The sequence below is a fragment of the Cupressus sempervirens genome, chromosome 9, assembly GCF_028749045.1.
Source record: "Cupressus sempervirens isolate cs-2001-9-10 chromosome 9, ASM2874904v1, whole genome shotgun sequence".
Classification (NCBI taxonomy): domain Eukaryota; kingdom Viridiplantae; phylum Streptophyta; class Pinopsida; order Cupressales; family Cupressaceae; genus Cupressus; species Cupressus sempervirens.
This window is the reverse complement of record NC_143126.1, coordinates 660699515-660843693: the sequence shown is the minus strand read 5'-3', so window position 1 is coordinate 660843693 and position 144179 is coordinate 660699515. Positions and strand designations below refer to the sequence as shown.

Genomic DNA, 144179 nt, shown 5'->3' with positions numbered 1-144179 from the left:
ATGCAAATTACTTGCTGAAGATATTTCAAGTTCAACAACTCTTTAATCACAGGATCCACAATAGTTGGAAGTTTTGACCTGTCTGTCAACTGTGGCTTGGCCTGCAGCAACAAAAAATTCTTAGTATATGCATCTCAACATTTAAAAAATACATCAAGCAATTTAGGTCAGTTACAGTCTGTAAATTAACTGGCATTTTTTTCTTCTTTAACATATTCGACAATCAAGTACAATTAATAGGAATACAAGAGCAAAACTTGGAATTCTACTAATGTCATCAATGTTAATCTTGGGTACTAGTACAAAGCCAGTAAGAAATCTGTAGTTGTACCAACCAAGATATTTACAAGGCTTGATCACAAAAGGTTCATTTAGCACAAAAAAACTTCAAAAATATTGTATATATACACTCTTTGACGTTGTCAAAGGGAACAATTATTTTAATAATGTTTTACGTAAGAATTGCTAGAGGAAATGATAAGCATGAAATATATTCAAGTTTTGACACTAAGGAATTGAAACATCCGCACTCAAGAATTGCCTCAAGTATTTAAATTCACTCGAATTATGCCTTATAGCTTCTTTGAAAAACAATGATTTAGATAGTCAATGGTATCTTAAGTACTATATACTAGTGCTTGCACCAAGCATAGATGCAAGAGTATAGTCGATAGTGGCATGCAGTTGATCATTTTAGAAATGTGGCAGCTAGTAGCATTGTTTTATAGAAAAGCCCTATACTATTATTTGGTAGGAAGATAATTAGAACAAAAGTAAACATGGTGTGCACAACTAGCGTCATTTGATTGTTTTCTATTTTGAGGTGTAGAATATTTGGTGGATCTTAATTTTTGTGGAAACTATTTTGAGCAAGGATATGCTAAAAATGAGTTCTTCTTCTACAACCATAAAAACATTATCATATTCACCATCCAAACTATTGAGTTTGAACCAAATATCAATATGTAGTTTATGAACAGTTGGCCTAAATGGTTGTTATAATTGAGAATAACACCGAGCTTGATTTGATGAGTTTTTTTTATTGACTCATAAATTTTCTAATAATTCAATAGATTAACCCATTGATAAAAAAATATGGAAACTCATTAGCTATTATTGTGGAGTTAGATCTCAACATTGGCTCTAGTATTTCTTTAGTTGGCAATCGTGCATTGGTTACATCTGGATTATCACCAGCTATTGTAGATGATGGAAGTGATACTATGTATGAAGCTTCTAATATAGGAACTCCATGAGAAGCTAGAGATCATTTAATGGAGATTTGGTGATGAAAAATGGGATCTCTAAAGATGAATAGGGCTCGTTGAAGTTAAGAGGGAGAAAAATAATATAATGAGATCCCAATTTTCTATATTGATAGCAATGGTAATGAGGCCAATTCCTCCAAAGGAAGAGAAATATCTAATGTTGGTACTGTTACTTTTTTTAAAGATGGTCTTGTCTCATTTCAGGCCTATATGGTGAGCATGAAATTACAGGCATAAAAGCATAGAGACTTAGAATCAACCAGTCTTGCTAGAGAAGGAATGAGTAACCCAACTACAATGGGACTTAGAGGAGCTTCGTGAATTAAGACTTTTAAAGAAGTAAAGAAAGGGTCAACATATGAATAAAACCATTTGGCTAAACTTTGTAAGAATATTCAAGGAAATTTTAAATATGATTTGTGTAAATTCAAAACTATCTTTTTGTTTGCAGTCATGTTACATCCTGTTTTCATGCATTTATTGTTATGTTAATGGATTGATAAATAAGTTCAATCTATTTGGAAGTGAAGTATATTTAATCCTCTTTCATTTGAAGAAAATTAGAGGTTTTGGATGAGAAATATATTGACAAATCCTTTGGTTTTTGTAAAAATTGTCTTGAAACTCTTATTTACAGACCTAGTGATAAGGTGTAACGCCCCGCCAAGAGATCCAAAAGAATTAACCTAAAGTTTTACTAAGTTTGCTAAACATTTTTTTTTTAAAGTAAGAATGTATAACATACACATCAAACACATAGTAGCGAAAGCAATAACATGTAATCATCGATAACCATACTTTGCAAGTTACATTTCTTAAGGATCCCAAGACGTTGAGTTACTTTTAAATTTAATTAATTATAAGTCTAACAACTATCACATACATATGAAAGAATAATCAGAAAGTCCCATGTCCATAATATAAATTTGTTCTGAATGCCTCTCGGTAAATTAATTCGGAATGCTCAATCATCCACTGTACAAGTCACAGGGTATGAAAGGCTTAAAAGAATATACATATGTAAAGATAAAGATACATCATCCTCAAATCCATGATACAAAGTACAGTAAAATAAATGAAATCATCCACCATACATGATACATCAATACATCCATAATGATAAAACATCCAAGTACAGAATGAAGGTAAATGCCAATCAAGAAAACTCCAGCCACGATGACCACGAAACGGATCTCAATGGTAAGATTAAAAGCACTACCACCCGACCGCGTGGAACCTAAATGGTCCACTCCCACCACGCTGAGGAGATAGTCTCAAGTCCCAAACAAGGTATCAAAACACAAAACACAAGTACTCTCTAAGTCTGGAAATCTTAAAAGTATACTAACTCAAGGGTTCCAACATAAATAGACATCTAGACCCAGAGGCACCACAAAGACACGTAGGAAACCTAATATGCAAACGGGAAAGTGTCATCGCAAAAGTCACATAGAAGTTACCCGAGCAATCCCTTAGGAATCCCGGGTCCCTACTGATCCCTGCGGCCACTAGTATCCTCTCGTACTGACGAGGAATACTATGGAATGCAAGGTCGTAACCAAGCGTTCTCTCTACCCCATCCTAGTCTGTACTAGCACTCAAGGCATGGGAGAGAACATACAATTATCTTATTAGGTTCATTTTCCCTTATTTAGTGTAAATGTTTTCACTTATTAAAACAACTTACAATGGGTTACTCCAGGCAGACTCTTAGGGCCCCGATCCCCATTGCAAGCCACTTCTCGACTCTACACATAGATAACCTACCCTAGGCTCATGAAATCATAAATCAAAGAATCATAATAAATCCACCTCAGTCCTATACAAGCAATTGAAAAGACATCATAAAAGATAAGCCACAAAACCACATCAGTTCTTCATGAGCAACAGATAAGCACCAAATAATAATCATATGACCACGACAGTTCTCTATCAGCAACTGAAGGCATCAATGATAAATCACAAAATCTCATGGTTCTCCAATAAGCAACCAGAAAGTATCCCAATAGTAAATTACAATACTGATCGAAGACTCAAAAATGGTCAAGTCAACACATGACATCATCAAGAACATAAAAAACACTTCAGTCCTTTCAAGCGACCGAAAAGCAATCCAAGTATAACTGATCGAGACTCAAAAATGGTTATCAAATATAACTGATCAAGACTCGAAAATGGTTAAGTCAAGTATCTCAAATACGTACATCTCAGCTTCACACAAGGAAACTGGAAAGTAATAACAAACAGTAAACACAATCATGTCATAGAGCACTTCATCACATTACCATGGTCGGGTTAAGAAAGATCGAGACCAAATCATCATGACATCACATTCACAACCCCGAGCGTCTGGTAACAACCTAAACTGGTCAATACTAGAACAACCCCAAAATACAGAGAACACATAGAAAACATCAAAGTCTTAGAGATTGGATTTGAAAGTATATAATTGAGTTAAGGTAAGGTTTATGTTTCAGTTTAATGTCAAATTCAAGTAACTAGGTTTTCACAACTACCCTTTACGATTAACCCATTTCTATAATAACTTTCATTAGATCAATAATCCAAATCTATAATTTAGTCAATTAATATTCATTATTAATTAACTTAATTAAACTAATTTTAATTAAATTAATCAATAATTGCTTGTTCTACTACTTATCTTAATCTATTCATTAATTGTTAATTTATTAATATTTAACCAAAATTATTAATAAATTAATATTCACAAACTATGTTAAATGTATTATTATTTAATAATTAAATATTACTAAAGATTAAAATATTTATTAATTAAAAATTTTAAATAATAATAATTTTTTTTTTTTATAAATAATAAAATTATTAAAAAAAAAAATGAAATAACAAAACTTTAATACCTACGTTTAAAGCCCGTCGGCTCTGCCGTAGGCCTGCGGTCGCAGGGCCTGCGGCGGTAGGTACTCTGTACCTGTCGTCGCAGTACCTGCGACGCAGGTACTGTCGGCTCTGCCGACAGTGGGGGTGGGCATGGGATAATTCCCTCCCCCCCACTAAATATATATTATTATAAAAATATTTTTTTTTCTTTTAAAAACCATTTCTATTAAATCCGACTTGTATACTTAAATTTGTTAATTAAAAAATTTACATATATGTATATATATATATATATTTTTTATCTCAACAAAATATAATCATTATAATACAATTTATTGATAATCAATATATATATATATATATATATATATATATATATATATATATATATATATAAAATAATTCTTTTTAATATATATAAATATATTGAAAACTTGTTTACTTCCTTATATTAATATAGAAAATATAGCCAACCATCCGAACTTCTAACTTAGAATTTCAGTCTTAAATTCAACCCTTCCCATTTAAATTTCATGTATACAGAAGTTCATAAACAAGCATCTGATAAATTCCAATATCGTAATGTTTAAACATTTATCACAGAGAATTCAGATTTACAAACCCCAGACACGAAGAAGACAGGAAATGATAGTTGCGTAATAAATCGATAATCGAAAACACAAGACCCTACCTGATCCTGATGCTATTATGCAATCTCCAGGAACTGTAGGAGAATTCACTCCTCTCAATAACCTTCTTCCGAAAATCTTTCTTTGGTATTAGCCTTCTGAAATTCGCTTCCAAAAGTTGTCTCTCCAAAAATTCCCGTCCAACTTCGTATATCCCAAAAATGAACCCCCCCAAAGTTGTGATAAGCAATTTCTCCTCAAATCGGGGCAATAATTGTGCGTTTACTCGAGAAGACTCTTTGCACAACTCAATTAACTCCAAATTAACCTTTATTATCTTTTCTTTTATTTTGCATTCAACTTTCATGCACATTAAGTTGAATTATTAAATAACTTTATTTAATATTCCACTTGACTTCTATTTTAAATTAATTTATTACTTTAATCTTATGTGAACTTTTAAGAAATTAAAATAACATTATTAATTTCTATAATTTAATCTTTTAATTTATTTCTCATATTTAAACTCATGCTTAGATCATGCGATCTAGAATTCTTAATAATTTAATATCTTTCAACTTTTAATTTATTTTAGAACTTAATTGATAACATATTTAATTAATTTAAATAACAATAATATTTAGCATTTATTTAAAAATGAACTCCAAATATATTATTATTAAATTAAATAAATATTATCCTGTTCTAAATTTATCTTTGAACTTTAATCTCCAAATTTAATTCTTTTATTTAATTATTTTCTCAATTAATTAAATATTAAAGATATTATAATAATTCTCCATTAAATTAAATCTTTAATTAATCTTTTTAATTAGACTTTAATTAATAGAAAACACATCAAGGACTCATATAACAACATACGAAAACCCAACATAGAAAAACACATACTAAATCAAAACAAAAAGGGTTATAAACCCGAAATTACATCATTTGATGCATTCAGAGGGTACTTAACTCAGATACTTGTCCTAATTATCAATTAGGACAATTGGCTAAAGGGTTTAGGAATTGGACTCAAGAGTTTATCTCCTCTCTCTTACCATTGAGACAATGCGATAGGGTACGCTCATCCTGGCAATTCAGGGAAGTCGATACCCGGTACCTGCAACCTGCATAAAATCCACGCATGTACAAACACAATATTCTAAGCTAAACAGACAATGGCAGGAAGTGGTGCATCGTGTAGATCCCGACTAGCAGGTGACTACGACTCCCTTCCTTAACCACATTAGAAACACCATACATAAATAAAACAAACACACACACCATACACATGCAGTATGGGGTAAGTATCCATAAGAAGCACATGGAATAATAAACCATCTAACTAATCATCATCGATAATTGAAAGCATTGAATAATCATCATACATGCATGAAATATAGAGTACCAAGTAATCTCATCATATAATAAACTGAGTGTAAAACAACATCTGATAATCTCTAAAATAATAATACTAATCATCAAACATAAATTGGCCTAAAAGAGTTTGGCAAGGATGACAGAAATGCGACTTAGGGGCAGGCACTACGTAAGGGTTTGATCAAATAACACATTTTGACCATGGAAAAATGCTGAGTTTTACCTTTTGGGAAATAAGATTCATGCATCTTTCGAATAAATTTGTTTTGATATTGTTTGGTTTTGTATCTTGGAAGTTATTTGACATTCTAGAGGGCAGAACTCATAAATTCTATGACAATAATAATCAGTCTCAATGCAGAGGCCATAAATTTCTATCTAACTGTTGGATGATTCTGATTTTTGGATATGTTTTAGGAAGGCTGAATATCCACAATCCCACCACTGTGATTGGTGTAATAATGTATAGTTTAAAAGTTATGAATAACATAATCAAAATTATCAAAACTACATATGATAGTTTCATGGCAGTGAGTAGGTGAAATGTTATCATATTATTTAGGTTTGGAGAATCTTGCAATGTAGCTTATAGAAAATAGATCTCTAGTGCTTAATAGAATGAGTATTAATTTCTATGTTCAAAAATATAAGAATGACTAATATTTGGCAGCAATATAATACATGAGTGTGTGGAACATCTTATAAAAATGGTATGTTTGTACATGGAACACTAGAAAATATGATTCACAAGGTGTCCCTACATGATTACCCTCCATAACATTGAACTACTACTTTACAAGGTATGGAATTCCGAATCCATTCCCTATATTGAATTCCATTTCTATAAATTGACACAATCAGCATAAAAATGTCCAGCTAACAATCTATGCATTGTAATGTCTTAAAATATTTTGAATCTTTGAAAAGGCCTGGGTCAACATACCTATTTTAGCAAATAACCCTTCAATGTCTTTAACAGATCTCTCCAAATCAGAGAGAGGTATGTAGGCCTACTCGGTCAGAGTGTTTCTGCTCACCATACAACATCCCAAATGTAAGTCTCATCTAAGAATATCATGTAAACTACATCTACTAAATAACACTACTAATAGAAAAAATGTCAAATAGGTTAGTATGGAGAAAAATAATACTGAAACATATTTCAAAAGTCTCCTTGTCTGAATATTAAATAAACAAATATTATTATTGAGAAATTGCCACCATGCAGATAATTTTAAATTGAAGTTTGTGTTTACCATGTCCAGAGAAGAATGATCTAGAAATTCAAATGCTGAGATGATCTCCCCTAACTGTTGTTTTGCTGCAGAGAGTAGTCTCTATAAAAAGCGAACGAAATTTTTTAATTTTAATACAGCTGTCAACTTGAAAATAGTTCTATGCTCCACAAAATCTGAGGTATCAATTCCTATAACATATCATTTGTGCTCAAGTTTAAAGTGAAAGAGACCATACAAACTATTGTAAGTTGTGCCCAACTGGGAAACATTTAAAATAAATTAAAATACAAATTTCAATCAAATTCATGTTAGAATCAGTCATATAAATCAATAAAATTGTTACCTTGCTAGCTCCATAATACTACAGAAATTAGTAATCATATCAGATCAACCATGGATTACATTCTTTGAAGTGTCTAAAGTAACTAGCAAAAATCATCATTTCAAAAGTAAACATGAAAAGAAAAGTGAGAGAGATTCTCATCCACTAACAGGAATGCTTGAACATTTTTCTCTATATGTTGAGCAGAACTAACCTGAAATACATTCTAGTGTATTTGTAAAGATCACAAGTTATCCCTCTTCAATAGACCCCTCTTGTACACTCTCCAGTTACAGTAGCCACATGGACTCATGTAGCAATTGTATAGGCACAAAATCCAAATAATTGCCTCTCTAAAGCAACAAAGTTTGAGTTGGGAATTCAAGAGCTTTTATGCAAGTATTTTCTCAAATTTTAAGGTATCTTGGTCTTACATATCCACTTTGACAATTGTATGATAACTAATCTCCAAATTATACTCTTCAAAACATCAGTTGCAATGTAGGTAGCAAACTGTATTTAATACATTTGTCTTATAATTGAAATCTCATAATATTAATAAAATATTATGACTGTCAAGTCAAATGGGATGACCTTGAATGCTAAATCATAGAGACTTTCATAATTAAAACATGTGGTCAAATCACAAGGATACATGTTGCATGCCTAAAATGCACAACTGTTGAACATCGAATTCATGTATAGTATTGGAAAGTGTTTGAATGTCAAATTAGATTAACCATGATATTTGATTTGAGAAACACCAAATGGACATTCCCTTGCCAAGAGTTGCTTAGATGTGTCATCATACCTTTCCTGTGGTTCCATAATGTGGTCAAGTTGCCAAAAATTCCTAAAGGTATTTAAGTCAAAGTGTTTGTTGAAGTGTCCTATGTGTTTTTTGACAAGTAGGATTGGTTATAAAGCGTAATGTCCTCATTTTAGCTCGGCATGGTTTATGTTTGGATTGACCTATTATTAGCCCTCGTAGGTTAAGGCTGATGGCTAGAGAGCCCCATCTGGCAAAACAAGAGGATCTTTCCCTTCTATAGTACAAAAGTGTTTAGGATTGCTCCTCATTTGTTTCAGTCAGCTACACTTACAATTTATAGTAAGTTATGTATCCAACATTTCTACATTTGGCAAGGCACCTGGACCGATCTCAACGCAGTGACGACCCTTGGCACTACTGATTTTATCAAATATTCAGGGAATTACTAGTTATAGTAGGTTAGGAGTTAATAGAGAGAACCATTAATATTTTTAGTAAGGTAGTTGGTTGTGCGATGGAAGCAATGGTTGACCAACTGGTTTAGATGAGACAGAAAGATGATGAGTAATCAATGAGATATTAAAATTATAGTAATAGTAATAAAGCTATTTATAATGGTTATATTGTAAATTTATTACTTATCTTCATAAAGTATTATTGAGGAGCCATTATATTTAATGGAAAAGTATGCCTTTAATAATGACATAATTTAATTCAAACACAAAAAATAGTTATATAAGTCATTAAAGTGACATATTGGTGAAGCCTCATGAGTCAAACTTTATTGAGGAATTATAAAAGCCCTAGAAATGAAATTGATTGATTTTTTGTTTATGAGTTTTGACTTTTATATTGGATGTTCCAGGGAAGAGTGCAATGTGACCCAGGGTTTTATATTGGATGTTCCAGGGAAGAGTGCAATGTTGAGTTACAAAACATTATATGACTACTTTGAGTCTTTATTGCATTCAAAGCATGAAATTTAGTACTGGTCCTAAGTTTTCATAGCAATCAAACCATGGATTTTGTATTGATTGATTTTAAGAATTTATATTATTCAAACCATGGATTCTAATGTTAATTCTAGGTTTTTATGGCATTCAAAACATGAACTATAGAAGAATTTATATGGTCTGAAGGGATGCTGCCCCACACTTCTCGTCACCACCCTTGTAGTCAAATGTTCTTCTTGGACTCCTGGGATATTATTATTGGGTAAAGCTTAAACGGTTTTCAATTTGTTTGTTTGCTTTTGCTATTTGGGGTTCTTTGGAAAGGGAGGAGATCCTGGCAGCGGCAAGCCCAAACTTTAGATTGTTGTTCCTTCTACAGCTTTTGGTGGAGCATTAATAAGTTTTGTACTATGCCCAGCAGAGTTGATAAAGGTAACAAGAACTAGACTTTGTATCTATTGTATGTATATAAATTGAACTCTAGACTCCATACCATTGACTATTTGTTGTTTTGCAATGTAGATTGCAAGTTCAGGAGAATGCATATGTGTATTTCAAAGTGAACTTGAATTTTTGTTGTCTCCAATGATAACATAGCAGTGTGGTATTTAATGGAAGGCATTTACAATTGATTGAATTGCCAGTGATTTGACATAAGTGGCTAAACATATTGTATTTATAAACAAATATTGTGTGTGCATGGAGTATTGTTCTAAGTAATATATGACAAGAGAGACTCAGGATTCGAGGTTGCCCTAGAATTGTGTTGAGGATTCGGTAATGGTATTGAAATTATTATTGAAAGTTTCTTATAATGGACACTTGAACAGAGCTGAAATTACTGAAACTTTCAAAGAATGAACATCAATTCATTTAGTTTTGAGGAATTCCATGATTGGTATTTATATCCCTCGTTATAATGGTTCCACATAGTAATTCTTTAGCACTTCTTTTATTATCTTGTTGATCAATCAAATTATAATATTATTAATTAGATAAATATTAAATAACAATACATAAAACCATCAGAAAGCCCATCGCAGAGCCTCATGGCTTTGGTGAACCATCCGAAGGGAGAAAGAACAATATGGGCATGTTGAATAGGGGTGACAGGACACATCTGTTTACTCTTTCTGCTCATGTCTGTTAACAAGAAAATGTCAAATACTACACAATATGCATGAAGATTCATGCTTCAGTTGATCTCAAATACAATTTGAGATCAATTTCTAATTTAGGAGCAAAACAGTGAGATTGCAAGATCTTCAACTGAATATTGACTTAAGATTCATGAAGGTAAAAACCAAACTGCTAAAAAACATTCAACCAATCTTTGGTAAGTTGTTCTTTTCTCTTGGAAGCTTACCATCCCAAATAAATCACACAGTGTTAGTAACTCTCCTTGTGAAGATCAAGCCAAATTTTTAGGTCATCAATCCAAACCAAACCAAAGTTTGGAGTAATCTCCCTGTAAATCTGATTGAACATTTGAGATGTTACATCAATTTATCTTCAATGACTTTTTAAACTGATCAAAACTGAGTAAAAAATAAAGCTGTTTGTAAAAGGGTTGTTCAAAATTAAAACATCAAACCAATATTGCATTGAAACGTTTGTTGAAAAAGAAACTACAGAAGTATTAGCTAATTTTGATCTTCATGAATAGGTTTAGTTCTCATATTATTGTGTAAATCTAATACAATGCCTGCTTCTTTATGCATTGTGTGGGTGTTCATAATGTTAGTAGAAAATATAGCAACATGGAAAGATGCTTAATGAATAGATTCCTCTATTACCAATGTGTGTTGTCCCCGGCTTGAATTTGTTAAGGAAGTTAGGATCAGATTTAATACCTTCTTAAATTATATGAATACCCTTAATGCGATGGATCCACTAACTTGTATCTTCTTGATGATGTGATTAATCAAATTTTCTTGCAGGTTTTGCATATATAGTTTGACTGCTAGAATTGTAAGTATCTTCTTGAAATCACTTTCAATATTGTTTTCTGCATTTTCCAATCGGCAGCAATCTTGATAGTATATATAAGATGCTATGTGGGTGAAGCCATGTAGGGACATGGCCCTCAACGGGGCATTTCAGAAAGATATGATTATATTCTACTAAAATTTTGCAGTAAAATAAGTCTTTAATGTCATGGAGTTTAAAGCACATTTGCAACATGAAGATTATGTTAAAGATGATTATGACAGAGAAATATCTCCATGTGTGAAACAAGTCTTATGTTAAAGGCAATATGTGGTGCATCAAATATGGATGAATGGAATCTGCTTGCCACATTCATGTGGAAGAGGAGTAAAGATTCTACACAACAATGAAGACATCAAATATAAAAATACAACATAGATATAAGATGGTATGTAATCTGAGAAATGACATGGATTGAAAAGTAGGGTCCACTATTAGAGATGAAATATGTGGTGATAAAATAAGACAAATTGTTAAGCTAGAGATAAAATAATCATGTTGTACTATGATAGCATTTCTGATATAGCACAAGTTTATTAATAAGAAAATGATGCACCAAAATAGCAAGTCCTTCATGTCATAACATCACTAATAGTTGTGTCATTAAAATTCTAGATCATACCTGAAGCGAAGTCGCAAGAAAAATTAACAAAATGCACTAATTTATTGATGCACTATAATCTAGCTTTGTCAATGTCAGTATTATCTCTTTCAAAGTTTTCAAAAATTTTGAATATCTTTAAGAAAAAGGACCCATGCCAGATCGTGAAACTCTAAGAGTCCTTGTATAATCCCTGTCTCTTACAAGTTTAAGAAACTCAACCTATATATCATAACTAGTAGTCTAAAAATATCATGATTGTGAACATAGAAATAATTGACCATCCTTCTATATCAAATATACTAAAAATTATAATCAATGAGAACATCTCAATACTTTCTTAAGTTGAAATAGAAACACAAGATTTTCCTCAAAGAAGTTTGAATTCCACTGCTTGATATTTTTAACAACAATAACAAATATGCCTTTATTTACCAGTTCTTGCATCTCCAATACAAATTCAATTTTATCAGCATAATTGTAATTCAAAATACCCTAAATAAAAGATCAAAAAGAATTGAGGGTAAGTATCTAAGAAAACATGATCTCCTTAAGGGAAAATTGATCTTTTTTTGCTCACATGTACATGATCAAGAGTCTTACTATTGATTCTAGAAAGAAGTTGATTATGATCTCTATGTGTTTGGTAGCATCCACCATTAAATTCCCTTGTGATTCACTTTCATAATGTCTCCCTTTCCACCTAGGATGATTTTCTAGATGTACTCCTAATTTATCAGTATGACAAGTCTTGTTGGAGCTGGAAGCTTCACTACCATGAACATGTTCGATTGGAGGTCTCAATTCAACATCTTAATCATGCTTATGTGAGAAATTTAATGGGAGTTCATACATCACCACGTCATTTGAAATGGTTTTAATAACTACCTACTCTTATCCACTCCTAATGTTAATAGTAAAAAATTCCTTTGAGTATGTATTATCTGGATTGGTATCATTTGTAATTAGCTTCAATGATCTACTTGTGAGAGAGATGTCTAAACCTATCAACAAAAGTCACAGATTATGACAATTTGAAGTAATATCTTGCTGAGGATAAATTATTTATTTCAATAATTATTGGTGTCTCAAAACTAACAAAAGACACCTTTTGAAAATGCATCTTGCATTTTCCTAAATCCATAAGTGACCTTATATGAGGGAGAAATTATACTAGAATGTACAAGGCCTCTATATACACAATATTCTTGAACCAGGTCATCAAGCATTCACATGTTCAGCTTCATTTGGCTAAGTTCATTCTATGAGAAGAAATACACATAAGAAAATAAATTCATTCAGAAAACCTGTGACAACTTATCATGACAGACAAAATGGAGATGATACCTTCTATTTGGCAAATAAGTAAATATCTCCAAGTAAATACCAAATTCAAACTCATGCTTAGGTTGCATGTGTCAACATTCCCCATCGACCTTAGTCGCAAGGCTAACTAACTTATCAAGAGTGTGTATCCCACAAATGAAATTGGTATAAATGTTACAACTGCCAAATTTGGAAGGCATGGAAATTCAGTCATCACTATCCTATGTAGTACACTTAATTTCATATGTTGGAATCATTTTGTGACTTGTACACATGATAGTCCAATAGTTTTTAATGTCATCTTCATCAAAAAATTTCTATGATAGTCTAATAGTTGCAGGTGGCATCTTCGTCACAATTTTTCCATGATAGTTTTGTTGGTCTGAATTTTTGCATAATCGAATTCCTTTGTCCAAGGTATAGAAGAATTTAGATTGGGATCCACCTATGGTGAATAGGGTTTCTAGCCAAGACATATTTTGTAGGTCTTTGAAGCAATTTTTTGTCGAAACCATAGGTCTTGTTTTCTTTTAAATTTTTCGGGCACGAAACTAAAAATATGTGAAGATTCCCATCCTTTTCAAACTTTTCGTGCCCTGAGTCACATCTTTTCTTTTGTGTTTCTGACCGCCTGATCCCTAAAAGATCTACAGCAATTGCTATCTCGCTATGAAAAGATACAAGTATTTTACCCTTAGTGACATAGTGACCACTGCTAAGTTGAAAAGCGGTACCGTCAAGTGGAAATACGGTGATCGGAGATTGTATTGTTTCAGAGATATTTCATCACGTTTATAACAGACATGTCAGAACTTAAAAAGGAATTACAACATTGAGGTACAAAAGGCGTCAACAAAAATCTTAGCTTTTTCGATTAGTCGTTTTGTCGCTATCAGAGAAATTGGGCACTTCACCGTTAGCAACACGACGCCTTCACCAAAAATAATGGTTGGCAGTCACTTTTAATTTTTCTATGATCGTAAGTTTTTTCAAGCTGCGTGGTGCATGTGCTATTTTATTATGTGTCTGATGCATTAACGAGGGTAGTTATGACTTCACTCGCCTTTATCTTTTCGACCCTGAATTTTGATGAGTCACCAGAAATCGCTATGTCGCTATTGAAGAATTGGTGTCTCTCGTCGTTAGCAACATAGCACCCAGATGGAAAGTAGTACTGCGACAAATTTTCAGAGTAAGGGGGTCCCAGAAAGTACTCCATCAGATATCAATTATAAAGCTTTGGAACATGCTAGCATCTAATGGGCTACACGTATACATCAAGAAAAGTAAGGACACTGGGATTCGCTATGTCACTATCGAAAACTTGTTCTTCTCTCCGTTAGCGACATAATGCCTAGCTAAAAAATAAACAAATATGGGCCCCAAGCAGCATGGTAATATAGCCAGGTCTTCAAAAATTTGAATCCAAATGCCAGCGGGGCAGGATTTCATCACGTCATCAATGATTGGACCCACGCCCTATTCACAAAATATATGAAAGACTCTGATCGTCAGATCTATCTCAGATCCATGATTGTCACTATCTCGCTATGGCGAGTTGCATGAAGGTTACGAATAGCAACATGGCAACAAGGGGCCCACCATATTTCTTTTGAGCAATGCATCGAATTTCATCTACATGATCAAATCAGGATCAATGGCGGGCGCTATCTTGCTATGGCAAGGTGCTCACTCTTTATGTATAGCGAGATAGCGCCTAAGTGACACGTGTCCTCAGAGTTCTGTTGGTCCAATTCAGAGGCGCCAACAATGAAGGAAAGGTACACATATCAAATTTTCATTGGGTTGACTGCCAGCTTGTCAAGAGGAACATGAGTCATATTTGCTTGCATCCTTGGATCGTAGGATTTTTCGTAAATCCACGCTGTAAATTTGAATATAGAAGGTAATGCCACCCTGTGCATTTATGAGAGATGAAAGCTTCACGTGTGAAGAAAAATAGAGTATAACACAGAAAATTTTCTTCATTCCACCGTACTCGAACAAAGATTCAGAGCATTTCTAAGGAGAAACAGTTGTTGAGAAGACCATGCTAGATTCGGTAAGATTGTGAAGCAGTTTGTTCGTAGAAAGATTGCAGTAACACTGAGAAGAACTAGAGCGAAATTCAAAGTAAGTACTTGCATTATAATCCTTGCGTTTTTTCAATTCCTTCGAGAGTTAATTAAAATGGCTCCAAAATAGAAAGTGTTTTCTAGTCAAGAGAACTATTTGGATAGGAATGTCCACGATGATTTGCTTGAACTGCTCCCTTCTTCCACTGTTGAAACTATAGAAGTTAAGAGGCTAACTTCATTAAACCCTAGGTTGAAAATAGCAAATGGGCTATATGACAAAGGAAACTAGGTTAGGGATGCAACAACTTCATAGACTGGTCTTGTTTTATTCAAAAAATGGTTTTCAAAGAGGAACCTTTTTGCCCCACATGCCAACATCTAGAATTTTGGTCTAGGGAAATTGGTGGTTCCCAGTGTTTTCATGGATTATGATCTTTTGGAAGTTGTAGCTAAGAATTACGACCAAGCCCTTAGGGTAGTGAGGAGAACTGATGGTGAAATCTTAATTACAATCAGCGCAGAGGAGATTAGGGAAGTTTTCAGTTTAGGGCCTGTCACTAATTATCATGTGCCCATTGATTTGAAAGGGTTAGAAAATGAGTATATGTCTAAGAGAGATGCAGTTAGGCAAGGAGCATTGAGTGCACACATAGGTAGAATTGGAACACTACCAGAAATAACAGCGTCCTCCAAGGAGCCTTTCAAAAGGGCATACTTCAATTCTAGAGCTATAGAAATATATAGGTCCTTGTGTAAAGTTTTTGGGATAGATGAAGAAGAGTTCATGCCTATGGATTTTGTGTATGTGATTACTTAGATTTCCTCTTTTGGTGTGGATATAATTTTTGATTTTGCTTCTTACTTAGCTGAGGAGATTCACATTGGACTGATTGAAATTGCTAAGGGTAAGGTGGAACAAACTTTTGGCCATTATTCTCTATTAATGCACATGTTCTTATTCAAGGGAGTAACATATTTTAGTAAAGAAATGGAATTAGATGGAGAAGAGGGTGGAGAAGCATTACCAGTTCAATTGTGGAGTGCAGATATGACTTGGGATGCAGAGAATGCCAGTTTTGTCAAGTTTGATAGGTATTTCGCTTCAAAGTTGAGATGCCTCCTATTAAGGGACAATCCCAGAATCCCCAAAGCATTAATGAATCTCATTAGGCCTATGGACAACCCAAGTGGTTTGAAAGTTTCACATAATTGGGGAGATGTCATTTCATATTCTGTTTCTACTGTATTTAGAATATATGATTTTATAGGAAGCCCTCACGTACTACCCTACCAAGTGCCTTTGAAGGTAGGAGTTGCTGAGATATTGTGGCAGCTGGGAGGAGTGGAGGAAACCTTTCTATTGAAAAGACAAAAGGGGTCAATTTTTCCTACTTGCACAGTGGCTCATCATTTTGTAATCACAAAAGGAGGTTGGCTTTCTCTACACAAGATTTTGAATCCTTATAAGATGGCCACTTCCCATCCTCATTTTTGTGATTCTGAAGGACTTTATCATTTGGCTCTGAGGCACAGAATTAAGCTTGGTAAAATTGAGCATGAATTTTATTTTTCAGAAGACTTAATAAGGAATGAGTACTCCTTGCAGGAGCAAGAGACTAGGAAAGAAAAGTAGAAAGTCTTTTCTAAAATTTTGGATTTCATTCATTGTTTTGATCCAGATTATAGTCCTTTGGATGATGCAGTTACAAATGTAGATAAGATGAGAAAACTTATGAATAATTTTCTTGAAATAATAGAGGCAATGAATGAAAAGAAGCAATTCTTTATTAGGTTCTACCCGGATAAGGCCAGGGAAGTAATGGCAAGATTGGGTTTTACTCCCAATATAAGGGCAGGTCAATTAATTGTCCAAAAAAGGTTGGGATATACTATTGTTCAAAATAAAAAGAATACAGTAGACAAAGGCAAACAAATAATTGAGTCCACTAGTAGGGTTTTGGAAGAGAGGCCTACTGAGCCCTCCCCTAAGAGGAAGAAAATAATAAGAGAGGAGGATTCTCATGTTGAGGAGTATTCACCTTCACAGACCCCTTTGAGAACCGGGGAGGAGCAGCTCACTATTGAGCAAATTGAACAAATTGGATCACAAGGGGGAGCTTTTGTCACTCAAGCAGAGATCGATGAAGGGAACCCCCAGGAACCTCCTGTGCCAAGCCTCAAGCTGACTGTAGCTGATTTTAAGGGAAGGGAATTGGACCTTGTTTTGGAACAAGCCAGCCAGCAATTTTTGTCAGATGACAGTTTTCTAAGGTCTAGGGCTTTTCATCAATTTGCTTGGAGGGCAAACATCCACAATTTTGAGGAAAGATGTAAGAACATGAAAACAGAGCATCTAGAAATGGGTGAAGCCTCCATCCAAAACCAAATAAAGGAGCAAATGATGCAAGAATTCTAGAACATTACCGCTGAGGAGGGAAGGCAAATGGTAAAAACTTCTAACATACTATTGTTTCCTAATTGGGATATTGCAGATGCATTGATTTTCAACTCTGTTTCTATTAGACTGGAGCTACAAGACCCAAATAAAAAGGAATTTGCAGGGACTATTTTTAGTGATGATCAAGCTGCTCTTGTTATGTGGTCATTAAGAAGAGGATCCAGGATTGTATCAGCATAGCCTGATGGTTCAAGACTGATAGGGAATATTATTGTGAGGAGAGTTGCTGATACCTCACACATACAGGCAGCCCACATGAATGTGGATTATTCTCAGTTTGCCTTGGCTATTGCTAAAAGGGAGGAAAAGGAAATGTTTGAATTACAAAGTAAATATGAGGCGGTTGTGGATGCCTACAATAAAGAGGTAAAAAGGAGAGTTGAGCTTGAAAACAAGCTACTGGGAAAATCCACCAAGCCTAAAATAACATACCCTCGCCCCCATGTTGAACCTTTCAAATCTACCCCCCTCATTGAAATACCAGACACACCCCAAGGGCCATAGTATTACATTGCTGAGGATTTTGAAAAAGAAAAGAGTAAACTATGGGCCTTACATGTAGAGCTGGAATCTAAATATGACGATAAACTAAGAACAACTCTTACATATCTAGGAGACAAGGTTGAATGGTCACTAATCCATTATCAATTGGCCAGGGTGATTAACATCTGGGAGAAGTTAAAAGCAGATGATGAGGCTCTAAAGCCTATTGTGAACAAATTGGTGAGAAGGGAAAAAGCAATAACCTTCTTGTGTCTATCTGTTATAAATAATTCTCATGATCAGATTGAAAAAACCTTTGACATTGTTTCTGATCTTGTTGATTTTGATAGCAAAAGGATATATTTGTAGAAGATAATAATAGGCTACTTAGACAAATATAAGAGCCAAAAATTCAATTTATTTCCTCATGCCCTAGATAAGAAAAATAGTTTGAAAAGCAAAGAGGAATGGGTGAAGGAACTTGATGATTTATTCCGTTTAAGAATGAATCAAGTCATAAATCAAATAGGGCATGCACGGTGGGCCACCACAACAGAATAAATGGTGAAAGCCAAAATATTCTTTGATTCTTAAAAAAGGAATTTGTTGATATTGATAATGAGGCTGATTATATAATAAAGAAACAGAAGGATATTTTGCAATTCAATTGGCTAGATGACACATTATTTGACAAGTGGATGGCAAAAATGGCTTCTACTGAACAGTTTGATGTAGATGAAACTGACAGTGATGAGGTGCAGGGTGAGGAAGTCCAAATCATTGATACCATCATTACTCAAACCCAATCAGAAGAAGAAGACAAGAAAAACCTATCACTTTTAGTTGCAGAACCGAGACCACAAGATGCCAATACAATTAAAGAAAAGGAAAAGGCAGAAGTTGTCCTTACCATGCAGAGTGAAGGTGGTGGAAGCATACAGGTGGAGGTTAATGTGCCCTCATCAGAACAAGCTTCATCGTTGGCTAATTTAGCAGTTACATATGAAGATAAATCAGATCAATAGCCAACTCAGCAACATCAGAACATGTAATAGAAGCTGACCCACTGAAAGCAATGATTTGATTTTGATATCTTCTATTACCCATAGTTTTGGCATTTTGTGATAGGTGTATGTAGATATTCCTTGTAAAAGACACCTGTCAGTTTCTCTTAGCCTGAAGCTTGTTACATTTCACACTATATAAGTGACATTCCAGGGCAAGAGAAAAGGTTTGAATTCTATTTGCTAAGTGATACACTTAGTCTGTTTTTGGTCCACCATTTTTGAGCAAAAATTTGTGATGTATTTTCTCTGTCAGATCTTGAAAATACATGAATATAGAATGATATGTGTTTCTTTCTGAAGGTCATTCTGAGTCTATTGTAAATTGTATACAATTTTTAAGGAAAATGAATACAAATTATGAACTGTCCACATATCAGTTCTTTCTGAACTTTTTCTCCTTTTGATTACTTGGTTATCTTGATGTTGTATAAGTAAAGGCTTGTGCAATTGAATGCAGTTCAATTAGGTTGTATATCTGTTTATCATGGTTGTTAATTCAATGGATTAAGTAAAAGCTTTGATGAATTTGATAAGGTTGCTGCAGTAGTGGAAAGGATTTTGAATGACGATTTCTTATAAGAATTGCTAATAAAATTTGTTGTAAGGCAACAAATTAGATCTAGATATTTGTAGTAGAGTTTGAACCCCAATGGATTAAGCACTGATCAAATTTAATCCAATTGAAATAGAAATGTGTCACACATGATTGTCAAAATGTAGAATTATAATCAACTTTACTTTTATTTCTTGTAGATCTTCAAAGTTGGCCTCTACTTGTTTGCATGGAATGTTTTAGCTTTAGTTAGTCATTATTGCTGAGAACATCTGCAAACCTATAGAAGATTTTTGGCCATATCTGTTATATGGGATGTGTTTATTGAAGTATCAAGAATTGTACATGTATTGGAGAATTTGAGATGAGAATCAAAATGAAACTAAGATAATTCTCATACAGTTTTTCCAGTCTTGTATCATCCCTGGGTATACCCACCCTGGTTTTGCAGAGCCAAAAGAGTAGAAAACCACCCTTGATTTTGTAGAAGTTGGGCCCAAATGGTGTGCACATACAATTGATAATAAGAATTGGCTAGTCTTTAGACTGTGTGAGTATTGTCATCTTGGTATTAAGCATTTTGTTGCTTAGTAGTTTTTAAAACACCAACAAGTTTGTTATTCATCCAAATGGAAACCCTTGTAGGGAAGACCTAATTTCAATGCAACAATTAAATGTAATGTTGAAATATAGGAGAGTGATTCTTTTGGTTGAACTAGAAGATAAATCATCTTCTAACAAAATGATAGAGACTTTCGGTGAAGGATCCAAAGTACATCAATTCAATTATAGTCTAGTAAATTTAGGTGCCATCTTCATCATAAGTTTTTGAAGATAGTCCACTATTTGTAGGTGTCATCTTCATCAAAAAAAATTCATGATAGTCTATTAGTTTGAGGAGTCATCTCCATCACAAGTTTTCCATGGCATACTTGTAGTTAGAGGTGCATTGAAGACCTTTTATCACTACATGAGCTAGTAGTAGATGGTGATTATTCATTATCATCATCATCATCTAACATAGAATCACATGAATATCATGTTTTATAGCCCACATGGCCTAGGTATTGAGGGTACAACTCCAAGCACTAAACACACCAGATTTCAAATTATTATCTTTATGTGTTGATGTTTAAGTTGAATGTTCTAGAGTTGAAGAGAGAAACACACTCATTTTTTTCTTTCTTTTTGTTCTTTTTTTGAATATGAAATTGTTGTCTAAATGATACAATATAATTATGTATTATTAAAACAAAAATACAAGAAAAATATGATACCAACACAACTATATTTATAAAACAAAAAAATTTTCATTATTATTTCTTCTAAGCTTTTACAACTATAGCTTCTGCATATACATTTCCTTTCTTTTCTTTCATTACTATAACAAAAGGTATAATAGTTGTTACAAAAGACCAACATTCCAAATGATAAATTTGCATCTACACACTTTCAATAAAATGAGACAACAAGTACATTACATTCTTTTTGCAACTAGACTCTTTTTAACACTTATCATCAAAACATCACTGAGAAAAAACACTTGAGCAGAGACTCTCCCATTTATATTACACAGAAATGGTTGAACTTTGGCATAAAAAATAATAATGATAGTAATAGTATTCACTTCCATCTTCAATATTATCATAAAAACCTACAACAAAAATACACATGTACCTATGGTGCTCGAAGAGAAATCCCTCTCCTTGACCACCGGAGATGCAGGTGTGATTGGAGGTCGTGAATGGAAGAGCTTTTGAAGTCAAGCACATCAGGAAGAATGAAAGAAAGACAATATCGAGAGTTTCGAACTACTATTCCACCCCCCCTATATTGATGCAAATGCAGGGCCCCCTTTCATATTATTCCCAGGGCTAGCAAGCGTCATTAATCAAGTAGGTGGAGAAAACCTGAAACGAAACTGGGCTCAGAGAAAACCATGTGAAAATGTAGAGATAACCATGCGAAAATACTCCAAAAACGTCAAAATAAAACCAGGCACGAAAGACGTAATAGAGCAAATGTTTTTTTAACTTTGCGGATGTATAAGCCCTATGTTGTTCGAAATTTCGACCAACACGGGTCTTATATGTAAAAATATGAAATTTTTGCCTTTACATTTCGACCACCCTAAATTTATTTAGTTGATGGTTGAAATTTTTGGCCAAAAAATGATGTTAAATGTAGTAGTGTGGATACCTGATACCTGTAGTGTGCATAAAATTCAAGCATGTACATACACATATAATCTACACTAAATAGGCAATGGTGAGGAGCGATGCATCGTGTAGATCCTGACTAGCAAGTGGCTATGACTCCCTCCCTCAACCAAATCAGAAACATCATATATAAAGAAAAACATACATGTACTCCATACACATGCAAGTATGAGGTATCCATAGAAATTGCATATAAATCATCCATCTAACTATCATCATGAAATAACTGTAAATTATTGTATACAAGCATCATCATTGAAAGAATAATCATGTACAATGATATAACTGAGTACTAAGTAACTGATTACATAGATCAACTAAGTATGAAATAACATCCAAACAATTTGAAAATCAAATACCATTAGTCATCAAACATAACCATAAAGCTAGCCTAAAAGAATTCAGCAATATAATATGAAAAGTAAACTAAAGATAGACACTACAATGCACTACATTAATTAAAGAAATTAATAATGGTTAATGAAATTAATATTTTTAGGGGGCACAACTAAATAAAGATTATATAAAAAAAATGCCATTGTTAGCACTACATAAAAGATTCTATAGAAAATCATCATTGACAACTATATAAAAGGTTTCGTGAGTTGGACTTTGATTTTGATGATGCACACCCCAAATGCATAAGAGTGCAAAATTACAGTGTGTATATCTGCACTAGAAAGTCAAACCATAATGATGAGCTCATTTTGAATCTAGTCTTAGCTCAACAGCCACACGTATTCCATTGAAACATATGATATGTTATTAAATTCTAACTAATTAGACAACCTGAGATCTATGCCTACATCGAAAAGTGTTACATGCAAGAAACTACAATGTGATTTATGTTTGAAAATATTATTACAAGGTGTGATTGTCTACTAAGTTTAATATACAACCAAGAGATATATCCATAGTTCATTTTGCTACATGCTTTTTACGGTACGTCATACCAATCTGAGTCCAATGTGAGTCAAAGTGGACCATTGAGAAACTTCTCAAGAATTATAAGGAATATCCTCATGAAATTCTGTAATGTTAGGCATAAAGATTGAGCAAAAACAACCTTTGTAGCAGTCTAGAATACCTCGCCAGTAATAAGTGATTCACTAGATCGAATCTTTCAATTGGCATTAAAGCAATCATCCTATTGATTTAAATGATGATACTTATATCCAAGGGTGCCTAGGCTAGTTGGAATGACTTGAGGAAAAGTGATACCTTATGCTCTAGAGGTATCACATTTGAAATAGAGGGAAGAAGATATGGATATCAAAACATTTCTTTGAAGAAAGAACATGGTCCTACTACTTGATAACTACTTCCGTAAGCATCAAAGCAAGCCAAAAAGTCTAATGGTCGGCCCATACAACATCCAAGTAAAACTTAAAGATGAATACACTTGATGGCAATATTTGAAACCTATGTGGGACGGTGCAAGGTATGGCCGTACACAATTTGCTTTCTCTCCTTCAATGAAGTAGCCTCTTAATGCTGATCCTATTGAATTGTTGTTGATCAAGCTTATCTCCACAGTGAAACATCAATTCAAAAGGCACCGCCCCTATCTATATCTCTCTTCACCCAAATTGTACTAAGATATCAGTCAATTGGGAACAACATACCCCACTCTTTGTTTACTTTTGAAAATAAATAAATGTCTCATTTCACCAATGTTTTGCACTTTCCTATCTTTCTCGGTTATCAAGTTCTTCATTGAGCAGCACAAGATCTGGTGAACATTTCGCTATATATTATTGCACTGTGTCATAAGGTATGGCATGCCCACAAAACCTGACAAATTTAAGTGCACAAAGAAGTTAATAATTCAGTGCCAGCAATCCCATGTTCTATGAAGCTCATTACATAGTCAGGTAGGGGCGCTCATCGTACTTTGTATCTCATAACATGACATCACATACTTAATGCACCAAGTTGTAATCATTCCACTTGCCCATAAGTGATTTCAAGTGTTGCCACTTGAAGGGTCACGCCACGATAGAGTTAATGCATATAGTTGATGTGAGTAAATAATTTCAGTTTGAAGCAGTTTATACTACTGTTTAGTTTGCATGGTATGTAGCGATTTTGGTAAAATTGATTGCATTATTCAATTTAATGATGTTAAGATAGTGAAGATAGCCGCTAGAACCAAAACGTGGAGTTCAACATGCATGAACCTTTTCCCTAGAAGAATAACCAACCTTGAGGTTGGAGCTAGGAGAAGGTTGTGCAATTTGCTAATGATAGTGATGGGAATGGAATGATAAAAGATGTCATATCTGCACCACTAGATTGACGTGTATTCACCTACCCTACTTTAGAACACCCAATTTTTTTATACGATTATTTCATAATCATTTTCATTGCAATACTTCATATTTGAAAGGAAATTATATTTAAGTCATAACCTTTTCATTCAAGAACTCATCGGCTCCCTCGAATGCAAGTTATAGGGTTATAACATAGTTGAGAAAAGGCAAACACAAATGTGGATTTCTGTGTACCACTGAAGAAAATGGTTGTTAAGGAGGAAGTATATCCCTTTAATCCATAGATATGAGGGATGAAATGTGTCAATTGTCCCTAGTGATGACTAACATGTTCACCCCACATGTTGTATCGTTAGTATAATGCTTCTACATGAATCCACTACCAAATGAAGTCGCTTTGCCTTCCACGTCGGGTGGTTGCCACATGGTTTCAATGTAGTATATGAATGTCATGCCTCTCTTGAAAATGATTTAGTTTAGAATACACCAATCTTGGTACACTCAGTTAGAATTCCATCATAATACCATGTTAATTCTCTACATCCTATATTACCACTATACCCTAGCAATGATGCTTATCCACAAGGGAGTAGAAATTTTATTAAGGTTGTTCAGTCTTATTGTCTGCAAAGTCTTATTATCTACAAACTACTAGCAAGCAAGTTAAATATGATCTATAATTAGGCGCATTACCTAATTAGAGAATGAACCAGTTTCTTTCACACTATTATTACTTTATTCATTAAATGGTCTGATATTTTCCTTCAAGAGTATCACGATTGTTGCCAACCACTTTACCAACCATGTCGAAAAGAGTGTCAACCAACACAACTACTAGATGTGCTCAGTAAGAATTTTGTATAGGCAAAGTATATTCAATGCATAAGGATCCTTGTGAACCTTACAACTCTACCAACTGTTGCAATGAAATTAAGTGCACCTAGTTGTTCAATGTTAGGCCTCTAAGAGGAAATTGATACAAGGAGGATCACAATAGGAAAATCCATAATACATGACACCAATATTTTTTGGTGGAAACTCTGATAGGAGAAAAACCACGGTGGAGTTGAAACCCACAATAAATATACCATGTTAAAAGTATGACTTATTACAAAGGGGAATGCACTTGCATTCAGACACACTCCTTGGATATCACTACTCATAGTAAGGGTCATTGCCTTACAATTGGACTGTGCAACAATCTACAACTTTATGAACTAGCTAGTAGCATCTCCAACATGCCCAATCAACTCCGATGAAGTCCATTAGATTTCAATTACACCTCTTCATGTGACTACCAATACATAGCTCGCATCCTTACACATACCACACACACTTCACAACTACAAGCACATTACAATTTTTTTTACAATCATCAATCGTGTAAAAACAAACAAGGTCAGTCTTACTAAACACTTAATTAAAAATCATTTACTTATTACAACTCGTATTAAAAATTATACATTGTATGTCGGTTGATATAGAGCAATAATCCCTAACAATATTCTCGAACACATATTTCCACTTGGCTTTCCTGTAACTAGCTTCTACAACACTTTGAATAGAGAAATATGTTGACATAAATGACAACACATCTCTCAAAATATGTGATAGCACATATTTTTTAGCATTCCAACAACCTCCCCCTTTGGTATTGATAGCAACATATGATGTGAAATGACATATCAATGTCAAAGATCAAGTTAGTACTACAGTCTTTCTTACCATTCACAATCTTCACTGCCAGAGGAGCAATATCTCCCTCTTAGTCCCATAATCATTACGTATTGGTATCTCCATCACATAATCCCCCTTGCATACATATCATCATACTCTTCTTTTCTTTAACATATCAATCTACTATTTACATGTGCATCTCTCTTCCTTTGATATCAATGGCAAAAGTACATATTTATAAGACAATTGTCAAAGAATGCAACTCAAAATATCATCTCATCCCTGTACATATCAAGGCTATGCTTTACACCAACATATTTTTCTTTGATCACCAAACTTTCCATACTCAAGGTTCTTTACTTACTACTCCCTCTAAGGAGTAGCCTAATCTCATCAATCCAAGAAGAAGGATTTTTCTATTAGGTGTCTTGGACTAATAAATTCCAATCCATCTCATGCTAGAGTAGGAGGGGTAATAACCCCTAGCATTTTTCTCAAATACGTAAATATTTATTTATATAAAGGATTAGTAAAAATATTTACAATTTGTTCCTTCAAAAGTAAATATTCCATCTTGACCTCCTTCTTAGTGACATTGTCCTCAAGAAATGATACTTGATAGATATATGTTTTGTTTTTTAGTGCAACACTAGATTTTTTGAAATATTGATAGCACTTGAGTTATCACAATAAATAATAATAGGCTCATCAACATTTACTTTGAATAATTAATAAATAATAATTTATTTATCCATATCACCTATGAATAATTTGTAGCAATGACAACATAGTTTGCCTCAATAGTAGACTGAGATACACAATCTTACTTCTTACTTAACCATGCAGGCAATATTTTACCTAAGAATAATGCACGGTCACTTGTACTTTTTCTCTCATCCACATTTCTTGTCCAATCAATATTTGTGTAGGCACATTATCTAAAATTGTCATCATTACCATAGTATAAACCATAATCAATTGTTCCTTTCAAATATCTCAACATCCTCTTCACACTAAATTCATGAGACTCCTCCAATTTTTCCTTAAATCCTATTACCATACATATTTCACTCATGATGTCAGATCTTGTTTGTGTTAAGTACAATAAACCATCAATCATACATTTGTATCTAGTCTGATTTACCTTCAATGTCTCATCAACTTTTGTTATCTTGTAACCAGAGTTTCAACTAGTTTAGAATCTTCCATATTGAACTTGTTCAGCAATTCCTTCACATATTTTGACTTTGATATAAAATTTCCTTGACTTAATTAAGTAACTTGAAGACCAAGAAATAATTTTATCCCACCTATCTTGAATGTTTGAAATTCACTTTGCATCTGATTAGAAAATACTTAACTCATTAGTGCCACCAAAAAATGATATCATCAAAAAATACCTCAACAATCAAGGTGTTATTTTGATCAATCTTGAAGTACAAATTACAATTAGCAATACATTTACTAAAATTGGTCTTCAAGCGGTACTTATCTGGTATTGCATACCATGCTATAGGAGCTTGTTCAAAACCATACAAAGTATTCTTCAACCTGCATACCAAGTTGTTCTATATACACTTCCCCTTCTTACTAACCATTCAAGAATATAGATTTTGATATCCATTCAATACACTTTGAGGTCCCTGTAGGTACATAATCAATGAATAATCTAATTGTCTCAATTCTAGCAACGAGAGCAAACGTTTCTTCAAAATTAATGCCTTCTATTTAAGAGTAACTCTTGCAAACAAGTCTACTTTTATTTCTTGCCACTTCACCATCCTCATTTAGTTTGTTTCTAAACCCACTTGGTACCAATCACATGTTTATCCTTCATTTTCATCTTCCATAGTTTTTACCCAATTTTCATCTTTGCACGCCTCATATACAATCCTAGGATCAACTTTGGAAATCACAAAAAAAATATCTCCACCCTTTGCTAACCTTCCTCTAGTTTGAATGCATTGATTCTTATCACCTATAATCTCTCTTTTAGAATTATTAATCTTTATATGCCTTGCAGTTTTTGGATTCTCATGAACACCTTATTCTTGAGTGTCTTCTTCAATATGAACTTATTCATCTTTATCATCATGGACTGAAGGAACAATCTAAAGTTGATTTTGTGATCAAGTGTTTCTGCTCCCTAGTTTAGTGTCTCCATCTTCAAAATCATAAGATTTGAATTATCATTGATTGCATTCGTCAACCCTTACATTTTCATGTTCAACTATATTTCTTAGTCTTTTATTGTAGCATTCATATGCCTTGATCTTAGTAGAAAAAATAATAAAGATACCTCCATTACTTCTATAATCAAACTTGCCTAAATCTTCATCTCTTTGGATATAGTGTTCATATCCAAAAACTCTGAGATACTTCATTGTAGATTTGTTACCATACCAAAGTTCATAGGGAGTTATCAGCTCCACCCTTTATCTACACTTGGTTCATGGTATACATGGTTATCAAAACTAACTCTCCAATAGATCAAATTAAACATTTCCTTCAATCATCATAGTCCTAGTTGTGCCTAGAATTGATTTGTTCCTCCTTTTTTCTATGTCAATCTAATATAGAGTCCTTGGAATAGAGGTCTACCTCTTTATCCCTTGTTCTTCACAAAAAGTAGTTGTAAATTCATTGCCGCTATATGATCTCAAACACCTAATTTTCTAACATTTTTATATCTTGGCCATAACTTTAAAGATCATGAAGTTCTCATAAGTTTCAAATTTCTCCTTTAGAAAATTAACCCATATCATTCTTGAATATTTGTCCACAAATAGGAAAAAAAATCTATCACCATGATAACTTGTAGTTCTAGATGGACCACACAAATCAATATGCACAAGAAATAGCACTCCTTTTCTAAAATCAATTTTAAAAGTAAAAATAATTTGTTGACCCGTCAAACATTCCTTGCACAAAGTATTAGCAGGCTTCAATAACTTAAGTAGATATCTTGTTGCCATTCTAGACTCAACTTCACAATGTTGTCAAAGTTTACATGACACATCTTGTTGTGCCACAACCAACTATCATCAATCTAAGCAATCAAACACCTTCTTTCAGTTTTCTTTAAATAAGAAAATGTTACCTTTTAATTTTTTGTCTAATGCAATCTCATCACTAAAGCTTCACAATATTTTGCATTTTTTGTCCTTTTATTATAGAGCATCTCCCTTGTCAACTCATTGTCCAACACTCAAAAGATTATGTTTCAAACCTTTAACATACAAAACATCATCAATATTATTCTTACCATCACAAGTAATGGATCCTCTAGACCATGGATCAAATAAGGTGCATCACTAAATATGACCACACCACCATCATACATCTCTAATTACACAAAGTGGTTTTTTTATCTCTTGTCATGTGATGAGAATATCCACTATCAATAACCAATCACTTCATTCTTCAATTTTTGTTACAAGAGCTCTTTCAACATTCATGGTAGGACTTGGATCTTCTTCCTTGATAGCTATAAAACCCCATTCCCCATCACTATTTCTTTCCTTTTCTTTAAACCTTTTAATCTCCTTGGCATATATGCACTCATATGCAGATGACCTCTCTCCATTATCATATCTCTGTTGTTCTTCTAAGTTGTAGCTTTGAATGTGGTTTCTAGCTTGGGAAGGGCATCTTTAAATTTATTCATCTAAAGTGCAGATAACTTTCCAAGTAATATATCCCTTGTGACTAGAGTCACTCTTCTAATTTCTTTAATGGTTTGCACCTCATGCTTGTAGGATAGAGGTGAGGATCTCAAGATCTTTCCTACAATCTCATCTCACTTATAGAGCCACCAACATTCCTCATGTTGCAAAAAAACCTTTGTTATCTTTGGTATATAGGAAGTGGCTTTTTGATCTATAGGGCTTCAAACTTTCCTCTCAATATCTTCCACTTTTCCATCTTGACTTGACCATTTCCTTTATGAAGCATTTCTAACCTTTCCCAAACCTTATGTGTTGCCTTCATTTCCATGACATAGGAATATCTTGAATTTGAGAGTGCACTTAACAAGGCTTCTTCGGCTTTGATGTTGACAACAAACTTCTTATTAGTAGTCGCATTTGCAATATATGCAAGGGGTAAATAGTTATTATTTGCTATACCCCACTACTCTTGGCCAAGACATCTAAAATGAGTGTCCATCTGACCTTTCCAAAAGGAATAATTTGTACCATCAAACATCAAATTGTCCTTGAAAGTGGTCATCTGGATTACCTCAAGTTGTTAGGCTTTAAAAGAGGAATCTTGCTCTAATACAAATTGTTACAAGTAGTAGCACCACACAACTAAGAGAGCAAAGGGGGATGGGGTAAATTAGTCGTGGCCTAATCACAATAATTTTGACGAACTTTCAGAATTAAACCATTAAACCATAGATCAAAATCTTAAGCATATAAGCGCAAATACATAACACAACACCAAGATTTTTGCAATAGAAACCCTTTTAGAGGGAAAAACATGATGAGGTTGAAACCTACAACAAACTATACCCTATTAAACGTATAACTTATTACAAAGGGGAATGCACTTGCATTCAAGCTCGTTGTCTAGAGCTCACTGCTCAAAGAAAGGCTTGTTGCCTTACAATTAAAACTAACAAACAATCCACTAATGGACAACAATCCACAACATTATGAACTGGCTAGTAACATCTCCAACATGCCTAATCAATTCCAATGAAGTACATTAGATTCCACTCATACCTCTTCACATGATTACTATTGTATAGTTTGTATCCTTACACACCGCCCACACTAAGCAACTACAATTGATTACATTCATTTATACTATTTATCAACCTTATAGAAACAAATAAGCTTGCCCTTGATAAACACCAAATTACAAAACATTTACTTATTGTAACTCATATTACAAAGCGATCCATTATATGTTGGCCAGTACATAGCCATGATCCTTGACAACATCCTCGAACACAGGATCAAATGGTACACGCTACATTGCCAGGTCGACCACGAACATCATTCCTCCTGCATTCTCCAACTATGTCACTCCAGCAGTCTGCTTTGTGATCCTCAGTATCACATATAAATATAGTAAAAGACTCAAAACCGATTCCTGAACATGTCTCCACCTTGGCTTCTACTAACTTTATCTTACCGATCCTCATCCAAACATTGTCATTTTGTCTACTCCTGAACTCTTCCCCATAGAAAACCAATGAGTCCACTGTGAGTCGCACATATCTTCAACTGATCCTGCGTTACCTTCATTCAGTTCTGCAAAAGTTTTGTATACTTTGATAATCGTCACTACCCAGCATTCATATTTGGGGTGGAGTCTGTTGTCTTTGGGCTCCCATGTTAAAAGGCGTCGATAAACCAATCGTCACCGTGTTGTAACTGCCGAAACTTCAATTTTTGTAACGGGAATGTCTCTATTATTTTATTGAGAAAAAGGCCTTTGTTATGTTATTCGGTTGGAGAGAAGTCGACGTTGAGAGAAAGTATTGGGTGCTAATCATTTTGTTTCATAGATACTGCATTTTTGAAGTGCGACTAAATCTTCGCCAGTGACTATGGAACAATTTATATACATTCGTATCAGTGCTAAATAGTCTACATCTATTATATTTACGTCTAAATCTTCTAGATTAAGTGTATATTATGATATAGTATTTGTATGTATATAATTTGTTAAAAAGAAGATTTGAGTGAGTTATTCTCATTATTGTTTGCATCTCTGAAATACTTGAACTTTTATATTTTATATTTTGTATCTAAATAGTTGAAATGGTTGAACTTCATATACTATTGATTGATTGATTTTTTGCGTATTTGTTTTAGCTTTATATAATATAAAAGGGATCTATATTTTGTGGTTTTGGATTCTTCACCCTCGAGTAGGAAGGTTTTCCTAGGATAATTTATTGTATCATTTATTATTGTACTCTTATATTCTTGTTCGAAAACATTAACATGGTATCACAATCAGTTCTAGTAAAGATCATAAGTCAAAATAAGAAAATTGAGAATTTAAGAATCAATAGTTGATATTTCTTTAAATGTTAGTGTTCAATTTTCTCCCACTCTCTTGCCTTCACAATGATTTTGTAATGGCAAAGTATTGGTGGATTGTGAGAAATTTTAGACAATAAAGAGAGAAGTATTTTATGATTATATCTTTCAATATGGATCATGATTTTTTATGTAATTAATTTTAATTCATATTATAAACACTAAGAATAGTGTATGTTGATAAGTAGGAGATATTTTCCACAGCAAGTCAAATTGTGATATTGCTATCAAGATTTAATTGTGCAGTTTTTGAGTCGAACTCATTGACCCATGTTTCATGAGTAATGATTCACACATGAATCTATCTCTCGTGAGATTAAAACGAACAATTAGCACTCATTGGATCTAAGTGATGCTGACAGAAGTGAAGCACTGGCACTTCTTGGGAGATCACCCATTGCAGTGCTACTTGAGCTCAAGCATGCTTAACTACAAAGTTTCCTCCATGGTTAAAACCACTCTTCTTGCAACCCCATTTGCAAAACCTTCACCAAGTGTTGTGCCTTATGAACCATTCATTAGAGAGCCCCTTTAGCTCATCAATTAATAAGTAGATATTTTTCACAAGTCAAATTGTGATATTGTTATCAGGATTTAACTGTGTAGTTTTTGAGTCAAACGCATGATTCACACATGAATCCATCTCTCATGAGAAAAAATGGAATGCTTAGCACTCGTTAGATCTAGGTGATGCTCATAGAGGTGATTGTGACTTTTCAGAAGGTAACCCATCCCAATACTACTCTAGCTCAAGCATGCTTAACTACAAAGTTCTCTCCATGGTTAAAGCCACTCTGCTTGCAACCCCATTTGCAAAACCTTCACCAAGTGTTGTTCCTTATGAACCATTCATTAGAAAGCCCCTTAAGCTCATCAATTGATAAGTAGGAGATATTTTCCACAATAAGTCAAATTGTGATATTGCTATCAGGATTCAACTGTGTAGTTTTTGAGTCAAACTCATTGACCCATGTTTCATGAGTATTGATTCACACACAAATCCATCTCTTATGAGAATAAATGGAACACTTAGAACTCATTGTATCTAGGTGATGCTCATAGAGGTGAAGCATCGGAACTTCCTAGGGGCTTTCTAATGAATGGTTCATAAGGCACAACACTCGGTCAAGGTTTTGCAAATAGATTTGCAAGTAGAGTGGCTTTAACCATGGAGGAAAAGCACGGTCGAGTTGGAGTACTGGGATAGGTGACCTTTCGGGAAGTCACGATGTTTCATTTCTGTTACTAGATCCAATGAGTTCTAAGTGCTCCATTTATTCTCATTAGAGATGGATTCGTGTGTGAATCTAAACTCATGAGACATGGGTCAATGAGTTTGACTCAAAAACTACATAGTTAAATCCTTATAGCAATATCACAATTTGACTTGCTGTGAAAAATATCTTGTACTTATCAATTGATGAGCTTAAGGGGCTTTCTAATGAATGGTTCATAATGCACAACACTTGGTGAATGTTTTGCAAATGGGGTTGCAAGTAGAATGGGTTTAACCATTAAGGGAACTTTGTAGTTAAGCGTACTCGAGCTGGAGTAGTACTGGGATAGGTGACCTCCCGGGAAGTCTTGGTGCTTCACCTCTGTGAGCATCACCTAGATCCAATGAGTGCTCAGTGTTCCATTTATTCTCATGAGAAATGGATTCGTGTGTGATCACCATCATGAAACATGGGTCAATGAGTTTGACTCAAAAACTACAAGTGTATATATTTTAGCATTGATTTGTATAATTCTTTTCATGAATAGTTTGAATCTATGAATTATTGCTAATCCCTCTGAAAATGCTTCCACAACAAATCGAGAAGCAACATAGCGATAAGAAAGTACATGCGAAGTCATGCAAGTTGTATAAATGAACATGGGGACGTAGCTTGCAGCCATGAGACTAAATTGGTGGTACATAACATTGTTAAAGAAGAACCTATACAGATTGTCATTACAATTAGTTTATTTGAAGAGGAAGAAATAACATTCATCTAGGGAGACTAAGAGTGTCTCAAATCATTTTATTGAGGATCAACAAGCTTGTGTAGCAATGACTGCTAAAGCCCCTTTTTTGCTCAAACTTGGAATAAGTGCTTTTATTGTGATAATCAAATCGATGAGAGTGTTTTTTATTAAGGAAAACAAGTTTTGAGGGGTTCCTGAAACCATTTACAAATCATCAAATTTTCAATGCAGTCCAAACCAAACAAAACTACAGCCCAAAGGTGAAATAGGTCAACAAACAAGACATTGTGACCAGGGTGGCCACATAGATAAGACAGTACTCATCAGCCACCCACATAAAATAGGTTTTTAACAGGCACTTGAAACCCCATCGTAAAAAGAGGAAAAGACATTAGGCCCCTTACCGTGTCAGACTACGAAGTACAATAGGCCAAAATAGCTGGGAGGACCTAAAATAGGAAAGCCACAACAAGGACTCAAGCTTTCCCTTTCGGTCTTGTCTTTTGAGAATGTAAAGCCATATCAAATGAAGGAGTGGAGGGCTTGACCTTTAACTGTGGTCCATCCATCCTCCACCAAACCAACATCCTTCTGCCACGTAAACTCGGTAGCACTACAACCAACCCCCAAACCCAGAGAACAGCTCGCAGTAGAAGAAGGGACAGCCATATCCTGAGATAGGGCATCAAACTCTAGAAATAGAGTCACAGGAGGGGCAGCAGTTGGAGCGCCAACGTCAGAGTCCAAAAGGGGATGATCAGAAGAGGGCACCAACAGAGGGGCAACAGTAGAACCATTTGTGACAACTGTTGAGTCCGCCACCAAAGAATCTAGAGGAGAATCGCCATCCCCATTAGAGGGGGATTTCTGAACTGTGTAGTGACCATCTGAAACCCCCTTCCACCAAGAGGGAGACTGCTTCGATCTAGATTTTCTAGAGCAACAACGGGTTGCAAGGTGGCCGATCTTGTGGCATTTCTTGCATCAGAAGGGGATACCCTCATAATCAAGAAGTTGGGTCCAAGATCCAATCGAAGAGACCAAATTAATCTTACCAAGTACTCCCTTGAAGATGTCAATCTCAACCAGAATGCACGCATACGTCGTCTAGAACACATTGGAGATGCAAAATCAACCATCAAGAATTCCCCTAGGGCATCCCCAACCGCCTCCGAGACTGAGTCCAACCATAGGTGAAGGGGGAGATTTAGCAACTTGACCCAGAGCGGAAACTTATTAAAAGATTCTGTCAACGAGTCAAAATCCTTATACCAAGGTTTAGCCATCAAGGGAAACTTCCCCCAAGAGAAAGCATGGCCCAAAATGGCATTTCTATCCTCAATAGTTTCAAATTTCACAATGAAAAATCCCCTTGCCATAGGGAGTATCTGAGTTGTATTTGAAACAAAAGGTCCCCAAACACGGCAAATCCATGCGTGCAGGTCCGACAGAGAGGGCCAGAAACCCTTAAAGCGAAAGATCGCAGCATTTGAGGAGAAATTATCCAAATAAGTGGAGATCTCATCAACAATATCAGATTCTAAATCAATCATCGAGTTACATCCAGCCACTAGTACAACATCTTGGAGCCTCGAACACACTGGTAGACCACTAATGCTGGCCTCATAAGTGGCAAAATCCGTGTAAGAAATGGTGGATCTACCAATAGCACCATGAGGCATAGCACAAGTTGTCCCAGCAAGAAAGAAGGTAGCACCATAGGCAGGAGAGGACATAGACCCAACGGGGGCATCACCACTGAAGACGAGATTCGGAGCAGACGTCGAGCCAGCCACGACAACCCCCATGGATGAGGCCTGCACCGAGGACTAAATAGGCCCACGAGCAACCATTCGCTGGGGCAAAGAAGCAAACGCAGTCGCAGGCACGCGCAAGGGTGCGGACGCGGACGAGGGCAAGTCTAACAACTTCATTCAATACTCAAGGCTAAATCAATGAAAATGTTGCCCCTACTGAGAGTCTTTGTTGAGAGTCTCGGCTTCAATAATTCTTATACATATTGTTATATGCATTCTATGTGGGGGAGAAGTTTAAGATGTAATCCCTTGAGGGAGAAGTTCAAGGTGCAATCCCTTAAGGGAGAGTTCTTCTTCGTGAGAGATAAGTTTGAGGTGTAATCCCATATAAATGAATTATCCCTATGAGGGAGAAGTTCGGCGTGCAATACCTTGTTCATGAGTTCTCCATGAAGGAGAAGTTTGAGGTGAAAGTCCTTGTTCCACCCTCTAAGAGAAGTCATGGTGCATCTACCCTCAAGGAGTAGCCATGGTGGAAATCATGTGTGACTCTACAACTTAGCTTTTCTGTTCCTCTCACCCATTCAGAGTAGCCATAGTAAATGTCATGCTAAGATGATAATATTACGTTGAGAAAATGTATTACTGATAATACTTGTCGTGTTAAAAGGATGGCAAGACAAATGAATGCTCTCGCTTGCTAGAAGAGAATGGTGTTGGTGTTTTGTAGCTCCCCGAGAGATCTCACCTGTGTAATCAGCTAAGCAAAGACACCAACTGGTATTTGTTTTATGTTCTTTGCTTATACTTTTATGAGTATGTATTCAATGGAAGATGAAGTGATGTCCTTCCTTACCGTTACTGCCAAGTATTATGTATATCACATGCAATGTTTGTTCGAGATTACAGAGACTTCTTTTCTGTAGGCAGAATAATCTTTCCTTCGTTCGGTTCTACAAAATAATTCGTATATTTTTGTAATTGTCACACCCAACATTCATATTTTGTGCAGAGACAATTGGGTTTCTCTTTTTAGGCTCACCTGCTAGAAGGCATTCGCTGGAGAATCGGCACTCCTTTGTAATTGCCGACAATTCGATTTTTGCTATTCTTTCATCGAAAAAAGGACCTTTACTATGATGTTCGTTTGAAGAGAAGTTGGATTGAGAGAATTTGGGTGTTGGATGATTGTGCTGCATAGATATTGCCATGTCTGAAGTAGAGTAAATCTTCTTTATTAAGTGCATATTATGATATAGTACTTGTATGTGATTGTTGAAAAAACAGAATTTAGTGAGTTATTCTATTTATTGTTTGCATCTGTGAGATAATTGAAGAACATTTTTATTCTGGATCTACTTAGCTAAAGCGATTGAACTTCGTATATTGTTGATTGATTGATTGTTCCATATCTACAATCAGAAGTTGAGTTCTGTGTATTCGTTTTAGCTTTCTATAAAAGGGTCTATATAATTAGTGGCGCTGGGTTTTTCACCCTGTTTTCCCAGGATAACTTATTATGTCATTTGTTATTGTATTTCTATTTATTGCATTCCTGTTTCTGGTTCGAATAAACATCAGCAGGAAAAATTACATTCTTCATAACTGACAATTTTTAATATATGATTGTCTGTCTAGCCTAGCCATATATGCACGTCAAAATTGAAATGCAAGATAAAAATAAAAACTGACTGCGCATGTAATATTCTAGTTGTGATGGAAATGGCAACTGTGGATGAAATCAGGATTTCAACCTGTGTATTGCTCTAGGAATCTTTTTGAACCTTGTACTCTTTAAGTAGTTCTATTTTTGTCCAAAAAGTTCCTATTTCAATACAACAGGTCAGACAGGTCCTCTTTCAGTCAACTATCACTACTAGAATGTAAAATGAAATATGTCATTTTCTTAATTGGGGTCTTTTCCCAAGAAAGTCTGCCCCGATTAAACCCTGTGAAAACCAGATGCACATAAAGAAGCATCAAACCTCTTACGATTATTCTAGCATTGGCAGTAAAAAGACGATCTGGAACTAGCTAAAAAGATTATCCAAGTGTGCTATAAGCAATCACCCCTCACGGCCTTGTCTCAATTGAGTGCACGAAATAAATACAACTCAAAATAAAAGATCCCAAAGGTTATAAAAATATCGTGTAGACCACTTCAATAGGCTTCTATCTTGGTGCAATTGAATCGTATGTAGTAATATCTTCAGCTCAGAGAATGACAATGCAGGCAAATTTCTTGTCCCTGTGATTAAATTGTTACAAAAGCCCAAGACCATTACAACAACGGAGACATGAATGTGTTCAATAATTATCAATTGAACCTTTGGTTCAATAAATTTTGTCCAAAACATTTGGACTATATGTTGTACAGTAGCAAAATATAATCAAGAAAATATTAAAATCATATTTACAGTCTGTATGAACAAAGAATCTTGAATTCTATTCAACACTATAGGGTGGAGTGTTGCCCATCGTCAATTTGCTTTTCTGCCAAAATGCCAAGTACTTTTGACCCAACTGATGAAATAATTTTATCACCTCTTGTGTCATTAACCTTGCTCATTTGGGCCTCTTGTAAGGGAATTCCACATGAACCCCATGACTCCGCTGATAAGCTTACCCCATAGTACTCCAAATGATCTGTGATGCTGTTCCCAGATACAGATCTGCATTAAACATCCATGAATGAATCACCAACCAATATAAAAGACAAACTACCAGATGCGATACACCATAGCATGAAGAATTTGTAATAATATTGCACACTCGTTTAATTAGTTATTTAAGTGGAGAAAAGCCGATAGGGAAATGATAGCAACAATTTAAAAATATAATGCACTGGTCAACATTTCTAAAAGTAGGTTGACAGGATGGAAATATAAACAATAAGGCCTACACTAGACAAGAAGACTGGAGATACGATGTCTTTCAGAATGCTCAACATACAACTACAAATACATACTAAACATTCCAAATAATCTTAGTTCCAGATTTTCATTAATCATCCATGAAATTAGCATCAACCAACATATAAAGAACTAGATCAAGAGATATTGTTGTAATAGAGCACTACCCTTGGGTAAACATCCATTCAAGTGGAGGGACGTTAATACAGATATTATGGTAACAACTTAGAAATGGGAGGGACAAGGATAATGTTCTACTCGCTATTTTGATCCCCTCTAGAAGTAGGCTGAGGGAGATGGAAAGTTAACAGAGAAATCAAAAAGAGGTTATATGAAGTTTCTAGAAAAGCTTTTATAGATAACTCCAAATCCACTTTAAGATTCAGATTCTTCATCAGTTACTATAAATAAGGACCAAACAATTACAGAATTGAGTCAAATCATAGTGTCAAATCGATCTCTACATGCTTCTTATCCCACTCAAGAATTCAATCACTGCAAGATGCTTCCAAAAGGATCAATTCAAAATTAAGTACGATAATATTTTTCTCAAAATCAGTCCCCTGCTTATCCAGCTTCTGGGAACTACACTCAAATGAGTAAAGAATCGCCCAAATGAACAGATAAGTGCATCGTGGAGATGGAAGATACAATTTTCCAGGCCAACAAAGTTATCATTTATAAAAATCGCTCAGTAAGACTAACTGTCCCATCTATATTTCTGGTAAAAAAGCTGTCCGCCAGTTTTTCATGTTTAAAAATTTCTGTTGAGAAATACACAGAGGCAAAAATATGCATCCATACATGAAATGCAATAACCTAAGATAAGGTATCTTGGGAAAGCTGTGATGTTAGACAGATAGATTAATGCAATTCTATTTGGGAATGATGCTCCAAAGAAAGTTAGCTTATCCACGATAAGCATGGAAACGGGCTGAAATCAATATCATATAATAGAGCAAGGCATCACTCTCAAAGCAATTTGTGTCTTTGAAAAACAGGTTTTACTCAGATGTCTAATCCTCCAAACCATCCATGATTTTAAGCTAGAGTTTTGTTACACTCATTGAACTGTAAATATTGACTGGCTGCTATTGAGTTAAGAAAAAATATCAAAGAAAACATTGACTATTCATTGAATAGCTTAAAAAGGGTTTGGTATCTGTCAAACAAAACTCTTACCTGCTACAAGATGGATCTTCACCAGAAGCATCACAAATCTTTTCAGCTTCATATGCTAAGCTACCGAATCCAATACTGTAGAGCCACACCTACAATCACAAGAAAATAAAGGGAAATTATGAATATGTAATGTCTTTAACGAGTTTGTCATGACCCTTGAGCCTCTATAATAGCAAAATAAGAATTTTCAATAGTTAAACGCTTCACCATTGATAAATATCAGCTTTAAAGATATTCAAAAACTTCGGAATCAAATTTAAAATATTAGTTCAAAGATGCCATTTTACTTTTTACAAATATACAAAACAATTTACATTGACAAATGTAATGAAAATTCCCTCTTACAGTGCACGGACATTTCTGTCATGTCCCCATTTTTTATTAAAGGAAATAATCAGATTGAGATTTTAAGTGGTACTTAGGTAATGGGCATCAAAGGTGGCATTTTATTTCAAAGCCTTTATGTCCACTTCTCAGATAAGTCTTGGCAGAGCAAAGGACTAAAAGAATATTCAATTATTTTACCACAATTAATCTATAAAAGGAAGCTAACACATTGAAAATCGTGAACTCGCCTTGAACCTCGAGATCCAGGCTTGCTGATCTTGGGCAAGTCCCAGGGGCCCGGACTCAGAGACTCAACCAAGTCTGGGGCCTATCTTGCCAACTCACAAGTCTGCATATGACTTGTCAAGTCTCGATGACAGGACACGCCCACTGATGCAAAGGAAATTTGCCAAAACTTAAAATTAAAAAGTTTTATACTTTTTTGTTCCATTTCTTCTTTGCAACCCTAAAGGGGCCCTCATTTCATTCTATTTGCAAGTAAAGAGAAGAGTCAGTTGAGAAGAACAACAAGAATCCATAGAAATGCAACCAGTGAGGAGGAAAACCAACAAATCTTCATCAAATCACATTGGGAAAGCATAATACTTGCATTTGGTGCATCAAGAGTCTACACCAGCAATTGCAAAGAGCTCTCATCTCAATTCAAATTTCTTGTAAGAGGTAAGAATGAAATGTGAAGGATTTGTTTGGTTTTCTGTGTACTGTCTAACAACAATCTTCATTTTAACTTTCCAGTTTTTAATCATTTTAATCAGCAAACTATAATTTTTTTAAAAGAATGAATAATCAGCAAACCCCATATTTTTAGGAGAAATTCGTAAATATTTATTAAATGAAGGGTTTGCTGATTGTTCTTTCAACTTTGAAGTTTAAATTTTAAAGGGAAAAAAAATTAAGATTGAAGAATTTGAAAGCTTCAAAAACCTACATATTTTTTTCGGGCGGTGGGGGAGGGTGGAGGGAGGGGACAAATCCTTTCTTTTTTTTGTATTACTCTATAAAACACAATGCACAAATGTTTTTTTTTCATAATCTTGCCTTATTGCAGCAGCCTTGAGGTTTAAAAAACCATATGTTTTCCTAGTGTCTTCCTAAATCTAAACCTAAGGCTAAGTAACTGGGACAAAAGGATAAGGCTTGGATATATACCAAAAAAGATTTTCCTGAAAGAAAAATGGACAAGTCAAACATAAATATTGTAAAGAAATTAATCACAGTGTCATCAATAGATTTAAATACCATATGTTGGAATATGTGGCCATGATATTGAGCCGTGTAAATTAGTACCTCTTTAGGTTGTTCATGCAATGCTATGTTGCAATAGAAACATTTGAAGAATTAAAGGAAATGAAGAAGCAGCAAAGGGAGGAGTTGGCAACTATTAGTTCCTGCTCAACCGCATCTGGAGGTTGTGTTGGTGAGGGTTCTTCCATGCCTCCATTCTGTCCTAGTGCTTTTGCTAGTACAAGTGCTTCTACTTCTGTTACTCCTAATGACAATGTTAGCTTTGGTCCTGGAGTTTGGAAATCTAATTTGGATTCATATTTTCTGTCGCGGAGTACTCATGGTTCACAACCCTTACTTGAGAGTGTGCCTTGGAACAAGGAGCAACATGATACTGCAAAAAAAGCAATTAGAAAGTTTTGGTAATTTTGCAACATTTCATTTGTTGCAGCCAACAAAGTCTTTTCTATTTGATCGTTTTAAATTTAAAGTTTCTCATATTATTGTCTTATTTAACCAATTAATCTATTTGCGATAAGTCTCCTTACTGGCAAGGCAGATTAGTTGTCGTAACCATTTGTAGGGTGGGGTTGAGAGCACCTACCAATGATGAATTAAACGGACCACTTTTGTTAGAAATGATAAATTAAAGGACTAGTATGTGTTTGAAGTCAAAATAGTTGTACCATCATGACTGATGATTGGATTGATGGGATGAATAGCGCACTCCTAAATTTTTGTGTTTCCTACAAAATTGATTGATTATTTTAGTTCCTAAATGCATTGAATAATTTGAATTTGATTTAGTGATTAATTTTTTACTTTTGTAATTTCTGATTTATTGATTGATCGTTGATTTTACTTTATTTTTAGGATTCACCATGTTTCCTAATTCCATTGATGCTTCCTCACATGTCAAAAATGTCACATACTTAGGTGGGGCTATTGAGGAAATCATAGCTGAGGTGGATGAAGACAATGTAGTTCAGGTGGTGACGAGCAATGCAACAAATTATGTTTTTTCTGGTAAACTTTTGATGGAGACATCCAAGCATTTTTTGGTCTCCAGGTGCAACACAATGCCTTGACCTTGTATTGGAAGACATTGGCAAACTTGAATGGATCAAGATATGTGTTGATAAGGCCAAAAACATTTGCGAGTCCACCTACAATCATGCATTGATCCTCACCATAACGAGGCAATATATGGGGCAAGAGTTGGCTCATCCTAGAATCACAACATTTGCCTCAAATTTTATCACATTAAAATCTTTGATGCACTCAAAGACAGCTTTGAGGCACATGTTTGTTGATGAGTGGACTTCCTCAACCTGTGCTATGACTACTGCGACAATCAATGCAGGAGTTTGCATATTTTATAAACCACATTTTTGGACCCCTTGTATAGAGATCCTACAAGTGAGTTTTTAACAAATTCTACATTTCACTTTAATTTATATTCAGATTTATGTTTTGTTTGCATTTTTGCTTATGTTAATTTTGCACAATATTTGCAAGTCATTGTGCCCCAGGTAGTTCTAGGAGTTGCTAATGGGGAGAAGCACACTATGGGATACATATATGAGGGCATGGATAGGGCCAACGAGGCCATCAGATCTGTATATGGTGAAGAGAATAAGTGTCATCCCATTTGGATGATAGTTGATAGGAGATGGCACCTCTATCTTCACAAGGCCATACATGCAACCGCTTATTACCTCAATTCGACATACCATCTCCACTCTTATTTCAAGGCAGATGAGAAGGTTCTTCCAGGCTCTATCCAATGTTAAAGCGGGATGTTTATTGGTGATATTGATATCATAACTACACTCCACAAGATAAAGACATTCAATAATGCACAAGGGGATTTTTTGGTAGTCAAATGTGCAAAGTTGATTGCAAAGAATTGAGGCCAATTAATAATATATGTTAAGTGCATAATTTGATTTTATAATTTAATCCTGAAGATGGAAATGACACTGATTTTTTCTTCTTTTTCTTATCTCAGATAGATGGTGGCCAATGTTTGGTGCTAAAACACCAAATCTTCACAAAATTGGTATCCACATATTAAGTCATCCATGTAGCACTTTGGGTTGTGAGTGCAAATGGAGCATGTTTGAGCACATTCATCCAGAAAGGCGCAATAGTCTATTCATGGAGAGGTTAAAGAATGTAGCATTTGTTCGTTACAACTTTCATCTTATAATGAAAAAGGTTTTGGACAGTGACTCCACCCAATCATACTAAAGGACATCCATCCAGAATCCAAAGGGATCGCTAGGTCTACAGATCCTATCTTTACTCATGAGGACCTTGAGTGGATTGACCAAGCAGATTGAAAGGTTAAAGATATTAACAAATTTATTCTTAATTCTTGGCTTTATCATGGTTGGTTGTACCTTTATCCAGCCATACCATTTGATATATCATATTGATGAATATTAATATTTGAAAAGAGGTGAGAAGCTGTCATATCTCAAATTTGCTGACTCCAGCCCATGAATAATACAAGTATGCTTTTATACCCTGGTTGCATCTCTCATGTGCATTCTAATATGATTAAAATGTTGAGAATGCTGTCACACCAATAATTAAAATGTTTATTAATGTTATATGGTTTGTACTTTATTTTGGTTTGTCTTACTCTTTTAAAGAGGCAGCAATTTTATTTGGTGGTGATGTTAATAAATTCGGAAGTGATTGATGCTATCAGACCATGTTTAAGGAGGTTGCAGCTTTTGAAGCATGCTGATCTGTTTTGCTCAGCCACCCTTACATCTACTACAGCAACCATAATAATTCAGTGAAGGCTTCAAATAGAGTATGACTTTAATGTAAAGTTTCCCACAATAAATCATAATATTTAGTTTTTCAGATCATATATTTTTCATTGTAATTTTATGTGTGGTTAACGACCAAACATATCAGGACTGTTGATAGATTCAACATTATAATTCTAAATGGCTATGCTGCCAATACATTGGTTGTCTATTTCATTAACAATATAACATTCATTTTAGATCTGTATGATTTGCTGCCAGGAAGTTGGTGCCCCAAATCACCGTGCCCACAATGTCATCTTGGTGATCAAAAAGTTATGAGGATTTATACATTTCAACAAATATTTGTAAAAATTCAAAAAAGAAAAGCTAGGGATATTACATTTTATCTTGCTATAAGTATAATTATGAACATTTCAAAACCCAATCACTAGCAAATGGTTTAGGTGATTAGTAATTTGATACAAATCATACAGCATAATATATAAAGCTATTAGTAATTAATGACCATTTTATTAAATAACATTTAAAGAAATTAGTCTACAGACTCATTCCACGGATTTCTTCCAAGGTCACATGACAGCTTAAGTACAAATTTGTAGTGACTAATAGCAATATGCAATTTGTTTAAAAGGTAAATTTTATATCTACTCATCAATAGAACCTCCACAGTTTTGTTTTTGCATTTTTACCCTGGTAAAATTTTCTTTGCTGATAACCTATAAGCCACATTATTTTAAATAGCTAAGTGAAAAAACCTAAATAGCACTCATACAATACTTCTTCAAAAGTGCTAGTGAAAGATGGAAAGCGAATAAGCATTGGCAAGACTGAGTGTCTGAAAGATTGAAATAAAGAGCAGATAAAACTTCTTGTGATTGATACAGTTGCAGACCTTATTATTTAAGATTTACTCTTAATTAAGCATCTTATAGGTTTCTACTACTTACATGGTTTCTATTGGCATTGTTCAGGATAAGCAATTCTGCTGCATTTACTCATTGAAGAAAAATTTGCCCGTATTAATCAGGAAACACTCTTAGTTTGGAACATGACCCTTTAAGTTTCAAATGGCACATTTAATAATCTTCTGTACAATCTTGCATATTACAGTGGTTCTATTGCTGAATCTTCATAGAGAATATTCTTAGTTATTTTTATTTGCTATTAATACAGCAAATACTAGGGAAAAAAATCATCACTGAACTGTTTATGCCTTTTAATACTTCTCAGAAAAAGAGATTTAGCATGTCAAAAGGGGGGGAAAAAAGTACGATAAGCTTTAAAACGGGCAATAAACAATTGCTAATTATATGTTGTGTAGGCAAATACCTCTCTTGGAAAATGATGATACGTCCACTGTGGAAAATATGTGTAAAATGGTGGCAAATGTGGAACCATATCATGTTCATGAGTCACCCGTATAGTTTTTGGCACCAAAGAGCTGTAATAAGTTGCAAACACCGAATTGCCAATACGGGGTTGCCCAAAGGTCATAACCTGAATATCAACTATTCCAAAGTTGACCTGTTCAATTATGGACAAAACAAATCAAAATTTTATAAAATAAAAGTGCAATGATTGACTGCAAGCAACAATATATTTTACATGAAATTGAAAGATTTTTTCATTTTAATTGGACTCAAAGACCATTTTAACTTTTTTTAAGGCAACAGTCGTAATAATAAATAAATTAAGGTTCCCTGTTGAAACATAGGAAATGCAAAAAGATCTGCCTACAAAGATGGGAAGTTCATTTTCCAATTTAAAAGACATAATTGATACAGGAGCCTAAATAAATTTTTGTTTCCCAGATATTGAAGCTCAAATATTACTATCTACAATAATAGTATTTTTCTTGTAACGATGGCATACAGTCAGATCAAGGGCGCAGAATGCAGCCATTGCTCCACCCATTGAATGTCCCGTAACCATAACTGTCAATCCATCTCTCTTCTCCAGCGCCATCTGAACTGCATCTACAATTTGTGGGCGCAAACTTGTATTGTGATAAGCTGAGTAAAATCCATAATGTACCTGCATTTAAACCAAAATCAGTATTAAATTACTGCTCTATTGATAGAATTTCATAAAATGAAATCCAGCAAAACTCACCATTGCACCAGGCATATCAGGATAGTTGAGATCAAGCTTCTTACAGAATAAATCCTCCACCCAATTCTGTAAGCTGTACCAGCATACAACACAGACTTGCGAAGTTAGTTTTATCATTATTGGAAGTCAGCAAAAGTACTGTCATAAGTACAGAAGTTCCTAAAATATGTTTTATGATTATGAATAGATCCTGTAGGCACTAGTTATATATTCCTCCTAATCATCAACCTTTTCTTTATCATCATATATCATATCACCTCACATACGAATCTAGTTTTTGCATGTTCTAGTATATATATCCTCTAATGCTCAGCTCTTTCTTTGCAATATTCATGATATCCATGATGCATATCATGTTACCTATTTCTAAACCCTTGTGCATGCCTGTCACCAGAACATATATATTTTGATATGCTATATACTCCAAAACCTGCTATGTAAACCTCAATCGACCCCCCACCAACAAACATACACATAGACATGGTTTTCTGTGCCAAAAGGCCAGCATACAAACATAAATCACAATTTCTTGTACCATATTTAACATTCATTGGCTGATAAACATAAACCCTACAATTTATTTATATAAATAACATTCAACTATAAGCGCAATATATACATAAAAGTTTGCAGACATATATCATCCAGCTATATACTCAAGTCTCCTGCCTAACTCCCGCCCATGTGGCCTGGTCAAAGAGGAGTTTTCTTTGTTGCCAAGCGCTAGCTTGTGTTCATATGAATGACCCAGGGTTCTGCCCAGCCTACTTCAAACCCTCAGTCACACCTGCCATTGGCAAACTTATAGAGGATATGTCCTCATCCTCTTCACCCAATGAGCAATTAGGTATATATTAGGACCCATCACCTACATATGGCCAAAATCAGCCCTCAATGTCTAATAAAGGTCCAACCCAAAACAATCAAACAAATATGTCAATACCACACCCTCCCCCATATGACTCAAGTCAATGCTCAAGTCAACATTGTGCTCATTAAAGCATTAATTGCATCATGACTACTAGTTGTAGTCAAGTAAGCATTTGAAGAACACCCTCATCGTCTTGACTTCCTTGAGCATCTTGGAATGATTCCTGCGAAGATTTCTATCTTGAGACTTCAAATCATCACCTCTTTTTACGGACATATTGGAACATGCTATGAGAGAGTCATGAATTCCTAGTCATATCAATCCAAATGACATGCCATCTATTGAACTGTCCCATGGTAAAACACTTAATATAGAGGCTATTGTCAACAAATGGAAAGTCGGACTCTAGTTTAAGTTGTGTAGATACAAACCCATCAAATAATCGAGTTGTGCAAACGACAACATTGAAGCCAAAAGAAGATAACTACCAGAGCATACAATGAAACAATAAAAGAATCCCAAGGTATCATTTTAATTTCAATCCAAGTGGGTCCAATTCACCGAAACACCATGTTGCATGTTCTTGACCTTGAACTTCCATAAAATATCCTTATTAGTCATCCATGGATTCAGGATAAGCAAGCAATCCCATCCACCTATCATTAGTGCATCAATTTCCACGGTGTAGAAATCGCAGCTTTGTACATCTAAGTCACTTCAAATATTGCAGATTATTGTAAGGTTCTTAAAATAAATCACATCATCATCTTGGTGCAAATGTTGCCATTCCTCCACCATCATTACCATCTTCATCCTATGTTGGTCAACTTCTTGAATATCATAGACAAAGGGTGCAAGGTCTACGAGATCATGGTGCTTACTATGTTGGTCAACTTCCTCTACCACCAAGGTTCTATGGAAAACACTAAAGCAATTAACAAAGGATAGATCTTAAAAGTCATTTAATGTGGCACAATGAATTTCATAAAGAATGACTTACTTGAGGTTGAAATCATAGGTAGTAACAATAATGATTAGATATATAGAGATGAAAAATTGATACCATGCTTTGTCGAAGAGACCTATCCATGACACTCAAAATGAGTAAGAATAAAAGTTATGAAGGACAAGGATTGGGATTAAATGAACAAGATCCTCTTGAACCAATCACTATCAACATCAATCATCATAGATTTGGTTTACGAAATATGTCTCTAGTGGAAGAATCCTACAATACGAATAGCACCTCTCATATTGCAGTGTGTCTTTCTCATTATTAAAATTGTTAGGGCACAAAACTTCAAAGACTCCTTCACTCACTTCGCCGCCTCCTTTAATGAGCTAAAAATCTATACTACTACATCCATCACCACACCTTCTATTGTTCTTCCACTTGTCTCTTCAAAACTCATTTCTCAAGACCAACAAGATCCTAAGTCTCTGGATATATACAAAAATGATGAAGTTATATCTGAATTCACAAGACCTCTTTAAGAATTTCCAATCAATGACCGCAACAAAGCTAACATAGAATTAGATGCACCAACTTATTTTAGGGTATAATTTGAGTCCCTTAATTCAAAATTTTCAAAGGATTCAAAAGAATTAAAACAAATTAAATCCCATAGTTAAAACCTCTTTGAGATGCTATTGGGTAAATAAGAAAAAAAAAAAAAAAAAGAATCACAAAATGATGAGTTTACTAATATAGCCTCTTCGAGCATCAATAGATGACGAACTTGTCCTCTTTAATTTTTCAAAATAAAAAAAGATCAAACAATAGTCCAAGAAAATCCTTCACAACTATGGGTGTAGATGTTGATCCCAAAATCCTTTATATTGCAATCAATATTTCAATGGAAGAACAAATACCCAAAATCAATAATAATAATAATAAATTGTCATGGCCTTACTTGGATCTATTATGCATTAGTTGACGAAGCATCATTGCCATGAGATCTATGTCAAGAGTCTTTTGCTACCCACGTTTGATATCCCATGGTCAAAGACCATTCATGAAAATACATCTATTGTTACACCTTACCACCCAAACTTTCTCATATACACCATAAAACTTTCCATCATTTATTCAATCTCATCAACCCTAGAGATATATAATATTTAAGGAGCTTTGAAGATACCTTACCGAGATACTTCAACTCAAAAGAGGCTTCTTTTGCATTAAAAGAATTGTACAACAATACCTATGGTGCAAGCACTAGTGAAATTATCTTAGCCACCAAAATATTTTGAGTATGTTTGTCTTAGTCATTATGTCCAAATCAAAAGTGCCTTGACACCCTTAATCATGTCAATCATATCATGAATAGCAAAGCTAATAAGTTTCATATTGTTAATCAAAAGCATGCACCTCTAAAACTTCCATGACTAAATATCACAATTGCAAAACACCAAAAAAATGAACAATGCAAAAGAAACATACAAATATAATTAGAAAAGGTAAAAACCATCTTTTAGTGGCACCTTGGACAAGAACCATAGTGAAACCTACTTGCGAACACCATGTGTAATAAACTAAAAATCACCATCTACTAGGTCCTTGTTCATTTCCCCAACCTATATACATCTCATTAGTTCATGTTTTCCACTACTCATTCCCTTTCACACATATTTGTACATGAGCAAATAATTGCATCTTATTTTGGAATAAACCTCGATTTATGCCTTTGGGCTCATATAGTAGCTACAATAACTTCCATAGTTGACAAATTGTAAGTTGTATACATTTCCCACAATTGCATCAATAAATGCAAATTCAAAATGACATGTACTATCAAATCTTCCTAGAAGCATGTGTTTTAATCAAAGATCCCAAAATTGTTGTGATTCAGGTGATTCTAGCGATTTCGTGATTCGAGTTAGGTTGGGCGATTTTTGTTGACTCGGTGAATCGGATTGCCAATTTTTGGGCATAAATCACCAAATCAGGCTATTTCTTCAAAAATCACATAAAATCACCAAATATCGCTCGAACAATCAGTCACATGACAGCCATATTGCTCAAATTAAAAACATAAAAATATACTTCTTCTTTTCATGATTTTTTTTGCTATTCCTCTTTTTAATAACCCTAAAAGGCCTTCCAATTGTTACAAGAGAGGAAAAGTGAGAGAAAACAAAAGAGAAACCACAAGTTTGCAACCAACAAAAAAGAAGAGCATCAAGGAGATCAAAAATCAATTTGGGGAGGCCATAAGATTGCATTGGGGGCATTAAGGAGTCAATAGCAACGCTCCTCAACTCATTGGCAAAAGGTAAGTGTTGATTTATTTATTTTTGTTAGTATTTGTAAATCTTGAATGTTTTTTCACTAAATTGCAAAGTGCAATCTTGCGAACCTACAATGTTTTTATAACAAATTTGCAAACATGTATTTACAATTTTCTCAAAAAGAATGTAGGGTTTACTTTTTTTTATTAGTACAAGTTTTTAATTGAATTTTCTTATTGCAGCAGCCTTAACTTTCATTTTTCACAATGCCTAGAAAGGATGAGGCTTCAAAATATACAGAAGAATTTCCTAGAAGAACAAAACATCAAACAAAATGTATGTTTAGTAAAGGCATAAATTCTGGTGGCATCTATAGATTCAAATACCATATTGCTAGCATACCTGGACATAATATTACCGTGTGCACTCAACAAACTACTGAAGCAAAACGTTTTTGTTATATGGCATTACAAACATATGAACAAGAGAAGTTAAATAAGAAAAGGCAACTTGAACAGTTAAGTGCTATTGGCTCCCACACTCCCGCATCCACATCTGTAGGTTGCATTAGAGAAGGTTCTTCCAGGCCTCCCTTTCATCCCAATGCTAGTGCTACCCGTTCTTATACTGAGATTGACCCTAATTACATTTCGTCCTAGCATGTAAAAGTCCAGATTGGATAGTTACTTAGTGTCACGCACTACTCCTGGCGCACAACCCTCGCTTGAGAGCATGGGTTTGAACAAGGAGATTCATGATGCTGCCAGAAAACAAATTTGCAAATTTTGGTACTTTTGCAACATTCCATTTATTGTAGCCAGGTAATTAATTCTTTATTATTTGTTTTCTATAAGTTTAAAGTTAAATTTAATTATTTCTATTTGTGTAATCATAGTTTCATATTACATAATGATTTGTCATATTAACTTCTAATCATAATCTATTTGTGACAGGCCTCCTTATTGGCAAGGCATGATAGATGTCGTAAATATTTGTGGTCCGACATTTAAAGCCCCTACTAAGGCTCAATTGAGTAGGTACTTCTTAGATGAAATGGTAGAGGATATGAAACTTAAGCTAGAGGACCATCGAAGGGAATGGACCATATAAAGTGTTGTACCATCATGACTAATGGTTGGACAGATAGGAGGAATAGAACACTCCTCGATTCTCTTATTTCCTATGGAGGTGATTGATCATTTTACTTTCCTACATGCATTGTGAATTGTAATTGAATAATTTAAATTTTGATTTGTTGATTGCTAATTTCTTGATGATCCATGATAATTAATTGTTTTGCTCTATTTAAATTTTGTAGGATCCACCATGTTCCTCAAGTCTCTTGATGTTTCCTCTAATGTCAAAAACGCCACGTACTTCTCATGTCAAAAACACCACATACTTATGTGAGGTTATTGAGGAAGTCATAGCAGAGGTGGGGGAAGAAAATGTGATGCAGGTGGTGACATAATGCAGCAAGTTATGTTGTTGCAGGTAAACTTCTAAGCTTTAAGTTTTAACTTGTCAAGTTTTGAAAATAAATTTATTTGTACTTTTCTAATTCTATGTTTCTTAACATGTGTATATTTCTAATTAATTTAAAATTCTTGCAAGTAAACTTTTGATGGAGAGGCACCCCACAATATTTTGGTCTCCTTGCGATACATTGCCTTGACCTCATTTTGGAGGGCTGTAATGTCCCTATCTAAAACATTAATTAAATATTTCTTCACTAAACCATTTCATATATGACAATGAAGAGTCTAACTCTTTGTGAGAAAGGTGTGCAGTTATGTCAAGGAGTTACAGCATTTATAGATATCAACTTTGCTTGCTTTGGTTGGTCAATGTTATTGAAGGAGTTTTTTATATGATCAGTAGATACTTGGACTTGATTTTTTTATTATTATTGCTTCTATAAGTTTGTTATCAAGTAAGATTATTATGATCTGTGAATGATCACTGGGAAAGGTGTGAATTGGCCAATTATGTATGGTGTGTGTGTGTATTGAAGATCATTTACAAACCTTTTACTCATTTGAGCAACAACATTAGACTTACAAGCTTATTTGAGGTCCTTACAAGAAACCACACTAGAAACAACAATTGGAAGACCAAGAGTCACAACTTATAATCCCACAAAGATGTCCCTCCTAAGATTTGAACCTGGGTCTCCACAATGAGAACTCATTGCTTCAACCAAGTTAATTCCCTTGGACATATGTGTGTGGGTGTGTGTGTGTATTTTTGGTTGGGTTTTCCTCTCTCAAGTTGGAGGGTTTTCCCAAGGTATTTTACGTGTCATTATGTTCATTATTTCTATTTGTCTTAAATTCTATAAAAATCCTCCACTTTTGTAATGCCATTTCCTTCTAGGGTAAAGTTAACTTTTATAACTAGGAATTCTTAGCTTTAGCTAAAGGGCTAGTCTTCCACCATGTACTACCATACCAAGTAAATTATATTGCTTGTAAGATTGTATATGATTGGCTTATGCCACCTCCCAAGGTATCTTATTTTTATTCAGGATGGCCAATGATTATAAAATTATAATAATAAGGAAGATAGCCAATTGCTTTAATTCATTTTCTCACAGTATGGTTTGGATTTTAGATTTTATCCCAGACACCAGATAAACAACAATAATGAATAACCAAAAAAGATGCAAGAGACACCTAAATATCCTGGGAAAATACCTCTAGAATGAAGGTTAAAAGTTAAAACCCAGCCACACAAAAAAATATCATTTTATTGATCATAAAATTCAAGTGTATAATGCCTATTGCTTGATGCGATAGCTATAACTTAAAGAGAGACTCTTCACATTCCAACCAAAAGTCTCTTAAATTTCCTAAAACATGACTCTATTTTACAATTACAACTCTGTATTTTCATGCCTTAATGCACGTTGAACATACATGTCTTTATTTAATATTACAATTTATCATAAATGTCCTTTTCAACTGAAGGTGACCATTACAGAATTAACCCTAGAGATAAAGATTTCTATCGTAGCTATAAACTCCAACACTCCCTCTTAGAGAGAGAGGGAGAGAGAGAAATCTTTAGCTGAATAGTCACACAAAGCTGCAACCAAAATGTCAACAACAAAATCTAATCATATAGATCCCATAAAATTTCATGGAATCATTCAACATGAAATCTTGCAAGAAACACAACCAGATTCTCTCATGACATTAAGAGAACAATATACTCATCATTAATAATCATGGAATCACTCAACATGATAGTCCCGTAAAAATTACTCACAATCATGGAATCACTCAATATGATAGACTTGTAAGAATCACAGTTAAACCTTTAATCACGGACTCTCTCAACGTGAACTGTCATGGAATCTCTCAACACGACATCCAACTCCCATCACAGAATCTCTCAATGTGATGTCATCATGGATTGTCAACATGATGTTCACTTCCCAAAGTGAAAGAGTTACCATAGTTGATTCTTACAATCTTATTTATTCACACAAGAATAGAAATAGGCATAACAAAAACAAGACTTAATTGTATTTAAGTCTCAAATTTTACAAATACCACAAGCATCACAAGCATTTATGAGAATGAAGGGGATTCCATAAGCACTCTCTCTTAATTATAAAGCCTCTCTCTGAAGCTAACATCTCCCTCTTACTTAAAGCAACATATTGCCTTTCTTGTTGCATCTTGCAACGATGAGAGATAAAAGATCAATTGCTATTTATAACCAACATTCATAAATATTGAAAGGTAACCACTATTTTCAACTATAACAGAATATCAAAAATCATAGGATACTTAACAATTTCATGCAATGCTTATCTCTGCAACCTATACCCAAACCAGAGTTTAAGCAGAGTCTACAAATATCATCAAGATCAAGCTCACTCATTAAGAGGGTAACATGGTAATCAAGATCCAAAAATGTAGGTTTCCATGTGGTCATAGATGGCCACCAAGGATGGGATGCCCAAAACCTGATGCTGACACAAACAAAAACAGGAATCACACATATATGAATATGAAAGGTTTGAGCTTGACTAACTGTTCAAGTATCTGCCCCAAATCTTCAGATTATACTTGGCATAAAAAGCTATTCTATAGCCACATGCGTAGTATGAAATAAATGAACTCAGCAACCCCAAAATAGTGCCTCATGTCAATGACTAACATATACCAGAATAATGTCTCTCAATAGGAAATGAATAAGACATAGTGCAGGCCAAGGTCATACTTAAAAATTTGAGGGTGTCATCATCTGAGTGCGGTGCATCCCTGCTATAGGTCCTACTATATCTGCTTCATTTTCATGGACAGCTGCAAGGCAGTGATTGAACTTTTTTTGAAAAAAATTCATTTCCTTCATCCTGAACATAGAACAAAATACAGAAAATGCCGCCCAAAGAATAATGTGTTCTTTTACTGATGATTCAAAACTATTCTCAACAAAGGCCACACCTGTCTCTTAATTCTCCGTCAAAAAGATTCTTCCAGAAAAAATGACTGACTATAACCACAATAAACATGCAATCAAGACACAGATCATTGTACATGAATGCTCAACGATATGGAAGAAGACTTGACAACAAAGCCTGCACATTAACGGACATAGACCAACAAAAGACACAATCAAGTCTCTCTTCTAGACTATCGTTACTTGCTCTGATCTTGATCATGCACTGTTGCATTTATGCATCCCATCCATACACCATTGGAAGGAAATTAGAGAATCGAACATTATAATGATGATGCACCGTTGGAAGAAGATGAGTGAAATGATCATCCCATGTAATAATAATTACAATGGCCTTTTTGTTTCCCATAATAACATACGCACCTATACTCTCCATGCCGATGAACAGCTCCTAATATCATAATGACATCTTGGCATTTATAAAATAATAAATTCCAAACATCATTGATAAACATGAAAGGAATGAAAGCTGATACGATAAACATGACAAAAACTTCATCAAAAGACTGGATGTAGCCCAAAAAACATCTGTATTTGATCTTTAATTATGAAGATAATTGCCATGGTCGATCTTCTCATTTCCTTTTGAGTCACCTGACTTTTATTTGACTGGAGATATGAATTTGCCACAGAATCTGTCTTAAACAGTCACGAATTTAGGGGCACAAAGCTAGTGGACTGATACGCTTTTCAAATATTTCATTCATGACACCCACTGCAGTCCCTTCACTTATGACAAAAATCAAGAATACGTAACAGGAATAGCTACCAAAATGCCCTTGAGATTTTAAAAGGAAAAAAAAAATGATAAAAGGATAAACCGGAGTCAACAACACAAGAAAAAATCCCAAACATAGACTCGGCATCCAAATAAGTCACGTACATAATTCAATCAGCATCTATGAAAAGAAATACACAAAGAAATTCATGGTCCTGCCTTAGCCAGAAAGGGTATTTCTTTTGAAGAAAGAGATTAGAGTCCTAATAACAGACACAAAGATCCAATAAACCCATTACCAAAGAGACGACAATGATCAAAGATGAATATTCAAAGAATTCTTCATTGCTATGATAAACCTGGCTCTGATACCATGTTAGATTTTAACCCAAACACCAGATAAACAGCAAAAACAAATAACCAGAAAAGATGCAAGAGACACATAGAAACATCCAAGCAAAAGCCTTCTAGAATGAAGGGAAAAACCCAGCCACACAACAAAATATCTTTTTATTGATCATAAAATTCAAGTGTACAATGCCTATTGCTTGATGTGATATATACAACTAAAACAAAGACTCTTCACAATCCAACCGACAGTCTCTTTGATTTCCTAAAATGTGACTCTTTATTACAATTACAACTCTTTGTATTTCCATGCCTTAATGCACATTGAATGACACGTCTTTATTTAATATTACAATTTATCATAAATGTCCTTTTCAGCTGAAGGTGACCATGGAATGAATGCCCAAAGATAAAGATTTATATTGTAGCTATAAACTTCAACATTGGAAACTGGTGCAGGAGCACCTAAGGATTGCCTAGGCAATCTAAGGTTTCATGTTTTTGTTGTGTAAGTGTAAGCCTTAGGGCATTTTGGATGTGTTGGATATAAGGTCATGTTGACTATAGGAGTACAACGGAGATTTTGTTCATAGGGTCTTAGAGCCTTTCACTAGGTACAATTAGGGACTAGCAAGTTGCAAAGCCCTCTGATTGGCACAAGGCATGGTGATGACATCATCATGAGGTCAATAACATCTAGGAAGAGTTAGGGTGAGGTTTTTACCTTAGATAAGGTTTGTGGTTAAGTTTGGGAAGATTTGAAGGTCATTTGACCAAATTGGAGAAAAGTTGTAAAAAAATGTAAAAGTTGCAATGTGCAACTTTGCAACTTTTGGCAAGAAAGTTGCAAAGCATTGTAGAGGAGTCCTAAGGAGTGAATAACCACCTAACCACCCTATATAAGGCATGAGAAGACCTATGAGCAGGGTTGGAAGTCCATTGTACAGATTGAGTGTTTTTGCAATCAGCATCTTGAAGCATTTATGAGCAATTTCTTTGGTTTTTATCATAGTAGGTAATTAGGAGTTCAAGATCCATATTGTCACCTCTGCATCCTTTGTTTGACATGTTTTCCTAATTCTGTGTGTTGGTAGATAGGGATTTTGATTAGTTTATTTACCTCTTGTAAAATTACTTTGGTTTTACACTGTCAATGGTTTTGTCGAGGTAGTTCTTGAAGATGGAGCTCTAACTCACTTTCCCACGGTTTAATCCGTACGACCTCTTGGGAATAGTGAGTAGACTCCATGTACATAATATGTATAGAAGCCGAGGCATCAAATGCAACGCAAGTTTTTTAAGGTCTTGCCCTAGGTGAACCTGTGGTGAGTCCGGCTAGGGAAGCCCATATAGAAACCAGCATTACTTGCAGAGGAGCAAAGCTCGAGTCCAAATTCCTTTTGGACATGGAAGAAGGAAGTCTTACCATCATCCCATGAAGTGGAGAGGTTTCTACCAATCCTAGAGCAGGCCTAAAACAATAGAGATTGTTGAAGCAACCTGTGAAGCCTAAAAAGCCTAATTTTCACCTAATTTGGGTTAGGGCAATGGATGGAAGGGTATGACCCCAAAACCCAAAAAATCCTCGAGGGAATGACTAATGAACCAAGAAACCTAAAAAAGATTGCAGGGTTCTTTTGGAAAGCACAGGAGAAAAACCCTATTTTCTCGCTGTAGGAACCCTAATTGGGGCTACTAGCCTTTTAGGCCTATTTGTGAAGAAATGAAAAGATCGGATGGGAAGATGGATTTGGTGGGACTTCTAACAGACCTAATTGGTTGAGTGGAAGTGTTTTGCAATACCTCCATACCTCTGCAAGGCCTAGTTCAAGATTTGGAGGTTGTGGGCCTTTATGTTGCTTTAAGGGCTAGGGTGAAGGGAGTGTGAATGCATCAAGTTTTGGATTGATAAAGTAATCTTTCTTGTAGTTAAGTTGGCTAGAGAGACCAGGGGATCCTTAGGAAGATAAGGTCCTATAGGTGACAAGTGGTGTGGAAGAGACACCCTAAGAGTCTTAGTTGAAGACCAAGAGCATGAATCAGTGATTGATTCATCCAACCTCCCTATCAGAAACACACATGTTTATCACTTTTAAGCAACAAACTCTACTTTAACCCTATTTATCTGATTGGAAAGAAGCAGCATATATCAATATGGATTAATGATATATTGGCCTAGAAACTAACTTTGAGAACATCCAGTTTGCAGTAAATACAATATTCAAGAGTTCTACTTATGACAAGAAACATCGAGTTGATTTATCAGGAGTGCATAACATTATTTATGTGTATGTAGAAAATCAGTGGTATAAGGTAAATTCTAATGTGATACAATATGGATTAATGATATATTGACCTAGAAACTAACTTTAAGAACATCCAGTTTGCAGTAAATACAATATTCAAGAGTTCTACTTATGACAAGAAACATCAAGTTGATTTGTCAGGAGTGCATAACATTATTTATGTGTATGTAGAAAATCAGTGGTATAAGGTAAATTCTAATGTGATACTGAGGTTCACAGAGTTGGACTCCACCCATGTACCCATACCCACATCTCCCAGTGACTGTATTTCGAACTACTATAGCTGTGTCCTTGTTCATACATTTGTGTACCCTATTTCAATTTGAGCCCTCATAGCCATATACCACATTTCCTAGTGGTTACAGAGAAATGCAATCAGTATCAAAAATCAATATTTGTTTTGTAGCGAATTATCAGACAAGACATTTTCAATGCAAGAGCTCAGGTTATCATAGTTATCAAAATCCAATTTAGATGTTTGCATAATTGCTAGAGTTTGTATCCAGGCATGATGAATACATACTCTAGCAATTATACTTTTCAAACTGTAGCAAATCATCAGAGTAGACATTTTCAATACAAAATCTTTTGTTTATCATGGTTATCAACATACAATTACCCCCAAAATGAGTCACAATTCTGGAAACTGCCTGAGACCCTCTCTTCTACCCTGAAAGTTATTAAGCCTTTCGCTAAGATAACTGAAGATAATGTGGATTGCCCTCCTCTTAATGTTCCTGATATGTTAGAGAATGTTTTAAAAAGTGATGTTGCTTCCAAGGTTGGTTCTCTTTTCCAGGAAGCGAGGACCCAGTAGCTGGGATAAACAGTTAACCTGAGATAGAAGTTTCTATATTTCTCCTTAATGCTGTTCCTACATCTACCTCAAATGTCTCCACAGAGATTGTGATGGATGAGGGGATTCAGATCAATATTCCTGATTCTATGATTGTAAGAAACTTCTGCTCAGCTTTGGAAATCTCTTGTTCGAAGATTCTATGGTAAACATCCCAACATTGATTCCATTAGAAGATTGGTGCTTCAGATTTGGAATCTCCTAGGCGAGGTTGAGGTAAAAGAAACGCTAAATGATTTTTTTCTGTTTACCTTTTCCAATCTGAAAGACTACACTAGGAATTTATCAGATGGACCTAGAGTTTTTGAAAAGAATGGCCATGCATTAAACAATAGACTCCTAGTTTCAACCATATGAAGGATCACCCTTCCAAATTTCCTGTTTGGGTTTGTCTACCCGGCCTAGCCTTGGAATTTTGGAGTGAAAAGATTCTGATGATTATTACCAATTGATTCGGCAGAATTGTGTTATAGATAATATCACTAAATTGAAGTAACAGCTTTCATACGCCAGACTTTTTGTGTTTCTGAAGGAAAGTCAGATGGTTCCAACCCAGATTTCCTTATCCTCTAATTAGGAATTTTGTTACAACAGATACATTATGAAGATTTTCCAATCATTTGCAATTCATGTAGCGAAATGAGGCATAATTCTTGTTTAAGAGGGAAGTAAAATCACAATGTTTGGAAGAGAAAGGCACATCGGCCTGCCTCTCAGTTGAATTCTTCTTCTCCCTCTAAGGTTCAGAAAGATGAAAACATCGTATCTCACAATACTTCAAGACTGGACGATAGTGCTGTTAGTCATCCTATGTTTTCTCCCAGGCTCAACAATAGAAGGTCTGAAGATGAAAACAAAAGCTCTATGGATCATTCAAAGATGGATGCCTCTTACATTACTCCAAGGCCTGAAGATAGAAAGGCCATTATTATGAAAAATAAAACTGCTTTGGATCACTTTTTTAAACCATCTTGATATGGGTGGGGCTGTTTGTTTGTAGCTTTTAGTCTCATTGCTGTTTTAGATTTTCATTGCTATTTGGTGCGGTCTTTTTTTGGTAGTTCCTTCTTGTCCCGATGTGCTTGATGCTTTATCTTATGTTAAAAAAATTGAGGACCTCACAAAAAGCCCTGCTTGCCTTAGCAAAAAACATTCATTAAATGTTTGTATTCATCACAATAGAGTTTGTATCCAGTCATGATGAGTGAAAACGCTAGCAATTATGATGCTCCAAAAATACAAGGATAAAGTTTGATACACGAACATTTGCAGGAGAGAACTTGTAGACAAAAACAAGGAGGCTTGAGACAATTAAATGACTTTACAATACAGTGCTGGATGGGAAAAAAGTATAATGCAAAGAATAAGAACAAGAAGGCAGGCAAATAAAACCATTCACTGAGATTGCTCGGGCACTCAAACAAACCCATGCACAAAACAAAAGAAGCTATGAAGTTCAGTGCACATATAGCATTGAATCCTAAGGTAAGTGGAGTGAAACAAACACCGCCTACACTAGGCCAAACACAAGAAAAGTTTACCCATAGATTTTTCAACTATTTCAACTGAAGAAAGGAGTCTGCAAGGCCACTCTGTGCAGATTAAAAAATAATAATTTGCTTAGCTTATATGTACCTAGTCATCTCATATACAAGAAATATTTAAAAACTTTTAAGAGATAGGCTACATGCTTAAACTAACTACTGAAAACTACTATAAGAAAACTAGCCAATAACACGGTTTCTATCCAATAGTCAATACACATAGGCATGATTTATAGCTTCATGTGATCTGTAAATTTGAAACTACCATGGTCAAATCAAAAGCAGAATATACAATTTCAGCACAAAAACAAAAGAATGTGACAAGTAATTTGCTTACCTGTTTTCCTGGGTGCCCCTAAATGCAATGACAATTGCATTTAGATCATTTGCAATACCCACGAAAGCCTGCAAGGACACCAAGTGCACCTTTACCACATTTTCATGTTAACAGAACAATGTATGCTACTATACCTTAATTAGTTTATGCACCTTAATTTGAACAATCTCTTAGGTATATATGAGATATATGTCAAGTCACATTTTGTTTCCATATGGAGGTTGCAGTACACAAACATCACCCTTAAGCATAGTATGTAATGTCCCCTGTTGGAACCTTTACTAATTTATCCTAAATTCCTCAATTAGGGTTTGGATTGCAAATGTCCCCTGATAGGATTAGTCATTAATCTTATTAGATTTGAGTTGACAGTACAAACTGTTATCATCATTTCCTACCTTATAACTACTTCAACTTAATGAAGGACTAAATGTTGTCCAAGTTGCCTAGACACCAACTTCGCAATGGATTCCCTCAGAGTTTACAAATCTAAGCCCTTAAGCCATTCTTGGGACGATGTTCACTAGGCACTTGGGGTTGCTGACCTCCACCCTATCTTGGGAGAAAGATCCATCGCTTGGATTTATACAAGCCCCTCCTTGGTAACATTACAGTTTCCTGTTTTTAAGTCAATAGTAATAAAATTTAGATAAATATAAGTTTATCGATTTGTTATGAGTATATTTATTTTATACAAATGAATATATATATTTCTGATTTAGTATTTTGTAGATAGTATGTTACAGCATTAACAGCTGTTAAACAGTGCTTTCCAGCATTGCAGATAATTCATTTCCGTTTGATAATGGTCATTCTCTTTCTTTCTATTTAGTGATATAGCCCCTTATTTCTCTTATCTCTTCCTTGTGAAGAGTAACATTTGTATTTTTATAATCTCCATTCTTATGTTTCTTTCCTATTTGATGATTCCTCAATATATGTATCCCTTTGTTATGAATGGAAGGCTATGTCTTTCCCAGCAGTCAGAATCCTTGCAACGGTGGTGGCCCTTCATAATTAATCAGGTTGCTACTATTATGGCAATTGACACCATATTAATCTAACATGTATTGTTGTTGAGTACCAAGATGCTAATATTATCGGTCTTAATAATGATCCTAAATCAAATAGGCAAATTGATGAACATTGAAAACCTTCAAAACCAAAAAGCATCTGATATCTCAGAGCTCACACCATGGCATATGAAGTTTGAGTAATAAACACATCCATAATATTCAATATTATCTGCTAGGTAAACTCTGACAAAGAGGTACAGCCATTCAAAAGTGATTTCTTCACATTATTGTAATTTATATGAACAATCAATCTAAATGTGCTGAAGTAGTCATAACTCTGTAATATTGTTTTGACTTTTGAGTTTAAATTATATCAAGAAAATCCAGGTTATCTTGATAGATAATCATAAAATACTATATACCAAACATGTTATAGTTTAACAAGTACTGCAGACTGTAACGAAGACTTGTATGGTTGAGAAGATGCCACGATTTGTAATATGTAAAATCTACTACAACATAACCAAATGAGAAGAACACAGATTGTACATAGATTATAGTTATACCATTATTTTCCGTATGCTCAAAACAATATTTGTAATCTTTTTGGTTTGAAATTGACATCCCTTATTATCTCGATGATCATGGAAACTACTAAAAGGATGACAGTGTTTATATATCAAACAACATCTTATCATATTTAAGCCATTTTTCAGTTATTGTAGAGTGTTTAATCATATTCAATACAGTGTTAGTTGTTATTTGTGAAAACTACTAAAACAGTTAAGAGTGTTTATTGTTATTGAAGACTTAAACCATATTTAATCAGGAGAATGAAAACAGGAAATTCTTTTGTAAAAGGGTTGGTTCAAGAAAAACAGAAAATTACCCAAAAGCAGTATTGTGAATCAAAAAAAAAGCCCTAAAGGAAAAAAACTATAAAAATCTTTGACAGTCATTAATAATATTTTGATAAACATTTCCCCATATGAACTCACAAGAATTAAAGAGAGGAAGTGCTACCAGAATGGTTCAAATAGAAAATTACCTGAAGGCAATGTCGCACATCAACAATAAGCTCTATCATCTCAAAACCCTGTTGGATATTTATGACTTATGTCAGCAGAATGATCTTATCCATTATTTGCATTAACTGTATTCTTCAGAAAATGTATAGGCAAGTTTCATATGCAGCACATTATGGTAAGTAAGACCATAACATAAATGTAACTAAAGCTAGCATTCTGTTTCCCACACCTCTGTCAAACCGTTACACCTGGAACAAGTCCAAGAAAGGAGAGCACTTAGATCATCCATATATACCTGTAAAATTAAAAATACTATTATTAGAAGTGCTTTCAAATTGCCCTAATCATACACAATATCCTCCTCCAACCAAAATTAAGATTCAAGAACTGCCAAAAATTCCTTTTTGTTCGATTATCGTGTTTCTTTCAAGAGAATCAAATTGATCTCCTTACGCCCATGTGGTGAGTGTTTTCCTTTAACAGTAACCTTTGCAAGGATTCTTTTGCTCTTAGAATAAGGTAACATTTATTCAAGAATTTCTCATTCATGGTTGGTAAGCTCTAAAGATAATAGGATGGAGAATTGGAAGGCTACACAAGGTGTAAAATTGAACTTTGATGGAGCATCCAAACACAACCCTAGTATCATGTGTACTGGCTTTCTGCTTGGACTCAAAAGATAATCTAATGCTTAGAGGTTTGAAACAACAATGCAGCAATATAGAAGGCCCTTGCGGTATGTATTTGACCTGTCCATCTGGTTGGGAATTGGGTGATTGATGGGGATTACAGCACTGAATGCAGTTATTATGGAATGCTGCCCTAATTGGAAGCTCAAGTCAGTTTTTTAAAACATTTTGAAATCTTAAGATAAATTTGAAGCTTTTAAGGCCCTACAGTGCTATAGCAAGCAAAAATATATTGCAGACTATTTAGCTAATGAAGGCATTCAACAATAGGATTATGGATGCCGCAGAATAGCCTAATTTATCAAACCTTCGTAGATATGATTAGCCCCCTTGATGAATGGCTATGGTTGCAGTCCTAACAGATGCAGGTGGTCATTAATAATTACGTTTATTAAAGTCCATGAGAGTGTGTAGATTATTAATCGAGGAAATATACTAGACTATGCCCAATATGCTCTTTTTGTTTGTTTCCTTCTGTTTTATAAATGAACTTAAGATTTGGTATCAAATTTGAATGAGCATAACTATCATCTATTACTCTCGGGCTCATATAATTCATCACTAATTTGCAAGTTATTAGATCATGTCTTGTTACTCTCTTAGTGCTTGTGTTCTTTGGTTATGCCATGCCATTTTGGTTAATGAAACTCTCTAAGAAGGGTTGTATTAGTGGAATAATAGGAACATTTCCTACAAGCCTTAATGGGCACTTCTTAGGGGCAGATATGAATGTTTTGGTCTGTGTAGGATCTCTAGCGCATCACCTTGATTTTTGTTTAATTTTCCTTCCCCTTTCCCAAAAACACCAAAAGAAGAACCAACTTATATTAAATCCTCGAAGTTGCTTCATAGGGTGTATTTTGTCCCACTCCTATAAAGTTTCTAGACTGCCCTCATTTAGGCGGGAACGGGTGATGTGTGAAAAGGTGACAACTATCTCCCAACACCATCTTCTACAATTACAAGCTATGTTTGGGATATTATTGACTCTTTTTGCACCTTCCTATGGTGCTTTCTTTGAAATTTCGATGGCACATGCAATCACCTTTGTCCATTTGGGAACTATTACGATTTTAGATAGTTTCTATTTACTCTCTCTTTCGTCTTTTTCTAACGATCACTCTTTTTGTAATGTTTCCATAAACTCCTTCTATTCATTATGGGAACTTTCTTTTTCACTTTACAAGAATGTTTACTCTCTCCTGTTTGGTATAGAAACATTCTCTTGTATCTTGTATATATAGATCATTCATGATCTTTGTTTAATAACACATTCATTATTTTACCATAATAGAAACAACAGTCTCACAACATTTGGTTTTCTATTATTGCGACTAAGCTCACCCATTTTGCGTAGTGTATCCTATTCCAAGACTTGCCTTTAGGTTCTCTAGCATTCGCATATTGATATCCTTGACCCTCGTTACCAATTTTGTGGGCAACCAAAGTCTTTCAAACAACTCTTCTACCTCTATCATCCTATTCAAACATTGCAAAGGTGGGTTCATGATTTCTTTTGCCCCTTTCGGCCTAAACCCTTTTCTTTACATATGGCTCTTTTGAGGAATTGGTATTGCATTCCCTTCAAGTTTACCCAAATTTGACATACTTTTACGGTGGAGATCATCTTCTTTTTTGAAAGTTGGAAATGTTGTCTTGATTTCACAAAGCACTTGATATAAAATGATCACATTTTAGTAAACATATTTAAAATAATGTGTTACTTCAAATCCAAGTCTAGGCCAACAAAGTGGCACTATAGGTGGCCCACCTCCAGCAAATTCTCAAGCATTAGGGAAACACCCCCTATGTCATAGCCAAAGTTTGGCATTGGAGCCTAGGTTACAGGTACAAACCTCACGCTTGTGGTAGAAGGGGGGGGGCGGGTGGGGGAAGGGATTGTTACAAGGCATGTGCCTTTGTTCTCCTTTTGAGGTGCAATGCAGCACTTAGGTTTGTAACATTGCTTAATTGACTCTCATGTTCTATAAGCCTAGTGGTTGGGCATTAATAGGTTGATCTTTTGGTGTAACAACAAACAACAAGCCTCCCATGAACACTCTCTCCCTTGCAACTACCAGTACAATTGAAGTCTCTCTAGATCTGCATTCCCTGACCCGACGATCTCAGCTCTACACCACCACTGTAGTAGTGGAAGTGATTATTCCAAAAAGCGCTCTATTTCTCCTTTACACGTATTAAAATATTTTGACGTTTCTTTAATGGTCATATTAGTTAAGTCTTTAGTTTATTAGCTAGTTTCTATTTCCATCTGTAGTTCATGATTGTTTCTTTTAGAAACATTCGTCTTTGTAAATCTATATAAGGAGTTTGCATCTCCTCTAATTAATATAACTACAACAGGATCGATTTGCCATAACAAGGTATCAAAGCAAGTCGATGGGATTTCACAGAATTTGCCTCTTGTGATCTTGATTTTTTTCCACAAATTTGCTTATTGATTTTTAGAAATAAAAATCATTAGAGGTATTTTAAGAAACTTTTGTAGTTTGTCTTCAAGGATTTTTGCTGGAAATTGCAAGCTTGGTTAGGGGTTTTGATCCAGCGATTTCATGGTTGCAGCAAGTCTTTGATTTTTTAGGATTGCATGTACTTGCATGTTTGTTGCATGTACTTGCATGTGCTGGTTTACCATGTGAAGTCTCATGTTTTGTCACCCTTAAATATTTCTGATGGGTTTTCATCAAAAAAATTCCTTAAAAATTTCTGATGGGTTTTCATAAAGTTTTTCCCTTGAAAAATTTCTAATGGGTTTTCATAATTTTTTCCCTTGAAAAATTTCTAACTCTATAATTCGCGAAGTTGTGTGGGATTCCTTTGTGGGTTTATAATTTCTTCGTCAAAAATTATCTGGAGGGTTTTACTATTTCTCCTAAAAAAATGATGCTTTTTATTGTTTGGTTTTGATTGATTTTTCACCTCAAAAATCATGTTTGGTTTTTCCAATTTTTCTCCTAAAAAGTCACACCTTTTTGCAATATGTTTTGGGGCATCGTGCTCATTTGCAAAGTTTGGAGGATTTGTCAATTTTTCCTCAAATTCGCATTAGTTGTTCTCAATGTTTGTCTCTGTCTCCAAGCAAGAGCAACTTTGTTATCCAACATCAAGTTGGATGTTTAGTGATGATTTTTGGTCGGAAGTTTTGCTGATTCTGGGAGGGTTACTAGAAAACTCATCTCAGCGGTAGAGTCAGCGGCATGCTCCAATCCCTTGTTGCAAAGCATTATAAAGAAGGGGGCACCCTTCTCTATACTTTTATGGGTAAATTTTGGCTTCTTGGTTATTAACATTTTAAGATCCATGGAGGGTCTCAACAGCAGCAAAATGTTTTGAAGAATTTGTGACCAAAAGACATCAGTTAGACAATGACCATTAAAGGAGGGTATTAGAATATTCTAATGTTTCTTTAATGGTCATCTTAGTTAAGTATTTAGTTTATGAGCTAGTTTCTATTTCTGTCTTTAGTTCACGATTGTTTTATTTAGAAATATCGTCTTTGTAAATTTATATAAGGAGTTTGCATCTCCTTTGTTTAATACATCTACATCGACTTACCATAACAGCATGAAGGCTTTGCCTATAGGTGGGGGGGATCAATTAGCTATACAAGGGTTGCTCGACTTCTAAGAAAGTTGGCAATTGGCCCAACTCTTCCAAAAAGCTCCCAAAACTAGCTTTGGTGAACTCGTCAAATTACAAATTTAAGGACAAAGATGAGGTTATTGCTAATAACTAGCTTTGGTGAACTCATCAACTTGCGAATATAAGGACAAAGGTGAGGTTATTGCTAATAATAACATGTGGTCCCTCCCTAATGTCACCCCTCACCCCACTGATGTATGGGGGAAGTTGGATAATCATGATCCTCCTCTGCCACCTACCAGTGCTACTTAAGTCATTTATTGTTTTTTAGCTCTTTCGGCTCTGCCCATGTTTTTGATTTTATGCTCTACTCATATTTTAATGTTATCCATGTAGAACCTATATGACTCTAAGGAGTGACTCGCTGTCCTACTTTTCTTTGAAGTGTACATTATTATATTTTAAGTGATATCAAACATGTTATTCATCAAAAAAACATGTTCTATACAACTAATATTAGCAAGGGCATAGCTTACTGGATCGAACTCATCAGCAAGCCCAAGATCTTTGACTCAACAATTTAGAAAGTACTTAAAAATTATAATTTATTTTAAGATAAAAAATTGCAAAAATAGATTACAAAATATAATAAGCTATGTTCACCCGAGTTGTTGTACAAGGGGATAAGGGGATGCATTTCCTTGTCCCTGACTTTTTGAGCCATTTTGGGGGACAACTAGGGGATGGCAACGAAAACAGCTAAGTGAAATATAGAAATATTAAAATATGGTTAAAGCATACAAACATTATAGAACCTTAACAAGTAACATTTTTGTTGGATAACCTAAATTGAGAGTTCACATGATAATCAAAGTCAAACAAGTCCAAGAATTAATACTATGGCATGGCTAGGGGCCATCCCCAAGGCATCCTTGTTTTCAAGATGGATCAAATAAACTTGAGGACAAAGTCAAAAAAATCCAAAAATTAATACTATGGCATGTCTAGGGGCCATCCCCAAGGCATCCTTGTTTTCAAGATGGATCAAATAAGCTTGACGACACGTCCTCGAGTAACCTGAGTATTGAATTAGAAATTGACATCTCAAAAGAGAAAAAAATGTACATGTTTATGGCAAAAGAATAGTGTAAAAATTGTGTTTTAACAAGCACTTTACAAGCGTAGGTATCTGTACCCACAATTTTTTTATGTCTATAAAAATGGACAAGTTAAAATTGTAATAACTCAAAGAATAAGACAGAGTACTGGGCAACTCAAAGAGTACTTGCAAAGTTTACAAATTATGATTGAGGGTAAACAAATGTACTACACATTGGGGCCTTACCTCACAGTCATTAGCCCTTCCAATCAATACCAGACTTCATCACAATAAACATTTTATTCTTCCAAATAGTAATCAACTTTCAACGGGATAAGATATCTTGCATGTTATCAGCCAAATGGAAAAACTCCTAGGTTTGTGATTTTGAAAGCAATTTTGTGCAGTGTAAGAAGTCTAATGTATTGCTCCTAATTGTATATCAGTGTTCACTATTATTTGTTGGACTTTGTGAAATTCATATTGCAGGATATTATACTCTGTAAATGACTAAAGTATTCAACTCCCTTGCCAGTCCTATTTCATTGCATCGCATAGATTTATGTAAATCTCACTTTTTGAGGGTAATAGTTAATTCAAAGCTTATATCGATAATTCTAACACAAGCCTTGATGTCAGGGTGCATCAAATATATTTTGGACAGATTGAACCAATCCTCTTCAACATATCTAAAATGTCATATAATCTCCAGAAAAGAAATTTCAAAATTTTCAATGAACTAGCTTACTACATAGGGTAGATGCAGTGTAGATCCATATTACCGCAGAAGCATATTCAACAAGTATTTTGGCCAGTGTTCGATTGTAAGCATGATGCTCAAGCCTATGATCATGACTTGTCCTCAATTCTGCAAGGAACAAGAAATATCTATAAGATTCTAACTACAATCAAAAATTTGTTCCTTACATCATAATCCCACAAAATGATGCCATATCTAATCAGTTTCAATTCACACTGCCTGAAACTATGTCCGAAGGCCTAAATATACCATCTATCAAAGGAACTGAATGCTTGCAAAGTTCACCAAAATAATGCATGTTCAATCAATCATTATCTTTAAAATGTCAACAGCATAAGCAAAGTACAATTAGCAGACCAGGACTATCTTGCTTCTTTACAAAATGTGTTGCTATCAGTTTCATATCCCTACAGTACTATAACACAAACATACTTATGATAATGTTGAAATGATTTGGTGTAGTTTATATTCATGTTGAAATGATTTGTTCAAATCTACAAATGCTTTGGACACAAAGGCAATGCTTTGGACAACTAAAGCATACCCTTGGATGCTGATTATAAGACTCCAGTATGTAAAGGATGGGTTCCACCATTGTTCCCTTTCCCCCTCCACCATATGCATCTTAGATAGACATTATGAGTGGAAAACAATACTCCAAATAATATACAAGTAAACCTGATTAAGCTTAGTTATAAGTGCACTGTTAAATTATTTTTAGAACAATTATTTTCAATCGGAAACAATTTCTTATTTGAAATATTGTTTGTCTTCATCTCAAGATGAAGAAGACATAGAGGATAAACCCTTCACAAATCAAATACCATTCATATGTATCTGCATCTCTTGCAACAACATGTTACATGGACATGTTTCAGGTAGATGGAAGAGTAGGTAAGTCCTTTGGCCATTCCCTCCTCCCCCAGCAAAAATACTCTAAATATGCATCCCCTTTAAGGGACGTTTGCCTGTCTAAGTTATGATCTAAGTTATATTACAGCTAACACTAACAGCAACTCTTTGGCTTTCTGATTTCATTGTTCAAAAAAGTCTAGAACTTCAAAATTCTTCAGATGATATTAGCATCAGTGTGTATTCAGTTGCAAAAGAGATTAAAGGTGCATTGGCCATGGTCTGGTACAATGAGGCATTGTGTGAGGTACAAACAAACAATTTCTTTTTGAAGATTGGTTGGCATGAATTACATATTGTCGTCCTCCAAAACTGGCCCTTGGACTGTCATCACCGTAAGGTGTCCCAACATTCCCATGAAACATAGGTAATAATCTTTTCAGGATCTTGTGAGGTATCACAAATTGCATTAGGATTTCAAAGACAGAATGTGTCCCAACATCCCCACCCTAGAATAACTGTGGAAAATCAGTAACCGATGAAATATCACAATTTACATGAGGATTGCAAAGACGAAATGTATCCCAACATACTCATCCCACAAACACCATGAAACATAGGTAATAATCTTTTCAAGAGCTCATGAAATATGATATATCACAATTTACATTAGGGTTTCAAAAATATGATTTGAACTGCATGGATCAACTATTGACACATTATTCATCTATCAATAAATTATATACCTATCCTTCAAAAATTCTGACACAGAGTAAATGAAATTCTATTGATTGAACTCATCTTCTTATTTGATTTCTTCAATTTCATTTCATTTCTCATTTTCTTTATTGATTTTTTCAAGTTTGTTTAAATTTCTTTTGTGTTCTTTAGGTTTTTGAATTCTTCCTGCAGTTTCTCCAATCCCAGAATATTCTGGTCTTGGGGAGAAACAAAATTTCTAGTTCAAGCAGATTCTTCTTCTATTTTCTTAATTCAATTCATATTTATTGATTCATTTGTTACAACTATTCATTAAAAAAATAGGTTACCAAGACTCTTTTTTTGAGTCAAATTAATTTGTCATTCAATCACTTTAGTTTCCTTTTCTATATGACTTTTCTTGGTCCTTGGTTCTCTGAGATTATCACTTTTGTCATTTCAATTTGTTCAGAACATGTAATTTTGATATTTTTGTGACATTTGGCAAAAGGCATTAACAGTTGAAGAATTATTTCTAGATCCAAAATAGTTTATAAATGGAAGGATCCACATCAAATTATATTTCAATCTGTCTCTTTACACCACAGCTTTTTATTGTTTGACCTTTTAAGCTATTAATATATGCAGGTTCTACATGTTCAGAAAGATATTAAAGACCCTAAAATAAAGAAATTGATGACACATCGCAAACCAGAAAGATTTTTGGTTAAATGCTATAGAACCATAAAGTATTTTCACAGTTGTAGTTCACACTGAAAACATAAAATAATAAAGTTAATTATAATAAGAATCACAGATTAAAATATAATTTTAAAGAGTTTTGACAAACTTATAATATTTTGAATTTTCTTGTTAGTTCTATCAATTTGCAATTTTGCAAAGATCTTGATCCTTCAATCAATTTAAGAACTTCATTCCTTTTCAATTTTTTTAGAAATACGTCTCCACCTTGTAAAAGGGATAGAAATATAGTCTTCTTTGTTTTGATATATTTGGTTCAATACAATAGACACCTATTTATCTATCTTATATATAGGATTGACAATGTAATTTCTGAATAGTTCACTGTTTCCTACTATAAGGAAACACAAATAACCTTTCTCTCTTTTGGTCTCTGTAGAAGTAGATAAAATTTGATGGCATGGATCTAAATGTTCCACCAATAAAGGTGTGCTGATAACTAAGTGGAACTTGTGAGGTAGATGGTCTCAAGTCATTCTTGACTTAAAACTTCAAAGAAATACTAGTGATGTCTCCAAAAGCAACCAAAATTTTGTTAGTGCTAGAGGTCTATGTTGTGATAAAGTGAGTAATATCTTTCACAGTTGTGGCTAAATCAACTGATATTTAGCAGGCCCTTTCCCTCATGCCTCTCACCAGCCTTTCAAAGTGATGATTAAAACAACTCCCAATTCAGGCCTGTGCCCAAAGATGTCAGAAGCTAAAACAAGTGAGTTTGACAGTCATAATCTTCTTCACAAATGTCAAGAGCAAATAAAGCAGCAGAAGTATTAGCAAAGCATGCTTTTCCTTTGATCTGTGTAAAGTGTGGGGTTGACAACTTGAAAAAACCTCCCACACAATGGGCTTAGAGAAAACCTAATCTTAACTGTACAAATAAAAAATAATGTGGGTTTAATATTTGTAGAGGCATTACTACTCATTATGCATTGAAGGGCCATGCCAAATTGATAAGTGTGCAATCAGGGGTTGTGAATACCAAATACATCCATGCACCATCACTTGTAAGTTTTCTTCTAGATTTATGAGCACAATCCCTTCAACCTCATTGATGATCAGCTTCTAACACTGCCCAAAGATGAGAGACTTTTGCACAGGTGGCACACATGGTGGGAGATTGTTATGAAAGCTTGTGGTTTATCAAATATTCCATAACATTTTTTCCCATCTTGAATGCTTGAATACGATAACTAAATTTCCATGTTTTGGTTGGTGCTCCTGTTGTCCTTGCAAGGGATCTTTCTCCAACTTGCTTTTGGCACCTTGCTTTCTCCTTCATGTGTCGGCAACTTTGTTGTGTTTTCAAATGTTTCCATGTCCTGCCCTCTTATGGGGGAAGAAACTTTTCTCAGCCCCTAAGAGCTCCAAATAAGCTTTCAAACCATCTGCCAATTGCCCTGCAAAGCAATATTTTAGTACAAACATAAAAAACCTCACTCAAATACTGATAAACAACTCAATGAATGAGGAGGAAAGAATCCTCTGACTCTGTTTTGGACAGATAAAGTTATTAAGAATGTTGAGGCCTGGAAAGAAATACCAAAATTTCCATATCCTTGGGCAATTTCAGATTCAGGCCAATCTGAGTTACTTAGCAGGGTTTCCGAATACTTACTATTTATAGTAAGGTAGCAAGGTTCCGTATTTTTGGCATTCCAATGTTGGCCTTGAAGCATCTCGCCGAGATCTTTCCGACAAGCTACCACAAATGGTTTTTTGAGTCCGATTGGTTATTTATCTTTGTCTGAAGATTAAATAGTTGTAATAAAGTGACTTTTAAATTAAAATGCATATTAATAAATCACTTTATTATTATAAGGCCATATTATTTTCTAAACTGGAAAAAGGACAATTTATTAAAAAAAAAGGGTTGCAAATCGGATTCAAGTTTGTAATCAGGTTCGAGATTTGGGTTCGAAATTCATTCAAAATAATGAGTGTGGGCTCGGGTTCATTTTCAGTTTGTCCGTTCAAAAACATATGTTTTTTAAAATATATATGTGTGTGTGCATTTATGCAACAACAAATTGATCCATACACCACCATGCTAATAGTAAAACAACATAGCAAAATACACCACCATATTTATGTTTCAGTTTGGATATTAATTGTATCATTTAGCCATAAATAGAACATGATACACTTACTTGGTCGCATGCATGGAATGTATTTCCATATCAAGGACAGTTTGAGAATGAGAAGGATCATCAAAAGATAAGTGCAACTATCTGAATTTTTATTTTGTATTGGTTAGAGGATTTCTAACCAAGCTAGATCAAAAGTTAAGATTCAAATTTTAAGCCCTAGATTCAAAGATATCATAACTTTTTTAAAGAAATTCCTATCGTCAATTTGGATTTCACCTATTGTCAGTTTGGATTTCATCTATAAGCAAGCTTTCATTTTTTATCACAAATGCACAAATAACATATAAACCATCATTGTGGCCTTTTTAGAGGTCACTTTAAGGGCTGGCAGGGTAAAATAGACCAAATTAGGTACAAAAAACACTTGAGTCAAAAAAAAACAAAAAATTGAGACCACGTTCGGCTGCTGGGCAGAAAATTCCTCCTAATTCTGCCTTGGTTCCTCTCACAGAATTTGCAGCAAATTTGTGACTCTGCAGGCGAATTTGGGGAGAATTTGACCAGGACCAGACTTTGCACAGAATTGAACCAGACTTTGATAGTTGTTGGAGAGAATCTGGTAAATTAGGAGAAAAAAAAAAGATGAAGAGAAAGGAAGGGGAATGTGAAGAATCACCAGGTTGTGCTTAAATGATGAAAGAGGAGCTCATTTCAGCATGCTTGGTTTATGATTTTGGATTTTACAGTATCTCTCTTAGAGAGCTTTCGAAAGCTTCAGCTTTCAGCTAGCCTGAGGATGGAAACCCTGGAGCTGGAAGACAATGGATGGAAACTCATTACCCATTGGAGACCGCATAAAGGTGTCTCACTTTTGCTTAAACTTTATCTCTTACTATCCAATCCGACTGTTTTCTCTGTGTTAACAATTGGGTTCAATTATTATTATGTTGAAGATTTTATTGTAATATTGTTTTGAACTGTCAACTGTATTGATTGCGAACTGAGAAAATCTTGAAACACTGCAGGTATTCAAACTAAGGATGAACAGTAAACACTTCATTCATTCTGTACAAATTTATTTTGGCCAAAAAGGTGGTAGCATCTTACAGTGGTGAAAATAATCCTTGCAATCAAGGTTTCTTGTTTTTAAGAAAACTGGCTGATAGACTGCTCCAGAAGTTGTAGTTTAATTGGTGGAAGATTGATTCAGTTTGCCAAGTGTTTGTGTTTGTATCTCTGCACTTCAAGTAGCTATCACAGATTGCTATTGTCATGCATATGTTTGACAGAAGACTCTTGCAAAGAACTTGTATTTGTATTGAATTTTGGCTCAGAACTAGCAAGGAATCTTACAGTGGTATGGCCAAGGACAAGGAACAAATTATTAAAAGACATGTTTAGGCAATTACCAAAATTTATTGCCAAGGACAAGGAACAAATCTTGAAGAAAAGCTCTACAATATAGAAAGGAAACTTGCATGTTTGCCTCAACCAAAATATATATTACTTTGTGGATTTGAAGCAATAGAGAATTGTTTATGCACGATAGAACAGCTAGGTTCTAAGAGAAACCAAGCAATCATCATTCTTGTTGCGATTCCTTTGGTTAAGCCAGTTTTATTGAGACATCATGATCGAGAGGTAAGACTTGCAGTTACTCAGTGCATTGTTAAAGTTGAGGATAACAGCACCACATTATCCTTAGAGCAAGGAAATTATACAGGAGGTATTCCACTTGATTGTAGAAAGTTTTCAAGGATTGAGTAGTTTCCATAATCCATCGTTTGGTAAGACGGTCAAGATTTTAGAATCAGTTGCAAAAATCAGAGCTCGTGTGATTATGTTGGATCTTGGTTGTGAAGACTTAATTCTTGATATGTTCCATCAGTTTTAAATTGCTATCAGAAAAGATCAAAAGCGAAAATTATATCTTCTATACAGTGAATTATGCCTTTGATTATTGAGGAGAGTGATGATAATTCTCAACTCTTCTTATCTACTAGATTGGCTGATTTGAAACAGGCACATGTTATTAACAATGTTATCAAATAGGGTGAGCAAAAATTGAATCCATTCTTAACAGGGGGCAAGATTCAGAAATTTGGAGCATTTGAAGTAACTATTAGTAAACATAAGGGTGGTATGGACAAAGAAGAATCATGTCATGCATCCATGGGTGTGAATCACACAAGTCTTAGTGATAACAAGAAGGATTATAAGTATGATGTTATGAGATCTTCAAAAACCATAGTGATTGATCAGTTGCCTGGGAATTCTAAGGAGTCTCCATATATTATGGCATCATGTCCTTTGGCTGATGACTATAAGGTTGATAAAGCATTTTTTTGGATCATCTGTTTGTGTAGCAGCAGCTGAGGAAAGGCAGGAAGATATTCACTTTTATGATGGTAATCCTTTTGATCCAGCATAATATTAATTGGATGAAGCATAGTGAAAATGGAAAATGCAGAACACAAGCTGATCAATAACTTAATCTTTGAGATGAATGCCGATTGGACATTTGAGAATCCACTATTTTGGTTGGATAATGGAACACCTCTTGAAATTGATCAAGATCCCAACTCTTGAGCTTGGAGGAGAGTACTTTTCAGATTGGTGCTGAGTGCAGCCAGGAGATGGCTACCTTGTCACATTTAACAGATGAACCAGATTTGTTCTCCTCTTCACGCAACTAGGACTCAACCAGATTCTTGTATCGATTAATAAAGTGCTAATGGTAATTCTACCGTCACAGAAGTTGGGCATGACACTTGGGTAGAGTCTCTTCAGTATAGGATTGTTGAGCTTGGTGTGTTCAATGGTGTGAATTTTCCACAAAATGATGTGAATTGTAATCTTGTACGACTCCTGGTATAGAGAGACAGTTATAGAATCGTGGTGCTGATTCAGGATTCCCAGAGGAGACAGTTAGTGCATCACATTATGGTTACAATGTGAGGGATGCATTTCGCTTTCGATTCAGCCCACTTGCAGAAGACTTGTCTTTCCAAATCTTGCATAGGTGTGGGATGGGTGATTGGTTTCGTATGCTACCCTTCACGAAGGAGGAAGCCATGTCCAACAGTGATACTAGTTTGCTTCTTCAATATACTCACAGATTTGGGATGCATGTTAGAGGAGCAGTTGGACATTTTTAAAATTCCACTTATTATCGGTATGGATCGATGGGATATTACAGATAGCTAGGAAGGTGGATGATCCTTTTTGTTTGTGGGATCCACGAGGAGCATTCTCACGGTTAGTAATGTTTCAGGGAACTGGTTGGCATAAGGCCCACCATGATTTGATCTTAGAAGTGTTTCTGATTTCAGCTAAAGTGAGGTTCTCAATTGGGTTAAGGATCTTCTTGTGTATGATACCATTACAGGGTAGGTTGATTTGGACAGGATTATGCACAGGGGTGATTTGGGATCCTGGCATTGGTGCATTGGTTCACGATGAGTTGCTTCACAACTCCGAGCTTGGTAATGTTTATACCAGTGTAGCACAGCAAATTCGTAGAACACCATTTTCTAGGATGATATGGGATCCAGGCATTTGATTTCAGCAAGCAGGTGCAGATAGCTTAAGGACAAGAAATCTCTAGATAGGACGGACTATAATGTCCCCTTTCTAGCCCATCAGTTCATGATGTGTTATACCAATTTGTCTTGGTCTCATGGGCTAACTAGGAACTTCATAGGGGTCAAAGAGAGATCGGGCCTAGCCAATTTCAAATTCAGGTAAAACTGAGTTAATTCAGCAAGGTTTCCAAAGAATTACTATTTATAATAAGTCAATAGGGTTTTGTATTTCTGATGTTTCAGTGTTGGACTTGGAGTGTCTTGCCAAGATCTTTCTGACAAGCCATCATACATGGTTTTCTGAGTCTGATTGGTTATTTTAATTTATTTTAACTCATGAAGATTATTTATATTTTTAATAAAGTGCCTTTTAAATTAAAATGCATATTAATAAGTGTTAATTCTGTAACTATGAAATCATACTGGTCTGATTCTACAGATCATACAGATCTGAGAATGCATGAAATCCCTTTGTAATTAAAACCTATAAATAATTGTCTCTTCCTTAGTTGTGATTGGCATCTTCCTTGGGAAATACTATTAAGACTAAACTTGATCAAACTTAGTTAGTTTAAACACTACTAAATGTCTTTAGCATTTGACGCCGATTGCAAGGAAAAACAATTAAGACCGATTGCTATATTCAAATAGGGCGTGTGTGGATAAAGAGCACACATCAAAACTAAGTCTGCTTCTTTAGCATTCACTACCTCATATGAATTATAGCAGAAATAAATATTATTGCAGAACTGTATATATCACAGTAAGAAGAATTAGTATTTCATCTGATATTGACAAGACCATCTCCAGCACTAGAAGGCATTTCATCAGTCTGATTTATAGCAGAATTTGCAGAAACTTTACATGGTATCAGAGCTCTGGTAGTCGAACCTAGGCTCTGCAAATTGACAATCAGATTTAAATATCTAGCAACATCCTTCTACCTTCAATGGCTAGCAGAATTAGACCCGAAGACAGGTTTGATGAAAAAGAACACTTTGTTGCTTGGAAGTTCAAAATTATGATGATTCTCGAAGACAATGATGTGAAATTGTTTGTTGATAAAGAATCCAAGCAACCTAATGCTAATCCTCATAAAACTATCTGGAGAAAAGGAAACAGGAAAGTCATGCAAATCATATTAGATGGAGTTAAAAATGAAATAGTACCTACGCTCATGAAACATCAGACAGTATTTCATATGATGAATGCAATATTAAATGCATATGAGGTTAACAATGCAACTAGAACCCTTGCACTAAAAAGGCAACTAAATCATATACAGATAAAGAAGGGAGAATCTATGAACTCATACTTCCTAAGGTTGGCTAGTCTAAGAGATGAACTTGCAAGTATAAGGACCATAATTGAAGACAAGGAGCTAACACTTAAAGCTACAGATGGGTTACCGGATTCATGGGAAACATTCTCACAAGAAGTAAGTGCTAGAGACAATCTTCCAAACTTTAATACACTGAAAGGAGATTGTCTTCAAGAAGAATCTAGGAAACTTTTGAGAAAGGAGGAAAATTGAAAAGTGAAGATGAAGAACTTCTGTTCTCAACACAAATTCCTATAAAGGTTGAAGAAGTACTTCAAAAGAATTAGTATTCTGTCTAATATTGACAAGACCATCTCCAGCACTAGAAGGCATTTCATCAGTCTGATTTATAGCAGAATTTGCACAAACTTTACAATAAGTCACTTTATCATTATAAGGACATATTATTCTCTCAAGTGGAAAAAGATGATTTATATAAAAAGAAAAAGAACGAAAGATGAAGAGACAGGCGGGGAATGTGAAAAGTCACCAGGTCGTGCTCAAAAGAGGAAAGAGGAGCTCATTTCAGCACATTTGGTTTATGGTTTTGGATTACATTTTCTCTCTTGCAGAGTTCTGGAAAGCTTCAGCTTCCAGCCAGCCTGAAGACAGAAACCCTCAAGCTGAAAGACAGTGGACAGAAACCCATTGTGCATTGGAGATGTCATACTAGGTGTCTCACTTGTGCTTAAACTTTATCTCTTAATATCTAATCGGACTGTTTTCCATGTGTTCTCTGTGTTTACAATTGTAATATTCATTTTTGAAATACCATATTCTACTGGGTATTTAATATTTCTCCTGGATAAATTGGAAGGAATTGTATGCATATTTGTTGTTTCAATTTCTGTATTACAATTTGAGAAATTTCATAAAAAGCAATACCAGTTTGGGATATTACAATTCCCTTTCCTCTCAACCCCTAGGATTCTTGAGCTAGGCACTTTACTTTTAAAATTGCTGCTGCCATAATAAGCTAATACCAAACCACCAATAAGAGAGTTGTACATTAATTGTGGATAATGCTGTTATTGCACCAACCAAGGTTTACGCCCAGCTGAGTCACTGGACTTGTGGACTTCATGGCTTGTGCCCCCAGTGGGCCACTACACTGACAAGCTTGGCCCTTTCACTATTGGGATTGGGCCCTCCATTTATGACCCCAGAGGCTGGGTTCAGTTAATATCCAAAATTGAGACCATGAGTTCATTGATACCCTCGGTTTACCAATCAAGAGAAACACACATAATCCAAACCATGATTATTGATTCATCGAGAGAAAATTGCTTGAACATCAGATTCAAAGAAGTAATCAAATCGGCAGTCAAAGAAATGGCTTTCCTCCAGGACAACATTCTCTTTTCTATGTTTAAAATATCCTACTTTCCATTTTGAATACTAGCCCTCTCATAAAATGTCCCTGTTGCTAACTACTGTCCTTAGGACTAGAATAGCTTGATGAGAGCAATTTTGGAGCCCAAAAATTTGGTAATCAAGCAGCGAGAGATACAATAGTTGTATATAAATCCTGGAAGCAATGACACAATTCTTTCTGTGAAGATTGACCTTCAAGCGTGCAGCTGATATGGAAGATTTCAAGCCAGATTTCACCACCACATTGGAGTGTAATTTTTGAGTCATTTATGATATTCGTGACAGGGGGGCTGTACTTGAGAGACTCTCCACAACCTCCTCCATCTCCTTACTGGGTAAGGACCCATTTAGGTAAGACAAAGTTCAGGAGAATCGACCTTGGGTAAGCACAACAGTGGTGTTGGGTTCACAACTGAACCTACCAATTCAAATGCTGTTTCAGTTTACTTATTTTAAGGTTTCCATTATTGCATTTTGGGTATGTGAATATCATCTCTGACTGGAAGCATCTGCCAATTTTTGTGTTAGCTATTTCTCTGGTCACTGTTTTACAGATCAAACTAAGGACCATGTTAGAAGGTTTGTGTGATATTGTGAGCTTTTCATAGTTCCAAGTATTGTCCCATGAAAGCTACATAAGAAATCATCTCTGTTAGATGCTTGAGGCATTTAGGCTGTTATTTCACAGAAGTCCTGAGTTACAACATGATTCTTATTTCCTGATATAAAATAATCTCCTTTGCCCTTTTCCCAAAAAAATATGCATCTAACTATAACAAATTGCACAAATCAAAATGCATAAGATGTGTGATACACCTCAGTTTTTGATTGAAAACAATAAGCGTGAATTGATAATGAGAGAATTTGAAATTGATCAATCTCAATGAATGCTTACTATTTTAGAGTTGAGTAATACTTTGTGTTCTATCTAGAAACCATAGTTTACAGTGAAAGTAACCAAATGATAGTTGGGAAGTTGCAGGTTCAATTCCAGTTGGATGCACAATGAAATGATTGCATTCTACCCCACAATAAATTTTGGACAGAAGATCAAACAATGGGACCACACTATCACTTATAATTGAGATTATATTAATGTCTCCAAGCATTTTCAGGAGTTTGGAACTGAAAAAGGTTCTCTAAAAGAGGAGCTGTTGGCTTCCGGGAGGTTTTTTGTTAAGATTTATACCTCATGATTAAATCTGTTGAAGTCCAATAACAAAGGAACCTTGGAGGTGCCTTGTGCTCCAACCTTGCAATCTTTGGCTGATGAAATGTTGCATAGGGATATGAAAATCCTGAAATTATATATGGTATTAAATTTATTCAGCATATATGGCAGTGGTCAAGAGGTCACCCCGAAGCAGGTAGTGTTTGTTAGCAACAGATGGGTTAGCAAGATAAATATTAATTATTGAGGACATGGTTGTTGGTTTCTGCTAGTGCTGTTCACAGTTGAGGCATTTCATGGCTCTCATAAGCTTTCCTTGGTTGTTGACTTGAACATTATTTGGTTTAAGGGTGTCCCTAGTGCTTGGTCCTTCAGTGGTTCTGTTGATTCCACAAGGTCCCTGCATGCATTTGGATCCGGTTTTTCTTAGCTTGGTCTCCATTGTGGCTAGTTTTAATCTCATTTACTGGGAAGAGTCCCTACAGAACCCATCTAATATTATGTAGAGAAAATATATGTCATAGTTAATATCAAAGTAACGAGAATCGGAATCGGATTGGAATCGGCAAGGCTGAATCAAATCACGAATCGGCCATGAATTAGAATCAAATTGGCCACGAATCAGCATATTTAAAAAACCCTTGAAATTTAGTGAGTAACTTATTTCATAAAACCCTTATCGCTGATTCAATTCACCGGTTCACAAAAAATCGTTTGGCTTGAATCGAATCGCCAAATCACGTGAATCGCTGTGATTCTCATTACTATGGTTAATATAGGCATTTGTACAAGTGAAAGATAACCAAAATAAGTATCTGCGGATAATTCAATTTCTAGATCTAGTACTTAGAGATCAAAGCATTTGTCTATTAAAATCTGTGGATAATTCAATTTCTAGATCTAGTACTTAGAGATCAAAGTATTTGTTTATTAAAATTTAAAAAAATACTGAATGACGATCAAGGATTGACTAAAACAAAGATCCCAATTGGATTGAGCTTTTCTTTTCAATGTCAAGTAATAACAGGCAATAATTATCAACCCCAGCAGAAGAAGAAATAACAGAAAAATAAAGCAAACAATAGAACCTTGAAAGTGTTTGAAATGCATGACTTTTACAGTATAACATGGCATTCCTATTCCAATTTCTTTCAAACGAAACTTACTCAGTTAATACAAATAATAACATGACCAACTCTTCACATATAACTCTTACTCCAGGCACGTTATAAATCCACAAAAGAAAGTAATATCCAGTTATCATCATTGTAGGAAAGATTGTAATAAGAGAGGATTGTTATAAATTATGACACAGCACAAACAAGTACCTTGTTTCCAACCTTCAGTAAATAATTAGGTGACATTAAAATTTAGGTAGGACACTGTTAAAACATATTTTCCCAAATTCTTTTACCTCTTTTGCAGGCTATATTGCTAGTTTTTTTCCGACATCTCCTTTAAAACCACATGCATAGTATTTAACTTAGGCATGAACTGGAGAAGTATTGTTCCAGCACTTCAGCTTTACTGAAGAATGATTTTTCTATATCTTAACTGTTACAACTATCACTGATCAGGAATATAGATTGGCCAGTTCACACATAAGAGATTGGCAACCCAGAATATAAGAAGTTTGTTTACATTTGACTAGAATGTCAAATAAATCATGAAATCAAGATCATTTATTTTATAAACACCTAAATTACTTCCTCAAATAGAGAAATACTACGACAGAAAACAACAGGTATCAGTAGAGACATGGGCATAAATACCTCTTCCTGCACATAGCACAGACATGCATATAATGGACAACAGTATTGAATATTTCAGGTTTTGTGATCTCCAACCAAGATCCATGTCCTGGAACCATAAACAGAAAATAACATGTAAGTATTTAGAATTAGATGAAATGTTTGACCAAATGCAACTGCATGATACATATTATAATCAACTAATATTACAGTGTTTTACTTCGACTTAATCTCTTCAGATTGATAATAATAATAAATGGCTTCGTGTAGATTGAAGATAAACTATGTTGGTAAAATGCAAGCCTTTTTAACTAAAGGAAATTTGAAAAAAAAAACACCACTTAACTGTTTTGGAGAAGCAAATTGATGAAAATGTCACCATTGAAAACTCAATCTTGCAACCATCTGTATGAAATGATATTTGTATTTCAAATATTTGCATACTTGTTCACAGAATTTTCAAGAAAATGATTTAAAGTATTTTTAAATTCTCACCGAACTTGGCAAATTGAGAATTTCATAATCAAAGTTTGCATATACTTCAAAATAAGCATGCTTCCATAAGGTTTTCCAAACCCCTACTTTCAACCATTATTTCAAAAGAGTCTTGCTAAGCATAACTCCTTGCCACAAAAATTCAATCAACCCAAAAGATAAAAAGTATTGGACAAAATTAATATAATTGTCAGCAACTGACCAAAATATGTCAATGGGGCTAGTATGTATAGCCAGTAGATATCACTTAAGTTGGTGAAAAAAGGTTAAAAATGTAGGTAAATTAAAAATACAACAGTAGCCTGTGAATGAGCTTAGCAAGGTTAATCTCACTAGTCATGTTGGTCGTAAAGAGGTGGTTGTTTGGGAAAAACCTCCTAGGGGATGGTGGAAATGCAACTTTGGGGGGGCTTCGAAGGGTAACCCAAGACCTTCAGGTGCAGGTTTTATTATTAGAGATGCCTTAGGTGATGTAATTGTACTTGGAGGCAGAAGGTTAAGGGATGGTATGAATAATGTAGCAGAAACAGAGGCGGCTATTGTAGCCATCAGGGCAGTGATAAAAGGCTCATGTTAAGGAATAAAATCTGTGGTAGAGTTTTAACCTTTGATTCAATTGTCTAATTACTGTGAACGTAGATGTTTTCAAAATCTTCTATTCTGCAATGGTACAGTAGCTGAGGTATGTGACGCTTCTGGATTACTCTGATATATTATTATTGTGTTCAAACTATACAATGAATGATACTGATATTGTTCTTGTTTACTGCAAGTGTGTGTATATGCAGATGGCTAGTAATAATACAAGTGTATTGATATGTTTCTAGCGATCCACATAATTCAATATATATATATATATATATATATATGAGTGTATTGATATGTTTCTAGCGATCCACATAATTCAATATATATATGGGTTTGAATGGACAATCTAATGTAGTGACATGACTCTATGTGTCCCTTGGACCCATAGGGTCATGCCTTTACATGAGGCGCTTGTTTACCATACAAGGTAAACGGATAGTTATTGCATTAAGAGACTAGAATATGACACAGAACAAGATAGCACTTTATTCATATGAGCAGAGTATACAATCATGCCTCAGTTCAATTCGGACGATGTACGTATATCTTCCGAAGGGGTGACTCAACCGTTACACAACCTTTCGGACACTAACTAATCCCATTGACTGTAGTATAGTTTTTACCGACAACATCATCCCCCGCAAGAGAAAAGTCATCTTCGGACAACAAAATAGAGACAACTAAACAACTAAGTACATCAAAACAAGACTAGGCAAAAGAAGGGTGCGTCCCTAATGGAGCGGGTGTAGTAGCCATCCTTTGTGCTGGTAATTTGTGCACCCACTGCATTTGGGTGTTCAGATTTGCCTTAGCTTGCATCTGAATCTCTAAGGCTCTCTTCATCATCCCAGCTATTTTTCGGAGCTCCACCTTTTTTGAATCCGACTCCATCTCTAGCCAACTGTTGGCTTGCTTCACGTCCTCCAACTGAGATAGGAATGTTTCCTTCTCTAATTCCCTCTCAACAATGAGTGATGCCCGCTCTATCTCCCAAGTTGACTGTTGGGTGGCCAAACTGGCTTCCACTGATGCTAATCTGGTAGTTGTCTCGTCCCGAGTCCTCTCTGCTGCTACCTGATCCACCTCACTCCTTCATAGAGCATAGTCCACATCTCAATACACCTATACTATCTCCGACATCAAGTTCTCAACTCGGCTCTCTACTAAAAGCTCCTTAGCAATCCACTCTTGCTGCATCTCAGGAGTCTCTGTGTTCGGCCATCCTCGTGCCTCGAAGCATACTAAAAGGGTCGTTGGGCAACCAACTCGCATGAAGGACAAAACCTGCTCCAACTCCTGCACCACTGTCTCCAACATGCGTGTTTGTGTCGAAATCGCTACTTAACAACCTCGAGTCACCATGTCCGCCAAGTACACCTCGACATCCTCCCCTATGGCTGTTGAGGGACCTGATGATGTGGGTTGCTCCATGGCCATAGCTGTCTCTACTACCTCTAACATCCCCTCAACAGTACTTCCCGTTGGAGGTGGAGGTGGTAGCTCAACTTCAACAGTGGGATGACTCTCCTCCTTCGATGGAGCTATAGGATCCATCTCCTGAGATACTTCTCTCATAGGCGAGAGAGTGCTAGATGTTGGTGCTACTGGTCTAATGCTAAACCTCTAACTCAAGTACGCACTCAAATTCTACTCACTCAAGTCTTGCACTATACTAGTACCCTCACCGATAGCCAAAAACGCAGTATATATAGTGACACCGCATCTGAACCAACTACCTCCAGCCGAACCTAAGGTGCCCTCACACTCTCAAGTACCTCCTACACTGGTAACTCCATCACCTCGTCTAGTACGATTGTAGGTGGTGATGGGGGAGATTGGTTGTAATGTAGTCACTGCCTCTGGAATGGTTGGGATCCCTGCAGGTACTGTCCGAGCCGCTACTACTGTGACAGAAGTCATAGCTACTGGTTGTATGAACTGTACAAAACCTAGAATATGTGGACCAATAAGGGCCAAATGAGTTGTCGCTGAGGAGTGCAGACCGTGGGAATAGCAACGGTGTTGTGGTAATGACTTCAACCTCTTCGTCATCCTCCACATCCTCTTCCTCTTCATCTGTCTCAGTATCGTCAGATGATGTCTCCTATCGGCCATTATTCGTATTCCCATGCTCTAAACCTGCATCAAACTCCTGTCTAGGTTGCTTCTACCTGACCGTGACCTTTTGCCTGCCTGGTGTGTCTAAATGTCTCCACTGCATGATGGGGGCTCACCTGGCGTGAGCAAGCCAAGGTTGACCTCCAACCTATCCAAGGGAATCATCTATGTTGTCACATCAAGGAATAATCCAATAGCATAGTAGGGCATGTAGAATGTCGTGTGTTTTAGCGCCATGAACTCATACATTAGTTCCACCAATAATGCGGCCTAGTCATACACTCTCCCATTTATGATCCCATTCATCATTGCTACCTACAGAAAGGAGATATCAGATGCGCAGCTCTCTCCCGTGAGCCTACTCTCAACCAGGTCCATGAGGTAACACCATTGTCCTTCCTAAATGTTAGACTTTTTCAATCCTCTGCCTTTTGAAGTGTCCATCAATGCTTCTTTTTCTACCTGAGACAGTTCACCACACATAAGCTCTATCAGACGTGCCTTCACCTCTCGACTTAATTTCTTTGGTTTGTTATCAATTTTCCTGCCTCCCTGAGCATGGCTGTGTCCATCAATGCTTCTTTTTCTGCCTGAGACAGTTCACCACACATAAGCTCTATCAGACGTGCCTTCACCTCTCGACTTAATTTCTTTGGTTTGTTATCAATTTTCCTGCCTCCCTGAGCATGGCTGGGTATGCCAAATACCCTAGTGAAGTCTAGTGCTCTGAAGGAGATTACCAAGTCCCGCCCTAGGTAGGAAAATGAACTGCTTTTGGAGAACTAGTCATAGTTGTCTACTATCGTATGTAAACAAGCCTCGTAATGACGAATGCAAAAACTAGCATTCAGATTGCCCACTCTACCTATTCCTTTCTGATGCTATTCTTCACCGGATGGTCTTTGGGCGTATCCTACCACCATTTCCTACACTCAACTCCATTCAGGCCTTCGAAAAAAATGTTTTGTAGTGTGAGTTGCATTGGTGCAGTTGCTGCATGTGCTGGTTGTTTGCTCTTCTATTTGCCAGTGCTTCTACTTGTGCCTCCCGCAACACAGCAGCCTAAAGGCAATGTTTTCACATTTCAATTCATCCTCTTACTGATAGTTGAATCTTCTTCCAACTTTTTCTTCCAGGCTCTCTTCCCAACTGACTCTATAACTGTCTTCTCCTTTGTCTTTTTGTGTGCAAGAAACGGTTAGGTTGTTACACCTCACACCTCCTTCGTACAACTCGCTATGGCTGAATGGTACGGCAATGTTGTTCATACGGCTCCAACAAATTGAGTGTTCAACAAATGCATTGCCTTCTTTGCTCCTACCAATCTGTACGATATTTTCTCTTGGCAATTTGGTTGTCCTAATGATTTGGAATTTTGGCTATGAACGTCATACGACTCCAAATTATAAATGCTTCCCGTCCATTACAAGTGGTTGTTGTGCAATCTCCAAAGCATAATGTGTCCATCAGTACAGTCTTCAGTGTAATTCCTTGCATATGGCATCAACCTATATTCATTCACATAGTCCGTACAATCCTTAGCAAAGACACATTACCACAAGGCTCATCAATAGTCGTACGGTGGTCTAGGATTGATGTGTTCTCCTTACGTGTCCTCCCTTTATTTGCTTTTGTGATACTTGTGACCATATGAATGGGATTTCTTTTTCTTATAGTGCTCACCAAGGCCGTACAATGTCTAATCACATTTTAGGTCGTACGGGAGCTTATTGCATGTTTAAGACCGTACGATGATGTTCGGTCATACAGCTACGTTAGGATTCCTCCTCACTCAATTTGTCGTACAATTGTACGGTAACACCTTGGTGTGCTTTGTTGTGCAATTCCCCTACAAATGTCATATGACAGTATTTTACTACTTTCTCTTTTGTTACACTCTCCTTTGTGCATGCCTTATACAGCCGATTGGCAGCTGAAATGTTCACTTCAAAAACTTGATGCCATTTTCATCTATCTCCTTCTAAGGCCGCATATGGTGTTTTTCATATGGTTGCTTCTCTGCGACCCTTCCCTTTGCCCAATCCGTACGGTGCTCTGGCTCTGTCCATAGCAATGTCCACTCATACGCCTACGGCTTTTTAATCATGTTTGTACTATACCCTATGTTTTACTTGCCTTGTTGCTCTTCTTGTTTCGTACACTGCCTGCTAAGTTGTATATATTTTGAATTCTGTGTTAAGAAGTGTCAATACGGTCTCTGGTTTCCTCTTATGGTATTTGATATGTTGCTTCAAGTCATATATTTTTTTACCAACAACGTTCTTTACAAACCTTAACTAACAAACCATTAAGTAAAATCATGATCACTGATGGCATACTAAAGGAGCCCGATCTTCATTGGCGATGACTATAATATATTCACGATAATATTTACAGATCGTGTGTGACTGTAAAGTCATACACGATCCTCATTCATGATTACAGTATGTGCAAATCATATGTGGTGTTTACACAATTTGATCGCTTGGCATCATAACTTCGTTTGATCACTACCAAGATCAGATTGAACCATCTAAATAATCAGTTTATACTAATATGCAAACATGTGTGTGCGTATATATATGTATGTATGTATATATGTATGTGTATAGATTCAACATCCTGAGCACTAATCAGACATTAAATATCCAACTAATGCTACACACTCAACACTCCCTCTTAGTGAAGGAGGATATGATTATCTCACAAGATGGTGACCTTAAACTCTTATCAATCTTATCATTGAGAAGCTCATCAACACAGACATCCTAGAAGGATGTTAGTCATCTGATCTCCAACACATTCTAGGACAATGCTAAATATAGTCTATCAGACAACAACCTTAATAGAATCATTATCTCTAGCTCATTCCAGGACTAATGTAGTCTATCATGATTTATTTATTGTCATAGTTTCTAGCATAGCCCAGAATCAATAACATGACAATGAATCAAAAAATCAACACAAGTGATATCATGATCTCCAGCTCGTCCTGGGACAACAAATGAAGTCAATCATGATATCTTTGTTATCACACAATCCGGCAAATTCTGAGACAACAATTGAATGAAGTCTATGATAACAAGTCAATCTATCGTTGAGGTTGTCACCTTACAATAGAGACCTAATATCTCATAAAATGAAACATTGTCATCTTTCCACAAATAAACACATGTGCACAATAGTAACTCTTGAATTTAAGAGCACACACACGCACATATTTCACAAAAGAACTGAGATTGTTAGTCTCGGGAGTTTACAATAACAATCACAATGTTACCATACCAAGTTTTTGTAATAACCCAATTCTAGGTTATAGCTTAATCAAACATTAATTTCTTTCACAAATCAAAGGCTTGACATTTCGTCAAGCACTCGGCAAGCATTCTAATATCATTGTATGCATGATGTTTTTAAATTCTAAACACAATACTAGGAAGTGTAGTGTACTACTCACAATTGTCAGAAAAATAAGACTTCAAGAAATATGCATTTGATAAATACCAAACACATATGAATTCTGCCTTGTGTATTTTCCATTTAAAATTCAAAGTCGCAAGTATTCTCAAATTAATAATACTAAGTTCCTATTTGATTACAATAATGTTGCAAAGGTTTTATTAATTACAAGAAAGAACTTGACAATAAATCACCCATAGCATAGTTGCAGCAGCCCTGATTATATATACTTGAAATATAGTAGCAAATGTGCTTCAGCAAGTAATCCCAAACAGCCACATCCACAGGACTGGATGCCCAAACCTGTTGCAATCTAACTGTTTAACCTGCCAAACTAGTTAACAAGACACCAACAGTTCTAAATATTCCCCACATCAACCACGCTACAAATGCCACTCCAAAAAAATCTCTCCAAGAAGGGTTTGCCCTCTTAGCCACAGTTAATACAATAAGAGAAGACGCTAAATCCCTTCAATAGACAATTGCTCCTCAGCCACAGTTGCTACAGAAAGAGGAAGCTCTAAACCCAGACCCTCCGATCAAACCACTATACCTCAACAGTGGAATGCACAATCAGCTACAAACCCTTCACTTCAGCAAGGGCACAAAAATCAAAACTCATAAAAGCCACAAAGGCAACAAAAGCAAATAAATATTCAAGTGTGTTTTCCTCAACAAATGGGCTTGTATTTATAACCTCCAGATTCCCTTTTGTTGCCAAAAATGTAACTTCACTCAGGGAGCTTCACCACACAACATTAATTAGAAGCTTCCATTAGATTATCTCACTTGACTTGGCTTAACTAATTAATAAATAGCACTTTCCACTGATAACTCAAACTTCAACTTAAGCAAAATTATAAAGTTAAATAATAACTTTATAATAAGCCATTTAATTATTTAATAATAGTTTGGCCACTAAAAATATAATAACTCCCAAAATACTCATCATTTAAATATGTCGTTTGAAATAGGAGTCATAACTATTATTTCTCCATGTGACCAAATGCACTTTCCAAAAATAGAAAGGGTCCATCTCGATCAACACCAACTTACCACAAATAGTAAGTACACAAAACTAAGCCCAAATGTAGTTCAATTTGAGGCAAACGAAGACCAACCTATAGCTTACTGAATTGTGGAGAAGATAAGACCCTCCCAAGTCAAGCCACTATCTTAGAAGACCCTCTATCCACAATAATTAGCCTATGAGGATCACAATAATAGGCTAATCTCTCAAACTCCGATGCTGACAAAAATGGGGACATTAGAGTTTTCCTCTGAAGTAATCACTTTCACCTTTGCAAAAGGTTTGGTAAATATGTCGACAGACTGTTCTTCAGTGCTGATATATTCCAACTTGATTACACCTCTATCTACCATATCTCTGATGTAGTGAATAGGTATCTCTATATGTTTGGATCTGTTGTGGAAGATTGGATTCATTGAGAGTTTGATGCAACTTTGATTATCACAATGGATGATTGTAGGTTTTAGAGGCTTTCCAAATAGCCCAACTAGTAACTTCCTTAACCACACTACTTCTCGAGCTGCCATAGATGCGGCTATGTACTCTGCTTCAGTGGAACTTAGAGCAATAGAAGATTGCTTCTTGCTAAACCAGGATATCATTGCAGAACCAAGACTAAAACAACATTTTGTAGTGCTCTTCCGATCAATCGAACATCCAAAACAATCAGAATCTAAATATCCATGAAGTTGTAACTCAACTTTTTCATATTCCAGCCCAAGTCCAATAGTGCCTTGCAAGTACCTCAAATGTGTTTTGTTGTCATGAGGTGGATCTTCTTAGGTTCGCACATAAACTAACTTAGTGCATTTGTGGCATAACAAATATAAGGACGAGTGTTCACTAAGTACTTTAATGATCCAATTATCTGTCTATAATATGTAGGATCAATGGCCTCAGACTCATGTGCCTCAGTTTTGAGTTTATGGAGATTTGTCTCCATAGGTATGGATAGTGGTTTGCAGTCCATCATGCCAAATCTATTCAATATGTCGGTGGTATACTTCCCTTGATTTAGGAAACTATATTCTCCCTTTTGTCTTACTTCTAATCCCAAGAAGTGTTGTAGAAGACCTAGATCTTTCACTTCAAATTCAAATATGAGGTCTTGCTTACATTTAATAATAAGATGGTCTTTTCTTGTAATCAGGAGATCATCAACATAGGGAACTAGTATTAACATATCTCCCTCTGATTTCTTTAAGTATATGTTAGGATTTGCTCCATTTCTTGAGTACCCTAATTTGGTAAGGTCACTATCTATTCTCTCATACTATGCCTTGGGAGCTTGTTTAAGACCGTAAAGAGCTTTCTTTAGTTTGCATACATGTGACTCTTTCTTGTGGATAACAAACCCTTCTAGTTGTTCCAAGTATACTTCTTCATTGATGACTCCATTCAAGAATGTTGTCTTTACATCCATCTGATGTACCTTCCAACCTTTGGATGCAATTATTGCAAGTATGGTTCTGACAGATGTGTAATGGGCAACAGGAGCAAAAGTTTCCTCATAATCGATCCCTTCCTTTTAAGAGAATCCTTTGCCCACAAATCTGGCTTTGTGTTTTTCAATATTGCCATCAGGTGCATGTTTGATTTTGTATAACCATCTAGAGGAGACAACAAATTTGTCTTTGGGTCTTGGCACAATATCCCAAACATTCTTCTTTAATATAGATTAATATTCCTCAATTATGGCATCTTTCCAAGATTGAGATTTATGAGCTTCTTCAACATCGGAAGGTTTTGACTTAGTGGATTCATTTAGGTGAGTAACATAACATGAATGATTTCTTGTCCTCTTGGTTTCTCTAAAAGCATTTCATGAGGTGCCACATTATTTTCTATAACGAAGTAATTGGTAAAATACTTGCTTGTTAATAACAGAGACCGAAAGATCATTATATACAAAAGAATAAAACGATGTTTCCTTAGGAAACAATCGTAAAGAATAGAAACATTCTATTCTAACTGAGAAAGTTAAAAAAGCTACAACTAACTAAAGCTAACTAGATATTTACAATAGATTACCATTAACTAATAATAGTCAATTATCTATTATCGCAATACCCTCCCTTAATGGTTAATCTATCTAGAGCACCAAGTTGTCCTCTAAATTTGACAAACTTATTAGGACCAAGAGCCTTTGTGAGAATGTCTACAATTTGATCTGTGGTAGGAACATAATGCAAATCTATTGTCCCATCTTCAACCAGCTATCGTATGTAGTGACAGTGAACATCCACATGCTTGGTTCGTTCATGGAAGACTAGATTTCGTGCTAACTTGATAACGCCTTCGTTATCAACAAACAGAGTAGTCAATCCTGCTAGTGACATCTACATATCCCCAAGCATTAATGAAGCCAAATAGCTTCAAATCCTGCCTTAACAATCCCTTTGTATTCGGCCTCTATAAAGGAGAGAGAAACTGCTACTGCTTCTTATTGGTCCATGTGACTACACTAGATCCCAAACTAAACACATATCCAAAAGTTGACTTTTTATCATCAACAGAGCCTACCCAATCTGAATTTGTGATCCCACTGAGTGTAGGATTAGAACTTCGAGAGTACAGAAGTTCGTAATCAAAAGTGTCTTTCACATAACGAAGCACACGCTTTGCTTCCATCCAATGATCAACCTGAGGAGTTGTCATAAGGCGTGAGATATAGCTGACTGCAAAGCTGATATCAGGCCTAGTAGCAGAGAGGTAGATGAGGTTGCCTACTAGTTGCCTGTATGTAGTGTGATTAACGGAAGGAGAATCAGACTTTGAGGATTACTTGAGACCTTTCTCCATAGGTGTAGATGCAGGCTTGCAATCCTGAATATGGGATTTGTCTAACAGGACCCTAGCATATTTGGACTGAGAGATGAATACACTAGAAGACTCTTGCCAAACCTCAACACCTAGGCAATAATGCATGAGCCCAAGGTCAGTCATATCAAAAGACTGGCATAAATTCTTTTTGATTCCCTGAATCAAAGATGCCAAACTCCCAATGATGATCAAATCATCCACATAACCAGAAGGATGATGTCACTATTAGTAGTCTTGATGTACAGATTTGAGTCTAAAGAACTCCTCTTGAAGCCTTGATCACTGAGGTACTTATCAATTTTTATGTACCATGCCCGAGGGGCCTGCTTCAAGCCATAGAGAGCTTTTACCAATCTGTAAACTTGATGGTCTTTACCAGCAACCTTGAAACTAGGAGGCTACATCAAGTAGACCTCTTCATGGAGATCACCATTCAAGAAAGCACTCTTAACATCCATTTGATGAACCTTCCAACCAAACTGTGTTGTCATGGCTAGGACTAGTCTAATGGTGCTCATCTTTGCAGTAGGAGCAAAGGTCTCCTCATAATCAATGCCCTGATGTTGAAAAAAGCCCTTCGCAACTAAACGAGCTTTGTACTTATCCAAAGTACCATTTGATTTGTATTTGATTTTGTAAACCCATTTGCAGCCAATGGATTTCTTCCCTAGTGGAAGATCAAAAAGGACCCAAGTGTTGTTCTTCAACAAGCTCTAGTGTTCAAATGTCATGGCCTATTCCCACTTTGGAATTCCTTTAGCCTCGGAATATGTTTGAGGTTCAAACACACTGTGAATGTTAGACATGAAAGCAAAGTTAACAGACTTTGTAAGTTTGCTCCTTTTCGGAGCAATTCTCCAATCACTGAGCTCATCATCACAAAGATCAGCAAGTGTCTTAGGCCACCAGTTAGGCCGAAGAGGAGAATGACCATCATTAGTATCAAGAGATGCTTGGTGATCAAGTTCCTCATCAGAAGAGTTCGGATCAAACTCAAGTGAAACATCTACAAATTGAGGTGATCCTGCAAGAGAAGTTGGAGGTGTTTGTACAGGGATCACTAGTATAACTGGACTTGCAGGAGCTACAGGAGCCCTCCCATCATGTGGACCTAATGGAGGCCGAACTCCCAAATCATGAGCCTTTATAGGCTAGTCTGTTGAATCAGGAACAAGAGAAACAGGCAAGAATGGTCCTCGTTGCTCATCGAAGACTACATCACGATTGTAGATGAGACGAGATGTCTGAACATCGATCAGGCAATAGGCTTTGTGAAGACTATTGTATTCAGCAAGCATGAGTTTCTAACTCTTGGCATCCAACTTGGTGCATGACGCATTAGGGCTCTAAACAAAAGCAAGGGAGCCAAAAATCTTCAGGTGACTGATTCTGGGCTTGCGACCTAACCAGGCCTCTTCTGGAGTTTTACCTTTGAACACCACTATGGGTGACCAATTCAACAAATAAACTGTAGTGTTAATTTCTTCTGCCCAAAAACTTCTTCAGAACAAGTCTGTGTTCGAGCATGGATTGAGCCATGAGTATCCAAGAAGCTAGAGAAAGCATTAGAACAAAATTCCCCTCCATTGTCTAATCTAAGAGTAATAAATTAATTTCCCAGACTCTTTTTCAACTAAAGGTTTAAACTTCTGAAATACAGGAAATGCATCTAATTTCTTTTTAAGGAAATACACCCACACTTTTCTACTGAAATCGTCAACAAACAACAGAAAATACCTGGACCCAAGAACAAAAGGAGTTGACATGTGGCTGCAGATATCAGCATGAACAAGCTGAAGTACCTAAGAAGCTCGCCATGAATCGCCACTGGTGAAAGGTGTGCAATGTTGCTTCCCAACCTGGCATGCATCACAAAACTCCAAGTTGTTGAATTTGAATCTTTGGCAATCCAAGAACAAGCTCATCTCGATAATGCACATTTAAGTGCCCATATCGTTGATGCCAAAGTGTGCTAACAAAAGAATACCGAACAGCCATACCTAATCCCGAGGATCACCAAAATCAATGTCTAAAAAGACCATGATCCTCAAGAACCACTGCAATAGTAGACTGAGTCGCCCGATCAGTGATGGTGCACTAATGTGAACTGAAAGTGACATCCAAGTGTGGAGAATATCGTAGCAACTAACTGATTGAGAGTAGATTTAGTTTCATCCTTGGAACGTAGTACACATCGAGTAAAATGAGATTCCTCCAAGCAAACTGAATTTGAATGTTGCCTTTGCCAACAACCGTGTACTCTTCTCCGCCACCAAAAATAACAAAGTTTGAATAAGGCTGGTAGTCAGTAAACCAGTCTCTACGGTGAGTGAAATGACGAGAGGCACCTGAATCACTGTACCAGGCAGACAACTTGAAATGATCTGTAGGTTTTTTGGCCATTAAGGCGTAAAAGGCAGAATCCACCTACTCAGTGTGCTCTGCACTGTTCGCTTTGGGCTACGAACCTGATTGCTTAGATTGTGCAGCTAAGTGTTTATGACATTCAACCTTCATGTGTCCAAACTTGTGGCAATAGTTGCATTGAATGTTCTTCTTTTGAGAACCATGAGATGTTGGAGCAGAAGGCTTCTGCTAGGATGGCTGTTGAAACTTGCCTTTATCCTTGTGTCCAAACTTGTGGCAATAGTTGCATTGAATGTTCTTCTTTCGAGAACCATGAGATGTTGGAGCAGAAAACTTCTGCTAGGATGTCTGTTGAAACTTGCCTTTATCCTTCTAAAAGGATTTAACAGCAAAGGCTTGCTCAATGGAGCTAGAGCCGGAGTTGCTACCGAACTGTTGTTTCCACCGATCTTGTTGAAGCAGAAGTGTGCAAAGATCAATGAACTTCAAATCAACACTAGAAGACGTGATGTTGAGAGACTCGATAAAATGCTCATAGGACTTTAGGACTGAAGAGTGATAACCACAATATCCTCTTCCTCCATCTTGCGATCGATGGCAAGCAACTGATCATGGATTTCCTAAATCCTATCCAAGTGAGCCTGAAGCGAAATCCTATTCAAGTGTGCCCGGAGTGAGGTTCACTCATCCATGACAATAGAAAACAGAGTGTTTTTTCAAAAAGAAAGCTCTGCTTTTGTCAGAAGTCTCATCAAAACCTTTGAGATGTGTCTAGATCTCAACAACTGTCTTGTTGAATGGAATCTAAGAAAGTTGATCATCAGCCACAAATAATTTGAGAAGCATCACCGCCTCTAGATTATTCAAATCCAATGTATCTTGATCAAGACCAAGTGTAGTCGGATGCTTCGTAACACCCAAAAAAAGTTGATTGGTGTTCCGATATTCAAAAATTCCGATGATCCCCTGCTTCCAAGTGCCATAATTTCGACCATTGAATTTGGAGTTGTGCTCAAGTAGAATGTTTGTCAACTATGCCATGGCACATTTTTCAATGAAAAACGTGAAAATCTGTGAAGGCACGTTCTTTGAGGCAAAAAACGGAAGACCCAAAAAATTTGGAGTGACCCAAAAGAGAGCTTGAAAAACCCAAAAAGAATATGTTGTCGTTTTTTGGACCCGTTGGCTCGAAAATCAAGGCACCCAAAAAAAACGGACAACCACCCAATTGAGCTCTCGAAAAACCCACCAAGAATCTATGATCAGAAAAAAATTTGAACTAAAAGAACTAGGGTTTCGAGCAAAAAACAGGTCACTAGCCATGGAGGTCAAATGAGTAGAAAAATAGCAGATTGGCACAGAACTTGCTTATTTTGTTTCAGGGCTTGACTAGAGGCTGAGACAACATTAAATAGTGTTGAAGATGTGGAGATTTATCTCCACAAATGACAAAAAATACAAATCTAAGGTCGCAACAGCCGTCTGTAGAAAAACGCCATAAAAACACGACCCTTTGTGTTGGTAAATGTCGCGGTTTTTGAACACTAGCAAAGGATAAATCGCCCTTTCCAAATGTGTGGTCCAAAACGCCTATAGAAAATGTGATTTGCAAAAAGATCGCATAGTGAAAATCACTATCTTTAGATCCTCAAACCCTAGCTCGTGATTTACCGTCTATGTTCTTTCAAAAAACCGCAACCCAAAAAAAAGGGAATTGTCAAGCAAGTTTGTGAGGAAAAATTTATTTCTTTCGAAAAATTTAACCATGCTCAAAGACCATATTACAAAGTAATTGGTAAAATACTTGCTTGTTATTAACAGAGACCAAAAGGTCATTATATACAAAAGAATAAAATGATGTTTCCTTACGAAACGATCGTAAAGAATAGAAACATTTTATTCTAGCTGAGAAAGCTAAAAAGGTACAGCTAACTAAAGCTAACTAGATATTTACAACAGATTACCATTAACTAATAATAGACAATTATCTATTATCGTAATATTTTCTTTAAACATTTTTCTTGCCCATAAGGGACTTTTCTTATTGAGTGGATTTGAGTTATCTTTAGGATTAGGTGTAGTGGATCCATTATCTTCTATGCCACTCTCCCTCTCCTTCATAGAACTTTCATCTTTTTCAGGAATAGAATCATCATTAGGTTCCTCTATATCTTTAGAAGTTTTGAATGTAGTATCTTCATCAAACTTGACATCTCTATTGATTTCAATTTTCCTTGATCGTGGCACATATACTCGGTAGGCTTTGGAATAATCACTATAGCCAACGAATATGCCTTTCTTTCCTGTGGGCTCTAGTTTAGTTCTTTTCTCCTTAGGAATATGGATACATACGAGACAACCAAAGATTCGGGTTCGTTTCCTGAGAAGACCTCTGCAGAGGTTATGTTTTCTAGAATTGCATGAGGACATTTGTTTTGAATATATACAGAGCGGTATTAGATGCTTCAGCCCATAATGATGTATGCAGATTTTAATCGTGCATCATTGCTTTAGTTGCTTCAATGATAGTTCCATTTTTTCTTTCTGCTACTCCATTCTGTTGAGGATTATATGGTATAGTATACTCCCTCTTAATCCCAACAAATATACAGAATTCTTTAAAGTTCTCAGAGATATATTCTCCTCCATTATTAGATCTTAAAATTTTGATCTTCCCAGTTTGGTTTTCAACTAAAGCTTTGAATTCTTTAAATTTTGATAGAACCTGATTTGATTCTTTCAATTTGAGAAAATATGTCCAGGATTTCCTAGAATAATAATCCACAAGGATGATGTAGTATGAATATCCTCCTAAAGAAGGTACTGACATGGGCCCACATAGATCAATATGAATGAGTTCAAGGATGTTCTTAGATTTATGTTCACTGGGATGAAAAGAGGTTTTGGGGTTCTTTCCTAATGAACACCCTTTACATATTCCCTCGTGCTCAGGTTTAAGGTTAAGTAAGCCTTTTACAATTTTCTCTATAGAGGGTAACACTCTAAAATTTAGATGCCCTAGTCTTCTATGCCAAATCTCATTTGTCTTCCCAATTTCATGATTTAGGGCTAGATTTGTGAAGTTACAAAGTTTGTATAGGATCCCTTCTCTAACACCAATAGAATAGCATTTTTAATGTTTGAATTTTTCGACCACCATAGAACTTTATTTTCTTGAAAAGCAACTTGATATCCTTCATCTACTAGACCAAATATAGAGATACGTTTTCTTTTGATTCCACAAACAAATAGGACATTTTTTAGGTGTTAGTTAACTCCGATACTTAGTTGTACTAAACAAGCCCCAATTCCTTTCACAAGATAAGTGGAGTTGTCGCCTATTGTCACTTCCTCAGTTGAATATTCTTCAAGAGTCTCAAATTTATCTCTAAATCTAATTATATGTCTACAAGCTCCACTGTTGATTATCTAGGTGTATTTATTGGTGCTTAATTCACTAGATAGAGCAAGGTAGAATAGTGAATATTTTTCATCCTTGACCTCAGTTATGTTGGCATGATTTTTCTTCCTTTCTGGACAATACATATGTATGTCCAAATTTATCACATTTATAACATTGGACTTTTGACCAATCTCTTTTCTTTTAGTTTTTTTTTCCTCTCTTCCTTTTGAAATTTCCCTTCTTATTGCTAGATTTTGCATGTAATGCTTGAATCCATTCCTCTTTGTTAAGAGATAATACCTCTTGAGATTAGTCGAGCCTCTTCTCAAGTAAATTCATTTTTAAGTTGATCAAATTTGGGTATAGAGGGACGACTAATGTATTGAATAAAGGATTCCCATGATATTGGTAGTCCTCTAAGAGTTATTAAGGATAATTCAATATCTTCAACATTGTTTCCAAAGGTTGAGAGTTGATCTCTTAATTCAGAGATTTTGGAGAAATAGGATGTGATTGTGTCTCCTTTGTCCATCTTGATCTTTAGGAGTTGTTGTTTTAATCTTCTTGCATTGTTTATCTCAAATGTATCTTGAATAGTTTTGAACACTTCATAGGCAGTTGTTAGTTTTGCTATTGATGGAAGAATATGATCTTTAACTCCATCAATGATTAATTTTGTAGCTTTATTATTCTGCCTTTTCCATGTTAGTATTTCTGATTCATCTTAGGTAATTCCTTGTTGTCCTCTACAAATGACTCCTATTCAAGTTCTTGAAGTATTGTTGTGCTTCAAATTTTCCATGAAACAAAGTTAGAGGCGCCTTCCAGTCTATCCTCAACCCTTATATTGTTTACCATGGTTGATATATGAATAAAGAAAAATTTCAGTGATATTGAATCAGTCAGTCAGTGTAACGCTTGTTCTACCAACATTGCTCTGATACCATGTTAAGGAATAAAATCTGTGGTAGAGTTTTAACCTTTGATTCAATTGTCTGATTACTGTGAATGTAGATGCTTACAAAATCTTCTATCCTGCAATAGTACACTAGCTGAGGTATGTGATGCTTCTGGATTACTCTGATATATTATTCTTGTGTTCAAACTATACAATGAATGATAATGATATCGTTCTTGTTTATTGCAGGTGTATGTATATGCAGATCGCTGGTAATAATATGAGTATATTGATATGTTTCTAGCTATCCACATAATTCTATATATATATATATATATATATATATATATAGGATTGAATGGACAGTCTCATGTAGAGACATGACTCTACGTGTCCCTTGGACCCATAGGGTCATGCCTTTTCATGAGGCACCCTTTACAAACCATTAACTATAATCACGATCGCTGATGGCATATTGAAGGAGCCAGATTTCCATTGGCGATGACTGTAATATATTCACAATAATATTTGCAGATCATGTGAGACTGTAAAGTCATACATGATCCTCAGTCATGATTACAGTATGTGCAGACCATATGTGGTTTTTACACAATCTGATCACTTGGTATCATAGCTTCGATTGATCACTATCAAGATCAGATTGAACCATCTGAATAATCAGTTTGTACTGATATGCAAACATGTGTACATATATATGTATAGATTCAACATCCTGAGCACTAATCAGACATTAAATATCCGACTGATGCTACACACTCAACAGCTCATTCCCTCATCATTATCAATGCAGTGATAAAAGGCTCATTAGAAGCTTGGCATCTCGAAAAGTACATTCCTAACATCAGACAAGAGCTTGCTACATTGGAGGATCTTAAAGTGACACAAATTCAAAGGCAACGCAATCAAGAAGCAGACCAAATGTCTAGCTGGCCTCTGAATTTGAGCATTAATGAAGTTGTGATTGAAGATTTCACAGAGGTTGATTTCCTTGAGGAGGTTGAACTTTCCACAAGTAACTAGTTGTTAACTGGGTAATGTTTTTAGCTTTACAAACTTTAAATTGATTATCAGAAGTGCTTGAAATTGGCCGCCCATCACAAGTAACAATCAATGGATTTCATTTGTTTTAAACACAAACATAAATGTTGTACATTTTAGCAAGGCAGCAATTTAATGTGCTGACAGGTTTTATACCATCTCATAACGAGACTTATGTAGCCCTTTCCTTTTTGCTCATCAAGTTTCTTTCCTCAAGACAGCAGTGGGTGGCACTGGTTTTGTAAAAAGAACAAAGAAATGGAAACTTCCTTCTCTTTAACGGAAGTGAAAGCAACATCCATTTTATGCACAAGCCAAAAAACAGAGGCTGACAGTCTTTCAGGCATGATTTCCTTCCAGGAGTTGTGAAATGGGTGGTAGGTGAAATGTTTTTTGAGGTTAAAAACAGACATCGCACAAACACGGATGTCTATTCCATGATTATGGTTTGGGGTCACCAACTTGAAGAACAAAAACAAGGGTTCGATTTGTAATGATAAAACTGGTTCCAGCCATGCCTAAGATTGGAATGGAGGAAATTTTGCATTTCTGCACTCCAAAAGTGGGATTGTGGGTCAGTGAGCAGAAGTTGGGGATTAAAAACATTGCAGGAACAAATTCCGTTCCCTTTGTGTGGCACTTTACAGAAGGCCAATGCGCAGTTCAAACAAGCGTGCGTGGGTTGGTACATGCTCAAAATGTTGATAATGATGCATATACTGGATGAGGATGTTAAGGCTATGGAGAACAAGGTGCATTGGAGCCGTGAGGATGAAGAGGACGTGGTTCAAAGCTTGCAAGCTTGAGCCCAAGACCCTAACAAGTAAAAGGAAGATGAGAAATGGCCAGAATGGAAAATCAATGAATTGATGGATGCGAGAATTTGGGGTTTTATTCCCCCAGCGCTCAAAGAGAAACAACCATGAATTCTTCCAAGTGCCATGGGTAAGGCATTGTGTTCCTGTGTCTTGTTTGTGTTTTGTTTGTGGAAATGTTTAAGAAGAAGAACAAAGACATAATGTTAATTGAATTTTTGATGGACGCAGTAAGCAGTATATTCGATAACAAACATGAGGAAGGAAAAAAATGTAACAAAACAAAATTAACTAACAACACAAGAATCAAAAATACAAATGAAAGTTTAAACTAAGACCAAAAACAGAGGGTTAGCGAAAACAAAGGAAAAACAGGTAACTCCAAATCGACAAAACAATAATTACATGTATAATAATTGTTGAAAGGAAAATTCAAATTGTCATAAAAGAAATAGTGCATATCTGAAACCTAAAAATCAGGACAAAAGACAATTACACAAAACCTATATGTAAAGGTTAAATAATACAGTTTATCCAACTCATCGTGTAATGAACTTAAGTTGTCAATATAATAGGCTCTTGATCTACTATATCTTCATCAAAAATGAACCTGATGATGGATAGAAATATCATTCGTTTTTCTGTAGCACATATTGTTTCTCAAGAAGTTTTTATATGAACAGAATAGACCATGCAAACCTTGAAGCTTTTTTTAATTAAATATGAAATTTTATAAGCAACTGTAGATTAAAACATATTTCTAAAACCAAGAGCATTCACCTCTTAAAAACATTGTCTAATAATTACATGGCGCAATCACAAGATCCAGGTCATGGGTTCAAACCCTGCAGAACCATTTTTCTCCCAAATGAAAATTTATCGCCAAAATCATACCAAAAAACATAAAACAAACCCAACGGAAGCTATCTTTCTCCGATATTATACCAACGCCAAAGAACCTAGTATTCTCCAAAACCATACCAAAAAACAGAGAACACATTTCCTCCAAAATTATACCAAAAGAAAGCTAAAAAATACGAGAGAACATCGTTTCCTCCAAAATCATGCCAAAAAACTTATAATATACCACAGAGAACCCATTTTCCTCAAAACTATAGAAAAAAATCATACGATAATCAGAGAGAACTAAATTTTCTCGAACATTAAAACAAAAAATTGTACAGCTTACCCCAGCTAGCTCATTTTCCTCCAAACTTGTACCTAAAACATTAAAAAAACTCCATCGTACACATTTTTCAATAAACATAACCAAAATAACATAAAACTATAACCATGGGCACGTAGGGGGCGAATAATAATGATCAATTACAAAGCCAACATAAGAAACCCTAATTGCGGGGGACGGTCTATAGGTATATAACACACCGCCTTTAGAATGACGAGGTTCCATGTTCGAAGCACGATTGAGGAAAAATGGATGCAGCGCTCGTTATAGTGTGAATCGGCATTTAAATTAAATACTATGATTGTAATGTATAGCATAGGGAAAGACTCGTTATTCAGAAATAAAGCATGTGCTTCCATTAGAAATTTCGAAAATTCAAAGAAGAGAAACACAGAAAGTGAATACATACCTAAAATGAAACTGTTAGCCAGGCCCTCCCAGTTAAACTTGTGCTTAATATGTATTCAAATTAATGAAAATATGCAGAGCCCAGGGTTTGATTACTCATAGAAACCCGACGGTTTCCAGAGAACAGGAAAGTTAGTGAAAGAGAAATCTAAATCTCGTCTTTTTCTTTCAAAGATCGTGGGGCAAAGTATATTCTGAATTTGGTGGCATATTTCATTATGTCAAAAAAGAGCACGTCACTTCAACACTTGCCCCTCTTCGCACACTTCCTTTTTATGACAGTTTCTCTGTTATTTGTCGTTGTTAATAGACAGAGCACACTCCTTCCATGGATAGGGTGAAAGCTAGAAAGACTCGTACGTAATAAGTACTTGGAAGGGCAAGTGTCTTGTCTTTTCTAATTTTTTTAACTAGCAATGGCATCTTAGTGTGCAATAGGTACGTTGTTTTTCTATATAATTTTTGTGTAGGTACTATTGTTTGTTTTACAAATTTTGCACTTGTTTGAAAATGCTTAAATTTGTTTGTAATTAAAAACTTATTTAGATAATTGAAAATTGCATGCATATATGTGGCCAAAAAATGGAATTGTACAATTGTCACACAAATTATTTTCATCATTGTCAAATAATTGGTTAAGATGGAATTTGGGAAGTGATACATGTTTTCTATTTATAAAAACAATTCCCTCATTGTTATATGTAATGCCATAGAAAATTAGTATGGCGTTGTGCACTTATGTGTTATTGCTCACCTCATTTGTCACAGAAAACTTCGTAATCAGCAATCATCTTTGGGGAGCCATTCTTGTACTAGGTGTGCCAAATTCTTGAACCCTATGTTCATTTATTTAATTAGTATATCTCTTGCATTCATTAGATGTGAATTTACAACTATGCACTTGTATTCTAATTAATGAAAATAAATTTGAATCTTACCTATAGTGGTTATTTTGAATTTGTATTTGTTGGAGAAGGAGTATTTAATAATGATAGTAAGTGAGCCTCCTCTTCTTTTCTTCGCGCAACAAATGGGTTTTGTTGCATACGTACATATCTTTCAAATGTGAATGATGGTTGAATTCGGAGGTTTGTAAGTTCACGAACACTTGATAATACCATGAATGTTAGCCCTTGTCAATCTATGTTCCCAATGTCAATGGTTACTTTTTGAAGTGTAAGGCCTTGAGATTTGTGTAGTGTTAGGGCCCATGCCATTTTTAATGATATTTGACAATGGACACCATGACTTATTGGTATTGTTGGAATATAATGTGGTTGTTGTGGTCCAATGGTGGCCCACTATAGTTCTTAAATTCAACTTGATATCTTCGATTAATGGCATACATTTCTTCTTAAACATGGACGACCATGGCATTCGATTTGTTCATCCACTTTCACAGGATAGGGAAAACAAATTTTTGGAATGATATGCTTAGTGATTGCGATGGCTACATGGATTTCCTTGTGCATTAATTACAACAGGACTAAGACAGAAGCAACTCTCCACCTGCCCCTCTATGTTTGGTCTCATTTTCAGTATGAGTTAGGGATTCCCTTCGCAATGAGAGAGTTATTGACCAGGTTCAGAAACAATTGATTTTTAAAATTCATGTTATTGAACATATATTCAACGTCCACCAAGTGCCTTAGGGCCCATTTGGCTGCGGGCATAGGAATGGAGAATGGGCGTGTAATATTAGGAACAAGAATGGTTATTCCAATAACAACTATTTTTTGGAATGGGTATAAGCTCATTTTAGAGGCAAAAATGGAAATACGTATTCCTATTCCCTATTCCAAGTGACGAACCAAACAAAAAATATAAAAAGTATTCCAACTTTTCTATTCCTATTCCAGCAACCAAACGAGCCCTTACATCAATAGCTAAAACTAACTATCCTTTAGCCGGTATATGTCTTATCTTCAATATTGTTTACAATAAGTGGTCCCACACACGTGTTCAATGGAGATAACTAAAACCATTTCTAAGAGCCTAAAGGAGGTCACTGAGATTGTAACAAGCGCATCAAGGGGCATGGCAAGGAGGATTACAATCAATATGGCTCTCGAAGGAACCAAAATCCTACTTTCTTACTCTTTGGCAGTGTAAGTGGTGACCAAAATGAATTCTTCACGCTGCTGCGATGGGGGCAATTTTTTTCTTAACCAACATTAGTGATTGACCTCCATAAGGAAGAGGCAATGTTCCTCTATTGAACCCCAATATAAATATTGACACAGATTTTCTGATCACAAGTAATTGCATATCTGCATAGTTTATAAGAAACAAAGAGACTATGGAGAGGACAACTATGGAGCAAATGAAAGAGAGGAAATGAGTATCAACATATATTATTTAAGTGTCCTGCTATTATAATTGCTTAAATACATCATCTAAACTATAGTATTAACCATAGTTACAGGACTCGGACTCACCTCTGACTCAGAAAGTCAAAATCTGACTCGGACTTGGACTTGGCCAGGACTCAGTAATGACTCAAAAAATCAAAAAATCCATGAAATTTAAAGATTTTTAAGGATTTAAAAAAAAATTCATGCATCATTTAGTCAATTAACATCAAATACACAATAATTGAGATAAATAGAAGCTACTTAACACTCATACACAATTTTGCATAGATCACATAAGTATAACAACGAATTTCTTAAGGAAAAAAATTGAATAACATAATATAAAGTTGAAGATTTAAGATTTAAGATTTAAGATTCAATCCTTAATAAATTCCTGACATACCACAACATCATTTTCAGAATTAGTATACATTGGAAAAAAAAAAAAAAAAACTTCCAAAAATCTTTATCTTTTTAAATTTAAAAAATTAAAAAATTTATTTTATTTTTTTTTTTTTAATTTTTTTAAGGAGAGTCCTAGGCTTGGGACTCGGTTGAATCAAAGTCCAAAGGCCATTTGCCTCAAAAAGGCTACCTCTACCTCAGACTCGCAGAGTTCTAGAACACTGGTATTAACATAGGAAAACAAAGAGATAGACATCAACATTTAGGGAGGGAATAAGTAGATTGTGATCCACATGGAAAGGTCTTTTACAATAGAGGATAAACTAAAAGGTTGTCCATTGAAACACACATGTTAATTCATTTTTATCTTGCACTAAGATTTGAGCAATGATAGATCAAACTAATGATTGGAGTGGCTTTGATGTATGGAAAGAATATATAAGCTCCCAACACGATACAAGCAACCAAAAAGGATAATAGAATAAGCAAAAATAAGAGATGTTATTGAAATAGTAAAAAGTGAAAAGGGGAAGAATTAGATGCTGGAATGGAGAATATTGTATAGTGAAGCACAATTTTTGTAGCTATAATACTTTGTGTAACGTGTGTTTCCAATAGGTAGTTGTAATTTAGGTAAGGGTGCTTGTTTTATTTATAGACACTCTAAAATGCATTGCAGGTATGCAAGAATACCAGCCCATACTGTTGTAAGTGTAATTTGGTGTGGCAATAATTGCAATTATGGTTGGCACCATCGGGCTTGAAGGAGTCTAATGAGAATGTTCTAGAGTTGTTAGATATTAAAGTGTCCTTCTATCACTGTGATGGACTTTTTAATAAGAGCACGTCCAAGTATTATAAATGTTGCTACTAACTCTTGCTATAGGTACCTACCACAATAGTATGTCTATTGCTATAGCTATCATTCTGCAAGAGCACTCGAGCACGAAATAAGTACTCTCCCTACAATGCAAAGCTTGTCCATGTCAAAAAATAGACTCAGACTCTTGACGTCTAATTCGTGGAAAATGGGCATCATTCTACAAATCTCTTTATGATTTTATTTTGAAACACGCAATGGAAATTTAGCAAGAGACAAATTTCTCTCCAACTAAAACTTATCAAGTCACCCAATGCCTACATTAAATTCCTGCACTCTCAATTGAATGGTCAAGATTGCTTCGATGGTCATCTAGGCTTATGTTGTATTTTTGACCATCGATCTTCAAAATTAGCTCATTCTCTTCATATTGGGAACGCCTACAGTGTAATAAAAATAATAATATGTGATTGGAACTACTATAAGAATTTGGAAGGGCAAGTGTCTTGTATTTATTTTTATTTTTAAATAAAAAGAAAATTAATATTTTAATTCAAACTCTTAAATTTTATGTAATTATAGTTGTAAAATTTGAGGAGATTTCTTAATGGTCTTTTAATACATGATCTAAAGCACAAAATATGATTTAGAATATTGGTATCAAAATTTGCTATAAACTTGTGCTTATATTTATAAGGTGCAATGGTTACGTTGATAGTTAGATATGTTTTATGCAACATACCATTGGGGAATGAAGATGAAGTGTGAAGAATTGAACACTACTTTTGATATAAATGATTATTTTGAACATAGTTGACTTGGTATGAAACTGCGCAAGTAAATTGAATAGGAATGGATGCAAGTTATAATTTCAATTGACAAGCTTTGTAAATTGCTCTAGCAATACAAAATATTTCTATAGTATATATAAATAGCTTTGTTATTTACATTTGAAAATATGTCTTTGTAGCATATGCATGTCTTCAAAACATGTAAAATAAACTTAGCAAAATTATTAGATGTTAAGATTAGGTGTAAAATTTTGATTTTAATTATATAGGCTTAAGCAGTAAGTAAGATGGAAATCTATGTGCAAGGGAAATTAATAAGATCTTAATCATTAACTCTTTATTTTATGGTAGTATGTGACTGCATAAGGAGACATCATTCTTGATAAGAGAGACATTGACATGTAGTACATAATATTTATGAACATTTAATATGTGTGTATGATTTATTAAGAAGATTCTAGAAAAAATAATTGTAGAGCATTGAAAGTCATTTTCTTAGAGAAAGGATGACAAGCGGTCGAGGCCTCTCCAACTTAGCTTTCCTTCGTACACCCTTGACACCTTGTCTAATCAGTGTATTTAATTCTAATAATAATATTTCTATTGATTTTATTACCCATGAGATTTTCTCTATTGGGTAGTTTATCTAGCCCATTGCATACTTCGATAGTTGGGACTGCCAAACCTTTGTCAACATCAAGTACATAAAAAAAATAAAAATGCATAACCTCAATCCTTCAAACAAGTGGTCTACAACAACAATGGCATCCCTAAGGGTGCAAGATTCACCTAGAGAGTGATTGAAGAAGTTAGGGAGAAACCAAGAAAAAGAGTTGGAAGTAAGGATTTCCCTTACTATGTTTTATTTTCATCAAACCTAATGCTTTAATGGCCAAGGCAATAGAAACAAAGAAAGGTAGGCTTAGAAATATTATTGTTTGTTTGGCCACTCAAGATGTTACAAAGTTGCCTTCTAGGAATTTTTTGAATTAATGGTTGCATAATATTTTGGAGAAGAAATTAGGTTTTCTTATTTCTTTTTTTTTCTTTTTTGTTGCAAAAAGGACTATTTCTAGTTTTTTTGGTTAACCCTATCCACCAAAAAGAAGTGGTTAAAAGGCAATTCTAGAAAATCTACTCATGTAACTTCTAAGACATTCCCTAGTCTTGTGATTCAATGCAAAAAGAAATGTTGGCCCTTTCATGTCCTAGGTGTTTAACAATTGGCAATTTCTCACCCTTCCTTTGACGTAATCTTATCTCACAAGTCTTGGAGCTCATCAATCAAGTCTTGCATATTGATATGTCTAATACTTTGATCCTTAATATTGATGATAAGCTTTTCGTTTTTGTTTATCCAAGCCTTGACCTACCCAAAGAAATATGGTTTGATTTGGGTGGTCATTTTTTTTTTGTGCCCCTTTACCTACTTAGGTGGTTTAAATGTGTATATTATGTGCATGAAAGCAAGAAATTTGAGAAACTTGTGCCCTCTTTTGAAGAAGAAATATCCCAACATGCCTATCTCAAGTTGAGTCCCATCAACCCTTCCTATTGAGGAGCCCCATGGGAAAAAAACTTAAAAATCCCTCATGAAAAGTTGATTAAGAACAAAATCCTACCCCTTTCTCAATGATTTCATATCTTTGAAGAGATCAATGTTTCTTTGGATGCACTTAAGTAGGCCATTAATTCTAATTCATCCCCCACTCCTTCAGCCTATATGGACCATAATGAACTCAAGGATCTACCTCAACCTCAAGCATTAGACTTTGGTCTTAATACTACTAATCCCAAACCTAAGCATAGAACAAAAAATGTACAATAATTATCTCTAAAGGAAATCAAAACAATATATGCAAATAGAGATTCTCAAGCCTCGTCTTGAACTAATGTTGACACACCACATATTAAACCCTCTCACAAGCTCCATGTCAGTTCCACTTTCCCTTCTATGCTCTAGGATTGGGGTGCACCCTTAACCCCCAAGCTTTGGTCTTCAACAACAAATGCATCCCTTTGAGGAGAGCATTAAAGTCCCCAAGATGGAGTGGAGCCCAAGGAATCAATTGACAGATTAAGTGATATTAAGAAAACCTATAAAGATGAGGATATACTCAATAATTTTACACTATTGATTATTCCTGCTCCTCCACCTCTACCTCCCTCTCAGTAAGTGGTAATATCTTCCTAAGAATCGTGGCTCTGGGACCAAGAGATTCATCCCCACCTTGGAGGACAAGTTCAAATCCAAGTTGATTCCATCCTCTGAGTTAGATAGCAATTGTAATGTTGACTTGGGTGAGTCAACCATTGTCCCAACTATTGAATCTAAAGTGGAGAATGAAGTTTTTATATTTAATGTCAAGAAATAGATAAAGAAGAGAATGCCAAAGAAGATTGAGGATCAGGAGAAGGAGGTCATAATATAATTAATTAAAGAGGGGGAACTTGTCCCTATATCATCTTAAAATGGATGCACTTGATTTTTTAAGATCTTTTAGCTCCCCCTTCATTATGCTCTCTTTGGACCATGGATGTGCCTGTACTCAGTCTCTTTTTATTCTCTTTTCTTCCTCTTTCCATCATGTTTCTCCTAGTATCTACTTGAGCTTCTTATGACTCCCCTGACTTGACCTCTGGGACCAGGTCAACCTAGACTAAACTAGGTTAACCCAGGTCAACCTAGACCAGGACTAGGTCAACTCAGGTCAACCTAGTCCCCGATGATTTTGGGGCCTGGGGCCCAAAAAGCCTTGAGGTTTTATTTATTTATTTCACTCTCCAATCGGCTTGTATTATTTTCCCAACTAAAAACTCATATATAAGGAGGCTTGGAGGCTTCATTTTTGTATCTCAATTCATAATTTAATTTCAAGATCACAATCTCTTGCTCTCAGGTGAAGATTTATACCTCATACATTCAAGGAGCTCATGTATTCAATAATTTCAAGCATTCGATCATGGAGATTTCTATCTAGCATTGAAGGATCCTTTGTGAGTATTTCCTTTTCAAGATCTAGCTTATTGTTGGTCATCAAGGGAGGAGATCTACATTGAAGCATTTATCATCTTCTTTATTGATGCACATTTACATTCATGGCACCATGATGGGATTATGGTAGATCTATTGCAAAGTGTGAAGATACCCTGCATTCCTAGTTCAAGAATTACAATACATTTGCATACAAAATCCTTACTAACAAAGATTTTGAGCAAGGTGAATCCTAACATTTATCTTGCCTTTCAAAAATTTATGTTTCTCGATTGCAGTTAATTCCTTAACCTAGGGCTTGACCAAGGCAAGCCCTCATCAAACCCCAACCACAAAATCCTTCTTTAATGAGTTTATTTGCAAGATACTAGTCGAAGCTTATAGACTTGGAACCTACTTTTTGGGAGCTTTCTAGAGAAATCATTTGCTAATTGTGTTCACATAGCATATAAATTTACTTTATTTAAGTAATTAGTTCAATCTCACATTCACATTATCCTATCAAGGGCCAAAAAGTATAGTTCCTTGTACTATATTCATCTTTTTAAATCAAATTTAGCATTGGCATGCTCCATCCTTTGGGTTCTAGCTAATCTAATTTGAATTAGAACTGGAATCATATTTACAAATTCCCCTCTTTCCCTTTCATAGACATTTGAATGACTTAGTGGCCAGGAAAAGTGGAGATCTACAATCTATTAAAGTGTCTCCCTTCCCCCCCAAACAATGCTTATAATAAAGAGGGGGAGGCCACTATCATGTCCCATATTTTCCTCCAATATTATTTAATAATAAATATAATAAGAATAAATGAATTAATTAATTAATTAATTATAATGTAATTTATTATTTAATAATACAATATAATATATTATTATATTATAAACAAATATAATATCTTATTAATTAAAGATTAGAATTAATATAATAATTATAATATAATGAAACTCTTAATGTGTGAATAAATAAAAATAATGTTATCTATTAGACATGCCTCTTCAAGGCGTCTATTTGAAATAATATAAAAGACAATCATCATGGAATGAGATAGGGGGAGTGTTGGAAATGTAATGCAAACTAGGTGATTGGGGGGGGGGGCGGGGGTTGAATCGGGAACCACTTAAACTTCTTCAATTAAACCACTTTGTTAAGTTGTCTAATCTACTTGCATGCATGAAACATAAAGTAGTAAAGTAACAACACCATAACACAACATTTGGTAACCCAGAAAGCCTCCGAGCAGAAGGTAAAACTGGGGTGGGGATGACACCCACAATGCTTCACTACTACAATAATAAAGTTGGCTTGTTAAGGCTTACAAACGATCACTTCTGGTGATCTTAGTCAGTTAAGAGTGATAAGGATTGTTAGTTCCACCTTGTCAAAGGATTTATACAATACAGTTAAGTATGTACTCTATTAGGAGTTTCTGTAAAGGACCATTAGGTCCACCTAGTTAAAGGATTTGGGATTGATGCACTTGTTAGGATGAATTAGTGGATTAGTTTTTGAAATGCAACTCTAATTGTTGATGAAGATTCATTGAAGTAAATTGATCACCTGACTATGATAGATGAGTCTCTTCCTTTTCTTGGAATGCTTGTAGCCTTCAAACAATCTACTCTTCCATATTCGCTAATGTTCTTCAATTACAAATCTTACATATCATATTTGGATAAACAAAATACTTCATACTTATATCCATCCAAATAATTCCTTCATAAGTCAGCTACAACATAACTAATTCTAAAAACAAGTACCAAGTCAGCTTAGTGTTGTAACTTGGGTCCAATGGCTTACTCGGGCAATGTTGAACATGTAGACACCTAAATTTGATTACACAAATAGGTAATCATATTTAGTCATCTCTGAGGACATCACTAATTAAATATTTATTATTTTAATTAATTAATCGTCATCCCCTAGTTAATTAATTAATTTAATTAACTATAGTCCAATTGATAAAATCAAATGATAACCCAAAATCATTTTATCAATTAAATCCCTATTCCTCTATTAAATTAAATAAATCCTCAAATCTATTTAATTTAATCTCACATCCCCCATTTTATTAAATAAATCATTTAATAAATTATCCAAACCCCTAAAAAATCCCTAAACCCTACCTTTACCCTTAATCAAACCCATCCACCCATACTAACCTCACTTAGCCACCTAACTAACCCATCCCATCAAAGATAAGCCGCTTGCCCCCTAATCCCCCTCTAATCCAAGCCTAATCCTCACTCTAACGATGAGCAAAACCTTAATCCTAGATTAAGAATTCCTAACCCAAGCCAAAGTCAAACTTCCATCCACCTCCCATTTTAATATTCAAACAAAGACTTAACATCCTCGTTTAATATTCAAACAAAGACTTAACCTCCTCTTAAACTATTCAAACAAAGACTTAACCTACCTCATTAAATCCTAAACTACTTGTCTCCTAATCTCATCCTAAGCTAGAGCTAATCTCCCTCTTAAACATGTGCACAACCTTAAACCTAGGTTAAGATTTTCTAACCCAAGCCAAAGTCAATAGTCTCCCCCATGTACTTACTTGCCTTAATGACCCTTAAATGCCTTCTACATCCATTTTCCACACTCATCCTCCCTCATTACTCCCTTTGACCAACCATCTTGCCCATCCTCTCACACTTAAGCTCCTTGTGACAAGTGTCACTCCCTAGTTGGCTACAAAAAAACACAATCCATGTGCTCCCCTTTCAAAGAATCCTAGCCCTGCCTCACCATTCTTCCATCCTTGCATCCTAACCCTCCATCTCACTACCCCTTGGCCTATAAATAAAGCCCTTCCCTCTCACAATCATGATCATCCACTTCCAAGCTAATGTTATAATGCTATTTTGAGAGCCTAAGAACTATCAAGATACCATAATAATGGAAAAATTCATCCACAAATCATTTTGAGTCATATCCTCCATTGAAGATTGAGCAACATCATTTGAGCACACATCTCCATAAAAGGACACGTCTACACAATCAAAGGGAAGATTTGCTTTGGTTTAGAGAGGTTTGCATATTCTTAGGCCATTTGGTATTCTTTCTCTTTTGTCTAATCTCATACATGAATATGGTTTTAGTTTGTGAATGTTTTCAATTTAGTCAATTTTCTTTGCATGCTAATTTCTTGTTCTACAAAAGATGCTTGGGTGACACTATCACCTTGGTTAACTTTGGCACTCGACTCATACTGGATGCTCGGTCCATGTTGATCACTCGGTAGACACTGTTGACTCAATTCACATTGTTTTGCCAACTTATTATCACCTTGGATAAAACTGCTCTACTGACTCAGTTCACGCTGGAGCTTGGTAGACACTATCATCTCGGTTGACACAATGACTTGGTTGACACTACTTACTTCTTGCACAACTAACTTTGTTTGCATGGTTCCTTTGTGAGCTCGGTTAATGCTACATACTAGTAACTCAGTTACTATTGTCTGTTCATTATGACTAAGTATTTTGACACTAATTGATAATATATCTTGCCATGAGATTAAAAGGAGAAGAAGGGAAGACAAGGAAAGGGACAATGAGCAGTGATAATTATTCAAACTCACCCATGAATGAGAAAGATATGAGAGAACATACATAGACATGGCATCTAAATTTACTTTATTTAAGTAATTATTTGAATCTCACATTCAAATTATCCTATCAAGGGCCAAAGAGTACATTTCCTTGTACTGTATTCATCTTTGTATTTCAAATTCAGTATTGGCTTGCTCCATCCTTTAGGTTCTAGCTAATCTAATTTGGATTAGAACAAGAATCATATTTAGAAATTCCATGCTTTCCCTTTATACACATTTGAACAGCTTAGTGGCTAGGAAAAGAAAAGATCTACAATCCTATTAAAGTGTCTCCCTTTTCCCGCTAAATAGTGCCTATAATAAAGAGGGGGAGGTCACCTATTAATGGGGGAAACCAAAAAAACCTCTAAGATGCCTAAAAAGAAACTACTTAATTACTTCAAGAGATTCTAAGTTTTTATGGACACAAACACTTAACTTACTAATAAAAAATGTGCTTCTTAGATTGTCACGGGATTAGAAAATCTTGACATGGAATACAAGGTCAAAATATTCCTTAGAATGTTCAAAGACATTGACATCTTTATGCTACAAGAAGTCAATGAAATAGGATTCAATCTTGACATTTCTCTTAAGTGTGTATGGAAGGATGCAATTTCCTTTTCTATGTAATATCTTAAAGGAAGAGGTAGAACCTCTACCCTCGTTGGCCCTTAATGGAACAAACAAGTATCTAGTTGGGGATGCTCCCTTGCAACAAGGCAATGTAGATCTCTCTTTCCCTCAATAATAAATAGGTTTGTATATTTTCTATGCATGATTCTAATTATTTCAATGAGAGTATTAACTCGTGGAAGTGGATCTATAATTTGAGAGATATACCATGAGTATTTTTGGGGACTTCAACATAATTGAGATACCTTAGGACAAGTTTGGTGGTATCGAATTTGAATGAAAAGGCAATTAGAAGCTGGTATAAAATATTGAATAAACTAAACTTTATGATCTACTTGTTAGTAATAACTCTAACTATTGTGGGATCTTGCACACTTGGTCTAACTTCCAAAAAAGACATAAGAGGATCCACTATAGACTAGATGCATTGTACCTAAAAAAATAGGCCCTTAGTTATATGAAAGATGCTAATGGACTTGGAATCAAAGTGATACCCTTTTCCTTCTCTGATCATCATCCTATTCTAACGTCATTGTTCCTTGTTGACAATCTCCATCCTTTATCTAAAAAATGACATGGATTTTCTCTCAATGCCTCTCTTTTAGTCAATAATGATATAAAAGTTGGTGTTAAGATGGTAAGGTGGTTTAACTTTTGCATTGCTAGACATGGTAATCCCATAGATAATTGAAACAAAAACATCTAATTTTGGAGGCCATTATCTTAGGTTGCAAGCACTAAGTTTGTTGAACATGTTAGAAGGGAGGAAATAGATCTTTGTAATATATTGTATGACATTTAAAAGAGAGATCAAGAGAGCCTTGCAAATATCGATTCAGTGGTAGCCTTGGCCTAGTCTAGAGACTCCCTCAAGAGTATGTAAAATAAGAAAATCCAAGGCGCTAAAACCAGAGCAATGATCAAATTAGATTATAGGAGACTGAGGTTCAACATTTTCATTTAATATTATTAAGAGTAAGGACCTAGATACATAATGAATTTCTTGAGTGAAGGAGGTAACACCCTAAAGTCATAAGAGGGTATTCTAAAGGCTTTCATTGATTACAACTCAAAACTTTTCACTTCAAAAGATGTTGGGCAATCCATGGAACTCTCCCAGAATAAAATCAAGGGGGTCATCCCTAAAAAGGTCTCTTTTAAGGATGCAAAATCTCTCGAGAAGACCATCATTGTTGAGGAAATTAACAATGCCTTCCTCGAAAGGAGAAATGCCAAGTGTCCTAGACCTGATGGTCCACCTTTTGAATTTTACAAAGAGAATATCAATTGGATAGGAGATGAATTATTAAAATTATATGTGGAAGTAATTGAAAATAAATCCTTAGGCAAGGATATAAACTTTGGCCCATTTAACTTATTCCTAAGAATGGAGATAGAGCTTAATAAAAAATCAGAGGCCCATACACTACTTAATGTTTCATATAAAATCTTAGCAAAACTCGCAGGCTTGAGAATTGAGAATATCTTGCCACAGGTTATCAACTCATCCCAAATATAGTTTTTAAAAGGAAGATGTATCTTGGAAAACCTTATCACCTATTGGGAAATTATTGATTGGACCAAGGCTACCAATCAACAAACTTACATGATGATATTGATAGATTATGAAAAAGCATATGATAGAATTGAATAGAGATTAATTCTAATGATGCTAGAATGTATGGGCTTCCCTTTGTTTGTCAAATTATGCTCACTCTTATGAATGAGTCCTCTACAACTATAGAAAAAAAATGGGGGCATATCTAAGATTTTTATACTCTCCATATCTATTAGGCAAGGGTGCTCACTTGCCCTAGCTCTCTTTGTCATTACAATTGAATCCTTGCATTACCTATTGAGAGATGAAACCCTTTCACCTAGTGCCATTGGTGTCACCCCACCCAACAATGAGGAAATTTCTAACATCCAATTTTCAGAGGAAACAACCATCATTATCAAGATGGAAGAGGAAAATATGAGCAACCTTATGAACAAACTTTATATATTGTGTGCATCCTTAGGTAGCAAGGTCTCCTTATCAAAGTTAATCATTCTTGGGTGGGATGGTATACCACCTCCTCAATGAAATAAATGATCCTTGAACTTAGGGGAGCTAACCATATGATTATATGCTTGGGGATTGTTTTTGTAGTTTATCCCAATATTAAAGGTGTTAGAATAAATCAATACTTTAATTATTAAGTCATCTTGTCTCGATCATTAAGTTCTCTTTAAGATAGCTTCACTTCTCTTCAAGACAAAAACTTATGCATTAGTAACATTTAAGAGTTATAATCATTATTAAATGATTGCTTTTAGGATTTCTTATTTTAGGTTACCAAATCTCCTTTATAAGGATTGATCATTATATACTTTAATAAATCCATGAAAACTCTATTTGTATTCATTTGATTTGATGATATAATCTTTCATATTTTAAGATCCCAAATCCTTTCTTTGTTATTCCATTCTTCAAGTAACAGGTTATCTTTGCATACAAGTGATCTTAACTTCATGAAGTTGGATTGACAACTTCTACAAGGTATTAGAATGTTGACTTGCAACAATTTATTCTATTTTTTGAATTTTTTTTTTAGAGTAACGAGGGTTTGCTTGAACTTCTACAACTCCATTTGATTCTTCAACAGTAGGGGTTCATCTATTTTTTTGGAGCACTTTGATCCCAAATGGACCTCACTATTGGGTTTGTAGAACTAAAAAACCCATTTTTTATATAAGATCATCAAGTTTGGATGTAGTTGAATGCTGAGGAAAAAATTTTTTTGGCTAGGGCACACAAAATGAGGCAACAATATTTTTATTAATATATATATCATTTAAAAAGTGAACAAAGAATTATTTAAATATATAGCTCTATTTTGAAGGTATGTGTCCTTTTTATTACACGGCTAGGCATTTTCAAATATAAAAAAATATGGGGGTCACTTTCATTAAAGGTAGGCCCCTTGTTCTTGGCTTGACAAGTGCAAGCACAACCCCTATGTCATGTTGTTCTCCCCAATAATGGCATCATCAACTTAGTGGCACCTCGACCTCTGCATGGTCTCTATCAATGGTTCTCTCAGTCCACCTGCCACTATTTTTAGCACCTACATATGTGTACCTCTTGACAATGCCCATACCTCTTGACCCCCATGTCCAATTTGACCTTTGTGCCACTGGTTTTTGGCATTCATGCATGCTCTATTCAATGGACTTCCATCCATAGCTCTCTACAACCTTTTGGATCAATAGTGACAACTTTGTTATCGTCATGGTCCCTTCTAGCTCTACAAACTTTGTTGCCTAGACAACGCCACACTAGCATTGTTGGATTTTGGATTCCACATATAGTCAAAGTATGATGCCCAATGGTCAAACAACATGCAGTGACATGAAAACACCATGTATAGTGTTTCATAGGTATCAATTTTTTTACCAACATCAGCTTATCATTTTCAACAAGGGGTACTTTTTTTTGGAACCCATATTTTTTTAGGAGATAGTTTTCCTGGTGAGTTTTTTTGGGATGAGGGATATTTTCCTAGTAATAGCCATATGACCATCATATTTAACATGATTAATTATTGACATCATCATTACATCATGATTCTTCTAGCCCCTTATAGGTCTTTTTGAGCTACTTGTGTCTTTTGGTTGGATCTTGCTCATACAAACTCTGTTTTTAACAAATGAGATATAATTGGAAAGTGGGTTCTGAGATTGTTAAAGTGGTGTAGGTTTGATTTAATAATTTTTTCTTTTGATTCCTTTTTCATTGTATAATCTAGAGGTTCTATTTTACACTTCAATAGGCATATCTTGAGCATTCAAACTTCATTTTTCAAAAAAACTTTACATTGTTGGAAAGCTGTGTTATTTCCAGTGATATGATTTTTTTTTCCATATTCTACTCTGTGTGTATTTTATTGATTTTTTGCATTTTTTAACTCTATTTAATATCTTAGTTGTTTCATGTTAAGGGATCAATTTCGTTGTATTGGATGACTCATCTTAGGTTATTCTTTTTGTTTTACCAACCTTTTGTCTCTTCTAATATTTATAAACATATTTTGTACACACTTTTATGCAAATGCAATGAGATAAAAGTGTCATGTTCCTTCTACATCTTTGCTATCGATTGTTTGCCTCCTGATTTGAGTAGTGTTATTTCAAGGCACTCATGCAGATTACTATATTATTGGAATCTACATATATTGTGCCTTGTTATACATGTAATACTAATAAATTTTCATGGGGGGTTGATATTTTCCTTTAGTTTCCATCTACCTTTATCACACGAGTGTTCTTTCCATGATATTATGTAGAAGTTGTCAATCCAACTTCATGAAGCCAAGATCACCTACATGTAAAGATAACCTATCACCTAGAAGAATGGAATAACAAAGCTAGGGCTTGAGCTCTGAAAATATGAAATATTATATTATCAGATCAAATGAATGAATAAAGCATACATGAATCAATCCTAATATAAAAGATCTGGTAACCTAAAATAAGAAAATCTATAAAACAATCATTTAATAATTAAATTAGCTATTAAATGTCACTAATGCATAGAGTGATATCTTAAAAGATAACTAAGGGTAGCTTAACAATCAAGTCAAGATGATTTGATAAATAAGATATTACTTTATTCTAACACCCCCCTTCAAGTGGGCAACAATGCCGCTACAAATAATACATAAAAAAGAAAAAGAAACTACAATACAGAAAGTAAACTTGGGTCCCAACAACATGGCCTGATGAGGCACCTAATTGATGAGACTATGAAATAATATAAGTTTTATGTATTATATAATTATTGTAGGGTCTTTTCCTTTTATAAGTTCAAATACTTTTTACTATATATTACGTATAAATCTATTAAAACTGTACTTTTCTATGGTTGAAGACATCATATGGTTTTGTGGATACAATGGTATAATTAGGACTTATATGTGATAAATGGAATCTTATGTGCATATTGGTAGATAAAATATTTTCTTCATTTAAACTTTCAATTGGTAGGTTCCTACAACCAAGTATCATGAGCAAAAAATAGTCTATATGTGTATTCAACATTTTCTATGAGTTATTGGAATGAATATGTTTTGATATATTGCATGTGCACTAATTTATTGTAGGAATAAGTCAAAGAAAAGCATAAGAAAGAGCACGATCAAGTGAAGTAATGACAAAATCATGTAGTTGTTTTATACCAACAAATAGTTGTTTAGATTGGGTCAACACAACCAATAATTGATAATGACTTGCGCAAATCCATATATCATGGTGCACTACATTTGTTGAAGACTTGTTCAAATGAGAAGAATGTGTTTCATGTTCATGTAATTTATTTATGGCATTGCTAAATCCTCGATTATTGAGGCTAGATTTAGGAAGTTAGTTTCTTTTAAATGTTATAAATAAAGCTATGAACTCATACCTCATATAATAGATGAGAGACTGTAGTATGTAACAACATTCAATATTGTTGTTAAATTCCAATTTGTACTCTTCATGATTTTATATCAATAAAGATGACACTATATTTTTTTTTAGTATTTCATTATGAGTTTATAATCTTTCACTCATCCCAGGGGGGCACTTCGGGGAGTGACTTTAGACAGTAGGATTAGTGTTTATTGTTCCTAAGGTTAGGTAGAACTTTGTTGATTCTGCAGCCAATGGTAACATAACCATTGGTTGTTCTTGTAGCAAAAACAAACAATGTAGAATCTTGTTTGTAATTTCATTTTTGCATTCTATATTAAGTTTATTTGAACCAATACTTAGGAAAATAACCTTTATTCAAGCATTCTTATCTCCATGGATTAGAAATGGAAATTAAAAGGGTCTAGAGAATATACTTTGTAGAAATTATTTCAAGTCTATGTGCCTAGTTGATAACTAAATGATTTCAATGAAGAATTTGGATGCTACTTTGGATGTCCAATGCATGAGTGTAAAACTTTAGTTTCTAGACTAATCATTTGACCAAGCATTTTTGTTATCATTGTCGGGGATGGTGTCAATCTAAATCATTTTCAAGGATCATTTTTCCTATTTCATAAGTTAGTTGTTCCATTCCTATTTTCTTTGCATGCAAAGAAAAAGAGACCGTCTTGGGAGATTTCTTCCTCAGGATAACCCACTAGAAATAGAAGAAATTGTGTAACCTGAGCAAGAAGACCCCCAACCTAAGGACCAAGAAGAAGAAGAACCCCTTGAAGTAGACCAAGCTATTGTAGAAGAACCGCCATTTGAAAATAATTTTGCAACCTACCATGTAAATCTCCCTTCATCATCATCTAATGAGTCATTAGGCTTGAATAACCTTGTTTTTGCCCCTAAATATCAGGATAATCCTTTTTCTCTTGTCATCTATCAACCAAGACAAGTAGTACCACCACCACTACCTAGGATGGCACAACCTACATTTCCATTTCCATTTCCTATTCATGACCTTTAAGACAACAATAATTTGAAGAATATCCTTGCCTCTGTCCTTCTGAAGTTCTATGGCTTAATCACCGAAGACCCCGAGACCTTTTTTTTTGAGTTTGACATCCTTTATAGGAATTATGACTGTACAAAAAATGCTCACAAGTTGAAGTTGTTTCCATCTACTCTTAAGGAAGTTTCCTTAAGATGGTTTATGGGGTTAGGGGAAAATGTTGCAAGAGATTGGAATGCAATTAAAACTTTGTTTCTTACAAAGTATAAGGAGTATTGCAAAGAATATGGTATGAAGGGGGATAACCTTTTTAAAATGTCACAAAAAGATGGCAAAATGCTTGAAGACTATGTCTCTAGGTTTATGTTCAATCTCCAAAGAAATACCCAACATCAATTGAATGAAGAATCATAGAAATGTCTATTTTCTTAAAGGTGTTAGTGACGGGAGTATGGAAGCATTAGATCTCATGGTGAGCGATGATATTGCTCAAAGAACCTGGGTAGATGTTAAAACAAATTGCCTTAATTATTGAAGGGCGACTATCAAGAAAGGAAGAGGCATCAGGTCTATGCCTAGTAAGATGAATGGTGTTGAAGTATCTAAAATATAGCTTTCCAATCTACTATTTGATTTCAAGAAGCATATTATCAATAATGTTGCTACACAATTGGATACAATGCAAGTGAAAAGGAAGCATGATGAAGCTGAAGCAATTCTTGCAAAGTATTGTCCACACTGTAGATAGTGAAAGAGAATCTACAAGTGCAAAATTATGGTCAATCTTGAATCATATCCAATACCAACTAAATTCAAAGTTGTGGATGACAATAATGATGTCCTTTATGTTTCTCACCATTGATCTTTAGCTTTGAGTACCTTCAAAATTCTCTTTCCAAGCACCAATGCTTTGATACCAATTGTTAGAATGTTTAGAAGAACTGAGAGGGGGAGGTGAATAATTTATTCAAGGTCCATTAGTACCAATTGAACAATTTAAACATTATTTGTTCTGCTTTATCTTGTAGCTCGATCTGTATTGTAATCTGAATAACAATATTAACTAGTACTTTACTGTCCTAATATAACAAACTTGTTGAATGTAAACATTTGAAATGTAAAACACTATAAAACATTCAACACAAGTTTAACACTAGGATTTAACGTGGAAACCCAATTTGAAAAAAAACCACTAGCAACATGTCACCACTTTTTCACTCTTATGAAGTGAGCCTTGTTAGGAGCCAACCCTATTAAAGGTTACAATACACATTGTTAAATGTGACCTGGTTAAAGGATTTAATCACCCTATTAGGAGTGGCCTTGTCAGTGGACTTTAGAACTATATATATATATATATATATATATATATATATATATATATATATATATATATATATATATATATATATATATATTTTTTTTTTTTTTTTTTTTTTTTTTTCTAGTATTTCATTATGAGTTTATGGTCTTTCACTCATCCCAAGGGGGGGCACTTGGGGGTGTGACCTTAGACGGTAGGATTAGTGTTTATTGTTCCTAAGGTTAGGTAGAACTTTGTTGATTTTGTAGCCAATGGTAACATAACCGTTAGTTGTTCTTGCAGCAAAAACAAACAATGCAGAATCTTGTTTGCAATTTCATTTCCGCATTCTTTATTAAGTAAGTTTATATGAACCAATACTTAGGAATAGAACCTTTATTCAAGCATTCTTATCTCCATGGATTAGAAATGGAAATTAGAAGGGTCTAGAGAATATACTTTGTAGACATTATTTCAAGTCTACATCCTTGGTTGATAACTAAATTATTTCAATGAAGAATTTGGATGCTACTTTGGATGTCCAATCCATGAGTGTAAAGCTTTATTTCCAAACTAATCATTTGACCAAGCACTTTTGTTATCATTGTCGGGATGGTGTCAATCTAAACCTTTTTCAAGGATCATTTTTCCTATTTCATAAGTTAGTTCCATTCCTATTTCCTTTGCATGCATAGAAAAAGAGACCGTCTTGGGAGATTTCTTCCTCAAAATGACCCACTAGAAATAGAAGAAATTGTGTAACCTGAGCAAGAAGACCCCCAACCTAAGGACCAAGAAGAAGAAGAACCCCTTGAAGTAGACCAAGCTATTGCAGAAGAACCACCATTTGAAAATCATTTTGCAACCTACCATGTAAATCTCCCCTCATCATCATTTGATGAGTCACCAGGCTTGAATAACCTTGTTTTTACCCTTGAATATAAGGATAATCCTTTTTCTCTTGTCATCTATCAACCAAGACAAGTAGTACCACCACCACTACCTAGGATGGCACAACCTACATTTCCATTTCCATTTCCTATTCATAACCTTTAAGACAACAATAATTTGAAGAATATCCTTGCCTCTGTCCTTTCAAAGTTCTATGACTTAGTCATCGAAGACCCCGATAAGACCTTTTTTTTTTTGAGTTTGACATCCTTTATAGGAGTTATGACTATACAACATATGCTCGTAAGTTGAATTTGTTTCCATCTACTCTTAAGGAAGTTTCCTTAAGATGGTTTATGGGGTTAGGGGAAAATGTTGCAGGAGATTGGAATGCAATTAAAACTTTGTTTCTTGTAAAGTACAAGGAGTATTACAAAGGATATGGTATGAAGGGGGATAACATTTTTAAAATGTCACAAAAAGATGGCAAAATTCTCAAAGACTATGTCTCTAGGTTTATGTTCAATCTCCAAAGGAATACCCAACATCAATTGAATGAAGAATCATAGAACTGTCTATTTTCTTAAAGGTGTTAGTGACTGGATTATGGAAGCATTAGATCTCATGGTGAGTAGTGATATTACTCAAAGAACCTAGGTAGATATTAAAACAAATTGCCTTAATTATTGAAGAGCGACTATCAAGAAAGGAAGAGGCATCAGGTCCATGCCTAGTAAGATGAATGGTGTTGAAGTATCTAAAATAGAGCTTTCCAATCTACTATCTATTTTCAAGAAGGATATTATCAATAATGTTGCTACACAACTGATACAATGCAAGCGAAAAGGAAGCATGATGAAGCTAAAGCAATTCTCACGAAGTATTGTCCACACTGTAGATAGTGGAAGAGAATCTACAAGTGCAAAATTATGGTCAATCTTGAATCATATCCAATGGCAACTGAATTCAAAGTTGTGGATGATAATAACAATGTCCTTTATGTTGCTCACCATTGATCTTTAGCTTTGAGTACCTTCAAACTTCTCTTTCCAAGTACCAATGCTCTGATACCAATTGTTAGAATGTTTAGAATAACTGAGAGGGGGAGGTGAATTATTTATTCAAGGTCCATTAGTACCAATTGAACAATTTAAACATTATTTGTTCTGCTTTATTTTGTAGCTTGGTCTATATTGTAATCTAAATAACAATATTAACTAGTAGTTTATTGTCCTAATAAAAAAAACTTGTTGAATGTAAACATTTGAAATGTAAAACACCATAAAACATTCAACACAAGTTTAACACTAGGATTTAACGTGAAAACCCAATTTGGAAAAAAAACCACTAGCAACATGTCACCACTTTTTCACTCTTATGAAGTGAGCCTTGTTAGGAGCCAACCCTGTTAAAGGTTACAATACACATTGTTAAATGTGACTTGATTAATCACCCTATTAGGAGTGGCCTTGTTAGTGGACTTTAGAACATTTCATTAGAATGTCACCCAGTTAAAGGATTTACATGGACTATTAAGTCCTTAATGACTATTAGGTCAACCTATGATTAAAAGGATTTCAATACAAATTATTTACAATAATTAGAAAGAAAATAGTAGGGTTTGATCTGTATGATTACAACTCACTTTGTAGTTTTGAATCTCTGTTCATTTCATGTGCTAAATTCCTGATAAGCTTTTCTTGTCATCTCTGTCCTTGATGTGCTTGGAAACTCTTCAAGCATTCACCCTTCTTTTCACAACAAACTTAAGCCTTCTACTTAGATTTTCTTATCAACCTCAATAGCTTTATTCCATTCCACTGGAAATCTTTCAAATACACACAACTTATGTACTCTTTCCTCTTCTTCACATCTCTCTTTAAAGTTTTCCTCTTTACCTCCTTAAATAGATAATTCTGGTCCTTTGCCACTTTTCACAATCATTGTAGATCTTAGGGTTTGTGATATGATCCAACATATTCATTGTATCTATTCATCTCTATTTATTTTCTAGAAACTTCCCACAAAATCCATTCATTAGGTATCTTACCTAATCCTCTCCTTGAATTAAATTATCCAATGCGTCAATCCTTATCTTCAACACACTTTATATATCCCAAAAAATCAACTGAGTCAGCTAGAAATCATGATTTCTCACAAATAATTAAAATGTTGTTCCTAGACCAACACTAAGTTCTGACACTCGATCATCCTTGAATTTCTTGGTTGCTATATAGCTTTTAGCTCAACATCAACACTATTAATCAGTCGATACTGATGCTCGGTCAACATTGAATTTTCTTAGCACTTATAATGGTTTGGTTGACACTAGCATCACTCAGCATAGACTTAAAAACTCCTTGATCTTTTACTCAGTTGCTTGGTCAAGCTTGTGCAATTTGTTACTCTCTTCACATGTCTTCACAATGTAAACAATCAAATTATATTATCAAAGTCTAACTAATCAAATGTCCATTGTAGCTTCCTTTTCATAACTCAACCTTTCCTCTAGGTGCTTTTGTTATGAGAAAACAATTTCAATTGTAGTTTCCAACACTTTCATCCTTCTCCATGATATAAAAGGTTGAACAGACAATCTTGTGTATGTTTTTCTACTTTCATCTCTATGTAAGTTGGTGAATCTTAAAATCACATTCATTCCATGTTTACGGATAGATGTCAAAAGCATTTGTGTTTTTAGGTTAAAGACACAATATGATATTTAATTCATTGCAAATCTTTCTAAGAGGGAGATGTACCTCTCAATTTAGAGGGTGATTATCAATACAATGATAATCTACCCTACTGTTAGCATTTTTTGTTCTTCATGCTGGGCATCTTGAGTCATTCCTTTAATCTCTTTTTCAAGGACAAATCTATTTACTAACATTGTATAAACTTTAACAGGGTTGGCTCTTAACTGAGCTCACTTGAAAAGAGTGAATAATTGGTAGCATGTTACTTGGTGGTTTTTCCCAAATTGGGTTTCCACATTAAATCTCAGTGTTAAAGTGTTATTTACTTGTGCCGATGTTATTTTATGCATTTTTTTTTATAGTAGTTTATTTTACTAGCAATTGACACATAGAAACAAAGAGTTGGATAATTGCAGGAAATGTTAAATTGTTAATGATATGTTATATTAACTTAGTGGGTTTATGAGATTATTTACGTTGTTTGAAGTTAGTAGAAGTTGAAATGGTACATCTAGATTTGGGGATAACTAATTCACTCCCCCCCTCTCTGTTATCCTAAATCATTATAACAATTGGTATCAGAGCCTAGTTGCTTGTAAGGAAAGTTTGAAGGAACTCAAGTCAAAGACCAAGATGCACAAAAGTGAGATACCTAAGATGAACAAGGAGAACTTCCCAACATGGTAAAGATTAATGAGATTGTACCTATCTAGTATTGGGGATTCTACAACATACCATTTGGACAATGATTACATTGAGCTACCAAGATCTATGATAGTTGAACAAATGAAAAAGAAGTAGGAGGACAACCAAATGATGATTGAACATCAACATTGAGTTGTGCAGAATTTGATGATGTGAAATATTGCACTACTATAAAGAAAATGTGGGACAATTTGGCACAAATCTGTGGAGGAGATGAACCTATATTGAGAGCCAAGCTAGAGAGTTTGATTGGAAAATTTGATGACATGAGAACTACAGAAGGTGAGATCGTTGCACAGTATTGTGGCCAAATCAAAGAAGTGGTAAATGTTATCAAAGGAGTTTGAGGCATTACATCTAATGAGATTATGATAAGTAAGGTATTAAGGACTTTACTTCCTATCTATGCAATTAGAGTGTATGCAATTCAAGAATTGAGATGTACACCTAGTAACAATATGACATTGCATAGTCTAATTGGTAGACTCACTTATTTTGAATTATTAAATTTTGATAATTATACCCTAGCTAGTACTAAATATTTATTCAAAGCATAACTAACCATTGATGGACCAAAGAAAAAGAAGAAGAGCAAGTATGTAGAAAGTGACAATGAGTCTGATGATGACCTTGATGAACTTGAAGCATTATTGGCCAGGAGACTAGCGAGAGGAAGAGGCAAATACAAAGGTAAACTTCCTATTATCTATTTTACATGTAATAAAGTTAGTCATATTACAACAAGATGTCCTGACAAAGATGACAAAGAAGAAAGGAAAGATTCCAATTACAAAGGAAGGAGAGATAACAAATACAACTGAGGTAACAAAGATTACAAGGACTATAATGATAAGGGTAAGAAATCTTGTTACATTGCTGAAGAAGATGGTGACAATAGTAACTCTGGTGATCATTATGAAGAAGTTATTTATGTTGCAATGAAAGATGATTCTGATGAAGATGATAAAATTGCATTGATCTCACATGTGCATAAGAATGATAGATGGATAGTTGATAGTGGTTTCTCACATCATATGAATAGTGATGCAAGTAATCTTGAGGAGTTATAACATTATAATGGAAGTAGTGTTAAGTTTAGTAATGATGCATCATGTTATGTGAAAGGTAAAGGATCAATTAAATTGAATGATAAGCTTAGATGTGACTATTAGAGTAAATGATTAATTTAATTTAATTTATTAAATAACCTTTACTCTCTTCTTAAGATTTCACTTTATGCACAGGAATTTCCATTTAACAATTAAATATTAATTATTAAATATCATTTACCTCTTAGAGTTTCCCTATTAGGGTTTTACAATCTCCTTTATTAGGATTGATCCATTGTATTTTCATTTATTCTTTCAGTATGATAATATATTCTTTCATATTTTCAGAGCCAAACCCTTGCCTTCTCTTGTCTTTTTCTTCTCTATGACAAGTTCTTTCATGTAGGTGTTCTACTAGATCTATGGATTTGTTGTCATCGAGTCCTTCATGGTATTAGAGCTAGATCTACTGTAGCTTGTTCTTATTTGGAGAAAAAGAGGAACGAAGGTTTGACATAATATATCTAGTTTTTTTAGGTAGTATTTTCTGAAAATAGAGGGATCACTAACATTCAAAGCACTTTGAGGTCAAATTGACCTCACAGTTGGATTCAGAAGATGTCAAAACCCTTATTTCCATATAAAACATGCCTATTTTGGTCAACATTGCATTCTAAGGAAAAAATAATTCTTACCAAGGGTGTACAACTCTTGGCACACAAATTAAGACGCAAAATTGCCAAAAATCACAAAAAAATATTTTAAAAAGTGATGAAAAAATTTACAGTCGGTGGTAGAAATACCACTACAGTTAATAACTGCTTGTGGTTTGTTTTAACCCGCCCAATGGTCATCGCTTTGCCACTATGAGTTGTTACCTCCGTTGCGCACCACCCTTCCTTTGCCACACATCGCCCTTCCACTATGAATGCACCATCGTGACGCCCTTCACCCGAGCGCAACCCATGCTTTGCTGCAGGGCCACCTCCACCCAACCCAACCTGCTTGTGGTCACGTGGGGGGCCGAGAGATTATTTTTTAGCCCCCTAGCAATTATTTTTGGAGTTTCAAAGTTTTATTTTGCCTTCTAGAGTACCTGGTGGTTTTTTGGCTCTAACTCAAGCATACAGAGGCATTTTTGGGCAAACAAGATATCGTTGAAAAGCTTATTCCAAGAAGGACATGATGGTGAAGGTATTTTTTAGATTTTTTTTTCCAGTTTGGTACCTATTTTCAGTTAAAGTCCGATGATTCTTTTTGCATTCAGGGGGGCATAACTTGCTCATTTTAGCTCCATTTTTTTATTTAAAAGAAGTGTCAAAAATCTTTTCTTGAGAACTTTCCAAATTCTCTATTATTTTTATCAGTATCTTTCAAAGGTACATGTTATTATCAAATTGAAGCTTTTTTGTTCTTTGCTTGTATACACATTCTTTCTGGCATCTAGGGTTCAGTTTTTTGAATCATGGGGGGTGTTTTATATTATTGTTTTTGTCATTTACATTAGTAAACAAGAACTTCTCAAACACCTTCTAAACAAATGGTTGAGACCTCGTCTTGTCTAGTTCCGTTAAACCCACATAAGTATCATACATGAACATCTTCAATGACATGACTTCTCCATTCGAAGGGTTTGTGTTATTATTTAGATGAAGTACAACTAGTTTTATAGAGGCCTTTTGAGGTACTGCAACACACGAATAAGATGGATGAGGCCATGGGTTTGATTTCTTTAAATGTTTCAGAAAGCTTGCAGTTTCATCTTGCTGGGTTGAATTCCCCTCAAGAAATTTGGGCCAAGTTCAAGGACTTGGTTGGTACCATTAATGAGTTCAGGGCACTTCAGATTGAGGTAGACCTTTCATCACTTGAACTAGATGTTTTTCCCTCTATTGAGGACTTTTTGATGAGGTTTAAAGAACACAGATCTTTACTACAAGGTTGTGGGAAAGTGAAGACTGATAAGGAGTGTATTTATCTGATACTGTCAAAGCTTTGAGAAAACTTTTAGACTTTCTTTTCTACCTTCCATTCCACTATGGATGCTCTGGGTCCTAGATTTACCATGCCCACTTTTGAGGTATTTTGTGATCGATTGACTAGAGAGCAAGCCAAGATTTCATAGATGGACTCTCTCATAGGACCAAAGAACTAGGTATTGGTTGCTCAGACATCTACAAGGAAGTCAAAGTAGAAACTAAAGCCCAAATCAGATACAATAGGTGTTGAGAATTCCTCCAAGCCTTCTCCTAGATTAGATGCTCGAAAATCCAATCCGACGGGTAAACCTTCTAAGTCTAGTGAGTCTTCCTCTGAGACTAATAATTTTACAGGTGATCCTTATAGTTTTTGTGGCAAGGAAGGACATCTAGTTTTCAGGTGTTGGAAATGTCTTGAGGCTTTAGAGGAGGTCATGCAACAACATACTATTTCTTCTTTGAACCCACCACCTCCTCCTTCAAGGAAAGGACACACTCTTTCTACACAAGCATTGTTCCATTAGCTACTTGGATTCTTGATTCAGGTGCTTCCCACCATATGACACACTCACCTGATGTGGTTACCTCACTTGCTCAGATTGTTACTACATAGATTGTAGTTGGTGACTCCACACAACTTTTAGTTTCAAGTTTAGGCACTATCTCTTTCAAGGGTGGTTCACTACAAGATGTTCTCTTGGTTTTGACCATTTCTACAAACCTCCTATCTATGTTTCAGATTTGTCATTCTAGCTTTGGTAAGATAGTTGAATTCTCACCACATGATGTGTTTATTCAAGATATCCATGATCTTTACTTGGTTGTTGCTACTGAGAGTGTTGATCTTCAATCTCAGTTAAACACTTTGATGGCTTTGAGAGCTCCAATTCTACAAGTGTTTCTCTTATTGCTCATGCAGACACAGTGAGAAAGCTATGGCATGAGCATTTTGGCCATGTCAACTACATATATCTACAACAGATGAGTACATAAGAGCTAGTGATTGGACTACCTCAGATCTCTTGTACTGACAGTGTTTGTCAAAGTTGTGCACTTGGGAAACATCACAAAGATACATTTCCGACAGGTAGATCCACACATGCTAAGGCACCATTGGAGTTGATACACAGTGATCTTATGTCATTCCCCAATCCATCATTTTTAGGTGCTCGATATGTGCTTACCTTCATAGATGACTTGTTTAGATGCACATGCGTGCACTTTTTAAAGAACAAGTCTGATGTCTTTGATTCACTTCGTATCTTTAAGAAATTTATGGAGAAGTAGTATGGCCTTTTTGTCAGGCGTATACACATCAACAATGGTAGGGAATATATGAATCATTTTTTCAAAGATTTGGTTGTGTTGGCTACCTCATCAGGCCATGTTGTTGGGACACATTTATGCTTTCAACATTGTAGTTTCCTTGCTTTTTCTACATTGTTTATAGCTGTATTTCTCATCTTAAGTCGAGGTGTTAGAGTAAAGGATTAATTTAATTTAATTTATTAAATTACCTTTCCTCCCTTCTTAAGATTTCACTTTATGCACATACATTTCCATTTAATAATTAAATATTAATTGTAAATGTCATTTACCTCTTAGGGTTTCCCTATTAGGGTTTTACGATCTCCTTTATTAGGATTGATCCATTGTATTTTTATTCATTCTTTTAATCCAATAATAATTTCTTTCATATTTTCAGAGCCAACCCCTTTCCTTCTCTTATCTTTTTCTTCTCTGTGACAGGTTCTTGGATGCAAGTGTTTTACTAGATTTGTGGATTTGTTCTCATTAAACTTTTTAGTGACAATGCATATTGGATTGATGGTCTGAAATATAACTTGTTGAGTGTGGCATAGTTGATCAGTTCATGTTACAGAGTTGTTTTCCAAAATAGGAAGGCAAAGATCTATGATGCTACTGGTGAGCTAGTTGGAAGTGGAGAACAAACAAGAGGTAACTTGTTTTATCTAGACCTGTCTAAAGATACTCGTGTATTTGCACAATTTGAAGATATTTGCTTATGGCATAAGAGACCATGCCATGTCAATTTTGATAATTTGGTAAGCATTAGCAAGATGAAAAGAGTAAGAGGGTTACCAAGATTAAGCAAGCTTGAAAAGTGAAGTGCAAACAATGTCAAATGGGCAAAATGACAAATTCTAGTTTCAAGAGAAAGACCTATTCTTTTGATGATATTTTAGAGTTGGTTCATATTGACTTGTGTGGTCCTCTTGGAGTATAAATCTATTATGGTGACAAATATTTTATCTTTTTATGGATGAATTTTTTAGAATGATGACTATGATGTTTCTTAAAGAGAAATATGATGCATTTCAAAATGTTTAAGTGGTATTTGGCTAAAGTTGAGAAAGAAATAGGAAAGAGTCTGATATGCTTAAGATTAGATAGAGGAGGTGAATTCATATCAGATGAATTCAACATGTTCTATAATGACAAAGGAATTAAGAGACAAATGGGTGCACCAAGGAACCCACCTCAAAATGGTATAGTTGGAAGAAGAAATAGATCAATTATAGACTATACAAGGACACTGATAATGGAGAAGAACATTTGATAAAAGTATTGGAGAGAGGTTGTAAGTACTATAGTTTACACTCTAAATCGAGTTCAAGTGAAGAAAGAAAGAAACAAAACACCTTTTGAACTTTGGTATGCTTGTGCACCTAATGTGAATTATTTTAAAGTTTTTGGAAGCAAGTGTTACATACTAAAAGATGCAATAAAAGGTAAACTTGATGCAAAGAATTATGAAGGCATATTTCTAGGTAATTCCACTAAGAGTAAAGCTTATAAGTGTTTGAATTCTAACACTGATAAAATTGTGAAAAGTGCAAATGTTAGAGTTGATGAATTTGTAGAGAAGAATGAAGAAGAATGTAAGAAAAAACCTAAAGACTAGAATTTTTTTCTATATCTATGAAGGTAAACCTAGAACCTTTCCCGAATTAGAGAAGGTGGCTGCCAAGCATTAGTAGCCAGGCATTGTTGAGGTTCTACAGAAGAGTTCTACTAAGCATCAGGCTATAGGAACCAAGTCACAGATAGACACCGTCGACCATTAGATAGAGGAAGCCAAGTTATAGCCAAAGATAAATAAAGAAGTTGATGAAAGATCAACCCCATAGCTCCCAAGAATCACTTGCATGTAAACACTTATCACAAAAAAGAGAAGCAAAAAGCTATGGAGGCTGGAATTCCCAGATCCATAGATGAGACATTCTTGATGAGCAAAAAGAGAGATTGCTATTATCAAAAGTGAATTAATAAATTACAAAGAGATCAATCCTTATAAAAGGAGATCAAAACCCTAATAGGTAACTAACCTAGGTTGCATGATAATAATTAATAAAAAAGAATTAATTATTATATGCCCAAAATTTAGCTTAAGTAAACCAGAGATAATAAGTGACTTAATAATTAAATCAATATGATTTAATTAATAAGAAAATACTTTATTACTCTAACAACCCCACTTAAGATAAACTTAGGGAGTAGCTAAAAACCTAGAAACTACTATTGAAAGAAGAATGGGTCCCGACAACAAGGCTTGATGAGGTACCCAAGCACAACCAAATATTTGAAAAGAGGAGAAATGAAGAAAAACACATGGGAAAAACCCTACTCCAAAAAGAGATGGAAATAATGTTGAAAGAACTAGCGAAGGACTGAAGAAGCCTCCAAACTAGGGAATGTCCCAAAAGATAGGAACGAAAGATGATCATGAAGAACACCACTGAAACATGAAGCTACAAACACTACCAAACTACTGATATGAAGAACCTCCACTGTATAGAACATGACCAGGTAGAGAAAACTAAGTTTGAAGAGATGATCAATCGAAGATAGAAGGTATCTTCTTGGCTTCCAAAAATAGGAATGAAAGAATGTCTATATGGTACATGATCCATCTCACTAAAACACATAGGTATCCAGCCATTGCAATCACCTAGTACATAGGATCAAACATTGAATACATAGCTCACTCCATCAAACCAAGAAAGAAATAGAACCAACATAACCCCCTATAATGTTGAGAGGTAAGACATGAACGCCAAAACTAAATGCAATATCTCTTGCAGAAAGAAGAACTAGGAACATTGAGATTGAAAAAGAAGTACAAACACCTATAATGACACATGTCATCTATACATCACGAGGCTAATGTCATGAAAGGAACACTCACTTGACAAAGGAAGATGGTGAATATGGCCAACATGAAACCCCGCAAGGCACTTTCTAATGTATTGCAAGTACAATAAAACACAAAGATGTGCAAGATCCTGAAATGCAATAGAGTGACACTTTATCTCAGTACATTTGCAAAAATACTACGAAAGAATGTCAACAAAGATCAAAAGAGACATAAGGATGGTACAAGAGATACTAAAACCCATGAAAAATCATCTGATACAATGAAATCAATCCTTGGACTTGAAACAACCAAGATATCCACCATAATGCAAAAGGCAAAAAATTGAATGGGATGTGTGTAGAGCAGAATCTGGAAAATATAATGTCTCAAGATATGTCTCTCGAAGTGCAGAATAGAACCTCTAACTTTGATTGCATAAACTGGCAACCAAACAACATCAAAAGTCCAAATAAACTACACCATCATGATGAGCTTAGAAACAACTTTTTGATGATATTTCATTTGCAAAAAATGGAGTTTGGATGAACAAGTTACGACCAAAAAACCACAGGTAGGTCAAAAAATAGTTGGAAGAGCAAGTAGAGGTGAATTGCCTTGATTTTTGTGCCAATATTCCCTATTTTTTGTATCAAAATACCTTAGTTTCCATGCCAAAGTGCCTCAATTTCTGTGTAAACATGCCTCAATTTCCTTGCCAACATGCATAGATTGCCTCAATTTCTGTATAAATGTGCCTCAATTTTTGTGCCAACATGCATAGATTGCCTCAATTTTTGTACCAACATGCACACATTGCCTCAATTTTTTGGTCAAATATCTAGTTTTTGTACCAAAAAAATCTCATTTTTTGTTAAAAAATATGGATTTTTGTGCCTAAAAATCATAAAATCATTGTCTCGAGAAACGTTCCAAATCTGGGAGTAATTTATTTTCACTCTCATAAATAGAACAGGGGCATGTATATCTGGAGCTCTAATACGATGTTGAAGTTGATGAAAGATCAACCCCATAGCTCCCAAGAATCACCTACATGCAAACACCTGTCACAAAAAGAGAGAAGCAAAAGCTATGGAGGTTGGAATTCCTAGATCCAGAGATGAGACATTCTTGATGAGAAAAAAGAGAAATTGCTATAATCAATAGTGAATGAATGTAATAATTATAAAGAGAGATTGTCCATATAAAAGAGATCAAACCCCTAACAGGTAACTAACCTAGGCTACATGATAATAATTAATAAAAGAATTAATTATTATATGCCCAAAGTTTAGCTTAAGTAAACTAGAGATAATAAGTGACTCAATAATTAAATCAATATGATTTAATGAATAAGAAAATACTTTATTACTCTAATAATTAATAACAACACATAGGGATCTATGATCCACGTCATAAAATGTGTAATAGCCTCTATAACAACCTCTACAAGTATTAAATATCTTGTCAATGTCATCTTGAAATAGTTTACCTCAAAGTTTGTGTCATTCTTGACTTGAATGTCAATTCTACGTTGCTCGACACTTACTATCTCTGTTACTTGACATTAACTATATACGCTACTGATGCTTGGTCTCTATTGTGCTTGACACCTTCTATGTAACTCGACATCAATATGCTCGAACTACTTCTCAATCATTAGGCTTGACTTATATTGAAAATACTCAGCGACCAAAGACTTTCTCAGCTCCTCTAGAACTTGATATATACATGTTTATATACAATTCTTTATACGACTTGACCTATATAGAGTAGCTCAGTCACAATGATGACCTTCTGACTCTACCTTGTAGATGACTAAGTGCTTGACACTAATAGACAATAATAGTTAGAGATACCAATAATCTCCCCCTTTGACATTAGTGGAAAAAACACTTTGTCATGATTACATCATTGCGATGATAATAAGAGTACTCCCCCTAAGCCTATGACTTAGTTCTATTAGAACTAAAAAAACTTTTTCCTTGTGTCGAATGAATAAACATGTACATGACTCTAAGTAGTCTGATTGTTTTAGTATGATGCCATGTTTTCCTTCTAAATTTTGATTTCTGAATGTTGATTTTGACTTGAACTCTTCTAATCTAACATTCCCCTTGTGATCATTATTCCTCGTTATTCTATTCAAAATGTGTAATCATCATTACATTCCCCCTTGTTTTTGTCACTTATGGATTTTTTTGGGGTTGAATGGGTGGAATCAAACTGTATTTCTCATTAAATGGTTTGTGAACTTGGTTGATCATGGCAAGTGCATGATCTCAAGTGGTTCTTGCTGATTCCAAAATCTGATTTTGCAACTCCAATCTAGTTGCCAAATCAATCAAACTATTAGCAACCGAAAGATTATGATCTTCTTGAATACGATCTTGTGTTGACTTCAATTTTCTTTGCATAACCTCCTGAATAGGATTAAATAATGACAATGATGTGTGATAAACTATGGATATGATGTAAGGGGGAATATAGGATCTATCCTTAACCCAAATTCCCAAAAGGAATGATCCATATTGATCGATCACAAAGAAGTGATCAATGCATAAATGAATCAAACAATGGAGAATATGAAGAAAGGAGGAAATCCTATAATCTACTATAGAAAGTAAGTACTTGAAAACCTTGAATAGATGAAAGACAAATACTAACCTCAAAGTAGGGTGAATCGAGAAAATGTTGATTTTTGGATGTCTGTGTACAGTTTCAAGGAATTCTGCAAACTATTCCAAATTGGAAATGTCGAGACGGAGAAAACCCATAAAACTTTTGTCCTTTTGAAAGTAGGATGACCTTGACCCAGATAGTAGGGCACAATCTTATCCTGGGGCATAATTGTACCCCAAAAATTCAACCTTGACCTACATTTCTCTAACAAAATTTATGTTCGTGGATCCCACAAGTTTGATGAAAAGGGTATCCAAATCTGCACTTTAATTCATTTTTCCACGCCTATACCTACAAGAAAAATGATTTTTTTGTTTGGATGAGGGGTTTTCCTTGGTCAAACCCCAGTTTGGAATCAACCTTAATAATGAAATTGAAATAAGGAATGTTAGCAAGTAGTAGAAGTAAATCTAACAATGAAGCTATGATATTCAATAGATATGCAATTACATTTGAAATGTAAACAATTATGTTGATATGAAAGCTTGAACATAACATTAGCAAATGTAAATCAAATCCTCCATGATTGTATGCTTGGAATCCATATTGAGAGAAGAACGAAGATATCTAGAAGATAAACAAAGGATCTTGAAGGAAGATCACACCACCATGATGGTTAGATATTGGGTTTGAATGATGAATATTGAATGCCTAAACCAAATCCATTCAAAGGCTTGAATGCTTGAATGCTTGATCTTCAATAAAGAACTTGAATGCTCGAATGATAGAATGCTTTCTCACTTGAAAATGGATGCTTGATAATGAATTGTTTGATATAATATCTCCTTATGAAAATTAGGTAGTTTCTCATAAATTTTATCATAGTCCATGGATCATAATGCATCTTAGGTTTTGTTAGATAAAATGAGAGGAGGAGGCTTCCTTATATAGAGATCTAGGGCACAAACTTCTAGAGAAGGTCAACATGGGAGCATTAAATCCCATTTAACCTTAACCCATAGAAATGGACCTAGATTAAATGTAATTCAAGAGTCTACCATTCCAAAACCTGAAACAATCAACCCAAAAGTGGAAAAATGAAACTTTCTAAAGCCCGATATCCCAAAACTCTTAGAAATTGAAAATTGGACTTGGGGTCAGGGAAGAGGTCAACCCTACCCTAGGTTAGGGTAGAGGTCTTCCTTGACCCAGGTTAGGGTTAAGGTCGACCTTAACCCTTCAGGTAGTCCTTGACCCGAAAAGTCAAAGTCCTCAGTTTCATAGAGAAAGTTGTCAGAAAGAGGCTGGAAACAGAGAGAGAGAAGCTGAACAAGAGGAAAACAACTAGATCTATGCAAAAACCTATTCAAGGTGCTTGACATGACCCAAACCACTTACTCAAAGGGCTAAATGCTCTGAACATGGAAGTGCTTCCATTTTAAGATGATACATTAATCCCCCACTTTAGCAAGAGTATGGATTCAATCAAACTCTTGGTAAAGGAGAAGAAATAAGAGATGCAAGTGGATTCACAACAAGATAAAATAACAATCAAATAAGGACACAAGCCCCCAAGCTAAGGATTCTAACTCAATATACACACACAAGGGTGCAAAAGAAAACCAAAACAACACAAAAGAAGGGTTAGTACTAAACAAACCCAAATAAACTAGCACAATAAACATTGCTAAGAAATATTTCTCATACTAATATCATATTTGGAAAGCTATCATAAAAGCATAAATGATTACATAAGAAAGACAAGAGAAACACTTGATAAGTAGGAGATAATTTCCACAGCAAGTCAAATTGTGATATTGCTATTAGGATTTAACTATGTGATTTTTGAGTCAAACTCATTGACCTATGTTTCATGAGTAGTGATTCAACATGAATCCATCTCTCATGAGAATAAATGGAACACTTACTAGCATAAATGTGACAAGAGAAACACTATAAATAACATAGCTTCATGATCTAGTCCTACTAGCATGAAAGCAAAAAGAAAGAAAAGAAAAAGTGATTACCTTGCCCAGTAAGATGCCCACCTTACCATGAATCACCAAGAGAGAGGGAGAGCCCAACAGGTGGCCAAACCTGATAGTTCACCCATAAACAATGCTTGTAATTGTAATGTGTCTTTTGACAGCTTTTGGAATACTCATAGATCCACCTTCTTGTATCACTATGAATATGAAATGTGTGTCTCCTCGTGATTTAACAACTTATGTGCATCACCTTTGGAAGATTTAGCATATTGAAAATTGGAAAATGCATGTTTCTTAAGGACTTAACAACTTATGTGCATGACCCTTGGAGGATTTAGCATATAAAAATTTGCAAAATGTGTCTCTTCAGGATTTAGCAAGTTATGTGTGTTACCCTCCGAGATTTAGCATATAACTAAAAACTATAGTAAAAGGGAGACACTGTATATGCCCCCCTCCTTATCATGGTTGTCTACTAGACATGATAAGGAAGAGGATACCTACTTCACAACATAAAGAGATGTCCTATTAACAACAATGTACACTATGTTCTTAGCGAAGTGTTTTGACCCTGATATCGAAGAGCATAGATAATTGTGAAAAGGATATGTCACTTATGAAAAAAGGATCCTCAAAGAAAGAGATCTTATCAACAAGACCCCCACCATAAAGGAGTACTTTTAGATAAAATATCATCTTTCAAAGATAAACCAAGTAGGAACAAAGATTCAATCATCAAGCCCCCTATAAGGAAGAGGAAAATGAATCTTTGGAATGAGGAAAACAACTCTAACACCAAAGCAAGGGTAAGAGTTTTATAAAAACATAATTGGAAACATAAGGAAGAGGTGATGACCTAGGACAACAACCTCTCATATAAAAGGGTTATCCATAGTCAAAACATCTGTCAGTATGAAGAAATAATATTGCAATATAAACAAATTCCACTAAGCTAAGGAAAGCAGTTCTCTAAAAAGAGAGAAGAAGGAAGAACCTTGCTCCCGAGGGAGGAAGACAAGGGATACTTTTTGAAAGAAAATTTATTAGAAAAGATATCTTGAATATAGCATAAAACAAAATCATAGAAATATAGGAGGAAAGAATACCAATTAAGCCTAATAAAAGGCCTAATGGATCTTAGGAGATTGGATGGAAATCCACCTCTTTCCCCCCAGTCCAAATACAAGAGGATAAGAGATCTATATTATATTAGAATGAGGGGAATCCCCTATATCAAAATTATGAAGGAATCGTAAAAATGCACGAGAGAAAGGTATAATTCCTAAAATAGCTCTTTCTCGAACATATAATTTGAAATGTTTACAATCAACAAGTAAATGTGTATTACAATAATGAAAAGGACATTCGTAATTATATAAAGCATTGATCAACATAGGTCTAAAGATTTCTTTCTTGAAATTCATTAATTCAACATACACCTCTCTAGCCACCTCTTGATGAATATTAGGGTTATCCAAGGTAGGTGTAGGGAGAAGATTATGAAGAGGAGGATGACAATGTTTAGCATCACCTACCTTAACTTGAGATTTCAAACAAACAACACCATGCATATCCGGTTTAGGGGGTATATGAATTGGATACTTGATACCATGCTCATTAACTCCAAGACCTAAACCTCTATAACCTTGTTTAGTTATCATATTATATATTGTAGTGTACATATCATGTAAAGATTCTATAGGAGGTGATTGTTTACCACATTCATGAGTAAAAGTTGTATAAGGTGGTATAATAGGTTTCGAAAAAGTTTCTCTACCCTTTCCTTTAATATCATCATCATAAGAGGAGAAGGTAAATCAAAGAAGTCTTGCACATTTCCATCCTGAACTATAGCTTGAATTCCATCATAAGTATGGGAAGAACAAGGATGAACAAATGGAGAAATTGGATTAGGAATGATAGGATGAGGATTAGGAAGATTAAGAGATGGTGTATCATCTACCAAATCCTTCACATAATCCAAAAGAATAATAAGTCTACCACATAAATCCTTAATGAAAGTTTTGAATGTGGGAAGACTAGTATTAGTTAAATTCACAAAATCATAAGCAAGAATAAAATGAAGGATCATCAACATAATAAAGTGAATGATACTCTCATAAACATCATAAGTATGGTAAAGAGATGTTAAAAGAAGGGTAATAAGGAACATAACCACACACCAACACATCTTAATAATCTTCATAGTAAATGAAATGAAAGATTTGTTTTTGTATTTTTAGTGAATATATAGATTTTTTTGTATTTTGAATGTTAAAATGCAAGAACAAAAAATCTAACACCAAAAAGAAAGTGTTGTCTATCACGGGTTCACCAAAATGAATAGGTGAACACACAAGATAGTATGAAGAGAAATCTAACACCAAAAACACAATAGAGCATCTAATTCCGCAAAAGAAAGAGGGTAAGTGTGTTAGGTTCACCAAAATGAATAGGATTGTATAATGATGGTGATGTGTGATAAAATATGGATATGATGTAAGGGGGAATATAAGATTTATCCTTAACCCAAATTCCCAAAAGGAATGATCCAAATTGATCGATCACAAAGAAGTGATCAATGCACAAATGAATGAAACAATGGAGAATATGAAGAAAGGAGGAAATCCTATAATCTACTATAGAAAGTAAGTAATTGAAAACCTTGAATAAATGAAAGACAAATGCTAACCTCAAAGTAGGGTGAATCTCAAAAATGCTAATTTTGGATGTCTGTGTATAGTTTCGGGGAACTCTACAACTTGTTATGGACTAGAAATGTCAAGACAGAGAAAACCCAAAAAATTTTGTCCTTTTGAAGGTAGGTCAACCTTGACCCAGATAATGGGGCACAATCTTACCTTGGGGCACAATTATACCCCAAAAAGTTGACCTTGACCTGCACTGCTCTGACAAAATTTCTTTTTGTGGATCCCGCAAGTTTGACGAAAAGGTTATCCAAATATGCACTTTAATTTGTTGTTCCACACATGTACCTGCAAGAAAATGGTTTTGTTGTTTGGATCAGGGGTTTTCCTCGGTCAAACTCCGGTTTGGAATCAACCTTAATAATGGAATTGAAAGAAGGAATGCTAGCAAGTAGTAGAAGTAAATCTATTAATGAAGCTATGATATTTAATAGATATGCAATTGTATTTGAAATGTAAACACGTATGTTGATATGAAAGCTTGAACATAACATTAGCAAATGTAAATCAAAACCTCCATGATTGTATGCTTGGAATCCACATTGAGAGAAGAATGAAGATATCTAGAAGATGAACAAAGGATCTTGAAGGAAGATCACACCACCATGATGGTTAGATCTAGGGTTTGGATGATGAATCTTGAATACTTGAACCAAATCTGTTCAAAGGCTTGAATGCTTGAATCCTTGACCTTCAATAAAGAACCTGAATGCTTGAATGGTAGAATGCTTTCTCACTTGAAAATGGATGCTTCTCCTTATGAAAAGTAGGTAGTTGCTCATAAATTTTCTCGTAGTCTATGGATCATAATGCATCTTAGGCTTTGTTAGAGAAAATGTGAGGAGGAGGATATAGAGATCTAGGGTACAAGCTTCTAGAGAAGGCCGACATGGGAGTATTAAATCCCATTTAACCTCAACTATTAGAAATGGATCTAGATTAAATGCAATTAAAAAATGTACCATTCTAAAACTCGAAATAGCCAACCCGAAAGTGAGAAAATGAAACTTTCCAAAGCTCGATATCCTAAAACTCACAAAAATTAAAAATTGGACCTAAGTTCAAGGACGATGTTGACTTTTCTCTAGGTCAAGGTCGAGGTCATCCTTAACCTAGGTTAGGTTTGAGGTCGACCTTGACCTAGAAAGTCAATGTCCTTAGTTTCATAGAGAAAGTTGTCATAAAGAGGTTGGAAATAGAGAGAGAGAAGCAGAACAGGGGGAAAATAGCCAGATCCATGCAAAGACCTATTCAAGGTGCTTGACATGATCCCAGAACACTTACTTGGAGGGCTAAATGCTCTTAACATGAAAGTGCTTCAATTTTAAGACGATACACCTCCAAGTGAGGTATTAACATGGATTGGATAGAGATCAATTTTGACCTCATGTTGCTATCAACTGTCTGAAGCTCAACCAATTTGCCTTGAGAAAATATTTGCTTATTATAATAGCTAGAGATGGATTCAGCTGACTATGAAATAGTTTGCTAGTTTGCTGCATTTTAGCCTGAATTTGTTGGATGTATGCTTTTAGATTACTCATGAATCTTGGCACATCACACAAAATATTGTACAAATTTTGTACTTTCTATATAAGTTCCATGGTATTCTATACATGGTCCTATAATTCAACTTTTTTCTTGGCAATGGTTGTTGAAACTTTCTCCACAACCTTATTTTCAAATTTATTGGCTAACCAAGCCATCAATTTCTCATTTGCTTCTATATCTTCAACATTTATTTGTTCAACAATATGTACAAGCTATGAAATGATTGGGGCTTGGCCATTAAAATTTTGTATATCAAATGCTTCTACAAAATTTTCCTTTACATAATCTAATACTTGCCTCTATTGATGTTCTCTTCTTAGCTCTTCTTGTTTCTTCTTTTCCACCAATATATCTTGCAACATGATAGTTTTCTCAAGAGTGAGATTTGCCAAATCCCATTTTGGCATCTCAATAACTTCATCTAGACCAACTTGAATATCTGGAGAGCTATCCTTTATTTCTTTCCCTTTATTTAGTGAAAGAGTGTTGTTGCTCGACACTACTTAGGAGATGGTAAGGGGGTATCACCACTCTGTCTTGCTTGTATATCAGTGCTAGAGACATCAATAGTAGCACTCGATACTATTTTATTTTCCTCCTTATTTTCCTCAATATGTCATTCTAACACATTTGGTCCTTCTTGACCTCTGGTAGAAATGTCTACACTTGTGTCTTTATTTGTTTCCTCTACCTCTTTCTCTTACTTTCCTACATCTGAGGGCTTCTCCTACTCAGTAACTAGAGTGTTAGGGGTGTTGACATGAATAGGTGAAATTTTACCTTGTGGACTCGAAACACTTGAACTCATTTCATCACTTTAATCATCCTGGATGGTTACTGTTTCAAT

General features: G+C 35.1%; 1 protein-coding gene across 3 annotated transcripts; it reads right to left on the bottom strand.

The window, feature by feature from the left end:
- Positions 1-38160: 38160 nt before the first annotated feature.
- Positions 38161-103812, bottom strand: LOC149540481 (feruloyl esterase 1-like). 3 transcript variants are annotated; one of them, XM_089801580.1, is made up of 12 exons: positions 103630-103812; positions 83326-83384; positions 83001-83088; positions 69401-69486; positions 63457-63522; positions 63248-63295; positions 61184-61251; positions 46500-46572; positions 46260-46421; positions 45717-45911; positions 40027-40115; positions 38161-38604 (listed from the first exon to the last, which is right to left on the bottom strand). In XM_089801580.1, exons 2-12 carry the CDS (start codon positions 83359-83361, stop codon positions 38388-38390), a joined length of 1128 nt encoding a protein of 375 aa, XP_089657706.1. In that variant the 5' UTR covers positions 83362-83384; positions 103630-103812; the 3' UTR covers positions 38161-38387. The 3 variants fall into 3 exon arrangements, with proteins under 3 accessions (XP_089657706.1, XP_089657707.1, XP_089657708.1); XM_089801581.1 differs by lacking the exon at positions 103630-103812 and adding an exon at positions 103224-103250; XM_089801582.1 differs by lacking the exon at positions 83326-83384.
- Positions 103813-144179: the final 40367 nt, after the last annotated feature.

Bases quoted from the DNA above. Each gene is read 5' to 3' on its own strand.
- LOC149540481 (XM_089801580.1), bottom strand. From the start codon at position 83,361: ATGGTGACATTTTCATCAATTTGCTTCTCCAAAACA. The intron at 63,523-69,400 runs GTAATATGGATC...TTAATTTTACAG, and splicing joins TTGTTGAATATGCTTCTGCG to GTATATATGGATGATCTAAG. The intron at 61,252-63,247 runs GTAATTTTCTAT...GTGTCCTTGCAG, and splicing joins ATGTGCGACATTGCCTTCAG to GCTTTCGTGGGTATTGCAAA.